Here is a 128154-nt window from a genome sequence, read left to right as displayed (position 1 = left end):
AAATGTGAAGGAGGATGTTACGTAATTAATTGTAACGTACGCCCCTAAGGAAAAGGCGAGAGGTATTAGGGTGGTTGTGAACTTGTTAAGTATGAGTGGCACTGGCATAGTTACATACCCCCTCAAAATACTTTAAATATTATTCACTTCCATGTCGGCTCTGCCTAGAAAAGTCCTTGTCTGGAGAAAAAGGATCCCAATGTCAAACTCTCCAAAAAAGTGCTTAAAATAATGGATATTAACTGAAAACATGACCTGATGTAGTTTCTTGCAGTAGCCCTCTTTGGTGGGGGGCCCTTGCTGGAACCTTGCGGGGGGCTCTGCGAAACTTCTCTACACTACTGATGAGTGGTATGTTAATGAAGATACCAGTCTACAGTTAGATATTTTCTGTGGTGAGGTAGGGGGTATGAGGTATGAGGTGAGGTGCATCACCAGGGACGGAGACAATGTGAGCTATGAATCTAATGTATACTCAGTAGTCAAAAGTTTGCCTCTGGCATTTTCGGTTGCATCGCAATTTCGCAACCAGATAGGTCAACTTATTATTTCGCTGTTGTGTTGGGCAGTGACTGGCAGGTTGCTGGCACAGCTGTCAGACAAAATGCCATCTCCCATCAGAGACAGGAAGAGATGGAGAGAAAAAGGTCCAGACAGAGAAAGACAAAGAGGTTGATACAGACGTGGAAGCGTACTGGTTGTGATGTGCAACGCTTATTGACCCCACCCCACCCCCCCTGTCTGAGCACACACACACACACACACATACAAGCTCTCTCTTTCCCTCTCTCTACTTTTCTCCCCCTCTCTCTCCCCCTCTCTAAAACTCTCTCTCACACAGTCACTGAGCCATCCATCTGTGTCTAAGCAGAGGTGTGAGAGGTCTGCCTGCCTGCCTGCCTTTGGGCATGTGTGTGCACGTGCAGGCTGGTGCACATTTGTTCATGTACTCCTTTGTGTACAGATGTAGGATCTTCAAATTAAGGTCGTACACCTGTATGTGCTCACAGGCACTTTTGTGATTGTGTGAGCGCGTCACATTTAGTGTATTACAGCCTTTACAGTCGGTGTGATGTCTGGTTACACAGGTCCTTCCCTCGTCTCTAGTACTAGCGCTCTCAGCACATCCCAGTATTACTGATAAGGCTGTTCTGAGAACTGCTTGGACAAGCCTTTTCACAGTGGCTGGAAGCAGGATGAATTCACTGTATTTTATATAAACCCGACTTTGATGCCTGGAGAGCCTGTGGTTGTGTAGCTGCCATCATAGGAGCTGGCGTTGAAAGATGAGAGATGTGAGGAAGGATAAGTTACTCAGTTCTTCACTTCATTTAGTTCTTCATATCATAGATATTATACAGTGTGTAATATAGTTGCTACATCCATTTTTGGACTTATAAATTAACGGTATACCCATTGATTGTTGAAGAATATAACTTCTAAATGCCTCATGAGCTTAGTTCAGCTGTCATACCCCATCAGAATCCAAAATATAAGCTTGTTTTACTCCAATGTTTGTAATGAATGTAATTGTAAGCAAACACCGTATAGCCTGAAAACCAGCCAGGTCACCCATGATACAAGTCAGTATTCGACGTCCATCTATGTCTGAGGACGTCTGGAGATGACGTGGATACCGGCCACTAGGGGAAACAGGTTTTGTTTTGTTTTTGCTAGGGCATCAAATTTAAGCATCTTTCTCTGATTCCAAAGGTTGCAAGTTCAAATCCATCAATAGAATGTTGTTTTTGATATTTTTGTTTTAAGCCTACCCCAAACCTTAACCATTACCTTGACCATTCTGAGTTAATGCCTAACCTTAAGAATTTGGAGTTAATGCCTGAAATTAATCTTAAACACTTTGAAATTTGACGTTTGAGAGACATGGATGAACGTCTAATTCTGACATGAGACTGTGAGATCTGGTTTCTGAAAACATGGTTAAAACAACAATTTTGATATCATGGATGGTCAGACCTTGAATCCATTGCTCTGTCTATGAATTTGAGAGCGGTTACATTTCTCCAGGCCCATTCCTTTAGCTTTTTACCAAAATGGAGGCGGGTGGCGGCTTTTTTATTGTTCATAACAAGTACATAAGCATTTCATAAATGCTTTAGTAAACTTTAGTCAATAACTGCATTGGATGTCATGCAGTTGATGCTTAAGTGCATTTATAAAAAATAAAAATAAAAAATATTTTTGAGAAAAGGATGTTGCCGTTGGCATCAGAGATTTTGGACAATGCTGATGTCAGGTCTTTTTTGGCTTGACAAGCATGTCCCTCCATGGCTGATAACTGGTGGTAACGACACATTTCAAAAACCTCACTTATCCAAAGGCATCCACCTACCTTGTTCTCTCTCTCTCACTCGCTCTCTCTCTTTCTTTCCCTCACTGTCTGTCTGTCTCATTCTCTCTCTCTCTCTCTCTCTCTCTCTCTCTCTCTCTCTCTCTCTCTCTCTCTCTCACTCACACAGTACACTTACATTTACATTACATTTAAGTCTCTCTCTCATTCTCTCTCTCTCTCTCTCTCTCTCTCTCTCTCTCTCTCTCTCTCTCTCTCACACACAGTACACTTCTCTCTCTCTCTCTCTCTCTCTCTCACACAGTACACTTCTCTCTCGCTCTCTCTCCTTCACTGTCAGTCTGTCTCTGTCTCATACTTTCTCTCTGTCTGTCCCCCACTGACGTACATGAAATAACAGCAGAACGCCAGCTGGCCTAATGTGAACTGAAGTGCCATGAATAAGATGGCCACTTTCAGCTGGCAGTGCCCGCTGTATGGATTAATGCAGGCAGGGGGGTAGAGCTTGGGGAAAAGGCATAGCGGGCATAATCTGTACTAGGCTGGTCAAGGGAGTTGAGTGGGTGACAAAATCAGCATCTCTAGCCCCTCCACTCCACCGGAGCGAGGTGGAAATTCGATGATAGTGATGGAGGTCTGACTAGGACCAGGTAATGAAGCATATATGTAAGGTTCTATGTGTAGCTGGTGCAGAGGAGTCAGGCGCAGGACAGCAGAGATGAGTAAATAAAAAATCAACTTTACTCAAAGTCATTACAATACAAGAGAATTACCAAGCCCACAAATACGGACCACAAATACAACAAATACAACATCACTCACAACCAAACATGGGGAACAGAGGGTTATATAATAAACAGGTACTTGGGTGAGTGAAACCAGGTGTGTAAGACATAGACAAAACAAATGGAAAATGAAAAGTGGATCGGGGGTGGCTAGAAGGCCGGCTAACGTCGACCGCCGAACGCCGCCCGAACAAGGAGAGGGACCGACTTCGGCGGAAGCCGTGACAGTATAGGAGGGAGGTTAGGGTCTGACAGGAAAATAAAAGGGTCTAGATGACAGGGACAATGTATAATACAGGTCCTGAATTTAAAGGTAAAACGTAGCACGGTTAACCAACTCCAACGCGATTCAGGAGATATTAGATTTGCCTCGACCCGATTAACTGTGTTCCAAGTGAGTCATACTAAATCGGTTGAGATTAACATTAAAATGTACATTATGAGATGAACATTAAAATGGTCTAAAGACCGAATGGAATTTGTTGTGCTGTATGATATTTCAGTTCACCACGTTAGTAAAATACCTCAGATCAAAATGCACAAATGTTAATGATTTTCAGTGTAATTATTTGTACTACATAACCCTAAAAGGACCTGCGTCAGCAACATTGATCTATCACATTTCCGGTCAGGCACTTGATGTGGCCAGCCCTCAAAGCAATATCATCAAAGACAAGTCTGTCTGGAATCTACAGTGGAAGTGGCAACATACTGTAGTACCCCAACAATGTCCCTGCCTGTGCCCTCTTCACATACCTGCCAACCATCCATTCAGCACCACACAGCGGTGCCCATAACGCTCACCAGGCCACCGATAAAGACAATATCGGATGTTTGGTATGTGTACCACTCTGGAAGCCAACAGAAGGGAACAGCCATGTGAGAGGAAAATCTCAGATAAAGAAGTTATTTTGTCCTATGGAGTGTCGAGTTGACCTTTCTAGCTCTTTTATTGTGGGCTGTGTGAACGACCACAGATGAGGCATGGCGCTATGTTTAACCCTTAGACGTGAGATAATTAAAGAGAGACACAGGGGGGGAATGATGGCACACCTTTGTTATGTCAGACTGACTGCTGTGCTGAACCCTTCATGTTTATGAATCGACCTTCAGCTATTAGCTCCTACACCCACAGACACCTTCAAGACAGGAAGTAGGAAGTATGTATTTTCAAAGCATCGGAACTAGGCCTCACTGCCAAAGAACCAAGGGTTTGATTCTAAACATTGAATTCTTAGACTCTCAGGCCATGTTCCAATACTTTGAAAAGACATATTTGCTTCTTTCCTCCCCTCGTTGAAGTGACTACTGGGGCTAAGTGCTGGGGTCAGATAGGAAGCATTGACTTATCCTGTCATGTCTTATCAGTGATTATTCCCATGAAAGAAAAAGGATGCATTTTAGTTTCTAAATCCTTTGGTTCAATGAGGCCTAGTTCCAATCCTGACTGGGTACGAGCTAAGAGCAAATCAAGCCAAGAGATCCAGCAGACAGGCCTGACCTCCAGCAAACGAGCTTGCATTTTCCATGAACCACCAGTGTATTGGAATGGCCCCAGCCGCCACCCCTAAGTATATCTGCCTGTGTCCCTGTCACCGGCGGGTCTCTGCATACTTGACTCCACCGCAGCGTCACCCTCTCTCTCCAGACCCAGCGAGGGGCCTGTCCCATGTCTGTCCCCCTGGAGTCGACGGGACTGGATAAGGGTGCTATTTAAGGGTCCACTATGCCCCGCGGATAACACCCTCCTAAAATAAGGGCTCCACTTGACAACAGTAGGATGCTTTTGGATTTTGCAGTACAAGTATATTTTTTCAAGATGGTAGCAGAAACTAAACAGACCACACACACACATATTTGGACACACACGTGTGTGCACGTACACACACACTCTTTGATGTTATTGCCACCCCTCAAAGGTCATATCAACGAATGGTTATATTTGGCCATCTTTGATCTTGTGTAGAGGGAGGGGCTGGGGACACCAAACTGGATGGACGCTTCATATACAACGTGCCATTAACCACAGATCTAGGATCAGTTACCCTGAACCCCAATCCTTAACCATCAGGGGGATGATAACATCTGACCCTAGATCAGTGGTATGGCCAACTTCTACCAAATCCATTCGGAGGACCACAATGCGAATAAGCCTTCAAGCTTTGTTGTGGTTTTATCCTACATAATGTTTAATGTGGTCTCGGGCTGGAGCAGCCTGCTACTTCTCATTATCAAATAAATTCAGTCAACCAATCAATCAACATGACTACAGCTGAGAGAGATGTACAGTAGGACAAGTGCCTCGGCTGGAAACACAAGGCCGCTCTCCTCTCTTTCAACGATCGTTTTTTCTTTCAGGGGCATTTCTTATGTCTTCACTTCCTTATGAGGTCGTCCCCCACTGATATGCCCACTAGACTGTTCATAACGACCTACGCTGGAAAATCATTTGAAGAATTCATAAGCGATATGGGTTCCTCTGGTCGTGTGTGCGTGCGTGTGTGCAAATGTGTGTGTGTGTGTGTGCCCCCTTTCCGCTAGTCTCATTAACTTCTGTCCCAGTGCTGTTACGATGCATTTGTACTCCAGGTAAAAATCTATTTGTTCTTAATCATGTTATTCCACTTCGACACCTGTTAAGGGTTTACAACTGTCTGGGCAAGTGTAGCAAAACACTAGCGGTCTAGCGTCTGCTATAAGGACTGGTAATGTAGCAGATAATGTAAAGAATAGCCCTGGACACTCAGACTAAATGATTCCTTATCTGTTGAGTCAATCAATCAAATGTATTTATAAAGTCCTTTTTACATCAGCAGTTGTTATAAAGTGCTTGTACAGAAACTCAGCCTTAAAACCCCAAAGATCAAGCAATGCATATGTAGAAGCACGGTGGCTGGGAAAAACTCTGCAGAAAGGCAGAAACCTAGAGAGGAACCAGGCTCTGAGGGGTGGCCAGTCCTTTTCTGGCACTGCCGGGTGGAGATTATAAGAGTACATGGCCATTACGGCCAGATCGTCCTTCAAGATGTTCCAATGTCCATAGATGACCAGCAGGGTCAAATAATAACCACGGTGGAGTTGAGGTCATCTCTATCACTTGAATGGCCCAGAGTGATGTATCGAAGGCTGGCAGAGCTGGTTGGACACAGACACTCGTCTCAAAAAATTCTCAAATGTACAATGCACAAGGAGGCATTTTGTGAAACGCTCCACACAAATGATGCCCTATGTTACACAGGGAGTATCATATCTCATTTCATTCAGAGCATATAGCTTTCTAAGCCATTTGGACCGTGACCAAGGTTATGGTAGTGAGTATGAGGCTTCCACTGTGTGTAATGCAGCATGTGTCAAACCTGCTCTCAAAGCAATGTGCTTTCCCCTGCCATGACCAGAAACCTCATAGGACATCCACTATATGGGTCATGGGCAACCCCTTTACACTTCATCTGAATAATTCAGTGGTGTGTGTGTGTGTGTGTGTGTTCAGCTACATCATGTTTCAATATTCACTGTGTGTACATGTACTGTAATATTGTTGGTATACTTTCATAGCCATGGTTATACAATGTGTGTGTGTGTGTGTGTGCGTGTGTGTGCTCGCGCATTTGCAATATCAAGATATGTATTTTATCATCAGGTATTCTATTAGTCTAGCTATGGATCACACACTGCAGACTCGGTTTGTGCATCCTAACCAGTAGTGCAGAGAATCCGGCTGTATAGGCCAAAGGCTTCAATGTAGGCCACTGCCATGAAAGCACATGAAGGTATTTTGCAAACTACATTCAGAGGTAGGGGAATGCATTCTGCCCTATTACAGGTGACCTGCACATCTCTCATCTCCATCCCATCTTCCCAGAAGAGCACATAATTGAGCCACGGTCGTTGCCATGACTACGGGAGGGACCAATGAGCTCATCGCGGCTGCCCGGTAACCTACTGCACGAGGCCATTTTTGCACATGGAGGGGCTCACAGCATATAGGCATCATCATCCTCGCACACAACCGCCCTTTCCCTGGGAAACAATGAGGCAGGCTTGAGATATTGGATATCTGATAAACGCGAGCTGTTCCTGGGCTGTCAGATCGGGGGCACCCAGCAACGACGCACAGAGCATGCGGAAAAAATGTGAGCGCTCGTCTCCTCCTCCTCTTCAGCCAGCCCCTCTTCAGTCAAGAGGTGTTGTCGTGGTGGGACGGCGTTTTGCCAGGAGTAAAGGGACAGTTTTACTGCAATGCTTTCTCCATAGCTCCGAGTGAGAGCAAGTTACCCGGGAGAAAGGGTGTTGCCTCGCTTTTGCCTGGTCGCACTAACAACGTCATTGCGCGTTTGCTTATTTGAAATTGGACCGAGCCAATTGAGGACGTCGAGGCAGGTGTGCGGTGTCATTCGGAATTGTTCTTGGTAGACGCTGTCCATTTTCCCGTCTCATATCAGATTTGTATAGACTTTAATTCCGGTCAAGCAGGCTCCTGTCGACTAGGTTGATACAGTATTTTGTTGCAGAGCGAATTTCTTCAGATGTCTCCGCGTTCGCTTTGAGGTAAGCAATGTAACAGCCACTGCAAGCTACGGCAATTTGCGCACATCTGATAATATTGTCGCTAGTATATCTACAGAGTTTCATGTCAAAGATAAAGCGTTATTCTCCAATATCTTGAGCAGAGTCTACAATGTTGCCAATGTTGAAAGGAATGGAACATCGTGTTTTGCGGTTTGCTTCTTTGGGAATGCATTCACGAAAAGAACAGTGCTGATGCCGAGCCTAAATGTCCTCTGCCATAGCGGAATGGTTGTTGTTACTTTGCTCAATTAATTTGCTCTACTGTAGCCTATAAAATACTCACCATAATTTGAACAACAAATTTGAGTTTTTATTATGGAGAGTTTCTCCTTGTCAACTTCTAGATAACTCTACTTCAATTCGATTCGATCACATTCCAGTGGACCGGTGTTGCCAGTTCTTGGCAATGAATGAGAAGGATTACGGTAACCCAATCTAGCGTGACCTTCTTGAACAAGAAAGGATGCACTCGAGTTGATGCGCCAATATTTGGCCACCTTAATTAACATAACAATTAGGCAAGGACCATCATTAAACTGTCATTAGTGGAGACCAGCCCGGGGGTTGTGAGGAGAAAAGTGGATGTCTTGTTGAATACAATAATGACATTGTTGCACTGTTCTTGCTTGTGTGTTTCCCAAACTCGGTCCTGGGGCCCCCGCTGGCAGCCTGGTCTCATAGACTAGATGTAACAGAGTAAATGTAAATCCGGCACACTCAAATTAGTATAATATGTTACTTTTGTTATGGTTACATAAAACAGATGGTTACTTAAGGCAAAAACGAAAGTATGATGGGTGGGCATATATCTTAACCCAAACCCTAGCCTAGCTAATGTTAGTCACCTAGCTTGAATTTGTTAAATAAAATATATTTTCAAATTCGTAACATATCATGCAAAATTGGGGATGAACATCCACAAAGTAATAGATACTATACGAAACGTAACATCATACGGTTGATGAAAGACCTGGAATACTGATTTAAGGCAGACCACTGCACTTCTCTGATTCAGAGACGCTGGGTTAAATGTGGAACACACATTTCAGTTGTAGGCATTCAGTTGTACAACTGACTAGGTATCCCCCTTTCCCTTTAATTAAATGGAGTGTCACGGGTTTACATACAGAATAATACGAAATGTTTTGAGACCAGGTTGCCTCTAGGTGTACATTTTTTGTTTTTGCACAAGCACTACACAGCTGATTCAAGTCATCAAAGCGTGATGATGTTGGTTATTTGAATCGGCTGTGTTAGTGCTACGGAAAAAACAAACCATGCTCCCAGGGGGCTGGAGGGCCCAGGCCTGAGTTAGGAAACCCTGGACTGGGTGACCATTAGCCAAGCCAGCAATCAACCCCATCCATGTTTACTTTGTAATTTGTATAAGAGATATTGAATGAAACGACTATAGCCTACTTGGAAAACCAGACATTGAGCGAATTAAGTTACATTTTCTCCCTCGTTTTTCATACCTCCAAATAATGCCCCCTTCTTCCCTCTTGCCTTGAACATTTTCAAACCACAGTGATAAGATTGATTTGACATTGTTGTCACCCACTCTCTTTCACTGATGAACAAAATCACTTTCTTTTAGATTGAAACGCTCATTAACCACCCTTCACTCACTGGGCTCTAGCAGAATGGTCTCGTGTCATTACCCCATCCTCACTGCATGGGCATCAAAGGCTTAGTCACATTAAGACGATTACCCTGGCCAATTGTTGCAGCATTACTCCGTTTTCACTTCCTTCACTCAATGCTATGCCCTTCAACAATGGCAGTCAGTCTTATTAACATATGCCAGAGTAGGCAATTATTGATGAGTCATAAAACTCGAATAATTATTTGCCTAAAGGTGATCATAGGATGTTGGTTTATGTTTTGTATCAAATGAGTTAACAAGTTGAATTCATATGCGGTAGCACAAAAGAAATGACTTGTTTGACGTTGATGGCCTATTCAGTTGGGGAAATGAATGCTGTCACATAGAACAGCTGGACTGTCATGTTGGCTATTTACGTCCGCTGTAATACTGTAGTCTCTCTTCACAGCCGCTGTGTCTCAGACATACGGTAGCTCAGTGAGCTCACTCATGCCCAGAGTTGACATCCCAGATCTGACAGGAAATGTTCGAGGCTTGAATCCCCCTTTTTTCTTTTTACTGTAACTCGGTCCCACCCACAAAAATAAAGGGATGATGTAATGAGGAAAAGTGAAAGGCCGGTAGTAACTTCCTGCTGTCGGTCTAGTCAATTAGTTAGACAGGCACGTACAAGCACACACTCATTTCAATGCCTCTCTTCCGGCTCAATTTAAAAAAAAATATATATATTGTGTAATGTTTGGCAGCAGGTTAGAGCGTTGGGCCAGTAACCGAAAGGTTGCTGGATCGAATCCCCAAGCTGACAAGGTAAAAATATGACGTTCTGCACTTGATCAAGGCTGTTCCCCCGAGCGCCGACGATGTGGATGTCGATTTAAGGCAGGCCCCCGCACCTCTCTGATTCAGAGGTGTTGGTTTAAATGCGGAAGACACATTTCAATTTAGGGCATTCAGTTGTACAACTGACTAGGTATCCCTCCTTTCCTTTCCTAATGCTATCACTACGGGGAACCGCATACCGTGTCTGAGTGTACCTGAGAGCAAGTCTAGGGTGTGTGTGTGTTTGCAGAAGTGTTAGTGTGTGGGTTTGTGTGTAAATTCTAGAAGTAGTTGTGTGTCATTTGGAAACTACTGTGTAACGTGTGAACAAGAGAGAAATCCAACCTTGTCCAATGAAACTCATAATGGGAATCAACAGTTGGCAACTTGGCGTTTGAATGGATGTCACTAAGACGAGCCAATATACATTCCGGAGGGATGGCTTAAATATAACCATACGTTAATGGGACAATCATCGCATTTTCACTTGATTGATGGCCCAGGGAGGGATGGTGTTACGGTGTCCTGCCACTACAGCTATGTGGCTGCACCTGCTACCTGCTAGTTCGAGTTACTGAGTGAGAGCAGAGGGGAGTGGTGCAGGATCTTGGCGGGCCATCTGGGATTTGGAGAATGCCATACGGTTTCTGTCGACGGTACAGAACGGGCCGCACAGTCCCTCTCGCTCTTGTTTTCACTCGCTCTGTTTTGTTCCCCCGTCTCTCCAGCTCTCTTCCTTTTCTATTTCCCTTGCTTGCCCATTCACTCTTCCTTTGTCTCTGTCTCTCTCTCTCTCTTTCCTGCTTTAGAAGAAGAGCTGATGGCTCAAGTGGTATGTCTTTGAAATGCTTGCCTGGACTGTTTCTCAAGAACCCTTTTTGATAACAGTGCTGTGGAGCATATTTGCTGATCTCCAATACAGCAACTCGATGACCTTTTTATTCAGGTGCACTGTAGTTTTCCCATGCCAGTTTTCCACAGAAACGTTCATCTTAGTAAACCCTTCCAACTATCTACAGTGTTTGCCATCAGTTTACATTTTAATTTGAGTCGTTCTGCGGACGCTCCAATTTACAATGATTTAGTCAGTGAATTTAACTGAAGTAAGGTAAATGACTACATGTCACGGTAATTGCGAATTCTTCAAAATGATGGAGAAGTGAAGTTGGAAGGTTGCATGCCATGGACTCTATGGCTTCCCTCAGAGTAAGCAGCTCAGAGTTGCCCTTTTGCCCTGAGCCTGATTAGCTATAGTGGGATTACATAGTCACACAAGGCTAGATCAGTGGAGAATGGCCTCTTGTCTGTTTTTTTAAATAGTCATAAGTGTTCTTAGTTTGAATTTGTGTCGCTGTTGTCCATTTTTAATGTTCTGTGTTTTTGACGTGGACCCCAGGAAGAATGGCTGCTGCTTCCTCAACAGCTAATGGGAATCCAAATAAGAATCCTAACGGGCTGCATTCTGTTCCAAAAGGAGATGGGATGCAAGGATTTGAGAGCCTATAGTGCGACAGAGGAAGCAGGAAGAAGGGATCCGTCCAATCAGCTGTAGACATCTGCAGTGTGTATCCAATGGAGGGCAATTCCATGGAAATAGAATTGCGCTGAAACTCAGATCGTTCACTTAAAATCTATGCCAAACCATTAATGTCAAAGTTTAACAAACCATACAACTCAATGCACTTTTTTTTAACAATTTCCACAACATTTTATAAAAACACATTTACTTGAAGGACTGTGCAGATGCAAAGAATTTCATTAAATCTCTGTTTTATTCGTACGTGTTTTCCAAAAACTTTACGAAATATCTTCTCCGATTTTAAAGATTCAAAGATGTCTGCAGAAAGAATGGGGTGTCAGTTGTGACGCCTTGACTTTGAAAAAAATCTCTTTTGGTTATTGAACTACAGTAAGTGAAGTGGATTTACAACCAGGAAATAGAATTATGGTAACGGAACTTCATCATGGGTCCCTGATCTGTGCTACACAGAAATGCATAATTATGAATGTCTTTCTCTTCATGGTGATGTATCCTAAATAGACGCACAAATGTGTAAATGTGCAATATCTTCCTTTTCATATTTGGGTATTATTCAACACAATCGCTATTATTTTAATGAGCCCTGCCCCTACTATTTTCTGCATTGTAGAATAAACACCACGGGACCAAGCAGCTGTCATACCGCTCAGAAAGGAGACCCGTTCGGTCTCCTTGATATTACGTAGTTTGGTGCGTAATATCGACAGCAAAGGACCTTTTTGGAGAAATGTCCACTGGTCTGGTGAAACAAAAATAGAACTGTTTGGCCATAATGACCATCGTTATGTTTGGAGGAAAAAGGGGGATGCTTGCAAGCCGAAGAACACCATCCTAACCGTGAAGCACGGGGTGGCAGCATCATGTTGTGGGGGTGCTTTGCTGTAGGAGGGACTGGTGCACTTCACAAAATAGATGGCATCATGAGGCAGGAAAATTATGTGGATATATTGAAGCAACATCTCAAGACCTCAGTCAGGAAGTTAAAGCTTGGTCACAAATGGGTCTTCTAAATGGACCATGACCCCAAGCATACTTCCAAAGTTATGGCTTAAGGACAACAAAGTCAACGTATTGGAGTGGCCATCACAAAGCCCTGACCTCAACCCTGTAGAAGTTTTGTGGGCAGAACTGAAAAAGCGTGTGCGAGCAAGGAGGCCTACAAATCAGACTGTTACATCAGCTCTGTCAGGAGGAATGGGCCAAGATTCACCCAACATATTGTGGGAAGGTTGTGGAAGGCTACCTGAAAAGTTTGACCCAAGTTAAACCATTTTAAATGCAATGCTACCAAATGCTAATTGAGTGTATGTAAACTTCTGACCCACTGGGAATGTGATGAAAGACCATTAAATCTGAAATAAATAATTCTCTCTCTTATTCTACATTTCACATTCTTAAAATAAAGTGGTGATCCTAACTGACCTATGACACAGAAATTTTACGAGGATTAAATGTCAGGAATTGTGAAAAACTGAGTTTAAATGCATTTGGCTAAGGTTTATGTAAACTTCCGACTTCACCTGTTCAATCAATCAGATGTATTTATAAAGCCCTTTTTACGTCAGAAGATGTCACAAAGTGCTACACAGAAACCCAGCCTAAAACCCCAAACAGCAAGCAAATCAGATGCACAATAGAAGCACGGTGACTAGGAAAAATCCCCTAGAAAGGCAGGAACCTAGGAAGAAACCTAGAGAGGAACCAGGCTCTGACGGGTAGAGATTATAAATATACATGGCTATTAAGGCCAGATTGTTCTTCAAGATGTTCATAGATGACCAGCAGGGTCAAATAATAGTCACAGTGGTTGTAGAGGGTGAAACGGGTAAGAACCTCAGGAGTAAATGTCAGGTGGCTTCTCATAGCCAAGCATTCAGAGGTCGAGATAGTAGAGAGGGAGTCGATAACAACGGGTCCGAGACAAGGTAGCACGTCTGGTGAACAGGTCAGGCTTCCCTAGCTGCAGGTAGAACAGTTGAAACTGAAGCAGCAGCACGACCAGGTGGGCTGGGGACAACCAGGGGTCGTCAGGCCAGGTAGTCCTGAGGCATTCTTGGGCTCAGGTTCTCCCGGAGAGGAGGGGGAGAGAATTAGAGAGAGCGTACTTAAATTCACACAGGACACCAGATAAGACATGATAGTTCACCAGATATAACAGACTGACCTAGCCCCCCGACACAGAATATTGCAGCATAGGTACTGGAGTCTGAGACTGGTGGGTCGGGGGACACGGGGGCCCCGTCCGAAGATACCCTCGGACAGGGCCAACCAGGCAGGATGTAGCCCTACCCACTTTGCCAGGGCACAGCCCCCACACCACTAGAAGGATATCAACAGACCACCGACTTATTACACGGAGACAAGGCTGAGCATAGCCCACAAAGATCTCCTCCACCGCACAAGCCTGATAGGGGCGCAACCTGGACCGGAAGATCACGTCTGTGACTCAACCCACTCAAGTGACGTACCCCTCCTAGGGACGGCAAAGAAGAGCACTAGAAAGCCAGTGACTGTAATGTGGTCAGAGGCAGAGAATCCCAGTGGGGAGCCGGCCAGACAGAGACCGCAAGGGCAGTTCGTCGCCGTTCACCTTCTCACCCCTGGGCCAGATTACACTTACTCATCAGACCTACTGAAGAGATGAGTTTTCAGTAAATATTTAAAGGTTGAGACAGAGTCTGCGTGTCTCACATGGATAGGCAGATCATTCCGTAAAAATGTAGTTCTATCGGAGAAAGCCTGCCCTGCCTCAAGCTGTTTGCTTATAAATTCTAGGGACCATAAGGAGGCCTGTGTCTTTTGACCGTGGCATACGTGTAGGTATGTACGGCAGGACCAAATCAGAGAGATAGGTAGGAGCAAGCCCATGTAATGCTTTGTAGGTTAGCAATAAAACCTTGAAATAAGCCCTAGCCTTAATTAATTAACAGGAAGCCAATGTAGAGAGTTCTACTCAAATATTTTGGTTCTAGGCAGGATTCTAGCAGCCGTGTTTAGCTCTAATTGAAGTTTTTTTGTGTTTTATCCAGGTAGCCAGACATCTAGAAGTGACAAAAGCATGGATTAGGTTTTGTATCATTTTTAGGCAAAATGTTTTGGAGTATTGCAATGTTACGAAGATGGAAAAAAGCTGACCTTAGAATAGTTTTGATATGTTTGTCAAAAGAGTGTCCAGAGTAGTTTTATTTGAGACGACTGTACAACCATTCATTGTCGGATCCAACAGCAGATCTCTTTGTTTCTTGGGACCTAGAACTAGCATCTCTGTTTTGTCTTTAAAAGTAAAACATTTGCCGCCATCCACTTATTTATGTCTGAAACACAGGCGTCCAGGGTAGACCTAAGCTGTGTTGTCTGCATAGCAATGAAAGTTGACATTGTGTTTCCGAATGACATCCCCCAAGAAGTAGAATATATAGTGAAAACAGTTGTCCTAAAACGGAGCCTTGAGGAACACAAACTTACAATTGATTTGTCAGTGGACAAACAATCCACAGAGAGAAACCGATATCTTTCTGATGGATAAGATCTAAACCAGGCAAGAACTTGTCTGTGTAGACCAATTAGGGCTTCTAATCTCTCCAAAAACAATTGGTGATCAATGCTAACCTACAAAGCATTACATGGGCTTGCTCCTACCCTTCTCTCAGAGCAACACAAAGGTCTAGGAGCACGAGGACAGATGCAGAGCCTTGGTCTGACACCATTAAAAGGTAATTTACCACCTTCACAAGTGCAGTCTCAGTGCTATGATGGGGTCTAAAACCAGACTGACTTTTTACGGAAACATTATTTGTCTTCAGGAAGGCAGTGAGTTTCTGCGTTTAAAACATTTTTTGAGAGGAATGGGAGATTCAATATAGGCCTATTTTTTTTATTTTTTTTAAATTCATATTAAAAATGTAAAAAACAGTGTTAATATACATTTTCTGGGTCAAGGTTTGGCTTTTTCAAGAGAGGCTTTATTACTGCCACTTTTCGTGAGTTTGGTAAACATCCGGTGGTTAGGGAGCCGTTTATTATGTTCAACATAGGAGGGCCAAGCACAGGAAACAGCTCTTTCAGTAGTTTAGTTGGAATAGGGTCCAGTATGCAGCTTGATGGTTTAGAGGCCATGACTTTTTTTCATGAATGTGTCAAGCAATACAGGATTTTAAAAAAAACTTGAGTGTCTCGATTGATTCTAGATCCTGGCAGTTCTGTGCAGACTCAGGACAACTGAACTTTAGAGAAATATGCAGATTCAAAGTGAAGTCCGTAATCTGCTTTTTAATGAGCATGATGATTTCCGTTGAAGTTCATGAATTTATCACTGCTGAAGTGAAAGCAATCCTCTCTTGTTGAATTCTGCTTTTTAGTTAGCTTTGCAACAGTATTCTAATTCTCCTCAAGTAGTTTGGAAAAATAGGATGATGGAGCAGCAGTGAGGGCTCTTCGATACTGCACGGTACTGTCTTTCCAAGCTAGTAGGAAGACTTCCAGTTTGGTGTGGCGCCATTTCCCTTCCAATTTCCTGGACGTTCGCTTCAGGGCTCGGCTATTTTCTGTATACCAGGGACCAAATGTCTTTGTTTTTAAGGGTGCAACTGCATCTAGGGTATTACACAAGGTTCAACTAAGATCCTCAATTAGTTTGTTAAATGAGTTTTGTACTCTGACGTCCTTGGGTAGGTGGAGGGAGTCTGGAAGGGCATCTTGGAATCTTTGGGTTGTCCGAGAATTGATGATCCTTGATTGGGGTCTGAGCAGATTATTTGTTTACGATTGCAAACGTAATAGAATGGTGGTCAGATAGGCCAGGATTATGAGGATAAACATTTACATCCAGAATATTTTTTTCCACGGGACAAAACTAGATCCAGGGTATGTCTGGAAATGATTCCATCCAGAGACATGTTGGACAAAGCCCACTGAGTTGATGATAGCTCCGAAATCCTTTTGGAGTGGGTCTGTGGACTTTTCCATGTGAATATTAGTCACCAAAAATTACAATATTATCTGCCAAGGCTACAAGGTCCGATTTGAAAATTCTGTGAACTCCGTGAGGAACGCTGTATACGGCCCAGGAGGCCTGTAAACAGTAGCTATAAAAAGTATACACACACAGAGTGTACAAAACATTAGGAACTCCTTCCTAATATTGCGTTGCACCTCTTTTTGACCTCAATTTGAACAGCCTCAATTCGTTGGGGCGTGGACTCTACAAGGTGTTGAAAGCATTCCACAAGGATGCTGGCCGATGTTGACTCCAATACTTCCCACAGTTCTGTCAAGTTGGCTGGATGTCCTTTGGGTGGTGGACCATTCTTGATACAAGTGTGAAACCCAGCAGCGTTGCAGTTCTTGACACACTCAAACCGGTGTGCCTGGCACCTACTACCATACCCTGTTTAAAGACACTTAAATCTTTTGTTTTTCCCCATTCACCCTCTGAATGGCACACACACAATCCATGGCTCAATTGTCTCTAGGCTACACTGATTTGAAGTGAATTTAACAGGTGACACCCGTAAGGGGTTACAGCTTTCACCTGGATGCACCTAGTCAGTCAATGTGCCTCAGTGTATATGCCTTCATTTAAAAAATATATATAGACTCTTAGCTTTCATTTGGGCCCAATTTCATATGCTCCTATGATCTTCAAGTTGGTGCTCATGGGTACTTTTACATGGACATGACCTGTATAAGGAAGTCCCACTGCTGAGTTTCTTGTGACAAAGGACCCAATTGACCTTTACCCTCAGGCAGCGGGATATGACACGTTGTGTGTGTCCCAAATGGCACCCTATTCATCGGGCTATGGTCGAAAGTAGTACACTATATAGGGGTTATGGTGTCATTTGGGAGCCGGGCGCTATTTTCACAGCTTCAAAAGGGGTCGATGTTACCGGAAGACCAAACAGATTTTCTCTGTGTGAAAGAGGGCACACAATAGCTTTTTCTCTCTACATGTAGCAGGACTATTGTACTTTTCTGAAGTGCTACAGTGGGATTACAGTTGGTTTCATTTGACCCCCCCCCTCTCTCTAGAAACAGCTATTGCTGAGTCAAGAAAATCCTCTAACGCTTTAGGCCGCTGTAGAATATTCTCGATATCAACACAAAGTACTGAAAGCTTAAGCCTGCAGTGTTTCAATTGTCGAAGTTCTTTCTGAGGTTTTTGAATGTACGGAGCCTAAGTTTCTTTATAAGACCGTTTTCAAAGTGTCAAACAAGCTACTCCCTTTCCGGGTCTCGTTTATGTCCCGTTTGTTGCATGCAGATGAAAAGTGCAGTGATTCACGGGGGGTCGAAGGTCAAGCTCTCTCTGAAAAGGCACAGTGGTGGTACCCCTCTGGCCCCGGCCCAAGGCTTGATCCTCTGTGACCTTTCTGTGGGCACGGGGTAGGCGGTGAAAGTGAGCCGTAAAGATTACGGAGGAGGAAAGTATTAATGATAATCCAACATCCGTTTCGCTCTTTTTCTCTCTCTCTCTCTTCCTTTCTCTCCTTCTCTCTGTGTATTCTATTTCTGCGATGACACACGCTACTGGACGGTGTACCAGCTGCGAGAGTAATTTGCGCCAACGCCTCTGCAATAGGTGCCGGTATGGTGGAACTGGCATTTGGGTATGTAGAGGAAGTAAGTGCTACACACACCACCCGTGCCACACCCATCCTAAATGTCATGCCACCCTCCCTCTCTCTGGCTTCCCCTCTTTCCCTTCCTTGCTTCTGTCTCTCCCGGGTTTGATGAAAGAGGTGTAGCGCTAAAGAAAGCCTCCCGTCTCTAAACCCTGCACCAGTCAAGTATGTGTAAATCCCGGGGTTGACACGTCCTAAGCCAAAATGCCAGAGCGCCCCCGCCAACAGTTTGGATCCTGTTACCGGGCAGAATGCGAGGGAAGTAGTGAGCGTGGGTGCCCGATTGGCTGCCGGGCGAGGCGGCAGGAAATGGGCCCGTCGATGGGTCCCAGGGCAGAGGTGTGAGGGAGTCTGGGAGAGGTTGAGCAGGATTGATGGATGACTCGTGTCATAATGATCGTAATGTTCTGACAGCACTCCTCTACCATTGGAGAATAATGTTCCCACTTATGACATCCATCTCCCAAAACTTTGAAGGTTCAGGCTCAACAGTGAGATGCAGTTTATTTTATATGTGAAGGGTATGTCAACTTTAGCCATAGCCTATGTTGAATTCTATTTGGGGCCATTAATCTTATAGTTCTGTATCTAACCTTCACATGGCAAAGGTCACACAGCCTACTACTGTATACTGTAGCTCTATATATGATTTAACTTAGGCCTAGTTTATGTTCTGTTAACCACGGCAACTCATTAACAGGCTATTAAAGCAGGTTTTATATAAGCAGCCTACCAGGACAGTGTTCCTCGTTACCCATAGATGACATATATTAAGCCAACCATAGAGTAATTATATTTGTATTAAGCAAACCACCCAAAAATAAACATGTCACTGGCTTAAGGTTATTTTCTGGGATGTTTGCTAGTGGGGTGAAATATAGGCCTAGGGCCCCGTTTTAAAAAATATATTTTTGGTCCATCCCTAAACCGAGGTTGGATGTGCCCCAAATGGCACTCTATTCCAGAGAGAATGCATTACTTTGACCAGAGCCCTATAGGAAGTACACTCTCTATAGGGAATAGTGTCATTTGGTACACAGACATTGTGTCACTGTAATTTGTGTTTACCCTGCTCCTCTGCTTTTTATAACTTGTCACTTACTTAGCTGGGAATGGCTGGACCCATATTGGTGCTGATAATGGATTGAGTGTTGAAATCAGGCCAGTGGGACGATGTTGACGTGCCCAGTCTAGTCCTGATTGGCTCGTGTGTGTGTGCGCGTGTGTGCCAACTTTTCGTCTCTGGTACTTTTAATTAGATAATTCCAGAGCTGTTTGTGCACCATATTTGGTTAATACTTATTTATTTATAATTTATCAATGTCTGTATTACTGAAGTCTCTACTTGAACAGCAATCAGCGAAAAGGCCCAATTTGTGTTTAAATGCTGTAAGACTAGTCAGTACCAGGGTGGATGAAAATATCCCATTTATCTCTTCGTGACTAGATCTGAAATGGAACAGACTGGAAATTTCTCTCCTTCTGGCCCTCAGAATAACAGACCGCACCTTTTTAGGTCCATGATCGGTCTGAATACCCCCCCCCCCCCCCTTCCCCTCCCCCAAGGTTAACTCCTTAGCACATGTAAATTCTCAGCTCATGAGATACCGCAGCTATCCCCGGCACGTGTTCGATCGGCGGTTTTTAGCGCTACCAGTTGCCGCTTAATCATGACAGCTGACGCCCCAATCGCTGTGGTCCTCAAGGTCTCCGGCTTAGCAGGGGACTACCTCAGTGGCAGGAGACATGTTATCATGTCGTCAGCGCTGCTTGTTTCCATGGTGGCCGTCGGGACCTTTTTAGAGGGGATTTGAGCGTTACCACTTCATCATTGGCAGGGTGACAGAGGGACTGTGCTTATCCGGGACGGGCAGCTGGCTGAATCCATGCTCCATTTACCATTTCGTCACACTGCATAGTTGCTGGACATGCAGTTGGATGAGAGTTTCTCTGGGCCTTCTTGTTAGCACTGCGCTAGCGGTTCAACTGTTGCTAGCTCTATTGCTAGGACGTAGTTTGTTGTTAGCATCAGTTAGCACCAGGTTGTTGTTGTTGGCACAGTTTGCGGTTGACTTGTTGCTAGCTCTATTGCAAGGAGTTAGCTTGATGCTAATGGATACTAACAACAAGCTAACTAGTTGAAAGTATTGGCAAAGACGGCACAGTATGAAGACAGGCAGAAACTGCTTCTCGTGACATTGGCTAGCTAAGCTCATGTACAGAAACACGTCATCAGGTCTAACGGTCGTCTCGCGCGCCGAACCGCGCTTGTTCATGCCATCAAATCAAATGCGCTCCTTTTGATATAAAGTTGTTTTGGACTAAAACAAAAGTGTCAGTTTGTCACTTTCACAAAGTTGGAGTAATAACACGTTCAACTACTTGAAGACGTTGAAGCTCCAATCTAGGTGCCTTTTTTTAGATTTTGAGAAAATGAACAACTTAAGAATTTTCAAACCACAAACCCCGTCTGCTTGGTTTGCTTGAGAAATGTTCCCGGAAGTCTTGCGTTGTTGCGCAACTGGTATTAGTTAGCATCACGTTAGTTAGCATCAGAATCATTTAAACACCTATTCGATTAACAGTGAGTTCTGTGTCTCAAAGCATGTGGATGACCAAAATACTTCAGGTTGCATGACCTTAACTTTATAATTATGCAAATATACTTTTTGTGAAATGAAGTTAGTCCATGTTTTGTATGGTACCTTGACATGCGAGTCGTCATATTTATAGCTCAATAATACATGATGTTAAGTAATGTTCGGAAGTTATCTATACAGACCGTTGGCAATATTTTTAATGCAAGAGAAACGTATAGCAGTGGATGGAGCGCAACATGTTTTTTCTCTCACATCACAGATAGGGAAAGCATTGTCCTCATCTCTCTGACAACATGAAACTCTCCATTTATCTTAGCAACGTTCACAGTGGGAACCACGGAATAGGCACTGTGCTGTACGTCAATGTGCCTTTCTGTAAACCGCAGACCTCACAACCGAAAAAGCTGCACCCCAAATGGCCAAAGTAGCTCTTGTGGTTGGCAATTATAGGAGTCACCCAAGATCCACAAGAAAAGGGAGTGGTTGTCCACAGTTTCTGTAGGCATGTATGCTATGGAAGCCTCTGCCTCAAAATGGCAACAAGTGAAACATCTCTCTCCTCTCTCCATTCGGCTATTTGCTTGAAAGCTTCCTCATTTCCTTCATGGCCACCGATTTTGAAATGACTTATCTTGATGAAAGCAATTAATTGAAAAACCTATCCAGTCTTGTCATCCATCTGTTTTGATTGGAAAGTAGAAAATGAAGCCATGTGTTATATTGGCACGAAGCCCATGAGAGAGCACTTGAGTGTGAGCCGGTGAAGTTCACCGAAGTTGCGGTAATGAACTGAGGCTCGTCCACGATGGCGAACTCCTTTTTCTTAAATATGTTGAATAATTTATCAGTATTGGTTACCGCATCAGTGACCACCAGTGGGTTTTTAATTTGACTCATCCATTCGGGTTCATTAAAGGAACTTCATAAACATCTCGGGGACCAGGCGGATGAAGCTTATGTTATGTTGTATGTCCCTTGCTGCATCTATTTGTGTCTGTCTGGTTTACCGCTGCGTTTAGAGAGGTGGAAGTTGACCAGTAGCTGTGTTACAGCATGGTATGACCAGCCTCTAAATGCAAGGTGAATATAGCTCTGGTTACATCACTTCCCTGCGACTAGCTGGTCGGGATAGGGTGGAAGGGAGGGTGTGTCTGTGTGTGAGCGTAATGTTTATGCCCGCGCGCGGATCATCACACTGAGCCTCTGGCCAACTTTTCTGACAGATGATCAAACTGTCAACAGCCGAGAGCGAAAGCTTGTGTACGGCATGTTCCATCAACCATTCAGAGACTGTATCAAATGTGGCTTGTTGCTCAACTTCGTTTCTGGACAGAAACTCCACTTTTACATGGCCCTCAACGAGTGAATGGCACGGACGTAGCCGCTCAAATGGCGACGCCGGGGAGAGATGGTTGTGCGTTACCGCTGACGCCTCGTTCCATGCAGTCTACCCATTCCGTCCCCCTTCTCCTCCTATCCATTTTTCTTTTAACTGTGCTGCTGATCTGGCCAGAGGAATGCCTGTCTGCTACTGCACTGCTGGTGTAGCTCATGCCTGGGATGGGGAGGTGTGTGTGTGTGGTGGCTGTACGTGTGTGGTATGTATGTATGTATGTATCTATGTATGTATATTCAGAAGCAGGTCCTGTCACTTTATCCACCCCCCATACACATTCCCATACACTCTGACCCCCCCCCCCCCCCTACTCTAGGGGTAACTTTCCAGTCCTGTAGTTGCAACATGTCTGTGTCTCAAAATAGGGCTATCTCATCACTGCTTCACCTAAACAGGGAGCTCTCTCTCTCTCTCTCTTTTTAACTCTCTTTAACTCTGTTTTCTCTTCTCTCTGTGGCATCTGTGTGCTTCCCAGGAAGGGACAGACTAGACTCTGGATTTAAAGCCTGAGGTGGAGTGTGGAATTGTGATCGCCGATGTCCGTCTAACCCAAATAAGTCTCCCTGCTTTTTGATTTGTATGACGGTAAGATTTGTTTTTGGGGCACTCTTTCACTTGCTGTCTGTAAATGAAAGGTCATGGGTTTTTGCTGTGTTTGCAGGTGTAATGTCAGTCAGAGTAGGCTTTGTTTGAATGGACATGCCTCACAAACCATAGGCAGTCAACCACTTGCGTATTAGTGGACTGGATGTATGATATTGATAACAATTCATAAGTTGTCATCAAATCAACAATGAGGGGCAAATGTGAATGGAATAGTCCAGCAGTAATTATTTGCACTCCAAAAGTATGAATAATTAATTAAGTAGTGATAAACAAGTATTTATTTTACTTTTTTTTTAAGTTTATTTGCTTTGTTTAGTTTTGCGTTCTAGTATTTGATTTGGGTAATTTATTGTTTTTGATTGAGAACCTGTACCTTTTTTCTTTTCTTTTTTTCTTTTTTTTGTGATATGATTAGATTGGCTACTATTTGTCTGTTGGAACAGAACAGTACCACTACATCGCAGCACTACACCATAGCCAAACCCAACAGTGGACAGGACAAAAATGGTTTCAATGAAAACTGAGGTTTTTCTTCCCTAACCTCAAAAAAACAGTATTCCGCTTTCATTTGGAACACTGAAACGTCAAACCCAAACCAGGCTCTTCAAATAACCTACAATACAGGCCACAAAGACAATACGTTGCTTGCATTTTCACTTCTAACATCTTGGCTGCCTGTCAAAATGATGTATGGCCTTTAGTGCTTTTGCCTCTGCAATCTTGTCAATGCTCATCATGTTTACACAGCCTCACTGGTCCTGTGCCACTTGGCTGTCTTGAACCCTGATGTGTCATCATATTGCAAATGCAACATGGCTAAAATAATGAAAGAGAGGGACAATGGGGGGGAAGATGGAGGTAGTGGAATGGATTTAATTTTGTGTCGTACCAGGAAGACTTCCATAACTCTCCAATTTGAACCCATATTGAAAGCGAACCGAAACCAACCAATTCCCCAAACCCTCCCCTGCTTTTCTCTCCCTCTCCTCTCTCCCTCTCCTACTTCATTCTATCCTTTTAACTTCCACAGAGTGCATCAATCAATCCTTTTTATTTTTCCCCCTCTACAACGATCTGTCCATTAGGCTAGTCTCTGAGGTGTTGTGGAATGCCACCTTGACCCCCCCACCACCACTTGAGTCCACACACACATGCAAAGAGCGAGAGAGAGCGTGCAGCTCGCTTGGCCCTTGTTCCCCCTGACCACACACACACACACACACACACACACACACACAGGGACACTTTGTTGCATGCCCAATGGCAAATGGGACAGAGACATTTTTACCCCTGCAGGGTTGTGTATGCACAGTGATCAATCGATAGGGCGTTAATGGGATGGAATGTGGTTCAGTTTTATTTAGAGGCAAAGGATGTCAGTTTAGTTCAGGAAGAAGAGGGCTTGACTGACAAAATAGCCAAGAGGGCTCAGTTGAAGTATTTGCAGATGTATCATTAGTTAGGTTGAAAAAAATGTTGAAGATAAATGTCTGGTTTGGCAACTCGTGTTTCTTTTTTTTCATCTTCCTCATACCATCCAGTTTAGGGTCATTTGTTAAAGGACAAACGATCTTCCAAAGATTGCTTTGCAGCGAGCAGTGAAAAACAAGCCTCTTGAGTTACAACGCCGTGTAAGAATGTGAAACTCGGCAAACACGAAAGCACAGATACACGTATGCGCGTGCATACCGAACCACACGCGTACAAACGCATGCACGCTCACACACACACGCACACGGAGGTTAGCAAAAACACCCACAGACATGCACACACAATAACACACACATTTTCAGGACTATGTCATGTCTGCCATTGCTTACCCGTTAGCTGGGAGAGTAGTGTGTCAGGGTTGTGTCACAGCTAAACTCTTTAGGCCTGTTGCTATTTGATGACGGCGATGAAAATAGACATACGTTTTGTCTGTAACAAGAGCCCAAATCACCAGGAGGGTACTTAAGAGTATTATTCTGGTACACGGAATAAAAAGATTGAGACTGCTACCAAAACAAGGGCTCTCCGATCCAACTCCACACACCAAGAGTTTGTCTTTGACATTCTTTACATTTCAAACCTTTTGACTTTGTCACCTTTCCAAGATACTTTGACCTCTGAGTCTATAAACTTTGTTTGCACCGGTGACCTTTTTTGAGCCATGTGCCCTACGACCTCACTGTGAAATGTTGAAGTGGGAGGAAGTTGCCTAATTGCTTCTGGATAACACCATTTACTAACGGACTAGAATGTAAACGCAAATAGAGTTCTCTCCCTGCTCCAGATCCCCTCCGGAGCCCCCTGGAGGGCAAAAGACCCTGTCTAAGGGCCTCTCGCCCTTGTATAAATACCCCCTTATCATCCTACTACCCGTAGTTCACCCTGCTCTTGTGTAATTCAGTAGATCTATGGGGAGTTAATACCATTGTTAGCTACAGCTAATCGAATAATTAAACAATGGTCTGTTGTCATCTACTTTTTAAATCGTGGTAGGCTAGGTCAATATCAATGTTATATCCAACATGTATTCATTGAGTGGGGTAATTCCTTAGACACTCCGCTAAATTTTTCCTTTGCAAGGATGCAGGGGACGCTGTCCCCCTTTTGCAGTTGAAGGACAATTGTCTTAGCATGACATCACCCCTCCTGGTTCGTTCCTGCAGATAGCCGCATTCACCTTCAAAAACCTTTAGCATTAGCGATGTACCATTAGCATTCTCTGCACTGGAAGGGCAATTCTCTTTGCGCTTGCTGCTTCACCCCTCATTCCACTTTCTTGCAGATGGCCATCTTCACCTTCAAAACAATTAGCAGTTAGCTAGTATCATTAACGATGTAGCATTAGCATTGAGCCTGCCTGAATAATGATCCTCTCTACACCGAAAGGGCATTTCCTTCAGCACGAGGCTAGCTGCTTCACTCTTACTACCACATTCCCTCTGCCTTCAAACTCATTAGCCGTTATTGTTAGCATTAGCATAGGAGTGTTTATAGAACAATGAGGCTCTCTCGCCTGCTGTCCAAAGACTCTGCAAGTCCCCTGTGGGGCTTTTCAGCTCTTCGCACGTCACGAAAGGTCTTCTTTCCAAGGCTAAACACCCAATTAACAGACGGTGCTCTCGCTCCCGACTCCCCCGCAACGTCTGTCTCCTCCGACCCGCCTAGCCGCGAATAGGAAAGGTCAAGCCTATTAAATGGATGTCAGGTCGGATTCACAGAGATTGAAAGACAGTATAGAGGCCCTCACCAAGGCTTTTTAGTTGCAGAGCTGAAGTACTGCTGTTTTCTTTTCTACCTAGTTGCTCACCACAATGGATTGATTCATGTCACGATTAGAAGCGTGGAGAAGGAACACCGGCAGTGTTTGGGGCTCGGCCCTCCAAGCATGGAGTCGAAAAGCTCTGCGCCCTATGCCCTCCTAGAACTTTAGAACCTAGTACCCTTCTTAGCAGTGGCCCGTTTTAGGACCTTTCTCAGATGCTTAGCAGTGACTTTTCACTGATTTGACTTACCAATCGTGGCCTGTCAGTAATGCCTGCTGTTTTACAGAGAAAGTCTCCATAAAGGGACTGTCTGGCAGGGCAGATAACGAAACTGCTTTAACAGTTAGTCAGCCCATGCACTGTGTCGCACAGAGGGATCGAAGGCCCTGTCACATTACAAGATGGCTTGAAAATGAAAAGTGTGGCTTTGACTATTGTTGACTATTGTATCTGAAATCAACTGTTTTGCCATGTCTACAGCATTCCAGTAGACGATTCCACGAGTGATGTCACATGGTGCCACGTCTGCCAGGTCTATTCATCAGGTTATGCAATATGGACGTGATGGCCTGTGGACAGACAGTCCTTCAGTAGAATAAAGATGTGTGCTGAAATACCGCCGCTGACGAGGCCACACAGACACACACACACACACACACCTGCCAGACTGCAGACTTTGTAGATCTATAGAGATAGAGAGACTGACTGAGAAACTGACAGGACCACAGATAGACAGGTAAACAGAATGACAGAGATGGGCAGACAGAAAGAGTGCCAAATTGAGCCAGACCTATAGGCAGTCCTTTCACTCCAGGCTACCGTGACTTGTTTATCACCATCCACATCTCCACACAATGGTAGAGAACCGCATTTTGACTTCAGACAAATTACTCATGTGATAAATACCTACTTTTCTGATGAACCGGTTCTATCTTGTTTTGGATAGCGGTCCATCTCTACACTGCAATTGCTTCCCATTAGCGCTGACAGTTAATCGCTATGGCCGCGTCCCAGTGGTGTAGAGGAGACAGCTGCAGCAACTCTTGAGGTATTGTTCACTGCTAGAGGACCTTCCTGCCATACAGCTTACATAACACTACCATGCTAATCGTAGCTGGCACTAACGCTAATTCCCTTTCTCTGTTTCTCCCTGTCTCTATTTCCGTCTCTCGTTCTGTCATTTTTTACTCCGTCGCTTTGCCCCCTCTCCCCCTTTCCTGCCTCACTCTGTCTCCCTCTTCACTCTTCTAATCCTCATCCTGCTCCTCCACAGGTTTCTACTGCTGCCTTATAACAATAACAGTAGCACAGTGACCCACACTGGACAGAAGCAACATCGCAGCCCCCAGCCACAACGCACAGAGCAGGGCCTTGTGTTGCGTAGTTGCATTAGCTTACATTAGCGCTCTCAGGGCAGTGGCTACTGCTCGATGATCTGACGCAACCCTGCTGGACAACACAGGGCTCTGTTGTTGCCTCTGACCCCGTATGGGTAGTGGGCACGAGGGGGTCAGCGTATTGTGTGTGTGTGTGTGTCCCCATCCCGGGATCATTTGTTCACACAGAGGGGGGTTCGTTAATGGGTGGAGAGGTTGAAGAAACAGATGCCAGGTAACAGGGAGATATTATTTTGATTTAAAACTGTTAAGTCCAGTGGAGGGCCTGTTGGGGATCAAATGTGATATGGGGTCTAAGCAGGTTGATATTTTCATTTTAGTCATTTAGCAGACGCTCTTATCCAGAGTGACTTACAGGAGCAATTAGGGTGAAGTGTCTTGCTCAAGGGCACATTGACAGATTTACTATACCATAGCAGCCTTTAGCCCATGCCGCTTTACTACAATGAGATGAAGGTGTTCTCAAGTGTCCTACACTAGCTGCCTATTTGGCCGGGTCTGTGACTGGATTGTCATACTACATACTGTTTACTGAATACTACTTTAGTACTGTACCTCAGTACTAAAAGCCTTCTAAATAGTATGAGAATTGCCTATCTGGCCAGGACTTTGACCGAATTCTCATCAATGTACTATGCAGTAAAAATACTGGGGTATCTGTACTTTTACTATTTATATTTGACAACTTTTACTTCACTACATTCCTAAAGAGAAATTATGTACTTTTTACTCCATACATTTTCCCTGACACCCAAAAGTACTCTTAAATTCAATCAATTGGACGTGATTTGGAAAGGCGCACACCTGTCTATAAAAGGTCCCACATTGCATGTCAAAGCAAAAACCAAGCCATGAGGACGAAGGAATTATCAGTAGAGCTCTGGGACAGGATTGTGTCGAGGCACAGATGGGGAAGGGTACCAAAAAATGTCTGCAGCATTGAAGGTCCCCAAGAACACAGGTGCCTCCATCATTCTTAAATGGAAAAAGTTTGGAACCACCAAGACTTTTCCTAGAGCTGGCTGCCCGGGCAAACTGAGCAATTGGGGAAGAGTGGCCTTGGTCAGGGAGGTGACCAAGAACCCAATGGTTACTGACAGAGCTGCAGAGTTCCTCTGGGGAAATGGGAGAACCTTCCAGAAGGACAACCATCTCTGCAGCACTCCACCAATCAGGTCTTCATGGTAGACCGGCCAGACGGAAGCCACTCCTCAGTAAAAGGCACATGAGAGCCCTCTTGGAGTTTGCCAAAAGGCACATAAAGGTCTATCAGACCATGAGAAACAAGATGCTCTGGTCTGATGAAACCAAGATTGAACTCTTTGTAGCCAGAATGCCAAGCGTCATGTCTGGAGGAAACCTGGCACCGTCCCTATGGTGAATCATGGTGGTGGCAGCATCATATTGTGGGGATGTCTTTCAGGGGCTGGAAGACTAGTCCGGATCGAGGGAAAGATGAATCTGCTCTAGATCGCTCAGGACCTCGGACTGGGGAGAAGGTTTACCTTCCAACAGGACAACGACCCTAAGCACACAGCCAAGACAACGCAGGAATGGCTTCGGGACAAGTCTCTGAATGTCCTTGAGTGGCTCAGCCAGAGCCCGGACTTGAACCTGATCGAACATCTCTGGAGAGATCAGAAATAGCTGTGCAGCGATGCTCCCATCCAACCTGACAGACCTAGAGAGGATCTACAGAGAACAATGGGATAAACTCCCCAAATACAGGGGTGCCAAGCTTGTATTGTCATACCCAAGAAGAATCTTGGCTGTAAATCACTGCCAAAGGTGCTTCAACAAAGTACTGATTTAAAGGCTCTGAATACCTATGTAAATGTGATATTTCTGTAAAAAAAAAAAAATGTTGACCTGTTTTTGCTTTATTAAAAAAAAATATATATATATATATAATCCATTTTTAAAACAAGGCTGTAATGTAACAAAATATGGAAAAAGTCAAGGGGTCTGAATACTTTCCGAATGCACTGTATCTGATATATATGAAGGACATCCACTGGCAGCCATTTGAATGACAGGCTTTAGTTGATGGGCACATTTTAATTTACAAATTGCGCGACTGCTTTGTCCTGTTACGGTCACTGGTCCTAGATAAGATGTTACTCTTAGAGAATGTGTTCAATGTGTGGACAACAGTGGGTTTTACTGACCTTGGATCAGTTAATAAGAAACTGTTATAATCCCAGATAACAACCCACATTTTCATCCATTTCCTTCTCAGCAGTTGTTCTGTACAGCAGTGGAGCTTTTGTGTTTTGCTTTGTTTATTGTTTTGGGTTTATCTGATTTCATTTCAAAGCTTAATGGGAATCATGCTTTTGCTCGGACAATACCACTTAGAAGTGCCGGGCCAAAATACCCACATCTAAAACCACAATTAGAGCTTTTAAAATTATTGTGTTTTGTTCATTGTTTTGGGTTTATTGGATTTCATTTCATTTCAAAGTTGAATGCAAATCATCATGCTTTTGCTCCAGACAACACTGCTTTGAAGTAACGCACCTAAATACCCGCAGCTAAAACCCCAAGCAACCCATAAAATGGACCGTATCCACCAATGGCATACCAGCCTTCTCAAGCTCTTATTTCGTTTCCCAGGCGTCTCTTTTCCTGTGCCACCGGCCGTAGCTCCCCACATATTTCCCACAAAAATACACCATAAAAATAACTTGGCCCCAATTCTGTTAATTGTGGGAGAGTGTAATTGTCGATTGTATCCTTTTTTTCCGTGGCGTTGAAGTGTCCCGTCGGCATTCGGTCAATTTTAAGGGGAGTCTCAGACTCCATGTCTTGACTGAGATTAACTCTGGACTTGACAGACATTCCTTTGCTTTTACATTTCTGGTCTTCATCTCTCATTCTCTGTCGTAGAGATCCTCACCAAATTGCCAGGCTATGGTTTATTCTCGACCCCAAAGAAAATTAACTGGGACTTTGAAACTTTGAATATCTAGGGCTTCAATTACCTGTAATTTACCTCAGGATATTGCTCTTAGTCAAACTCCATTATTGTCCAAACATTTTTCACAGACAGTTTAAGTAATTCTTTATGCATGCTTAAAAATAGACCAAACCCAAAAAAAGGCTATCGGCTGCATTTTTGGCGTGCGTCTTTAAATAGCCCTTCCCCCCGCCTCCTTAGGACTTGCTTACATCTTGCTAGCGTGTGTATCTGAGTGGGCACTGTGGGGTCATGACCCCTTGTAGATGAGAACATAGTCAGCTTATCTAACACCGGCTGTCCGAGTCGCTCATGTGTCTGCGTACACACAGACACTCATGCATGCTGTACGAATTCAAACAGTCTGGCCATGGTCACCAACTAACCTGAACTGACACACACACACACAAACAGGAACCTTCCATGTACACTAACCAACCTGAAAACACACACACTCCTCTTTTGAAACGCTGTATGTTTGAATGTGTGTGTACGTGCATGTGACCGCGTGTGTATCAAGGAACACAGAGATCGAAACCACCATCTGCGCCTGGTATTTTTCAATGGCAAACATTCTGCCTGCCTGTTTTTATATGAACATTTCACTGAGCGTAACTGCAGTGTTATTACCTTGGTCACGGACAGTGACGAACGTCAAACAGCATATAGCATGTCTCTTTTGCATCCATTATTTAATCAGGCCTTTCCACTAAAATTCTCCGACCAGCTCCTTTGAGATATAACCATAGCTTCTAATATGATTAGATCTTCAATTTGAAAAATCTGTATTTGGAGAGGGAGAAGTTGGAGACTTTTTCCCCCCGAGATGTTCCTTGACGTATAAGGGTGCGTCCCAAATGGCGCCCTAGTTGCTGTTAGTGCAGTACTTTTGACCAGGGCCAATCGGTGGTATTTGGGACACACCCGAAGTCTCTTTCCAATGTACTTGAGTGATGTTGAGTGATGGCGCTTAGTGTCATTTTCTGCTCTGATTTTTTTATTTATTTTTTACCTCTGGGCTTCAGCCAAGTCCATTATATCCCACTGTCATATTAGCTGTGACAAGAGGGCCTGTCTTGATTTCCATTAAAGTCAGCTATTTTAAAAACTGCATTCCGCTCGCTTAAATGCGTTTCAGAGGGGCCGTCTAAAGCATCTGCGATCGCTCTCTCTTACTCAAATAAATTGTGTGGCCACTTAAGTTTTGTTGAGGTCATCATTATTATAGCACTAGCTCCGACGGTTTGGAAAAGTGCCAAGTCATCGGGGGAGGGGGAGGAGGAGAGGGAGAACCACAAATGGCCACAGCGAACGCTTTAATAGTCACCTCTCTCTCCCAGGTTATCAGCATACGCCGACGAGGACTCTAAAGTGGAGAATGGTGAGAGGACGCTCTTTGTTTACATCCCTGGTGTGGCATATCAAGACGCTGATTTAAACAGCATGGTCATTACACAGGTACACCGTGTGCTGGGGACAATAAATTGCCACTCTGAAATGTACAATTTTGTCACGCAATGCCACAGATGTCTCAAGTTTTGAGGGAGTGTGCAATTGGTATGTTGACTGCAGGAATGTCCACCAAGATGTTGCCAGATAATTTAATGTTAATTTCTCTACCATAAGCCACATCCAACGACGTTTTAGAGAATTCGGTAGTCTGTCAAACCGGCCCCACAAGCACAGTGTAACCACGCCAGCCCAGGAACTCCACATTTGGCTTCTTTACCTGTAGGATTGTCTGAGAGCAGCCTTCCGGACAGCTGATGAAACTGAGGAGCTGGGCTGGGCCTTGCTCATCAGTGGGTGGGCCTTGCTCCCAAGTGGGTTGGGCCTATGCCCTCACAGGCCCACCCATTGCTGCGCCCCTGCCCAGTCATGTGAAATCCATAGATTATGCCTAATGAGTTTTTCAGTTGACTGATTTCCTTACATGAGCTGTAACTCAGTAAAATCGTTGGAATTGTTTAAAAATACATTTTGTTCAGTATTTTTTCAGTGATTATATACAGAACTTTCCAGAGGTCTCCACCAACACCTAAATTACAATCTACGGATAAACCACTGTGACCCAATAAAATACACTGCTCAAAAAAATAGAGGGAAAACTTAAACAACACAATGTAACTCCAAGTCAATCACACTTCTGTGAAATCAAACTGTCCCCTTAGGAAGCAACACTGATTGACAATACATTTCACATGCTGTTGTGCAAATGGAATAGACAACAGGTGGAAATTATAGGCAATTAGCAAGACACCCCCAATAAAGGAGTGGTTCTGCAGGTGGGGACCACAGACCACTTCTCAGTTCCTATGCTTCCTGGCTGATGTTTTGGTCACTTTTGAATGCTGGCATTGCTTTCACTCTAGTGGTAGCATGAGACGGAGTCTACAACCTACACAAGTGGCTGAGGTAGTGCAGCTCATCCAGGATGGCACATCAATGCGAGCTATGGCAAGAAGGTTTGCTGTGTCTGTCAGCGTAGTGTCCAGAGCATGGAGGCGCTACCAGGAGACAGGCCAGTACATCAGGAGACGAGGAGGAGGCCGTAGGAGGGCAACAACCCAGCAGCAGGACCGCTACCTCCGCCTTTGTGCAAGGAGGAGCACTGCCAGAGCCCTGCAAAATGACCTCCAGCAGGCCACAAATGTGCATGTCTGCTCAAACAGACTCCATGAGGGTGGTATGAGGGCCCGATGTCCACAGGTGGGGGTTGTGCTTACAGCCCAACACCGTGCAGGACGTTTGGCATTTGCCAGAGAACACCAAGATTGGCAAATTCGCCACTGGCGCCCTGTGCTCTTCACAGATGAAAGCAGGTTCACACTGAGCACGTGACAGATGTGACAGAGCCTGGAGCCACCCTGGAGAACTTTCTGCTGCCTGCAACATCCTCCAGCATGACCGGTTTGGCGGTGGGTCAGTCATGGTGTGGGGTGGCATTTCTTTGGAGGGCCGCACAGCCCTCCATGTGCTCGCCAGTGGTAGCCTGACTGCCATTAGGTACCGAGATGAGATCCTCAGACCCCTTGTGTGACCATATGCTGGTGCGGTTGGCCCTGGGTTCCTCCTAATGCAAGACAATGCTAGACCTCATGTGGCTGGAGTGTGTCAGCAGTTCCTGCAAGAGGAAGGCATTGATGCTATGGACTGGCCCGCCCGTTCCCCAGACCTGAATCCAATTGAGCACATCTGGGACATCATGTCTCGCTCCATCCACCAACGCCACGTTGCACCACAGACTGTCCAGGAGTTGGCGGATGCTTTAGTCCAGGTCTGGGAGGAGATCCCTCAGGAGACCATCCGCCACCTCATCAGGAGCATGCCCAGGCGTTGTAGGGAGGTGATACAGGCACGTGGAGGCCACACACACACTACTGAGCCTCATTTTGACGTGTTTTTAAGGTCATTACATCAAAGTTGGATCAGCCTGTAGTGTAGTTTTCCACTTTAATTTTGAGTGCGACTCCAAATCCAGACCTCCATGTGTTGACAAATTTGATTTCCATTGATAATTTGTGTGATTTTGTTGTCAGCACATTCAACTATGTAAAGAAACAAGTATTTAATAAGAATATTTCATTCATTCAGATCGAGGATGTTATTTTAGTGTTCCCTTTATTTTTTTGAGCAGTGTATAACAGCCATAGGCAATCTCAACATGTGTTTTTAGGGCTTGAAAATGGAGAGGAAGAAGGGAATACTACTTCTTTTTGAGATTTGGAGTTCCTCCTCTCCAGGCTTTCTGTTCGGTATTACCCACAGATTCTGCCATTAGCTCAGTTTATTTTGACTCTTGGGGGAGGATTCAATAAATTGCAAAGCCGAGAACTGAATAAATTCAAGTATGGAAAAAGTATTTTCCCACATGGAGTTTAAGGAAATGCATAATTTATCTGTACAAAGCTTCTACATCAGGCTCAGATAGAATTACCTTTTATATCATTCTAAACATCTGTGGTATAAAAAGAGTGACGTTACGCTCATAACATACTCGGTGGTACCAGAATTGTCAGTTGGATATGATTCGTAGGCCTACCCCAGACGTTTTAGTCAAAATGAGATTTTACTCTGTCCTCTAAGGGCACGGGGGTATGGGAGTTGCGCATAGTGCTGCTATATCAATTTGACTTCTGAATGTTATGAGTTTTCCCTCAAGAACAAGCCAACAAAATAACCAGAGAAAAATATAAATTCTACTTATATTTATGCGAGATGGAGTCTGGCATTTTATGTCTGAACTTTGGGAAGGAACTACAGTCCCATTGCTTGCCCCGATGCACAATTGGAAGTTATTATGGACATTCATTTTAGTTGTCAACATTTTGATAGTGGCTCGTTGTGCACAGCAGGTCCCTTGATAGGAGGTTTTACTGATTTTATCGGTGTCCCTAGGACTGGTGCTGTGAATCTTAATAGAAATATAACATTGTGCCATAAACTTCAGTAAATCATAAACCAAAACTTAATCCCCCATCTTGATTCAGAGCGTCTATTTTCTTAAGGCTACAAAAGGTCACTCAAACTGGAGTAAGTCCCACTTTAACTGAAAACTGTGCAGTGTCAATCAGCTGATAATGTGCCATCCTAGACTCATGACTAATCCACTGTTGTAATACCATCAATCATATTACATCATGGAACAGGCATGGACTTCCTTATGGACTTATCTAGATCTGTAAGAGTCTGATGGTTATCCGACTGAAATAAAACCACCTGCTCTGAGGGTCTTCTTAATCCAGGATGATTCACAATGGTTTCATGCTCACAATGCCTACTTACCATCTCTAATGGATGGTTTCACATCCACTTTTGTAAGTGTGAAATGCCTTCTAAGCAATGTTCCCTCTAAGCTGCGCAGCTCCCCCGGGACTGAAGAAGCAGAGAAGCACGAGATTCAACTTTCTAGATTTTTCCCCATTTTTAGTTAACACTATCAACGATTCGCTTGACTGTGGGAATTGTGATAGAATCAACGCAATATTAGCCACTTTCAATGCAACATACAGAAACAAAACAAACTAGGCAAGACAATTTCTTCCCAATTTTGTGATATCCAATTGTCCCATCGCTGCAACTCCCGTAGGACTCGGGAGAGGCCAAGGTAGAGAGCTGTACGTCCTCTGAAACACAACACTGCCAAGCCGCACTGCTTTTTGACAAACTGCTCGGTTAACCCGGAAGCCAGCCACCCCAATGTTCAGTGTTTCCTTTGACACAACTGGCGACCATGTCAGCGTGTATGTGCCCAGCCCGCCACAGGAGTCGCTAGAGCACGATGGGTTAAGGAAGTCCAGACCGGCCAAACCCTCCTTTAACCCGAATGACGCTGGGCCAATTGTGCACCGCCTCATGGATCTCCTGGTCGCGGCCCGGCCGCAACGCAGCCCAGGATCAAACCCAGGTCTGCAGTGACGCAGACCGCTGCGTCACTCGGGAGGCATGCAATACTTATTAGTATGCAAAACTAACTATGCAAGAGATTTTGTTGTAGGCAGACTGCATCGGAGTAGGATTCTATTGCATTGACAGGCACCACTCAGGCCCGTACTCTACACAGACCAGTGCGCCATAACCATTCAGAGCTGTAGTAGGCCTATATGCAAATAAACCATTGCCATAATGCATCTGTGCCATTCACTTTGAACTGGACTGTGTTTACAGCATGAGCGGTTGTGAGTAGATGTGCTTGTTTTGAGATCAGAGCAAGAGCTGCGTGTAGCCATGTGTGTTCATTTGTTCATATCCTTTGCTAGTTAGTGAGTTATTAGCCCAGTAATAGATCATTTGTAGTCCGTAATGGGGGAATGATTGCTTCTTACAAGAGCACAAAACGTGTACATTTCTAGACATCTTTGAAAAGTGAGTCAGCTGAAGAGCTTTTTTTTGTCTTAAAAGGGCAGTGTTGTATTTTGAGACAGGCTTGAATAAGCTAAGTAGCCAATAGGCAAAGGGTGGCATTTGTCTGATACTCTGTAATAATGGTATGGGAATAATAATGCGTTTTATTTTGTAAAGTGGTTTCTTGCATCAAACGAGAACATTTTCGGTCACCTCCTTGTCTGAAGGATAAAGAGGATAAACAGGTTCATTTCAAGCCCTGCATGTGTTTTTTTCATTGAACACCACACATTATTTGCTGCTGTAGGCTGAATGAACAGCTTTTTACATTTACATTTACATTTACATTTAAGTCATTTAGCAGACGCTCTTATCCAGAGCGACTTACAAATTGGTACATGTTATGGGATGCATTTTCTCCATTGTTTTTGACGGTAGGCCACTCTGGTAAGCCCACATTATGATCATCCACGGTAGCGTACTTGACTTAAAGCGGGTACAGCCTCAGTGTTCGTAAGTAAACGCACACTGAAAGTTGCACAGAGTTTTCACAACGTTCAAGTTTGCGCTCAGCAGGCACAGATTAAGCCTAGTCCAGGACAACAACAACAAAAAACATTATTATTGATGGAATTTCAATGCCCTAGCATTACGCAGCTGATTCAAATAGTCAACGTTTAATGAGTTGGTTATCTGAAACAGCTGTGTAGTGCTAGGACAAAAAAACTAGACATGCACCCAGGGGGGTCCTCAGGGCTAAGGGGACGGTTTCACAGATCAAGTCTAGTCCTGGAAATTCCATTTAGAATGTATTATTTATGTTGTCCTGGACTAGGCATAATCTGTGTCTCGGGAAACTGGACCAAAACGTTCAGAGTAATAGAGTAAGGGGTCCATTTTGAAATTGGGTAGGAAACTGCAAAAGCTGTGCGTTTTGTCAAGACCTACTAGCGTACGTAGTCAAACGCGCATCACCTGGGACGAAGGCATCTTGTGTAATGAAATCCCCCGCTACCCTCAGGAGGCCAAACGGAGAGGGCTAGGATGTTCTACCTTCACGCCGTCTTTTTCTGAATGTCACTGCGTTTCATTGGGATGTTTTTGTTTATCTCTCAGCAATGTCGCGAGTGGTGTCAGAATTACGTCTCTAGACACGCAACGCCACCTTTTTTTACAATCCCAGGATCTCAAATAGACCTCTCGTCCTCACTCTAAACTCATCCCAGCTATAGCCCAGACACACCAATACCTAACACTACGGCTAATCCTGTGCTCCAACTTCTTCACGTGCGTGCGTGCGTGTGTGTGTGTGACTGCGTACGCCGACGCTCCGAGTGGTGTGATGCATTGGGCATCCGAGAAGCTCGGAGGTTCACAAAATGTTCCCAAAATGTTGCAGTGAGCTCCATCACATTGTTTGTTGGGGCGTCAAAGATCAGCGGCGTGCTGGAGTGTCTTCCTCTTCATGAGAAGTGCACAGAAGAACTGCCCGGGTCGGGTGCTCGTCGACGCAGAGTGAAGAGATTGTATAGTGATGACCCAGCAGAAATGTAACACTGAGGCTGAGCATAACTTTGAATCAATGCAGTGAAAAGTTAAGTGGCCATTGCAGTGGCATAGATAGGCACAATTCAACCATGGTAGTCTTATGATATGGATGTAATAGTTCAGACATTGTATGTATTCATACATGCAATAAGGAGCTCTGGTGAGAGCGTCAATCAGTGACCGGCCATTCACTCTCCAATTGTATTCTCCCTTATCCGACCTCTTTTTTATCCTCCCATCCGCCTTCCTCGTTTCCTGTTCTATAAATGATTATTCCGTTGATATGCGGCAACTGGCTTGTCTGGGGATTCATCAGGTGCTGGCATCTAATGCCTCGTAAACATAGCGCCGCCGCACCTGCCGATTTTAATCACAGCAGTACGTGCCAGGCTTCAATATTTACAGCCGCTGTCACAACTGTCCCCATGGCCGTCTGATACGAGGACTGTGACTTGTTTTATAGGCATTAAAGCTTCAGACATTCGAATGGCTCCATGCTGATTCTCTGGTCAGGGGGACTCGGTGGAATGGCAGTTGGAGATGGGGCTCGGTGTGGAAAGAAATTTGAGGTGTACCTGCGTATTCCCAGATTCCAATTGGACACAAGTTGTGAATTGTAATTGTTCTCTCAGTCAACTTGCTTTGTGAAATAATATTGGACCCAAGTTTCTAAAGTGTTATTTAGTTTTTGCTGAACAAGTTTGAATATCACTCATTTGAAAGAGAGGATCCAGTGTCCCACCATAACACTTCCCCCGTGGGCCGTGGTGGCCACAGCTGCTGTGTCGCCGCTGGTCTGTCCCCCGGAAACATGATCCTTTCTGGCCCTGGTTTGGATGGCGACAAGCCATGACGCCAGCCCCGGGATTTACCCCAATGTGTGTAGCTGTGTGAGATTACTAAATGGACAGACAACTAGCACATGTATAGCAGAATTTAGCATCTATTGTTGGCGCTCTATAGTAACCCATCAGAGTGTTTGCCCCTTGACTAACACCACCAACACTGGCTGTGTTGGCACGACATATGTGCTTGTGTTTTTAAAAGTCAATAGAGTCCTAAGTGCTTCTCTTGCACATTCTTTAAAACGGAGAGATGAACATTCCAGTTTGCCGGCCAATTAGAGGTGGTTGTTCGATGGGCTTTATCGGCTGTCTGTCAGCTTGGTTATTTGTTAGCCTTCTAAAAGGACCCACAATCGGTAGGTTCTGTTTTTTTTAGCCATTAAATGATTTGAGTCTACCCTTTTTTTGTTTGAATCCATCCATGATGGTGCATTTGGGGATGAAAGCTTAAGATGGTTCTGTTTCCAGTCCCGCCCATGTGAGAAACGTGTCTCGATGGCAGACCTGGCGTGGTGTGTCCACTAAGCTGTAGGCGTGTCTACACATGGCTTCATCCCGTGTGTCATGTGGGTTTGGTTACCTGACGACAACCATGTCAGAGGAGAAGCTGTTTCGGTAGCTTTTAGTTAAATGTCACTTGTGGGAGCAGCAAACAAGTTGTGTGTGTGTGTGTGTGTGTGTGTGGACATAACCTTTAGAAAAAGTGACTTCTCCTCACCCTCTGCGACGTTCTGAAAACACAGGAATGTGAAGGCAATGTGGAGGATGCCTGCTATAGTAAGTTGCTTTCACCTGTCCAGTTCTTTAATGCCAGTGTAGATATGGAGGCCATCTTTGGTGTATTGAGATGCAACCCATGTCCTCCTGGCTCCTGCCTCCTGCCGTAACCAGAATGCAACATAGTCCTCAGCTTCCTGCTGTTCTCGACCTCCCAGTTCCATTTTCCCCTGCTCCATATTTATCCACCTTTGCCTATTTTCAATGCTGCATAGGAGACTAAGTGGTTTGCCATGTACTGGCTGCCAGGAAAGGATTGTGGGTAATGGGTAGTGGTGTAACGGAGCGTAGTTGATCCGTGCGGCTCACCCCCACACGGTTCGGCACGCATGTGAACCGCAGATCAATTGCATAGTTTAACCATCATAGTGTGAAATAGTTTTACTGCCGCTGATACTTTTTAAAGGGATAATTCCCTAAATCTCGACTCGGAGTTGCAGCGAAAAGGTAAAGACCAGACCGATGCTGTGTTTTACTCTGAAGGTTGATTTTATTATTATTTTTAAAGCAGTTGAATCCCAATGAATCAATCCTGGATGCTCGCGTTGACAAAAAAGCTAAGAAGAAAAAATCAGTGACGGCCGGCGGAGGAGCTGAAGAACTGGAAAAAGCCTCCCGCTTCATTTACGTCTCATGCATGGGAGCATTTCGACTTCCCTGTCAAATATGAGGGTGGAAGAAGGGTGGTGGACAACACCATTACGGTGTGTAGTCATTGTGCCACAAGAAAGCCGCGTGATCATGGATATACATGGAGCGTGGCCACACACTTTTTTTAAAGCGTCATCACCCTGGTGTGTCAGTGACGGGAGCCAACTCAGCCAAGAGACAACAACTTCTCACCACTGCAATTAAGCCCTTTGCTGCAGAATCATACCGGGCTGAATGAAGCCATCACCAAATCTATCGGGATGTTTATCGCTGCAGACATGAGGCCATACTCTGTTGTGGAAAACTAAAGGGTTTCAAAATATGGTTGAAAGTGCTTGTGCCACGCTACGAAATCCCCTCGCGTACCCACTTCAGTATGGAGATCGTGCCAGAACTTTATGAACAGGAAAAGATCATAAATTGTAGCCGAACTATCCCAGGCATCCTCTACATAACTGTGACTACTCACTACACCACAGAGGAGTGGGAGATGCGAAGTCCGGTGCTACAGACACTCCCCCCTCGGAGTCACACAGGCACAAATCTGGTGGAGGTACTGCTAGGAGAGCAGTAGCAGAGTGGAAGCTAGAGGCCCAATATCAATATCCCAATCACCACAGATAATGCCAAGAACCAAGTAAATGCAGTGGTAGAAGCTGGACTGGGGCCACAGATAGCTTGCTTTGCACATGTGATCAATTTAGCATCCCAAAAGGGAACCTCAGTGAACCAGATGGACAGCCTCCTTGGGAGGATCGGGAAGGTGGTTTCCTTTTTCCACCGAAGCACAACAGCCGCTCATGTGCTTAAGACCAAGCAAGAAATGTTAGAGCTAACGACCCACAAGCTCATACACAATGTCACAACAGCATAGCTCTCCAACATGTCATAAGTGGAGTTCCATCTTGAGCAGCAGGCAGCTGTATACTCTGCACTGATCGACAAGACCCTGAAAAAATATAAAGACATGGTCACCTTGTCTGATGATGATGCCAAAGGGGCAGAGGAGGTCCTCTAGGTGCTCAAACCCCTCAAAACGGTTACAAGCCTGTTGAGCACTGAAACTGCACCGTCTGTGTCCGTGATCCTACCTCTGAAAACAAGGATTCTACAATCCATGGCCCCAAGTGAGGAAGACAGCACCATCACTAGAGATGTCAAGGCTGCCATTAGAGAGGACCTGAACCCCAGATAACCCCCTAACGTACAGGAATACCTTCATAGATCTACTGCACTGGATCCAAGGTTCAAGTCCCTGTCTCACCTAGACCCTGCCCTATACCGGAGGACATAGTGATCTCACCACTGAGATTGTGGCCACTGAAGAGGTAAAAAAAAAAGTAAGAGTGAATTACTTCAATAATATACTGCATACTAATCTTAGTCTATGCTATTGCTATTAGAATCATCCATTTTTTTATTTGTAAAAATAATGGCTTTTTATTAAATGTTATTGCCACAATTATAGTTCTATGAACATAAATAGTTTAGTTAGATCAAGTCATTTCTTTCTGCAGGGTCAAGCCACAGAGCCGACAGGAGCAGACTCGGAGGCATGTCCTCCACAAAATAATTTGGCCATGAAGGAGCTTTGCCGGGAGACCTTTGTGAGCAAGGACACGGGCAAGACGTTTGCCAACACCATCAAAGAGGAGGCATCCTACAAGGCAGCAAGCGGCGTTCCAGTGGATGGTGATCCACTAACATGGTGGAAAAGCAATGAGTGTAAATACCCTCACATTGCCATGATGGCTAGAGGCTACCTGGCTGTGCCTGGCACTTCAGTTCCCAGCGAGAGGGTGTTCTCCACGGCAGGGGACATAGTGACTGCAAAGAGGTCGACCCTATCCCCAGAGAATGTAGACATTAAAAAATATATATATATAATTTGAAGTTACAAGCTCAGGTCTGCTTTGCTTGGCCTTTTTAAACTTTTTTAATGATGTGGACACAGGCAATTTTTGCATTCACAATTGTTCAAAGGAAGGTTACATGCCTCATATTGCACTTTAATTTAACAATTGAGTATTGAATTTTTGATTTTAAGATTTTATTTAAACATTGAAAACTTCCTTGCTTTGTTTTCTTTAAGTAATAAAAGGAAAGCGAAGTTATTTGTCTCCCTTTCTTTTGTTTTTATGCTGATCCGAAAAATGATCCGATCTGTGACTCAAAACCGTGATCCGAACCGTGAGTTTTGTGATCCGTTGCACCACTAGTAATGGGCATTTCCATCTAAAAGGACCCATGAGCACCAATATGTCAAATGAAAGCGGAGTCCATATATTTTAGAAATTAAGGCATATACTGTGTGTGTACATACATACATACATACATACATACATACATACATACATACATACATACAGTTGAAGTCGGAAGTTTACATACACTTAGGTTGGAGTCATTAAAACTTATGTAAACTTCTTAGTTTACAACAAACAAACTACAAACAAACTATAGTTTTGGCAAGTCGGTTAGGACATCTACTTTGTGAGTGACACAAGTAATTTTTCCAACAATTGTTTACAGGCAGATTATTTCACTTATAATTCACTGTATCACAATTCCAGTGGGTCAGAAGTTTACATACACTAAGTTGACTGCCTGAAAACAGTTTGGAAAATTCCAGAAAATGATGTCATGGCTTTAGAAGCTTCTGATAGGCTAATTGACATAATCTGAGTCAATTGGAGGTGTACCTATGGATGTATTTCAAGGCCTACCTTCAAACTCACTTTGCTTGACATCAATCCTATAGAAAATGTGTGGGCAGAACTGAAAAAGCGTGTGCGAGCAAGGAGGCCTACAAACCAGACTCAGCTACATCAGCTTTGTCTTTAGGAATGGGCCAAAATTCACCCAAACAAAATGTTTTGCGGCCTTGCTGTAGGTTATAGAGGGAGGAATCTACTGTTGAGGTATCCCCCTTGAACATAAGGCTCTGTGTGTGTGTCTGTTGAGGGAAGCTTGTGGAAGGCTACCCGTAACGTTTGACCCAAGTTAAACAATTTAAAGGCAATGCTACCAAATGCTAATTGAGTGAATGTAAACTTCTGACCAACTAGGAATGTGATGAAAGAAATAAAAGCTGGATTAAATCATTCTCTACTATTATTCTGACATTTTTACATTCTTAAAATAAAGTGGTGATCCTAACTGACCTAAGACAGGGAATTTTTACTATGATTAAATGTAAGGAATTGTGAAAAACTGAGTTTAAATGTATTTGGCTAAGGTGTATGTAAACTTCTGACTTCAACTGTACTTGTCAAAAGTTTGGACACCTACTTATTCCAGGGTTTTTTTTGTACTGTTTTCTACATTGTAGACTAATAGTGAAGACATCAACTATGAAATAACACATATGGAATCATGTAGTAACCAAAAAAGTGTTAAACAAATGAAAATATATTCATTCAAATATCCACCCTTTGCCTTGATGACAGCTTTGCACACTTGGTATTCTCTCAACCAGCTTCATGAGGTAGTCACCTGGAATGCATGTTAAGTTAATTTGTGGAATTTCTTTCCTTATTGCGTTTAAGCTAATCTGTTGTGTTGTGACAAGGTAAAAGACCAAGTCCAAATTATGTCAAGAACAGCTCAAATAAGCAAAGAGAAACGACAAACCATTACTTTAAGACATGATGGTCAGTCAATCCGGAAAATTTCAAGAACTTTAAAAGTTTCTTCAAATGCAGTCGCAAAAACCATCAAGCACTATGATGAAATTGGCTCTCATGAGGACCGCCACAGGAATGGAATACCCAGAGTTACCTCTGCTTCAGAGGATACGTTCATTACAGTTACCAACCAGAAATTGCAGCCCAAATAATATCTTCATAGAGTTCAAGTAACAGACATCTCAACATCGACTGTTCATAGGAGACTGCGTGAATCAGACCTTCATGGTCGAATTGCTGCAAAGAAACTACTATAGAAGGACACTTAATAAGAAGAGACTTGCTTGGGCCAAGAAACATGAGCAATGGTGTCCTTTAGAGTGAAAAGCTGTCTAGGAAAAGGGTAGCTATTTGAAGAATCTCAAATATATAAAAAAAAATGATTTTTTTTTTTAACACTTTTTTTGTTTAACACAATTCTGTGCCCTCTGCCTAGTAACATCTCTCTGTGGCTAACCTAATCATCTGTGTCACAACTGCTAACTTGTGCATTTGTAAACAAAACGTTTACAAGGCTTGTAACTTAATGTATTACTGTGCGTTGCCTTTTGTTTAGCTTCTGTGTGACCATGTTTTATTGTAAATGGTTGGCTAGAAATAATGGTGTGATGGTGTTTTCTAGTAGTACTTTCCATCTTTTCAGTTTAGGGGTACCCTCGACGTCGCAAATCTTTGTTCTAACCCAGCACTAACACGTTCTCATTTAAACTAATAGAGGGTCTGGGTGAATAGTTAAGTAGCTGAATTATGTGCTTGTCATAAAGCATTTACAAATTATATTCTTCCAGAATCAATTGGTAAACAGGCCTATCATTATAGGCCCATATAGATAGATATATATATATATATATATAATAAAAAAATGTATTACAGAAATCTAATTTCCATAAGTATTCACACCCCTGAGTCTTTCTGGGAAAGAGCTTTGCATGCCTGGATTGTACAATATTAGCCCATTTTTGTTATTTTTGAAAATTTTTCAAGCTCTGTCAAGTTTATTTGTTGATCATTGCTAGATAACCATTTACAAGTCTTTAACTTTAGATTTTCAAGCAGATTTTCAATCAACATTTTAACTAGTGAATTTCAAGCACCGGAGCATTCAATGTCATTTCCTCTCCAGCAACTCAGTTAGGAAGAATGCCTGCATATTTGTAGTGATTGATACACCATCCAAAGCCTACAGTAATGAATAACTTCACCATGCTCAAAGGGATATTCAGCGTCTTATTAAAAAAATATAGAATATTCACATCTACCAATCGGTGCCCTTCTTTGCAAGGCATTGAAAAATCTTGCTGGTCTTTGGATGAATCTGTGTTTTGAAATTCACTACTCGATTTGGGGGCACCTTTTTTTTATAGATCATTTTATGTGGGTTACAGAGATGGGGTAGTCATTCAAAAACCATGTTGACCACTATTACTTAACACTGAATGAGTCCATGCAACTTCTTATGCAATTTAAGCACATGTTTTACTCCTGAGCTTATTTAGGCTTGCCCTAACAAAGGGGTTGAATACTTATTCACTGAAGATATTTCTTAAATGTTCGACAAACAGGTTTCCACTTTGACATTATGGATTAGTGTAAAGGGGTGTGTGAATACTTTCTGAAGGCACCGTACTTATATACACACACGCATTAAACATGTACACACGTACACAAACATACCAAGGCCTGGACTTTCCAACAGGGCCCTTTTCCATATCAATCATGGACAAGAGTATTTTCAGAGCTGATTCATCACCCATCATGTACAGCATTAAGGAATGACATTTGGTGTATGTTTGGTACGGGCACATACGGTACAGTTAAGTAGCTGTATTGTTGGCCTGTAGCATTTATCAGTCCCTTATCATGACGTTATGCCAGTGTGACAGCGCGGACATTGAGTGACATAAAAAACAAAAAAACATAGCAGACACTCAAAGGGAATATCTCAAAACAAAGGTGATATTTTGCTCCATATCTTACTAAACTAAGGCTAAGTTCTGCCAGGGATTTTCGGAGGAAGATTGTTGTAAGTTGGAAAATGGCCTCATTTTATAAGGTTAGCTTTGTTTCCGGTCGACAGCGAGGCAGGGAGGATGCATTAAGACGTGCCAGATCTGAGGTACACTAATTGATTTTGATTCGCCCGTCAGCCGCGAGCTCATCGCTCCACAAGCGAACCCGTTTGTTTCTGCCCGTCCCTCTGTTTGGCGCTCTGTCCTAACGAGTTATGTATCTGTAGATCTAACTTGTGACAGAGTCCTTGTGCTCCGTTAAGCAGGAAGTCGGTTTTCTTAGGCCATCACACAAAAGACCATACTATGTGTAGCCTATAATATTATGCAATATTTATAGATTTGTTGTTTTATAAATTCAGTTATCCATGTATAATATATGTGCTTCAAGTTGAATTTATATTATCATCCACATAGTTGCACAAATTAATGGATATTTATTTTATTACCTCCAATAAATTAATGTAAAAATGTTTTTTTTTTTTAAGTTTGCGTATTATGTCCCCTGGGAAATAGCTGCACAACTCAAGGGGGTTTCCTCATACAATATAGATTAAAGGAAGGAAAATGTCAAATGTTTCACATTCCACGACTACATGCTTGTGATACTCAATTCCAGGAGCTACTCTGCAGAGATGCAGCTACCCTAGCTACTGTATGACTGCTAGGACTGGTGTCCAACCGAGCAGTAATCCACCTGATTTCAGAAGTCTAGAAAACGACAAACAAACAAGAATGAATGTTCATTTTAGGCTACGAGTCGTGTTGAGCCTGGCACAAAACTGGGGCAATGTTAATTCTGCTGCCCTTAACACCAATGGGAGGAATGCATGTTGGAACTATTTGAGGAAATGAGGTCTGTTTTTACAACCGCACTACTTTTTTGTAGTCAAAATGTCCCCCTTTAAGAGACTTTTAGTTTTCGAGTCAGACGCTCGAGTTATTTCTGATGGAGAACTTTTCGAGGTACAGTACATGTATTATCCACAATGTCCATTTCACATGGCATGACGAGCTGAATTGCACCAGGTAATGTGAAAGAGAAGTAGAATTTCTGTTTCATCTGAGGGCTGTACACTGGGCAATAATCCAACCGCTGTCTCTGATTCCTTTATTCCAGGAAAGTGGACCCAGCGACGGTAGAACTGTTAGGAGAACTCTTCAACATGAATACAGGTATGTGATGGGCCTGTTTTTAAACCCCACGCAACACAAGCGCACACACACACGTTAGGATGTTGACCTCAAGGCATTGCGCATATCCGTGTTCGTTGACATTTTCCAGCTGTTGAGTACTGCTTGCTGCCGGAGTTGCTTAGCTATGTCATCGGTTTCTTTTCTTTTCTTTTTTTCAACCAACTCTCATTTCATTTCAAGATTCAGATTGAGGCAAGTTCGCAACAGATCTCTTATTTTTATATTTGTTTTTCTTACAAATGATCTGTTTGAAGACTTTTAGAGCTGTTAAGAGTATCGGCATCTTGTTAGCATTAGCCTAGCATTCAGAAAAGCTTTGAATGAAGGACGGCCGATTCCAGCCTTGATCAATGAAACGTATAGCGCAAGGGTAGCCAGCCTTCCTCCTGGAGAGCTACTCTCCTGCAGGGTTTCACTCCGACCCTGCTCTAACAAACCTAACCCTCCCAATCAGCTGCTCATAGGACCTTGTGTTACAACAGGGTTGAAGCAAAATGCCCCCCCCCCCCCCCATCCAACAGCTCTCCAGGAGGAGTGACGGCCACCCCTGCTCTATAATGTAGATTCATAGAGGCATTACACATATTCCATTGCTTTATGATCTACTTATACACCCACGTAAATCCTCTCATTCATAAATCGGCCTCTAATTCATAAATCGGCCTCTAAAGCTCCATCTTAAACTTGGCCCGCATCCCAAAATGTATGGAGTGTTTCATTACAGTAGCTATGATGACAAATCCTTCACTTAGTGTTATTACACTCCTACGCCGTCTGTTACTCTGCCAATGAAAGTCTGGATTTGTTCCTGCTATGGCAATTGTTCACAGCACAAGACCTATCGAGGTGCCAATAGCCTCCGCGCAATCTAGAATGCTCTTATCGAGTCCGCCAGGCATATGCCCTCATTAAGTTTCCATGACATTGCAATCAGAGCTTTGCTCCAGCTTTGGTTAATGTTTACATCACGAGTGACTGAGTCACTGAACATCCCACAGTGTTTGCCAACAGAACGTTGCCTTCGAAATGGCAGGGTGCGCTGAAACGTTTTGCATGCAGAGTGATTCTGTGCCCTCTTGGAGAAATAAACAGCGTTTCATTACTCCCACGTCGATGACCAAGCAAGCATGAACGTTAATCTGCGCTGAGGTCATAGTTCATATGAAGTAGGAAGGGGGACTTTTAATTACTGTGTGTTTTACTGCATGCCTGAATCGACCAGAATGTAAACAAACACACAATCGGTTAAGAGAGGTTTTTGGTGATGATTGTTATAGAATCTCTCCTTTATAGTTTTAGTTCTATTCAGTATTGACAACCTAAGAGAGTAGACACATAGACAATCAGTCAGCGATATGACATCACAGTGGGCAACTTCCTGCTGACATGCCAAACAACAACACTGTGTATAATGGCATAGGATACTATGACGTATGTCAGTACAGACTATTCCCTCCATCCATCTCGACATGAGCCGTCATCCTCCTCCCGTCCCCCATTGCTTATGAGAATGGAGCTGTTGTAATGCATGTGCTTTGCCTTCTCTTTCCTGGGGGGCCTTTGGCTTGTGCGTGTGTGTATGTGTGTGTGTGTGTGCTGCTTTCTGCTGCCGTGGCTGCTGGCTGTGCTTTCTCAGATAGCGGAGGACACACTCGCAAAATCACCGCCTTGCTAGTCACCCGCTCCCACATGAAGCGGGTCCAGAGTGTCCCGAATCTGGCTACAGGTACTAACACACACACCTAATACACACCACTGTCACACACACACACCAACAAAACACAACCCTTATGCCTAACACACATACGCAGGCCTGTGCAGGCGATCATTGAGTCACACGGATGTTGAAGGGGGTAAGTGAAGGCCGTGCTAACACAGTCAATCAGTGCAACTTTTGACGATGCGCAAATAAGACATGCAGTGCATTCGGGAAGGATTCATACCACTTGACTCTTTCCACATTTTTGTTACGTTACAGCCTTATTCTAAAATTGATTAAATATATATTTCTTCTCATCAATCTACACACTACCCCATAATGACGAAGCGAAAACAGGTTTTTAGAATGTTTTTGTTTTTTTGCAAATATATAAAAAATATGAAACTCGAAATTGAGCTCAGGTGCATCCTGTTTCCATTGATTGTCCTTGAGATGTTTCTACAACTTGGTTGGAGTCCACCTGTGGTAAATTCAATTGATTGGATATGATTTGGAAAGGCAAACACCTGTTCGTAGAGCTCCGAGACAGGATTGTGTCGAGGCACAGATCTGGGGAAGGGTACAAAAACATTTCTGCAGCATTGAAGGTCCCCAAGAACAGTGGCCTCCATCATGCTTAAATGAAAAAAGTTAGGAACCACCTAGAGCTGGCCACCCAACCAAACTGAGCAATTGGGGAGAATGGCCTTGGTCAGGGATTTAACCAAGAACCCAATGGTCACTCTTGACAGAGCTCCAGAGTTCCTCAGTGGTAATGGGAGAACCAATCAGGCCTTTATGGTAAAGTAGCCAGACGGAAGCCGGAGTTTGCCAACAGGCACCTAAAGGACTATCAGACCATGGGAAATCAGATTATCTGGTCTGATGAAACCAAGATTGAACTCTTTGGGCCTTGATGCCAAATGTCACGTCTGAAGGAAACCTGGCACCATCCATCCCTATGTTGAAGCATGGTGGAGGCAGCATCATCCCTTTGGGGATGTTTTTCAGCAGAATAGACTGGGAGACTTGTCAGGGTTGAGGAAAAGATGAGCGGAGCAAAGTACAGAGAGATCCTTGATGAAAACCTGCTCCAGAGCGCTCAGGACCTCAGACTGAGGTGAAGGTTTATCTTCCAACAGGACAACGACCCTAAGCACTCAGCCAAGACAACGTAGGAGTGGTTTCGGGACAAGTCTCTGAATGTCCTTGAGTGGCACAGCCAGAATCCAGGCTTAAAATAGCTGTGCAGCGACACTCCCCATCCAACCTGACAGAGCTTGAGAGGATCTGCACAGAAGAATAGGATGAACTCTCCAAATACAGATGTGACAGGCTTGTAAGCGTCATACCCAAGAAGACTTGAGGCTGTAATCGCTGCCAAAGGTGCTTCAACAAAGTACTGAGTAAAGACTCTGAATACTTATGTAAATGTGATATTTCCATTATTTATTTTTTACATTTGAAAAACCTGTTTTTGCTTTGTCATTGTGGGGTATTGTGTGTAGATTGAAAGGGGGAATCAATCAATTTTAGAATAAGGCTGTAACGTAACAATGTGGAAAAGGTTGGTGTCCGAATATTTTCCGAATGCACTGTAATTGAGTAAATTACTGTAACAGTTGTTAATTTTGTTAATACCCCATACCATTCTATTTAATAGTGTCCTTCGTGGGGTTTCATATTCTATCAAGACATAAAATGGCCACTTTGTTTAAATGTTGTCTTTTTTCTTCCACCTCTTCCCTTCCACCGCCCTGACATCATTCACTTCCTGTTGCTTTCATTTTGTCTTACTCCCTGTGACAACCGTCGTTTGTCATCCTCTGGCACCAGCGTCCTTCTCACGATCTGTCACTCCGTTTCCTCTCCTTTATCTTCTGCTATCACTCAATATCACTCTCTTTTCTTCCCCCTTTGTTCTGTTTTCATTCCTCTGAGAAACTAGATGGTTTGTGTCCATTTCTCAGAGCTTTGCTGTGATTGGGTAAGACACGGCTCTGTTCGAGTCGAGGGGATTCCCAACGTGCGTTGCAGCGGATGTGTGCACTGTACACGGTTGGGCGTGACCAATTTAGAAATGGTGCTGTGGTGGCTCGAAACCATGGCAACCCTGACTCACTCTTACCCAACATTTTGGCTCTGAGCTTGGATCTAGTGGGAAACAGACAGGGATGTTGTGTGTTTGTCTTTGACTTTAAATTCATGGACTGACATCAAACACAAATATTGCTTGTGAGGGTATTGCATAGTCTAAAGCAGGGTTCCCCAACTGGCGGTCTGCGGGCCAAATTTTGCCTGCCAGCAATATTATTAGGACCCCCCCAAATTAATTATGATTTTTTTTTCATTAAAGAAGGAAGTTACACTACCTAAATAATGCTATAGTTACATTTTAACTTCATTCACGAAGTGAGAGAATGCAGAAGACAGTCAGCTAATAAAGCAGGTAGCGGACCGTTTTGAGGTGCTGAAACGTAATCAATAGGTGAACAGCGCCAGGTATGAAAATATAGCAAACTTGTTATGCAAGTGTTGCACAGCAGCAGATGGAGGAAAACTACACCCGTCGAGTAATTCAACAATAATCTTAATTTTAATTTTACAAACGACGAGGGCATAATTGGAGTCTTTCTTCCGAACCTAGGCCCATATAAAATAACTTAAGTAGCTGAGGTAGGCGATGAGGCTCAACAGCGTCTTTCACAAGAACCAAATATATGGCCTAATAGAAGTTTTTTAATTTTTTTAAATTAGGCCCATTTACAATTTCAACTAACCAAAAAGGTAGCATCCTACATAAAACCAATAATTTAAAGATAAAAAAGTTGATGTCTGTATCGGAATAGCCTGCTCAAACATAAAATACTGTCAGCTTGTGATCTAAATATCTCCAGATAAGCACTCACAATAATGTTAGTAATTACAGTCATATAGGCCTCTAAGTTACTTACTCAATGGGAAAAGTTGCATTTTCCCTCAGACACAATCTAGTGGATGTCGGGGTGAGATGGTCTATATTGCGTTCATGGAGGAAAATGAGGGCTCGCAGGTGTAAGGCGACCCAAGCATTGTTGGCGCATAAAATGCACGTTTCTTTGTTGTGCTGTATTTCTCTGAGCACGCCACTCAAAACTCAGCACTCCTGAGCGCATCCTTGATTTGGCTCGATGTCTGGAATTCAATTGTGGCCTCATCCAGCGAAGGTATCGTTTTCTTAGCAAGAGAGTTTAATTCTCCACCAGGGCTTCCTAGGCCACACGTTTCCTAGGCCACACGTTTCCTAGGCCACACGTTTCCTAGGCCACACGTTTCCTAGGCCACACGTTTTTCCACCATGTCCATGACTGTCTTTCCTCTTCCTTGTAACTGTAGATTTAACCCGTTTTAAGTGACAGAAAATGTCAGCCCCCCCAAAAAAAGCTGTGTAGCTTGCAGTTAACACTTCGATGTTTCTGCGTCGGGCCTCTTGTCTGGGGCAGGAAGGCCACTTTGAAGTTCCCATGCTTAGATTCATAATGACATCTGAGATTTTGAATTCTTTGCAAACAGCAACATTTTCATTGCAAATAAGACACAGCTGGCTTGGCATTGGGGGGAAAGAAATTTGGTAAGATGAAGTGCACGTTTTTCCCCGAACCTTCAATTTTCATTACCAACTTTCTATTGATACTTTTTGAGAGCGACATTTTCTGTTGCTATGGAGATAAGTGTTTCTGAACGAATGTTGACGTCACGAAAAGTAGTGGGCCCTACAGTAGGCTATGTAGACATATTTGTCCCAACCAATCAACACACAGTGAAATAGACAAAAATTATAATTGAATAGGAGCGTAATCAGATCGAAACCATTGTTAGTCACTGAATGTATTATATACTATGAATTTATTATGTACAATCAGATGTTAAAAATGTTGTTCAATTTGTAATGTAGGCCAATTAATTGTGCTAATATTATAGGCTAATTATGTTCTGTCCCACCAACTATTAGCTCAGAAAAAAATTGTCCCGAGACCAAACCTATTTGACAATCCCTGGTCTAAAGGGTGTGGTGACCTAGCATCAAAGTTGGCCTTAATCACTGATACAGGGTCAGATATTATGCCATCCCCAATGACTAAAGCCAGGGTTGAAAGGTCCGATAATCTGATTTTAGATCTGTGGTTAAGCACAACTTGTACCTCAAATCTGCTGTATAGAACAAGTTGACAGATGCAAGTGCGGTCTGCCTCAGGCTGTTCATTTTAGGGACCCAGCTAGCGCTCAGTGGGGGTCGGAAACCACATTTTAATTTCCCTGCCGTGAAAAGTAATAGACCACTCCCCCCCCGTTGCTCATGGGTAACGTAGTGAAAGACCCCCCCCCCCCCCCCCCGAAAATGCAAGGCAGCGACGGCTTCGCACACGACGGCATCAGCTATTACAACATATCCTGTCAACGCGGAATATCTCCGGATACCCAGAATTCCCTGTCATCTCCCTGACCCCGACTCCCTCTTTCCATGTATTTCTGATAGCAGTTTAAGAGGTAGGAGACAGCTAACTTAGCCAAGCCTCTTTAGAGTTTTTATTCTGACTGGTCAGGAGATTCCTTTCTTTTCTGGCTTTGTGTTGTCTTCCCTGTCATCAGTTTCCCACTCTGCTGCTCTCTCCGAAGCCAGCCATAGTCAAACCTATAGGGTTTGAAATAGATTCATTAGTTAGGCTGATGGTACTGTATGTCTGTGTTCAGTAGGCTCCCCCCAATAACAGCAACTTCTTCCCATCTTCTACAGTAGTGTTTCCTAAACCTTTCATTGAGTACCCCAGTTCCACTTATTTGATCTATTCCAGTACCAACTGATTCAGCTGGTGAGGTATAATTACTTTAGTCCACTGTGCTAGAAGATAAAAACACATCATACACCATCATATGTCCGTATGCAGCTTGGCTATAATCTATATGGTCAATGTGGTGTTCTCTGATAAAATACATTTAGCGATTGCAATGATTTATTTGGTAACTATAAATATTTGTTAGTTAGTTAGCCGTGTTACTTTGTTTTGGGCCCCGTTGAGTGTATCTAGCTGGTTATCTGCTGTATGTCCTCTTACCTCTAATAGGTTTATAAATCTATATTCTATTTGACACTCGCGTTAATTGCAGTTGGGATATGCGGACGGTAACACAGGGTCATGTTCAATAGGGCACAGCGTGGCAAAATGTTTTGCAATGGAAAACGAGCATTTTTTAATTCGGAAAAGTTCCGATTGTACCTCCCCGTTTCCCTCTTATTTGTTTCCGTTTGGTGCTGAAAGAACATGACCCTGGTTTCTATCTCTCTTGTGTGCACCGGGTCATAATGTCCTGGCTTTGTCTCGGCTCTATTGGCTTTTGTAAGGGCTGCGTTCAGAAGGGCACAACGTTGCGGAACGTTCAGATGAGGATAGATTGTGCCGAACACAACATTGGGGAACATTCTGCTAGAAATCGACGGTGTAGAATAGACGTGCCTCTGACAGCACTCCATATTAGCCGTATCCCTTCTACGTGTCATTGAATTGTCCCTTTTTCCTTCCCTAAATGTTCTTCTCTCCCTCTTTCAGAAGTCTCTCATTCGTTTGCATATGTATTCAAACTACTGAACCCACCATTCCAATGTCTCTTTTGCTGCATATTGACGAGGACCCTGAGTCTCGACACGCACACCAAAAGTCACGTTAATGTGTGTGTTTCTTTTCCCCTCGCAGGGAGCGAGTCTCACTCGTCAGATTCAGGTAACTGCAGTTCAACGTGGTCCGTCTTATCTTGACACGACGCTCACATCCAATTGATCTTGCACTATAAGCTGTGAAAAGAGATGCATCAAGGGGTCTAGTTGTCATGTAGAATTGTATTATGAGATGTGTGACTGTGACCTGTAATTGTGTGTGTGTGTGTGTTCCAGATGCTTGGAGGTCACGCAGCACCGATGGCCTAAGGAACGGCGACGACATCACTTCCTCCTTGGCCGCCAAGGGCTTCCGCAGCGTCAGGCCCAACCTGCAAGACAAGAGGTCCCCCACACAGGTGAATACACACACACACACACACACACACAATGTGCATTGTTGAATTCCTATACAGCATTTTAAGATGTATAATCCGTTTTCACACCACACTGATTGAGTTGAGTGGCAAAGCTATCATTGTTGAATCCGTAGTATTAAAGCATTCTTTATCGGGAAGTTTATAATGTGAATAAATCCGACAGTGTTATTCCTTCACCACCAGTGCCTCCAGAGAATTTCCCCTGTCAAGTTTTTCTGTTGATTCAAGTTGATAAGTTTATGTTGTTTTCCAGCGGCGATGAAGAGACTAATCAAAGATTCCTTTCTTCCCCCCAGAGGAGTGTGAGTGTGTGTCTGTGTCATTTGGGGATAATAAACGCAGCCAGGAAGCAGTCTGCTCCACACATCTCTTCAATCTTCTAAAATGATCTCTGTTTGATTTCAGGCCACATTTTTATGATGTTGGCTTTAAAGTGGGAAATAAATCGCACCACAACCTCATAAAATGTTTACAACGTAGAGAGAAAAAAAACCGGAATATATTCCGGTCAAGGGTGTATTGGTCTTGTATTTTACTTTGGACTGGATTTTGTCCGTCTCATATCTTTATTTCAATCGTTCCATTGATAAACAATGTTGTTTGTTGCTGTTTTCCTTCTCTAATTCTAATTGGCTGCACAGGCTGTCAATCAGGTCCCCCTCCCGCCCCCTAGGAGAGAGAGCTACCCCTCCCCCGCCACAGGCGCTATCCCCCCCTCCTACAGCTCCCTTCTAGCCAAGAGCCTCGGACATGGGATGCTAGCCCTCTCCAATGAGAAGGCCGTCCTCAAAGAGTCTTACACAGTCAAGAGCACGTCTTCTTACTCCCACCACCAGAGCACAACCACCTCTTCTGTACCCCATTCTGAACCAGAACCCAACCCCATCCACAGTGTCACCAGCAAGGTCAAAGCCTCCACTGCTACTTCCTCCACCACCACCCAGCTTCAGGCTGCAGAGCGCAAGGTGTCCTCCCTCAGACTCACCCCCGTCACCATCCCTGATCCCCCCTCCCACCACCCCGTCCCCCAGCCCGAGGCTCTCACCACCTCCCCTCCTCCCTCTAACCTTCCCCCCCATAGAGACTCCTCCATCGGCTCCCAAAGCTATCACACAGCCTCTCTCTCCGTCCAGATGGCCCCGCGGAGCCCCAAACCACCAGGCTCCAAGGCCCCCACCCTGGAGCCCAAGGCCCCAGCCCCAGCTTCTGACCCTGGGGAGGCCAGGAAGGTGAAAGGCCCCCCTCCAGTTCCACCTCGACCGGCTGAAGCGAATGTGCTGGTACTATAACTGAGTTCCAGTTTACTAATCAACCTCTGTCAGTTCTTCTTCAACAGCACCACAGTGGTTTGTCAGGCACAACCAACCAACCAGACTAACTGTGATTGTGCGTTTGTTTGTGTGTTTGTCAGGGGGTTGGCCAGATTTAGAGCACAGTGTGTTTTCTTCAGTGTCCAATATCTTCAAACACCGTGATTGCACTAATCCTCTTACCCCACAGTGACGGTAACAACAGTCTGCACACTTCCTGCCCTGTTTGGACCATCCAACCATGCACAGCCGCATCATTAAACTCTCTCCCTTTCTTCCTCCTACATAACCCCCTTCCATCCTACCAGGGCTCGCCTCCTCACCCCTGCTCCCCCGACCACAGCGCCCGGCGCTCCCCTTACAACCGCCACAGCGCCGACTCACTGGACTACCTGGCGGGCCTCAAAGCCCTGTTGCCCACTCCGTACGTCCCGTCCCCATATGCCACCTTGGAGCGCGGCGGGGGGGACCGAATGGACAAAATTGGCGTAGTCGGCGGTGTTAGCATTAGCATGGTTAGTGCTGGTGGAGGTATGGGGGGCAGGTCACCCTCGCTCTCCCCCGTGACCGTGTCAGCGCTCAGCCAGTATTCGTCCTCCACGGCAGGCCTCCTGGAGGAACTCCAGATCTGCAGCCTGGACTCCCCCGGCGTGTCTCCCTCACCCTCGCCCACCCTCAGCCACATGTCGTCCACCACGGGCCCCGACGAGGCGCCGCCGCTAACCTCCGCCGCTGCTGCCACTAACGTAACTATCCCCCCCCACAACGTCGCTAACTACTGCCTACATCAAGGAAGCTTGAGCCCCCCCCCAACCTCCAAAACTGTTCCACACCCAAACAATACCGTGTTTACAAGCTCCTCCAACTAATCCACTCACCCGTCTTGAGTGAGGCGCTCTTGTAAAACCCCCCTGTCCCACTGTCATAACATCGCCCGTTGCACTCTTCTGATGGTTTTAGTCTAACAACGTCTTGGTGCATCGTTGTCCCACCTTAGCGTGTCTTTTTTGTGTCTCTCTCACATACCACAAATGTGAGAATGGGTCCAACTGTCATTAACTTTTAGGTACAACAACTTCTTTCCTATGCCTGTTTAAGTCTTTTTTAAATTTCATTGTGGGAGTTTTTGATTGTGGCTCTTTCAATGTGACAAGGATTTGACACCGGCTTTTACGTGTCGTTTCTAACCAATAATGAAACGCCTGATTTTTGAAGTAAGCCCATGTTGTTTGTTGACGTCCGACTACTCCACTACTTCTTTTTGAACTAACCCGTTGTGTTTTCTCTGATGCAGCACGCTTTTCCAATACTGTCTGTTGCACTCCTCTCCTAACAATCACAGTCTACTCGTATAACCATTTTAGTCTTACCGGTAAAACCTATTGTTATTACAGACTAATCCATTCTCAGTACAGAGTCTTAACCAGCTGATAACATTATGTGGGTGTCTGTCCCATCACGTTTTGACCACTATAAACGTTGTTTCTTGCCAATGGGAGTGCACTGTTTTTACCCTCCTGGTTCTGATGTCCCCCCCCCCCCTCCAGGGCCAAGCTATTCAAGTGGCAATGAATGGAGGTGCGCCCCACCCCCAGAGACCGTCCTCACCCCCGGCCTACCCCCCTCTCCCCGCCTCGTTCAGCCCAGGAGGGGTTCACGTGCAGAGTCGGAACGCAGGTGAGAGTGGGGATCCCGACCGTGTCAGCGGGCAGCTGCCCTGCAGTTAACCACAATGCCATATTACTGAGTCTACCTTTAACAAAATAATGAGCACAGAATAAGGCTTGACGACCACGACCTAACCAAGCACTCTTTCCGCTAAGAACGTTCCTGAACCACAATGTACGCCTCCACACAAAGTATGCCAATTGATAGCCGGTATTCAGATTTCTATGAATTTACACGTCATCAGGCTACTGTGGTGATTTGTTTCAACCCGTACTTTCACTTTGTTCTGATATTGATCCCCTCACTCTTTCTACCGCCTGGAAATAATGGCCCTTTTTAATGCACTTGTCTAGTTAGTTGATGTAATGAGGACTATTGTTGTTTGCAGGATATGATGTATTTACACCTATTAGAGGCAGAAGGGAAGTACTCCATAGGGGAACACAATGGGAGATGAATTGCTGACAAAGTGGACCTGGCAGTGGGAATATGCTTATCGGGGCATAACTCACATCGGCGTTGCACATCCCTACATGTACTATGATGTACTGTATACACACTGAGTGTACGAAATGTTAGGAACCGCTTTCTCTTTCCATGACACAGACTGGCCAGGTGACAGCTATGATCCCTTATTGATGTCACTTGTTAAATTCACTTCAATCAGTATAGATGAATGGGGGAGGAGACAGGTTAAAGAAGGATTTTTAAGCCTCGAGGCAATCGAGACGTGGATTGTGTATGTGTGTCATTCAGGGGTTGAATGGGCAAGACAAAAGATGTATGTGCCTTTGAACGAGGCATGGTAGTAGGTGCCATGCGCACCGGTTTGAGTGTGTCAAGAACTGCAATGCTGCTGGGTTTTTCCACTCTAAACAGTTTCCAGTGTGTATCAAAAATGGTCCCACCACCCAAAGGACATCAAGCCAACTTGACACAACTGTGGGAAGCATTGGAGTCAACATTGGCCAGCATCCCTGTGGAAACGCTTTCGACACCTTGTAGATTCCCTTCCCCCGATGAATTGAGGCACGTAACTCAATATTAGGAAGGTGTTCCTAATGTTTGGCATACTCAGTGGATATCTCTAATAAACTGTTTCACGACTACTGTGAAGGGATGGTCCAACATTGTAGATGAGAGGGTGTGTGTGTTTTGTGTTTTCTGGGCCAGCCCATCCAAATCACTCACATCAGTTCACTGTCCTCTCTTCCATCTTCCATCCCTCTATTCATCCCTTTTTTCCCCTCCTCTTCTCTCCCCCTGCACACACTGCACTACACACACACCATACAGAAGGTTCAGAGTCGGTGATGTCGGGCCACACCAGCATGAGCAGCACGGTGCCCATCGCCAGCTTTTCAGAGGAGGAGAAGAGGGTGTCGGTCATCAAGGCGCCCCACTACGAGGGCATCGGCCCCGTGGATGACACGGGCATCCCCATCGCCATTCGCACGGTGAGGCCTAGACACACAGGCAGTCATACACGCGACAAGACAAGTGGGGGAAAAAACTCTCTGGATGCCTACTTTAAGAACACATTTTAAGAAGGCTTAGAAAGTTCTGTTTCATTTTAGTTGGGATGGTTTTCGCTTCAGAGCAGTAAGCCTATATTTCATATCTTGTGGTTGTTGACGGTGGCTCTGTCCCACACGGCACCCTATTCCCTTTATAGTGCACCACTTTTGACCAGAATCCTATGTGGCCTGGCCAAAAGTAGTGCACTGTATAGGGAATAGGGTGCCATTTTGGGATGCACAAAATGTGTGTTTCATGACTCACCATTGTGTGGAGCACCTCTGGCCCTGACTAGCCTAGTCTCCTGTCTGATATGTGAGCAGGACCAAGTGGGAGGAATGCTTTTGAGATGTCAGCAGCTTTAGACCTCTTCTTCAGAGCCCTTTCTCTCTCTCGCTCTCTCTCTCTTTATGTACGCTAGCTGTAATTAGGGACTTAGTCAAAGTCCTCGCTATTGTACTACAGGGCAATGAGCAGCCTATCTCTCTCTCCCTCTGTCTGTGTGTGTGTTTGTACCCACATCCAAGTGTGTCTGTGTATGTATCTCAGCCGTGTATAAGAGTACTTCAGACACTAGTCAACAATCTATTGAGAGGCTGTGGATACTGGGAGAGGAGAGGAGAGGGAGAGAGACCAAAACAGATAGTCAGAGAGAGCGAGACAGATGCTGTGTGGAAAATATTTCTGGCCCCTCGCTGGTAACCATGGTATTAGTGGAGGTGTGGCCAAGCTTGGGCCATCTGGGTACGTCTGGTCAAACACACACACACACACACACTCTGGACTTCTCCTTGTCCTGTCCGTCTATCGAGCCGTCTGTCCGCCCCATATGCCTGCCGACGTGTCCGTCTGTCCGTAGCCTCCATTTGATTTGTGATTTTGTTTTCCCTCTCCCCACAGACGGTGGATAGGCCGAAGGACTGGTACAAGACCATGTTCAAGCAGATCCACATGGTTCACAAAGCAGGTGGGCAGAAGTGCACTAGACTGGAGGAGACAGTACAGTGTGTCCATTGCAGTATGTACGGTCAAATCCCACTTCATTTGTCCCATGCGCCTAATACAATACCGTGAAATGCTTACTTTACGGTCTGTCTTTCCTTGCTGTTCACCAAGGTTGGTCAAACACCTGGGCTGTGTGTGTGTGTGTATGCATGCATCATGTGTATACACTATATATACAAAAGTATTTGGGACAACCCTTCAAACGAGTGGATTCGGCTATTTCAGCCGCACCCGTTGCTGACAGGTGTATAAAATTGAGCACACAGCCATGCGATCTCCATAGACAAACATTGGCAGTAGAATGGCCCATACTAAAGAGCTCGGCGACTTTCAACATGGCACCGTCATAGGATGCCACCTTTCCAACAAGTCAGTTTGTCAAATGTCTGCCCTGCTAGAGCTGCCCCGGTCAACTGTAAGTGCTGTTGTTGTGAAGTGGAATCGTCTAGGAGCAACAATGTCTCAGCCGCGAAGTGGTAGTCCAAACAAGAACACAGAACGGGACCGGCGAGTGCTGAAGCGCGTTAAAACAGTCTGTCCTTGGTTGCAACACTCACTAACGAGTTCCAAACTGCCCTCGGAAGCAACGTCAGCACAAGAACTGTTCGTCGGGAGCTTGATGAAATGGGTTTCCATGGCCGAGCAGCCGCACACAAGCCTAAGATCACCATGCGGAATGCCAAGCATCGACCGGATTGGTGTAAAGTTCTGTGGAGTTATGAATCACACTCCACCATCTGGCAATCCGACGGCCAAATCTTGGTTTAGGAGATGCCAGGAGAACGCTACCTGCCCCAATGCATAGTGCCAACTGTAAAGTTTGGTGGAGGAGGAATAATGGTCTGGGGCTGTTTTTCATGGTTCGGGCTAGGCCCCTTAGTTCCAGTGAAGGGAAATCTTAACGCTACAGCATATAATGACATTCTAGACGATTCTCTACTTCCAACTTTGTGGCAAGGCACTTTCCTGTTTCAGCATGACAATGCCCTCCTGCACAAATCGAGGTCCATACAGAAATGGTTTGTTGAGATCGGGGTGGAAGAAGTTGACTGGCCTTGAGCTCTACTCCATTGAACATTGTTGGGATTAATTGGAACGCAGACTAGACTGCGTTGGTGCCCGACTTCGCTAATGCTCTTGTGGCTGAATGGAAGCAAGTCCCCGCAGCAATGTTCCAACATCTAGTGGAAAGCCTTCCCAGAAGAGTGTAGGCAGTTATAGCAGCTTCATATTAATGCCCATATTTTTTTAATGAGATGTTCGACAAGCAGGTGCCCACATACTTTTGCTCATGTAGTGTGTGTGTGTTTGGATGGACATGCATGTATTGTGTTTGTTTGTGTGTGTGGGTTTCTCTCTGTGTGCCCTTGTTGAGCCAGAACACTACAGCTCCACAGAGCCAGAGCTAATTAGAGCGAGAGTGTGGAAGGGGAGAGACCGAGACGAATACAACGAGAGCAATAGAAAGAGGAAGGAGAGAGAGCGAGGGGGATTGAGTGGGAGAAGCGGTGTCTCGTCGAACCTACAGATGCACTGCCGCGATCTCTGCTCCGCTGTGTGGGCGTCACCAAATCAAATAGTCAATACAAGGCATATTTGTTCTTAACAATGCACGCACGCACGCACGCACGCACGCACGCACGCACACACACGCACACACACACACACACACAGCTCATTGTAGTTCTCAAAGGATAACTTCAATAGTCGGCCCTTTGTTCTCCTGGGTCCTTATACGTTGATCTTCAATATTCACCTTGCTGATAAGCTACCCAGGGAGCCTTAGTTTGCCCACTGAGGTTTTCCCTGAGGCTGGGCAGAATATTTCTGCAGTGATGAAAGTAGAGAATCTGTATGTGTGCGCACAAATGGATGCAGGGGAAAGGGTACTCTCAGCAGGGTGTGTGTGTGTGTGTTGTTCTGCTCACCTTCCGTGTTTCTACAGATGACGACTATGCCGACGCGCGCAACGCCACATACACTGTCATCGGTGACAGCGGTAAGAGTCTCGATCTCTTTTTGACGATTCAAATGTATGCCACTGGTTTGTCACATTGTCCTGTGTTCAAACACCCGACTTGCAAGAATACTTAGTTTACGACCCCCTTCTCTCTCTTTCTATTTTCCCTCCCCGTCTCTCTCTCCCCCGCATCCTTTCTCTCTCTCTCGTTCTCTTATTCCTCCCCCTTTTTCTCTCTTTTCCCTCCCCGTCCTTTCTCTGTTATCTCCCCCTCCCCCCTAGACACACATGGTCAGTCCTCCAACCCCACCATGGCGTACCCTCCCCCCAGGACACAAACGTACCGGCCCCTGGCCAAGAGCCCGTCGGGCAGCGGAAGCCCCGGGACCTTTAGGGAGCCCTCCCCCGTGCCTCCGCCACCCCCGCCTATGCCCTCCCTCCTCCAGCTGAGGTCCAGAGACAGCGACCGGGAGCGAGACTCGCCCGACACCATGTAAGACACACGGCGGTCTGGTTTCTCTTTCGCTAGGTCCGAGACCAATGGCTAGCTAGTCTCCATCTTAGGCTTAGACTTAGGCCTAGTCTGCAATGTAGGCCTAGACATGGGCCTTGGACCCAGGCTTAGTCCTTACCTAGGTCTAGTCCCTTGACACCCTCGCCTTAGGGGTTACCTTAGCCCTAGAGCCTATACCTAGGCTAGTGGTGCGCCTTTGGCATCATCTTAAACTAGGTCCAAGATCACACTGATGTCTTTATTTATTTATTAGCAGGAATCAATGGGGCCCTCCCGATAGGAAAGTGGACACTAGAAAGTACCGCGCTGAACCCCGGAGTATCTTTGAGTACGAGCCCGGGAAATCATCCGCTCTGGAGCAGGAGAGGCCGGTGAGTGCCCAAAAGCACGTCTTTGTCACTTTTTTAATATTTTTTAATTAGCTTACATCAGGGTGTCAAACTCAATTCCTGGAGGGCCTTGTGTTTTGCTGTTTTTTTGTTGTCATTCCCATTCAATTGGTGTCCAATTAGACTGCCGGACATAAATGAATTCATCCGACAACCAGGTGAGGGGAGTTCCTAACTAATCAACGGTCTTAACTCATCAATCAACTACAAGGGAGGAGCGAAAACCCGCTGTCGCTCAGCCCTCCAGGAATTCAGTTTGACACCCCTGGCCTACATTGTCATTATCCAAGCCATTTAAAACTCCATTACCCATAATCACCCTATACACCATCCTTGGTTCCTAATAAGTGAGTGATCTCCAACTCTCGGTCTTGGAGAACTCAATGGATGTGTAGGATTTTGTTCCTGCCCAACATGAATACACCCGATTCCAGATAGTAAGGTCCAGAGTGTATCAGAGATGTGTTTAGAGCTGGGTTGGAACAAAACCCTCTACACACAGGCTCTGTCTACAGGAACAGAGTTGGAGACCCCTGACCTCCGCTCTAGGAAGAAGCCTTTAGAGGTACTGTACCTGAACCATTAGAGGGATCAACACATTTCTATGACGTGTTTTGAAGTGGTCCAACTTACTGCTATTTTGGGCGGATATACTTGTTAAGGTTGAGTTGGGAAGCAATTATATAATAGTTCGATTTTTAAGCTCGAGGGGGGATTTATCCTCGAAAGGGGTATTTTTAGAAAGGTAGTGACCTTTGAATATGAATGATATAGATGCTCTCTTAGGGAACTTTTTCACATTTTGTTACAGCCTTATTTTTAAATGGTTTAAATAACTTTTTTCCCTCATCAATCTACACAAAATAATACCCCATAATGACAAAGCGAAAACAAGTTTGAAACTCGAAATTGAGCTCGGGTGCATCCTGTTTCGATTGATCATCCTTGAGATGTTTCTACAACTTGATTGGAGTCCACCTGGGGGTAAATTCAAATGATTGGACATGATTTGTCTACAGTTGACAGTGCATGTCAGAGCAAAAACCAAGCTATGAGGTTGAAAGAATTGTCCGTAGAGCTCTGAGACAGGATTGTGTCGAGGCACAGATCTGGGAAAGTGTACCAAAACATTTCTGCAGCATTGAATGTCCCCAAGAACACAGTGGCCTCCATAATTCTTAAATAGAAGAAGTTTGAAACCGCCAAGACTATTCTTAGAGCTGGCCACCCGGCCAAACCGAGCAATCGGGGGAGAAGGGCCTTGGTCAGGGTGGTGACCAAGAACCCGATGGTAACTCTGACAGAGTTCCTCTGTGGAGATGAGAGAACCTTCCAGAAGAACAACCATCTCTGGGCACTCCACCAATCAGGCTTTTATGGTAAAAGGCACATGACAGACGGCTTGGAGTTTGCCAAAAGGCACCTAAAGGAATCTCAGACCATGAGAAACAACATTCTCTGGTCTGAGGAAACCAAGATTGAACACTTTGAATGCCAAGTGTCACGTCTGGAGGAAACCTGGCACCATCCCTACGGTGAAGCATGGTGGTGGCAGCATCATGCTGTGGGGATGTTTTTCACTGGCAGGGACTGGGAGACTAGTCAGGGTCAAGGGAAAGATGAACTGAGCAAAGTACAGAGATCCTTGATGAAAACCTGCTCCAGAGTACTCAGGACCTCAGATAAGGGTGAAGGTTCATCTTCCAACAGGACAGCGACCCTAAGCACACAGCCAAGACAACGCAGGAGTGGCTTCGGGAGAAGTCTCAATGTCCTTGAGTGGCCCAGCCAGAGGCCGGACTTGAACCCGATCGAACGTTTCTGGAGAGACCTGAAAATAGCTGTGCAGTAACACTCCCCAACCAACCTGACAGAGCTTGAGAGGATTTGCAGAGAAGAATGGGAGAAACTCCCCAAATACAGGTGTGCCAATCTTGTTTTAATTTTTTTTAATTTAACCTTTATTTAACCAGGTAGGCTAGTTGAAAACAAGTTCTCATTTACAACTGCGACCTGGCCAAGATAAAGCAAAGCAGTGAGACACAACAACAGAGTTCCACATGAAATAAACAAACGTACAGTCAATAACACAATAAAAGAAAGTATATGTATAGTATGTGCAGTTGTCGTGTCATACCCAAAAAGACTCAAGGCTGTAATTGCAGCCGAAGGTGCTTCAACAAAGTTCTGAGTAAAGAGCCTGAATAGTTATGTAAATGTCATTTTTTATTTTAAATTTGCCAAAAAATGTATTGCTTTGTCATTATGGGGTATTGTGTGTAGATTGATTAGTAAAAAACGAACAATTTAATTCATTTTACAATAAGGCTGTAACGTAACAAAATGTGGGAAAAGTCTAGGGGTCTGAATGCTTTCCGATGGCACTGTAGGCCTAGAAGCAAGCTTATATTTAGATTTTCATAAATTGTACCCATTTGAATTTATTCAACAGGCGGTGTTCTGTATCACTCAATCGCCTTCCTGATGCTGTCAAACTAAAGCGGAGGTGTTGTGCCCAAATAAAGCAATTGTGTAGGCTCGAAGCAAGGGGAGATGATGTCTAGATGCGTTTTTACAGTGGAGATCAAGTGAATGGATTGGCTGGCTGGGCTTGATGGTACAGTGGATGCACAGGGATTTCTCAGATGGAACAGAAAGCGAGATGCCCTTTTTTGGCGTCAAAGGTTTACCCGTGCCGAACTGTTTGTTTAGTATGCCGTAGAGCGCGTCTCAGCCAATCACAATGCTTGTTTTGACCAACCCGTTGTTGAATATCGTTTTTGTATAATTTCTCTAGGGTTTCCTCATAAAGCATTTCAGTGACCTTTAACAAAAATGAAAGGGACCGCAAAGGGTTGGAATCTTCTTCACACTCCGTCTGTCTGTCACCCATTGGTAAAGCTCCGCCTTATCTCAGTTCACTGGTCACGATGGCAACACCCACCCGTAGCACGCGCTCCAGCAGGTGTATCTCACTGATCATCCCTAGAGCCCACACCTCATTTGGCCGCCTTTCCTTCCAGTTCTCTGCTGCCTGTGACTGTAACGAATTGCAAAAATCGCTGAAGTTGGAGACTTTTATCTCCCTCACCAACTTCAAACATCTGCTATCTGAGCAGCTAACCGATCGCTGCAGCTGTACATAGTCCATCGGTAAATAGCCCACCCAATTTACCTACCTCATCCCCATACTGTTTTTATTTATGTACTTTTCTGCTCTTTTGCACACCAGTATCTCTACCTGTACATGACCATCTGATCATTTTTCACTCCAGTGTTAATCTGCAAAATTGTAATTATTCGCCTACCTCCCCATGCCTTTTGCACACAATGTATATAGACTATTTTTTTCTACTGTGTTATTGACTTGTTAATTGTTTACTCCATGTGTAACTGTGTTGTTGTCTGTTCACACTGCTGTGCTTTATCTTGGCCAGGTCGCAGTTGTAAATGAGAACTTGTTCTCAACTAGCCTACCTGGTTAAATAAAGGTGAAATAAAAATAAAAATAAAATTGTATTGTCCAGGCTGGGGCTAATTGCTACATGGAATTGAGGGCAAGAGGTGAAGTTGTGATAGTTGTGTATTGTATGAGCTATATTGGACTGGCCACCCCTCCTGGAGATCCTCTCGCTATGCAGGGTTTTGCTCCAACCCTGTTGTAACCCACCTGATTCGGTTTGGAGCGACGTCTTGCCCGGAGGGTAGCTCTCCAGGAGGAGGGTCGGCCACCCACGTGCTAGTCTATCTGCTCTATGGACTTGAGGGTGATCGGTTAGGAGAACGAGAGGGAGGTAAAGGAGGAGGGGGATGAAAGAGGGAACTCTTCTGAAGTTAAGGATGATTAGCTTAAAGCAGTCAAAAATGTGTTTAGTATCTGCAATCATTCACATGATTTTCCTGTTTCTATATATATTTCCAAGCTATGAGGTTGGAATAAAACTGTGAAATTGTGGAATTTTGATGATATCCTTTTTAGTTTAAGAGCTGTTTGAAATGTCTGCCTGTTTTAGTGGGATGGAGTTTTGGCCTGCCTGGTGACATCACCAGGTGGTAAATTAGTTAATAGACCAATAAGAAAGAGTTCCAAACCTCTCTGCCAATAACAGGTAGTTTTCAGTTTTCCCCCTCCCCACTCAGACCACTCCCAGACAGCTAGCTAATGTCTTGCTTGAGAAATTGCTCTTTGCTAAAAGAAGCTATTTTTGTTTCTTTATGAACATTTGAATTGAAAACCATCACAGTGTGGCACTTAATTGTGACCCAGAAATGATTTAATATTGAGATTTTTAAAAATGGTTGTGTTGTCCCTTATAATGTCTTTAGACCGGTTCTCCAGAACTACATTGCTTCCTGCCGGGCACCCTAATCCCTATAGCAGTGTTATTCAAAGTCTCGGGCCAACTGCCCTATAGTGTGTAGGGAATAGAGAGCCATTTGGCACACACACTAATGTGGGAATTCATCCAAGTAGAGCACAGGGAGAGGAGCAGGCGTGGGGGGAATATCACTGAGTCAGGGAAGTCTGTAATGCAGGGTGAGCTATAGGCTCCCCTATGCATCCCAACCACGCCGTCTCTTTCCCTGTTTCTCTCTAAGAACGCCACAATAAACCATGTTTCTAGCCTTCGTCGCATCACCGCGTGTGTTTCTGGTCTAGTTCACACACATCACGTCTTTGTCTGGATATGGCCTTCCATAAAGAAGGCTGTTGTTAACATCTTGTGGTCCACTTCTTGGATGGAAGTCTGATCACTGCCAGGGAGCGCAAAGACTGGAGGTCTGTGGGTAGCTACTAGCATGCTAGCAGATACTGTGTCCATAGACTCCCAGTCATTGCGCTAACGCTAGTGTCCATTGACTCGCAGAGCTACCTCTAACTTCCTTCGTGCTGGACACAGAGACATAAAAATGGTATCGCACGTGTTCGTCTGACTCATTGCCAAAATCTCAAAGTATCCCTTTTAAATAGCTCGTAGACGTGGGTCACCCAGCGAGGGCTGGGGCTCAGCTGAGACAGCTGGTAAAAGGCACCAGTGTTCTGGCCTTGTGGCATGAAGTAGCCAGAGGGGGGGTGGGGGGGTGGTGGCTGGTTGACCTCTGTAGACGTCTGGTGCTCTACTTTCTTCTGGGCACTGCCCACATAGAGCCGCCTCCCATTCAGCTCCTTCCCATTCACCTAAGGAGGTCAGATTTACTCCAATTAGACAGAGAGGTATCAGTAAGACTACACTCCCCTCCACAGTTCAGTTCACCTCTTCCTGAGCTAAAGTAGCTGATTTGCAAGTCCAATACACAATGCACTTCCAGGATCGCCAATAAAAGTGGGCAGCCTTTTCCCCCAGCAGCTCATAAACTACATTTCCCAGGAGACACCGGGGGTGGTAAATGTCACAGCCAAGCCTGCAGTGTGCTGGGCACTGCAGTGGAACCACTCCTCTGTTCCAATGTAAACCTCATTGAGAGTGACTGAGGAATAAGCCCCAGGACTGGCGTGTAGGAGACGTTCTAGCTGTAAGCCCCAGGACTGGCGTGTAGGAGACGTTCTAGCTGTAAGCCCCAGGACTGGCGTGTAGGAGACGTTCTAGCTGTAAGTCCTTCAGGAGAGGAGGTGGGAGAGCGAGAGTTTCTGTATGTTCAGTTAAGGTGAGTTTTTGCTCCAGGTATAAAAGTGAACTTTAATATTAAGCTCAGAGTACAGAGTATTGGGCAGAGTACACGGTGAAGGTTTAAATTAGACTTTGAGAAAGAATCCAGCCAAGTAATTTATTAACAGTTAAACCAACCGTTACTTTTATTTTTACCTCACTTACTCGGGGCTACGCTCAGCAGGATGAAGTGGTGTGCAACGTTTAATTCAATGGATATGGTGCTGTCTCTGAACAATCAGTCGAATGTTGTGATTGTCATTTCCCAGGGGGCGATTTTGTATGCTGTGCTGCACAAGTTTGGATTTCAGAATGGTCATAACCATATTGATCAGGTCACACGCCGCCACACCGACCAAACGAGAGCAAACGAACCCCGGAAAACGGTTGAAGAACGGCGCACTCAGCGTTTTTGCGCTCAACCGGGGCACGTTCAGCAGGACCTACCGTTTTGGAATGTTCTAATAGGAATATGCTTTGTAGAGTAAACATGACTCTCTGACATGTAGAATAAGGAATCACGTTGGCTCTGTTCATGGGATTTCTATCTGAAACGTTTGATCACGTTCGGCCACTGAACGTGGCCCCGGTGTGCCGAAATGAACCAGAGTTGTGTCGGGCTTTATGACAGGAAGATATTGCCCTCTGCTGTAGTAGTTTAAACATTACAACACTTTTTTTCTGCTCTGGTTTGGTGCTTTATAGTGAGCGACTGGTGAGGAGAGTGTGTGTGTTGTCACACACTAAATCAAATCAAATGTATTTATATAGCCCTTCGTACATCAGCTGATATATCAAAGTGCTGTACAGAAACCCAGTCTAAAACTCCAAACAGCAAGCAATGCAGGTGTAGAAGCACAGTGGCTAGGAAAAACTCCCTAGAAAGGCCAGAACCTAGGAAGAAACCTAGAGAGGAACCAGGCTATGAGGGGTGGCCAGTCCTCTTCTGGCTGTGCCGGGTGGAGATTATAACAGAACATGGCCAAGATGTTCAAATGTTCATAAATGACCAGCATGGTCAAATAATAATAATCACAGTAGTTGTCGAAGGTGCAGCAAGTCAGCACCTCAGGAGTAAATGTTAGTTGGCTTTTCACAGCCGATCATTAAGAGTATCTCTACCACTCCTGCTGTCTCTAGAGAGTTGAAAACAGCAGGTCTGGGACAGGTAGCACGTCCGGTGAACAGGTCGGGATTCCATAGCGCAGGCAGAACAGTTGAAACTGGAGCAGCAGCACGGCCAGGTGGACTGGGGACATCAAGGAGTCATCATACCAGGTAGTCCTGAGGCATGGTCCTAGGGCTCTGGTCCTCCGAGAGAAAGAGAGAGAGCATACTTAAATTCACACAGGACAAGACAGGAGAAGTACTCCAGATATAACAAACTGACCCTAGCCCCCCGACACAAACTACTGCAGACACTGTGGCCCCATCCGATGATACCCCTGGACAGGGCCAAACAGGAAGGATATAACCCCACCCACTTTGCCAAAGCACAGCCCCCACACCACTAGAGGGATATCTTCAACCACCAACTTACCATCCTGAGACAAAGCCGAGTATAGCCCACAAAGATCTCCACCATGGCACAACCCAAGGGGGGGCGCCAACCCAGACAGGAAGATCACATCAGTGACTCAACCCACTCAAGTGACGCACCCCTCCTAGGGACGGCATGGAAGAGAACCAGTAAAACAGTGACTCAGCCCCTGTAATAGGGTTAGAGGCAGAGAATCCCAGTGGAAAGAGGGGAACCGGCCAGGCAGAGACAGCAAGGGCGGTTCGTTTCTCCAGAGCCTTTCCGTTCACCTTCACACTCCTGGGCCAGACTACACTCAATCATATGACCCACTGAAGAGATGAGACTTCAGTAAAGACATAAAGGTTGAGACAAAGTCTGCGTCTCTCACATGGATAGGTAGACCATTCCATAAAAATAGAGCTCTATAGGAGAAAGCCCTGCCTCCAGCTGTTTGCTTAGAAATTCTAGGGACAATTAGGAGGCCTGCGTCTTGTGACCGTAGCGTACGTGTAGGTATGTACGGCAGTACCAAATCAGAGAGATGGGTAGGAGCAAGCCCATGTAATGCTTTGTAGGTTAGCAGTAAAACCTTAATCAGCCCTTGCCTTAACAGGAAGCCAGTGTAGGGAGGCTAGCACTGGAGTAATATGATCACATTTTTTGGTTCTAGTCAGGATTCTAGCAGCCGTATTTAGCACTAACTGAAGTTTATTTAGTGCTTTATCCGGGTAGCCGGAAAGTAGAGCATTGCAGTAGTCTAACCTAGAAGTAACAAAAGGCACTAAAGGCAGCAAAGAGACTTTTCATACAGGGCTGTTCAGCGGATGGTTGACGCAATTTAGCTTCTTAGCACTTTATGAGCCAATGTTATGTCTTTAGCTCTCAATTTAATTGACCGTTCTCCTTCAACCCATTCAACTTTTTATCCCTTTTTCCATTATTTTAATGAGAAATGTGAAAAGTAAACCGAGTAAACTGAAGTGCACATCAGTACTTTCTATTTGACACGCGTCATAGTTAGCCACAATTTTTTTTTGGGGGGGTTGTATTGTTGTGTGCCCTGGTTAGCAACACTGTTTTTGTCTCTTTACCCTGGTGTTAAACTCTCCATCTGGACCCACCCTTCTTTACCCATCAGCCCCTGCAGCTTGATGCTGCACACCCTATCCTAACCATGAGATCCATATTTCTCTCTGTGCTTTCTGTTCCTCCTCTCTCTTCCTCCCTCTTTCTCTGTCACCCTCCACTCTCTCCAGACCTATAAGCTAAACCCAGATGACATAGATTTAGAGAACGAGCCTTGGTATAAGTTCTTCTCCGAGCTGGAGTTCGGCCGTCCGGTAAGTGAGGGTCCGTAACTCCCACCTCGGCACCCCCCCCCGCCTTAGGTATACCCCCCCCCTCCCCCACACTCCTCTCTACCCGTTCAGTCTTCACCCTACTGTAGCTGTAGTCCAGGAGTCGTCCAACTCTCGGACTGGAGAGCTAGTGGGTATGCAGGCTTTTGTTCCAGCCCAGCAGTAACACACCTGATTCACACGAAAGGCTATTTGTTTTATTTCGCAACGCAGCACTTAACGCATAATCGGTCTTCAGTCTGGACAGAGACTGGGCCCGAATCAGGTGTGTTAGTGCTGAGTTGAAACAAAGGCCTGTTCGCCAGTAGCTCTCCAGGAGCTTGAGTCTGAGGGTCCTTCCTGTTGTAGTTGCTTCGGCATGCTGTTGGGTGCTGGGTGCTCTGGCAAGTCGCCTGTTGTGTGCAGCTCCTTGTGACTGGTCTGCTTGTGTCTCTGCGTCTTGGTGAATTGGTTTTGCGTAGTGTGGCTGTCTCGTTATCAGCTGGCCCTGCAACACATTGAAAGCTGGAAAACACTGCAAAACAAAACGGAAGTCCCAAATTAATATGGATTGGTCCTTTTTTTTTTTAAACACAAAAATTGTCCTACAAAGGGGGGGACCTCTTTTCCTACATTGTATAATTTGCTATTTTTCGCGAACAAAATGCAGGTTCTTTTGCAGTGTGTGCTTACTGTTGTTGATAAGCCGGTAGAACTGAGCAGAACCGAGATCAATCGAAACGACATGCTAAAATCCATAAATGAATCCCCAGGTCAGAGCGTCGTTCTGCACCGTTCTTCATGCTCCTCTTGTATGTTGCAGCTTTGTGTGGTTTCTTTCTGTTTGCTCGTTTAGACATTTTGGTTCCTACCTCTTCTCCTGAAGTGTCAACTCGTTCACTCCTCCTAAACGTTAGGCGACCTAAGGGATTCATGGTATTGGATTGGTTTAAACTTGGGCTGGTTTGAGTTACCGTGTTCCACCATATTCCTTGCCCAGTCCCATTCCTTTGGAAATCCACAAGAGGAAGTGTACAAGTGCACACTTTTTGGGGGAGAAGGGTGAGAAACACTCTGTTTGTTCTAAGTCGGCCTGTTGTTAGGTCGAGGAAATTGGCTTGATTCGGAATGTTCAGCTAGAAATATGCAGTCTAGAAAAGACACGACTCTGATGTCATGCAGAACAAGGAACGCCCAGGTTTGTGTACCACATTTCCATCTGTAATATTATTTATGTTGCACTCTGACCCCACCACTGAGTAAACCCTACACAACATAGAAAAGGTTCCTAAATGCGCATGGCTGGAGGTTAGTTTTGAGAGGGATGGTTCCACCAACGTCATGTTTTAGCTCGTCTGTCTTCACAACCGAATCACTGCGCTGTAGTGCGTATATGCCCTTTCACTCTGCTTTCTGCCTCTTTGCTCTCACAATCTGCATGTCTGTGTGTGCTCGCGCGTGTGTGTTGCTTCGTGGTTATGGGTTTGTAGATGTGCCTAGCAGAAGTGAGTGTGTGTTGGAGCTCACATAATGTACTAGGTGTGTTCAAATTGGCTTAATCATAACTGCAGTGTGTGTGTGTTCGTGTGCAGTGTGTGTGTGTGTGTGTGTGTGTGTGTGTGCGCAGCGTGTCTGAAACTCGTCAGTCTTCAGTTCCTCTGTGCTCTAACGGATGTCACTTTCCTCTCTCCGCCTCGTCTTCTCTCCCCCATGACGCCACTGCCTCTCCTCCACCACTCCATCTTCACCTCCTCCTCCTCCTCCTCTTCCTCCTCACCGCTGCTTGGGGCTCAAGCCTCCTAAAAAACGGCTGGATTATAATCCAGACATCTGCTCTGGCCGACTCACCGAGGTAAACATTGGCATTCATCAGCATTGTGGGATTGGGAGGATTGGGTGGGAGTTGAATAGCCTGGTTCCAGAAAATTCTGTGCTGTTTTGCCAACTACTTGTCACACCAAACTCGTTAGGCATGACTAAGGCTGCAAAATCCTACTGACTTCCCCAAAATTCCAGTTTTCCAGAAATCCTGGATGGAAGACTCCTGGAATATCGAGGGAAGAAGCAGGAAATCCGGGAATCCTCTAACCAGGATTTCTGGAAAACTAGGGAATTTGGGGAAAGAGACTGGAATTTTGCAACCCTGGGCACGGCAATTCCATAAGGAGTTTAACGCAAACCTTGCTAATCAACTGCAGTCTTAAATTGCTTTGTTACTGATCACCTACATGTTGTGTGATTTGGATGAAAACCACCATGCTTACTGTGACTATACATTTTATTAGGCCACCTTACGTCGACACAGGCACAATATGTACCTACATTGTAATTACACTGTACCTATGTCACTAGAGGACTGATGGGGACAGTTGTCACCATGTATAGTACACCATAGCAGGACATTTTCATATTTCAGCATCTATATCAGTCATTAGTCATCTCTTTATTGCATCTTCAACTGCCTGTATTTACAATGGCCTCTCTGCTAGTGACTCAATTCAGTGTGTTTATTACTAGGTATAAACCGGCTGGTTCGAGCCCTGAATGGTGATTGTCAGTTCTAATTACATTTGTAACTGGTTTATAATGGCAATAAAGCACCTCAGGGGTTTGTGGTATATGGCCAATATACCACGGCTAAGGGCTGTGTCCAGACACTCCGCGTTGTGTCATGCATAAGAACAGCCCCAAGCCGTGGTATAATGGCCATATAGCACACCTCCTCGGGCCTTATGTCTTCATTATAAACTGGGTGGTTTGAGCCCTGAATGCTGATTGGCTGACAGCCGTGGGATATCAGACTCTATACCATGGGTATGACAAAACATGTATTTTTACTGCTTTAATTACATTGGTAACCAGTTAATAATAGCAATAAGGCACCTTGGGGGTTTATATACCAATATACCACGGCTAAGGGCCGTGTCCAGGCACTCCGCAATGTGTTGTGCCCAAGAACAGCACTTAGCCGTGGTCTATTGGCCATATACAACACCACCTCGTGCCTTATTGCTTTAAATATAACAGCATAAACAGTACTGCACTTGTGCATTTCCAATATACTCGTGAAAAACTTACTCTAATCATAATGTCTATCAATTTATCTCTCTCTCTCTCGCTATATCGCGATCTAATTGATCTGTTGACAGCTTATTATTGATGTGACTGTATGAATTATAAAGGTTGCTGTTAACCCATGTATATCATGTCAAGCTCATATTTGAATAGGTCCTCTTTGGGATTCAATATGTATCTGCTGATCTGGGGTCGGTTTTCCTGTTGGAATCAAAACGAATAAGATGATATGGACAGAGAGGACCTGATCCTAGATCAGCACAGGGCTCAGGTCTGTCGTCCATGTTACCACATGGAACCAATCCAATGATCCAAAGAGTCCATTTCGGGTCTTCCGGGGGCGCGTCTTCATCTCAAAGCGTGAAAGAGCTCCTCTCTCGCTCTCCCCTTTAGTGCTTCACTTCACTCGTGGCCTTTCTCCCTCCTGAAAGAACCCCTCAAACAGACCAAGGTCAGAGTTCAACAGAATCAGCGGTCACTGCTCTCAGCACCACCGGTAGGCCCATCCGAGCTTCCATACACACGCCATGTGGAACCTACCTCCGTCATGCCGTCAGCCGGGGGAGCGTTTTGAGCGTGGCGAGCTGAGCATTGTGTGTACCGCCGCCTCCTCCTCCTCCAGTCTTTGTCCGTGCGGCGCTCACTCTTCCTCTCCCTCCCTTTTGTTGTCTGCCCTCTTTCAGACGTCGCTGTACTTCACTCCCACTGCTGACCGGGTTCCAGAGAGGCCGGCGAGGTGAGTCTTCAATTCTCTCTCTTCTCTCTCTCTCCTCACTCTCTTTCTTTCACACCAGCAGTAGGCCGTGTAGCGGCGTGGCGTCCCAGACTCTCTCTCTCTCTCTCATATTATCTCCTTCACAAGGACACTCAGTGTTTTTGTAGCTCTGTTGATTGAACATACGTGTCGTTGTGGGTTTGTGTCAATGTGTGTGTGACGGGTGACTCTCCCCACACACCCACTCCCCAACCCTGCATACATTATCCACCCAGCCTATTGATTCTGTCCTTCAACCCTGTCCCCCTTCTCTTCTCCTCCCCTCCTCCTCCCATTCCCTTTCACCGATGCTAGGCTTAATCTGTTCGATTTGCTCCGAGTGAATGGGATGGTTGAAAAGAGGATGTTATTCGTGGAAGGCTGATTGGGATTCTATTCTGTGTAGTTGAAAGGCTAGTAGCCTGTTTAACCCACACTAGAAGTCTTGATCTGAAGGCTTTTAAAAAAAAAAATATTGACAGGGCAGTTGAGAGTTAGATTGGGAGAGGTTTACATATAGGAAAGGCACAGCCAGTCGGCCGAACCCGGGGCTCGACTCTCTCGTCGCCAGGGGTCATGTGTAGTCCGGAGTCGGCGCAGGTTCTAGGGCATTTTTAAGGAGCAATAGCAGTCGTTCTCCATCATCCTATTGTGAATTGAATTGACAGGGATGACGTTTTCATGAAATAGTCAAGTTCAACAACTTAGCTTTGTTCTTTTTAAAGGTCTATTTTTCCCACTTTCTTTTGTTCCTTGTTAAGGGTCTCTTTGTTGATCCACAAAAGGGCGACGAACGCTATTATACCAGAGGGAATTGTAACCCAGGATATTATATGAACTGGGTCAAAGGAACCATCTGTAATTTTTCCTTGAATTGAAATAGTAATTGAGGTGTGAGAGTAGTTGGCGGTACATTTCCCAACGTATCTTGTTTTGTTCCAAACAAAGTGGTGGGGTTTTTCGTTGGGCTGAAACTCAGGCCCCGTTTGAATTGTTGGAGAACTTACTTCCTCCCTTGAAGTAGTAACTGATTTAGAAATAATGACTGAACAGGTGACAGACTGTGGAATGTGGCTTTAAAACCGCGTGTTCTATCACTTTGTGCTCGAGTGCTGCTAGTGACTACAGGAAGAGGAGGAAGTCGGAGCCTTCGGGTGACCAGGGCAAGAACCAGGTCTCCCCAAAACAACTGGACCCTTACAGAGGCAGCAGCACACTGAGGAATCAAGCCACACGCTCCTCCCCCTCCTCCCCCTCCAGAGCCAAAGGTACACAACACACACACAAAGGCAAACAGAGAGACGTATGTGCACGCACACACACACACACACACACTCACGCATAAATAGGCATATACACACATGCACACACTGGATCCCTATAGAGCCTGCACCCTGAGGAAACCGGCCATGAATGAGAAACCCATAAAGGACACGCACACACTCAATACAATCAACCTTCCTCTCTTCCGATGTATAAGCATTCTCACACACACACACACACTCAATACTTCCCATGTGTAAGCATTCTCAAACACACACACACACTCAATACTTCCCATGTGTAAGCATTCTCAAACACACACACACTCAATACTTCCCATGTGTAAGCATTCTCAAACACACACACACACTCAATACTTCCCATGTATAAGCATTCTCAAACACACACACACACTCAATACTTCCCATGTATAAGCATTCTCAAACACACACACACTCAATACTTCCCATGTATAAGCATTCTCAAACGCACACACTCAAAAACACACACTCTCAATATTAACAACCTCTCCCTTGCAGATGTACAAGCATTCATAAACACACGCTTGGGCACACACACACACACACACACATTCGCTGTGCTCACTCGCTCTATGCCCGACAGCAATCAGACCGTACACAAGCCCACTGAGAGACAAATCTCCTCTTCTCACGCTATGCTGAGGGCCTCTTCCAGGTCAAGGAGCATCCAGCCCAGTCTCTAAATAGCCTTGTGTTGCCACTGTAAACAAACAGCCATGTTCCACGAGCTAATGGGAACGTTCTAACTCAGTGTTTCTCAGTCCAATTCAGGGGGTGCACATTTTTGTCCTAGCCCAGCGCTAACATTCCAGTGTTTTAATTGCTATATTGTAATTACTTAGCCACCATGGCCTATTTATTGCCTTACCTCCCTTATCCTACCTCATTTCCACATGCTGTTTATAGATTTTTCTACTGTATTATTGTCTTAACTAGCCTACCTGGTTAAATAAAGGTGAAATTAAAAAATAAATCAATAAAAAATGAACATAGCCAATGGAAGAAATCTGCTAGGATTACAGGCTAACGCTAACACATGCCCCAAACAAATCGAGTCAAGTCAACATATAGCCACGCCGTTGATTAGTCGAGTCTGGTGTGTGATTACGGGGCTGGAGCAAAAATGTGAACCCCCCCCCCAGGAATGGATTGTGAAATAAAGTCTGTTGTGTGGTGTCTAATTCCGTTCATTATGTTCACAGGTTTTGTCTCTCATAGTGTGGTGACAACAGAAAAGATTAGTGTTTCGTCATCTTTTTGTTATCTGCCTTTGTCGGTTGTACATCTGTTTCTGTGGCGTACACACTGTTCAAAACATTAAGAACACCTTCCTAATATTGAGATGCAGCCCCCTTTTGTCCTCAGCAAAGCCTCAATTTGTCGGGGGAATGGATGACGAAAAGCGTTCCACAGGGATGCTGGCCCATGTTGACTCCAATGCTTCCCACAGTTGTGTCAAGTTGTCCGGATGTCTTCTGGGTGGTGGACCATTCTTGATACACACGGGAAACTGTTGAGTGTGAAAACCCCAGCAGTGTTGCAGTGTCTTGCCCCTCTGAATGGCACACATACACAATCCATGTCTCAAGGCTTAAAAATCCTCCTTTAACCTGGCTGCTCCCCTTCATCAACACTGATTTGAAGTGGATTTAACAAGGGACCTCAATAAGGGTATTGAGATCATAGCTTTCACCTGGATCAGTCATAGAAAGAGCCGGTTCTTAATGTTTTGTGCACTGTGTACAGTATATCGTGAAAAGGATGTGAGATGTGTAATTGTAAATCTCTCCGTCTCTCTCTCCACCATTGCGCTCTGTGATTGGCACAATGGAACTGATGTTCAAGTGCTCCGTTTTAGCTTCTCTCTCGTTCTCACCCCCCTCTCCACCATTGCATGATGAAGGCTACAGTATGTTCAAGTGCTCTGTTATGGCGTCCATTTCGCCCTCTCTCTATTTCTTTATCTCTGTTCCTCTCACTCTCTTCCTCTCCTCTTTTCCTCTCTACCACGCTGCTCTGGTTTATGGGATTGTCTGAAAGGTGGGGACGCGTGCGACATGACCTGCTCCCCCCGTTTGAGCTCTTCCCCGGGCCCGTACCTCCGCTCCCCTCTCTCCCCCGTGCCCTCCAACCTCGCCCACCGTCGTGACGTCGACGGTGCCAACCCGGACGCCGAGACATGGAGCAGCACCGAAGACGCGCCGCCTGTAAAGCTGAGGTCGCGTAGCTGTGACAACCTGCTCAACGACGGGCACCCGGGCGGCACCGGCGGGCACAAGGCTACCCGTTCGGAGAGCGCCGGGTCACTGGTATTCGACAACCCGTTGCGGCAAACCGCATCGTCCTCTACCCGCTCCTTGCCTCGCCCGCACCGGCGACGTGCCCACGACGCGCCAGGCTTCTTGAAGCTCTACCGCAAGATGCACCACATCGACCGCGCCCAGCTGCTGCCCTCTGACTTCATCCGCTCGGTCCGTGTCCGCATCCTGGAGCTGGAGCGCCAGCCGCACCTCTTCCCCCGAAAACTCTCCCCCTGGGGGCCGTCGTGGGGCCTGGAGGTCCCTCGCGATACGGTGCCAACGCGCATCTCCACATACGAGCAACTCATCCAGAAGTCCAAGTCGATGCCCGATTTGGGAGATAGCGAGGTCCCGTCTGGCGCAACCACGCCCGGCGGGTCATCGTCCCGCGCCAGTAGTAGCGGGGGAGGAGGCGGCGGGGGCAGGGAGACACCCGGGTACCCCAAACGGCGTTTCTCCATTGAGTCTCTGCTAGAGGAGGACATTAACAATGGGAACGGGACGTCTCATCACGCTCACCAGGGGGCGAGGAGCCCGCCCGAGGGTCAGCCCCGCCTCGCCCTGGACCCCCACAATTTCCCCGACCCCCTCGTATATCGACGGGCTGCTGTCCCGGGGGCCGAGTACTCTGAGTCGGAGCAGGATGTAGCCGCCTCGGACCTCAGTGACTTTGCCCAAGTCGAAGGATCCTCCTTCTGCAGCGAGAGCGAATTCGACCACTGCTCGCTCACCTCGTCAGTCGAGAGCTTCTACGGCCCCTCCTCCCACCACCACCACAGCCACCACCACAGCCACAGCCACCACAACCCTAGTCATCAGTCTCTCGGTCAGGGTCAGGGCTACCAGCACCGTCACCTCATCAGCTCGTGTAAAGGACACTGCCCGGCCTCCAACACCCGCTTCACCACCATGCTGCGCCACGAGCGGGAGCGGGCCCGCCAGGAGCTCCGGCAGAAACCCCCCCAGGCACAGCAAACCAGACACGGGGGAAGGGGAGGGAGCGGAGGGGACCACCATGCTCTACCCCCCTCGTCCCAAGCAGCCCAAAACCAGCAGGGGATGTCCAAGCTGGCCTTCCTCGTCAGTCCTGTGCCTTTCCGGAGGAAAAAGGGTGATTCTCCACCCACTTCGAGAAGAAGTAGTGGAGGACGAAGTACCAGGCCCAAGTCTAAAGAAGCCGTCTATGAAGCTTTGGATGCGGCCTTGAGGGATATCTACGAACACATCCAAGCGGAGCGAGGCCGGAGCGGCGCTAGGCAACCAGACGATAGCATCCTCCGGAGGCTACTGGCTGAGATCCTCCCGGATGTGCCCGAGAGGAGCTCCTCGTTACGGGGGCAGAGGGGGAGCTGCAAGGGGGGTCCCTCCTCGAGCTCCTTGTACCCCGACGGGAGTCCAACGGTGTACGGCTCGTCGCCGCGGCTACAGTCGCCGCTAAGTGCCTGTTACAGTCATCATACCGAAGCCTCCAATAATGACAACTATGGAGAGGAGCCAGGCAACGGCAATGCAGGTGGAGCATACACACACACACACACACACACACACACACACACACACACACACACACATACACACATACACACACACACACACACACACACACACACACACACACACACACACACACACACACACACACACACACACACACACACACACACACACATACACACACACATACACACACACACACACACACACACACACACACACACACACACACACACATACACACACACACACACACACACACGTACACACACGTACACACACACACACACACACACACACACACACACACACACACATACACACACACATACATACATACACACACACATACATACACACATACACACACACATACATACACACAGTACACACATGCATACACACAGTACACACACCAACCAGCCCTTAGTCCCTCTCCCTCCTCAACTCCCCCAGTACTGCCTGCCTGTGACCACCTCCCTCCTACCAGTCATTGTGCTCCAGCAATGGGCCAATGAACAGAGCTGAGGTTAAAGAAGCCCTGTTCCTATTGGCTCATCCTCAAGACACCCAGGGACCGCATGCTTCCTCTTCATTCCCTTATATGGTTATATGATGTTGTTGTTGACTGTATTTGGTCCCCTATCATTTTGAGATGTATCGGTCCATCCATGACTAGGTTTAGTTGTGTTGTTGCTGGCGCAGATCTCTTTTTGCTACTTGATTCTCAGTTGTTGTTTTTGCTGTATCGTTTCCCTCCCCTTTATGTGCCTTGTTATGTTGAACCACTTGTATTTTATGATTTTGTTATGGATGGTTTATCAATTGGATTGATGTATTTTTGAAATGTACCGTGAGCTCAAAGTATTGGGACTGTGACACCATTTCAGCTGTTTTTGGCTCTGTGGGCTCCAGCACTTTGGCTTTGAAATGACACAATGACTCGCGGGTTAATCCTTAAGAGTCACCCGTGCGTCAGTCGAAGTAACATAATAAAAGAAATCGTTCGGTTTCAGCTGGAGATATTGCACGGACTGCATCTCCATCCACCACATCCTCTGACAGTATGTCGGCCTTCCACGTCTGCCGTGGAAGGTGGCTGAGCTACAGCCGTGTTCGTCAGACCATGAGACATCCCGATATGGCCGATTTTTATCAATTGGATAATTATATTTTTGGAATGTCCAGCGATTTTTTTCCTTTTTTTCTTCATTTTTGTTCATTTGTCTCTGTCCCAATACTTTTGGAGCTCACTGTATGTGCTTGCTGGTTGAAATGACTTATCCTTCTGTTCTCTTCTGTTCAAATGTTCTGTTCCGGTTCTGTGACGTGCATGCTTTTCCTTTCAATCATACTGTCCTACGCTATCCAAACCATGTGTTTTCCCCCGAAATGGAAATAAAATGCATTTTAATTCATTCATTATTTGATTTAGTCATTTTCCTGCCCGACACTCATTCCCTGGATGACGTCATCGCCCATTACGTATACCAACGTGGTTTACTCAGGGAGGCCGCAACGCTACAGAACGCTAAGACACAGAATACATTGAGTAGAACAGACGTTCCGCTTTTAATCGTGGAGAATAGACAATTGTGTCAGCTCTGTAATGTTGCATGTCCACCTGCAGCGTTCTGCACAGTTCACCCTTCTGAATCCTCCCATGGGAAATGTAATGAATAGAGCCAACATGATGTTTTGCATAAAAGACGATCGTGTCAGTTTCTGCACAATGCATTTCTATCTGAGCATGCTGTAACGGTTTCCCCTTCTGAACGTGCCTCCCGGCGCCGCTGTGCATGTGTCGTCCCATCGCCATGGTAACACTGTTTTGTTGACCCTGATGATAACCCCTGACCCCTGTGCTGTTCCCCCCCCTCACAGAGCAGGATGCCTCCAGGGGGTACAGCACAACCACCAGCGACTGGGGAGGGGGGCAGACCAGACGAGCCACCCCGGACAAAGAGGTAGCCAAACCAGAACTTTGATTTTCCAGACTAACTTTGAGGCCCCAATAGCCGAGTGGTGAATGAGAATTGGAAGTATAGCATCGCGAGACCTAGCTAAACCATTACATTCCAGTGTTTCCCATAGATTATTATTATTATTTTAGGTGGGGTCCAAAGAGCTAGACACCCCGTCTATTCAATTCTAGGGGAAACACTGGTACTCCTATTTAGAAGATGTATTTTTATTTTGAACAGGCTGCTGTTTTTCTTCTCTACCTAGTTGTTGATTGATTCAATAAGAATCGTTTCACTGTCCTGATAAGCTTGACTTGTCAACGTAATTGTATCATATCTGGTAACACAAGACTGCTCTCTCCCCTTTCTCTATATACCTCCCTCTCTCATCTCTCATCTTCATAGGTCTCCCATAAGCAGATGACCCAACTCATTCTCTTCTCTCTCCTCCATCAGAAACAGCCTGCCAGAGCTATATATGACTTTAAGGCACAGACTGCTAAGTGAGTAGAGTGGCTGAATGCAATTGAAATGCACGTGTGTGGCGAGGAGATGCAGGGTACCTTGACGTGTGCTGCACTGGTTTGGAAGCATGTAGGCTGGGCACGCGCGGCGCTTGAAACAAGACGGTCCGCATTTTTCTTTGAGGGGGCCAAAGTTAACCGCAGTTATGGGCAATGACCTCCATATTCGTTATCTCCAGCCCATTCCAGTGTCTACAAGTGAAAATTGGGATTTGTTATGTATTTTTTCTGTTTTTTTTTTTTTTTTTAATCAAAAAGATAAATTGGTTTTCTAGGACTCTTCCTCATATTTAAAAAAAAAATTTGTTTTTACTACATCAACGTACAAAATTGCTTGGTTCACATAATGTACTATAGACACTGCTATGGTGCAGTGGGTAAATAATTGTAGGTTAAAAAGCAGTGACTGCTTACCTTCACATCTTTAATCATTTCCCTACTTTGAAAAGGCGTGCATGGGCGAGTGTTGCTGCCATTGCTCTTCATACTACAATGGTGCTTGGCTAGTCTCTTTAGACATCCAGCTTTCCTCCCACAATGTTTCCGGCTTAACACGCCTCGAGTTTGGGCTCGAGACTAGTTCCTGGCTGGTTAACAATGTCACATTGACGATTCCCTATGACTCAATGCGTGTTCCCTTTATAACACAGTGCTTCCAACACCTGGGTTTTGGGTTTAATTCCTGCGTGGGTCACATATAATCAATACATGTCATTGGTTGCCGGTTTACCAGACACGGACCAAGCCCAGTTCTGGACTGAAAAGCAATTTCAATAGAGATCCTTTTGGTTCAGGACTATGCTTCGTCTGGGAAACTGGCCCATGGAGACAGGTGTTTTGGGGGTTTAAGAAGCATCTTGTGACTGTTGTTTCAGAGAGCTGACGTTCAAGAAGGGCGACGCGGTCAACATCATCAGACAGATCGACAGCAACTGGTACGAGGGGGAGCACCGCGGACGACTGGGCATCTTCCCCATCTCCTACATAGAGGTAGAGCACATTGAGTGTGTGTGTGGGGTAAAAGAGAAGCGGGATACCTAGTCGGTTGCACAACTGAACGCATTCAACTGAAATGTCTTCTGCATTTAACCCCAACCCCTCTGAATCAGTTCCGGAGAGTTGTTGTTGTTGGGGGTTAAGGCAGATTTTTCCACCTTGCTGTCTCTGGGGATTTGAACCAGTGACCTTTCGGTTACTGGCCCAACGCTCTTAACAGCTAGGCTACCTGCCGCCTACCTGTGTGTGTGTGTGTTTCAGATGATAATGATTATGTTTGTGTGTGTGTTTCAGATGATAATGATTATGTTTGTGTGTGTGTGTGTTTCAGATGATAATGATTATGTTTGTGTGTGTGTGTGTGTTTCAGATGATAATGATTATGTTTGTGTGTGTGTGTGTTATCACCCAGTTTGCAGTTTAATTGATTACTTCTCTGACCTTTGCTTTCCCCCATCGCTTTCTCCAAACACACACACATATATACACACACACACACACACACACACAGAAGATGCTGTTGCCAGAGAAACAGCAGCAGCCGATTAGGCCTCCTCCACCAGCACACGTCAAAAAGATCGGGGAGGGGGTGGCCCGTTACAACTTCAACGCTGACACTAACGTGGAACTGTCACTCCGCAAGGTAAGGAGTGTGTGTGCACAAATCTGTGCATGTTGGTGTGATTTGTGCATGGTTCAATGTGCATGTCTGTTCACTGAAGTGTCTTAAATTCCCGTGTTTGCCTGCGTTGATATGCACATATATCTGTGCGTCTGTCCATGTGTGTTCACCTGCGTATACAATCTGCAGGGTGAGCGGGTAGTCTTGCTGAGACAGGTGGACCAGAACTGGTACGAGGGGAAGATCCCAGACACCAAAAAGCAGGGCATCTTCCCTGTGGCCTACATAGACATCGTCAAACGCTCGCCATCCAAGAGCCCCGCCCCCTCCCACCGCCCAGACCCACACGGCTACCCCAGCAACAGGACACCGGGCTCCACGCCCGCCAAGGTAGGGACAGGAGAAGAATGATTTTATTAGTCCATAAAAGACTGTAAATGTTGTCTTCTGCTCCAGTATACAATACACACATTAGGCTGCAGAGGCTGAAGCAGAGGGGAGCCACAGTGCAGCGCCCAATGAGCAGGTCACTTGTTACAGTATTTAGTCACCAGTGGAGGCTGGTGAAAGGGAGGATGGCTCATGGTAATGGCTGGAACAGGTGTTTGATAGGGTTCTGTTCTACCTATTACAATGAGCCCTTCCTCTGATTTTCAAAGTTACTCCAGCCACAAGTTATCTGGTGCAGGGTGAAGTTGCCCTTCAGATGGCGATCTTGGGTCAGTTTTACATTTTTCCCCACTAATGGTTAAGGTTAGGATTGGGGGAGGGGAAGCTGATCCTAGATCTGTAACTAGTGTTATACACTATTCAGCCACCATTGGGACACGCCTCAGGGGAGGGCCCAAACTGGAGTAAGCCAATTGTGGCAGTCTGTCTTGGCAGATTTGAATTCTGTTGTGTTTTTTTATGTCAGTGAGCAACAAGTTCCCGCGCTGTGTACGATGATGTCATATCGCTGAAGCCACCTTTTTAAGTCTTAATCAATCGACACTAAAAAGATATAGAAAGCTCTTTTTCCATCAGCAGTTGTCAAAAGGGCTTTAAAGATACCCAGCGTAAAAAACCCAAAGAGTAAGCAAGTCTTGTCACTTGCACAGTGTCCTCTTTCTGAACGTTGTGTAAAGCCTCTTTCCTAAGCGCTGTAAATGCGTTAGGGATCCGACTACCTCCCCTTTAAGAAACCTACATATGTACCATGCCGTCTCAAGTAGCCGTGGACATGCTGTGGCTTAAAGAGGAAGTCATGTCCACCCTAAGGGATGGCATTACAATGCTAATTGGGTGTGGATTTACAGTCCCTCCTTGTCCACAGACTGCTTTCACAGTAAGGAAACAAATACCGAAATATGTCAAAATATCTGTACTATCCCTTTAATGGAGAGGCTTCACACAAGTGGACCCAGACGCATGTAGAACATTTTGAGCCTGGTGAAATATGTGTATGTGCTAGAGCATGAAATGAGATGGAGAGAAGGTACTGTTGGGTTTGGATGGCAGAGGGACGAGCAGTGTGGGCATCTCCTCTTTCCCTCAGTCCCTCACACCTTCTCCACTCCAGGTGTGTAAGTTTCCTCTTTTATACCCCTTCTCTCTCTCTCCCTCCCTCCGGAGCCATTCGACAGCTCTCCCACCCCCCCTTACCTCCATCACCACCATCCTCCTCGCTCCACGCCCCCTCCCCCACACACCTCCTCCTGTGAAGACCCGCCGTCTGCAGGCCGCCACCGGCGAGTGGCTCGCCCTCGGCCCCCTCCTCCGATAGCCCCGTATCACCCACGCCGTACCCCATCCCCACGAGCCTCCTCCCTTTCCTGGAAGCTCAAGAACGGAGGGCCACCCCTCCCGCACCGCCCAAACGAGGGCTCACCCCTCCGCCCCGAAACGCATCCAGTCGTCTCGCTGCCTCCATCCCGGCTGTCAAGCAGTGGCTGTTTGACTTAGACTCCGCCCCCTCAGTCCCTCCTTTCTCTCCGCCCCCTCCTCCTGACTCCTCTCCCTCTGCCTCCCCCGTGCTCGACTCCTTCCTGGGATACCTCAAAGAGAAGGGCCTAAGAGACAGTGAACAGAACGAACCACTGTCCCTAGCAGGCAGAGGGGGATTCTTCTGCGCTGAACCCGAGCCGGCAGACACTCCCGCAGGTTTGTTGCCATGGTACAGGCCAAGTGCTCAGCCAGTATCCCTAGAACTAGAAACAGAACCCCTGTCTCTTCAGCAGCAAGTGGAAGATCCCTATGATCAGTTGTTGTCTATGATCCTGGATCAGCCCATGTATGACAAAGACGGGAGGGAGGTTCTCAGGCCGGCCGTGGAACGCCCGCACGTGGCACTGACCAACGAATCACAGAGCAGGGTTAGCCTCGAGACGGAGTTTCATAGGCCCGTGACTGCAAAGCCCATGTCCATCACGCAGGACAGCCAATCAAAAAGGGTGAATAGAAGGACGGCGGGCTCTCAGAGGCCGATGACGTTGTACATTGAGGAAGGGGACGAAGCTATTGGAGGGGAAGAAGAGGATGATGAGGAGGAGGAGGAGGAGGAAGAAGAAGAAAGGAACATTGATGTAGACTGTGGTACTGTAACTGTCCACAGAGAGGGACTGAAAACCGAGGTAGCGCATGATGTGTGGACCAGGTTTCAGACTAAGTTGAAGCATACGCACATGCTTGCTAACACCTAACCCGAGCCAATTCCAAGCAGTTTTACACAGTTTGATAATACATTTAAGATGTACTTATTATAATTAAAAATACATGGTTAACCAGGGCTTGGATATATGGAGGCTTTTCAGTCATGAAATGGAATTGACCCTAAACCCCTGTAGTTTCACATCTTCCCTTTTCTGGCTCATTTTACTTGGTTATGCGGAATAATGCTTCGATAATGAACCTACATTTTGGAATGGTGATTTAGCTCAAGGTTTGACGCTGGGTGTGATTGGTGTCACATTTTCCTTCCCTTCCCAGGCTGATGTCTATCCTTCCCACTGTCACAGCACTTTGTGCAACCCGGCACAGTTAGAGCCCATCACCCTCCTCCCTCCCCCCGTCTCTCCTCCCTCCTCACCATCCCCTGCTTTTTACTCTGCCTCACAACCAGCTGAAGCCCTGGCTATCTCTTCTTCCTCTCCTACACTGTCCCATCTTTCTCCCCCTCCCCCAATCCCCCTCTCCTCCTCGCCACAGATTGTGCCACCCTGCTCTCCTCCCCCACTTCCCTCATCTCTCCCGCTTACCTCTCCTCTCCTTCACCCTCCTCTCCACTTCTCACCTCTCCGCCTCCCACCACCTCACTCCTCCCTACCTCCCGCCCATCCTCTACTCCTCCTCCCACCACCTCACTCCTCCCTACCTCCCGCCCATCCTCTACTCCTCCTCCCACCACCTCACTCCTCCCTACCTCCCGCCCATCCTCTACTCCTCCTCCCACCACCTCACTCCTCCCTACCTCCCGCCCATCCTCTACTCCTCCTCCCACCACCTCACCCCTCCCTACCTCCCGCCCATCCTCTACTCCTCCTCCCCCACCTCACCCCTCCCTACCTCCCGCCCATCCTCTACTCCTCCTCCCCCACTTCTCCCACCCCTCTCGCTTCCTCCCTTTTGGCCTCCCCCATCCCTGATGCACAACAGGCGCTCCCTTCCTCCTCTTCTCCTCCTCTCTCTTCCTCTCCTTCTCCTTCCCCTCCACTCGTGCCCTTTCCAGAGCCCAGGTCCCCTAAGATCAAGGTAAAAAAAGACACTGCAGGTGCTCATATTGTGTTACAACAACTTAGAAGAAACGCTAACTCAAATGAACCCTGACGGACTGTGTGTGTGTTGTGCCCTAATACATTTGATTTACTCACCTGTTGGACCAGTGAAGTGTGTGTGTGTGTGTGTGTGCGGCTGTGTGATAATGCGTAAATTAGCAGCATGTTGGACGTCTGGTTGCAGATGCCCATATGCTCAGTGTATGCCAGTGTTAATATGAGAGAGTGCCAGTGTGTGTACCCAGGCTAGCTTCTTTTAGATGTATTGTGTGTCGCTTATAAGAGGTGGTATAAGTCACCTATGCTGAATAAACGGTGTATGCCTTTGTATGCATGGGAAGACCGCCCTTGCCTAAAGCATGAGTGGCTCAGGAGTTTGCAACCGAAGTGTCTTTGTGTCAAATGACAACGTATTCCCTATAGAATGCACTAACCTTTACCTTTGTAACAAAAAATGGCGCATTATATAGGGAATAGGGTGTCCTTCGGGACAATACCAGTGATTCTCTGTTGTCAAAATGCTCTTGTTCTTTCTGAAAATGGAGGCTGACGGCCGTCTGTCTTGTTGTTGTTGTCGCATTTCTGGTTCTTTCAGCCTCCTTTTAAGCACGACCTCCTCGCGGTCGACGGTAAACCCCCCCGTAGCCCCGTCGCGACCCGAAGGTCCTGTCTGTCGCCTGTTAGAGGTCGAAGGGTAGGGGCGTGACACTAGCAGCTGTGCATTGTGGGGAATGTAGTCTTTGTTCTCTAATAAATACCCTGTTGGCTACCCCTGGATTTCAGTGCATGATATTGTTGGACCACATTGTAGTGCATTTGTTTCTTCGTGGGGGATTGAGCAATGAGATTGGGTGTGTTTTTGTTAAGGAGTGGATACGGGGGTTTATTTGATTCTGTTCTCATCTGAAAGGGGGATGGAGCCAAATGATAAGTGTGACTCTCCAAAGCAGTGGATTTATATCACCATATCAACTGTTTGTCACACTGTACTTATTTCTCTCTCTCTCTCTCTCTGTCTCTCTATCTCTGTCTCAGAGGTTTGTGCAGGATTCGCTCCATGGTGGAGGAGACCTGTAAGTAACAGTAGAATCTCAAATCAAATCTTATTTGTCACATACACAGATGTGAGTGTAGTGAAATGCTTGTGCTTCTAGTTCCGACAATGCAGTAATAACCAACGAGTAAACGAACCTAACAATTCCACAACTACCACCTTATACACACAAGTGTAAAGGGATAAAGAATATGTACATAAAGATATATGAATGAGTGATGGTACAGAACGGCATAGGCAAGATGCAGTAGATGGTATCGAGTACAGTATATACATATGAGATGAGTAATGTAGGGTAGGTGAACATAAAAGTGGCATAGTTTAAAGTGGCTAGTGATACATGTATCTCAATCATTGATACAACGATATTCTTATCATAGGACTGTAACTATGTGGGTTAATATTTCCATGGTTGTGGCCCATCGGTCGTTCTAGTAATCATATCTTCAGCAACATCATCTCAGATGTTCTATGTTACATTTATTTCATTTGGAGTCAGGTATGATCTGTCAGCATAGCCCCCTTATCACTTGTACTACAGCATTATCATCAACATACATTTTACCTGACACTCTCTTTATTCAGAGCAATTAGGGTTAAGTGCTCAAGGTCACATTTTTTTCCACATAGTTGTCTCTGGGATTCGAACCAGCGACCTTTCGGTTACTGGTCCAATTAACCGCTAGGCTAACTGCCTACATCAACATCACCCATCGATAATGATCTTATCACAAAGCAATAGTGGTGTGGGCCACGTTTCTCACACAGCCCTGGTTGTGTGTGTGTGTGTGTGTGTGTCCCCCCCAGGTTCCAGGCCCTGTACAACTATCTGCCCCGTAACGAGGACGAGCTGGAGCTGAAGGAGGGGGACATCGTGGACGTCATGGAGAAGTGCGACGACGGCTGGTTTGTCGGTAAGAGAGAAGAATAAATACTTCACCTTTTCCTCACAGAATCGCAGTACTTGATTGTTAAAAAGCAAAGCTGTTGTCTATCCAGTCATGACAGAAGATCGGAAATAGTTTCAAGGTTAAGGAGGATCGAAGGGTGCACGCTCTGGTAGGCTGTAGTAGTGTTCTTCAACCCTGTCCCTAGAGAGCTACCCTCCTGTAGGTTTTTGCTCCAACCCCAGTCGTGCCTAACCTGATTTATCTCATCAACCAGCTGATTATTAGAATCAAATCAAATCCAATTTTATTTGTCACATACACATGGTTAGCAGATGTTAATGCGAGTGTAGCGAAATGCTTGTGCTTCTAATTCCGACAATGCAGTAATAACCAACAAGTAATCTAGCTAACAATTCCAAAACTACTACCTTATAGACACAAGTGTAAGGGGATAAGAATATGTACATAAAGATATATGAGTGAGTGATGGTACAGAGCGGCATGGGCAAGATACAGTAGATGGTATTGAGTGCAGTATATACATATGAGATGAGTATGTAAACAAAGTGGCATAATTAAAGTGGCTAGTGATACATGTATTACATAAAGATGCAGTAGATGATATAGAGTACAGTATATACATATACATATGAGATGAATAAGCTCTGATCAGGCCCTACACCCAAACAAGGGCACTGCGTTCATCCACCTCTGGCCTGCTCGCCTCCCTACCACTGAGGAAGTACAGTTCCCGCGCAGCCCAGTCAAAACTGTTCGCTGCTCTGGCCCCCCAATGGTGGAACAAACTCCCTCACGACGCCAGGACAGCGGAGTCAATCACCACCTTCCGGAGACACCTGAAACCCCACCTCTTTCAGGAATACCTAGGATAGGATAAAGTAATCCTTCTCACCCCCCCCCCCTTAAAAGATTTAGATGCACTATTGTAAAGTGGCTGTTCCACTGGATGTCTTAAGGTGAACGCACCAATTTGTAAGTCGCTCTGGATAAGAGCGTCTGCTAAATGACTTAAATGTAAATGTAATGAATAATGTAGGGTATGTAAACATTATATTAGGTAGCATTGTTTAAAGTGGCTAGTGATATATTTTACATTTCCCATCAATTCCCATTATTAAAGTGGCTGGAGTTGAGTCAGTGTGTTGGCAGCAGCCATTCAAGGTGTGCTAGATTAGGATTGGGGTGAACCTAGAGGACGGTAGCTCTGCAAGTTAGTAGATTTTCAGCAGTGGATACTGAATCGCATTTATGTTCAACTCGTACTTCACTCTGACCAGTAGGTGGTGCTCGAGTTCCTTGTGTGATCTACTGCCTGTGGCCTGAGTACAACACAACACGCTCCATCCTGAAACAACCGTTAGCCTATAGGCACTTGGGGCGTACATCTAAAAGACTTTGATAAGGATAAGAAATGTGGTAATGGTCCCACCTTGCCCTCTGATAGGCAAGCAGGAATTTCTGCCACATTACTTAGCTCTATGCAGTCCTCTCAGATTTACAAATGCCTAGGAGCTATGGGGAAGTGCCTAGGGAGTAGGGGCTAGGGGAAGGGGCTAGGGGAATTCCCTAGGGGCTAGGGATTAAGGGCTAGGGGAAGTGCCTAGGGAGTAGGAGTTGTTTCAGAACAGGGCTTCCTCTCCCACTCTGAAATGTCCACCTAATCCATTTTGACCACTCAGACAGATACCAAGCGGTGATATTATCCACTAAAGACTGGTTGCACTGAGAATTAATTTGACCCCTCAATTCTAGGTCCTTGTATTTCCTTCCTTCCTCAAAGTCCAGCCATGTTGCAATGGGATTTTTGGGGGGCCTCTGTGAAATCTTACAATTAGCTCGACGAGATCTTTCATTTCCTGATTTGGATGTTGATTACATTGCAGTCTGGTAGGAATGCTGCTAACTACACAGACAGCTTCTGAAAAATAAACGTTGGTTTGAATGTACAGTCTTGGGTTTATTTTAACGGTGCAGGGAATCATTTGTGTTTTTTTGCAATATTTGAATAAAACAATTTAATACAGCAATTCTTTGGATAGTTCCCTCTGCATAGAAGAACCACTGAAATTCTAGAATCAATCACTTCTAGTGGGCTACAGTATGTAAACGGACACCTTTCATTGTTTATTATTATCTTTTATTAAACACATTCTCTTTTACAATTACGACCTATAATGATGTTTTAATGTCACCGTGGATGTCTACATAGTGGAAAATTGGCATCTCTGTTTTTGTGTTTTTAAAAAGGGACTTCCCGACGGAGCAAGCAGTTTGGAACCTTTCCAGGAAACTACGTCAAGAAACTGTAATGATGAATCCGGTCCACCCCCGCACCCTCCTTACTTGGACCCTTCCATCTCTAGCACAACCCATATTGGACACAACCAACCCGGAGTAAAGTTGCCCCCAGACACTGATTTGGGTCACTTTCCCCACCAATGGTTAATTAAGGTTAAGATTGGGGGAGGTGGAGCTGACCCTAGGATGACCCCACTACGTCAGGTCATCCAAGAAGCCTTGCTCAAGCATGTGTTGTTTTAGCTCTAACTAGCCAACTCTAAAGGAGACTATTCCACTAATTAAACGATTATTTTCTAAATGATCGAGAAGCGGTAGAAGAAGATCCATACTTTTGAATTCCTTTCACCTCAGATACTGAAGGAAGGGTAGCCAAACAAGATGGCCACCTTTAAATGTTGACATCTGCTTTTATTAGATTTATTAGATATATTTTAACCCAGTAATGTAATAACTTGCATTGATAAGTTGATTGTGTAACATTCAGAAAGGTCAAATATGGTAAAGATAGAGTTAGAGATACCAAGTAAACTGCCACTCAGGATTGCCTTGACGTCATCATGTCAGCCATCTTGGTTTTGGACATGTCCCCCCCAAGTGTATTATCTGTAATAGGGGGGCTGGTTGGTATTTTCAGAGCAGTATAGGACATTGCAACACATTTCAAAGTTTAATCCTTTGGCAAATGCTCTTATCCACAGCAACATTCAATAAGCAACATGGAACAACCACAGCGTTATTAGTAAAAAATCTTCTTCATAAATGTTATACACCAACACAGGAACACTCACCTATTTCCCCTAGTGAAAATGATGACGCATGATACCCCAAAATGTTGCTGGATACCACGGGATAGGGTAAGATATGTTTGGAGGCAAATGCATTGATATTGAAAGCATATAAATACATTTGCAGAGCCTTCTATTTGCACCGGAAGGCTCTGGATATCTGCCCTCTATGGGCCTACAGTCAATTCCAGTTTCTCATTTTATAGTGTTTGCAAACTCTTATATGGGCGAGTTATTTCAAATGTGGAAGTGGCAATCGTCGATATGTTATTTTTTAGCCCTTCTGTTTGAACAATTACAGTACATTTTGTACTTTAGATGGCAAATAATATTTATAGATTTGGGATTTTATTGATCGATGGACTTGGCGGTTTATCCTTTTTCTCACTTGAAATGTATGAGTACACTACGGATTTTACAAGTGAGAGCTAGATTGGATTGTCGATAGAGCTTTGGGAGTTTGATACCGTTGGAAAAACATATGCAAAAGCAACCCGTTTTCCCACTTTTCTTGTATGTGAAGATATTTATAGTGGGAAAAGTATTGAATATTGATAGGACGTCATTTAGATGTCTCCGTCCATAAATATAACTTTGGATAGATCAACATAAGTTTCTCAGCTTACTTTGTGTACTTTCTTCTAGTTGAAGTGGCCTAAGGTAAAGTGTGCTTTTGGCTCATTTCAACCACAGCAAAATCCCCTTGCCAGGTTTAAGATAACGAGACAATAGCCTACATTTGTTCCCAGTCAAGTCTGACATTTACTTTTGTCAATATACAACAAACCTTCAGGTGTCAATAACACAAGCCTCCTTTTTGAAATAGTGTTATTTTATTCTATGACGAGGTTTTCTTTAAGATCCGTGTTGAATACTGTATTAGGAATGACTTAGCTAATGTTGTCGCCACATTCATTGCCTTTGTCCAAATGGGATGTTTTACTTCACTCTAAATGAATATAATCAGATAAGCGGCGTAATTTGAATTATACAGTTATCTTCCTGGCGTTGTTTTTTTTTCTCTAGATCATTCTGACGGCGACCTTTTTACTGTCCGGAATGAATGAAACGATTAGTGTCAATGCAATAGCTTGTTACAATGTATTTGAATAACATTTGTTAGGCATACTTTTTGTGTTCAATGAATGTGATTTTAAGAATTTATTTTGCCTTTTTTTTCTCGTGTGTAAATGAGTATGTATTCACATAGGAAGGACACTGGGGTCAGAACAATTGTTTAAGCACCTTAATATGTAATTACTTTATTTTTGGTTTCTGTCTTTGGTTGCTTTTGTTCTCGTTGATTTTTCTCACCATCCCCTTTTCATTCACCCTTCCCTGGGTCGTGTTCATTAGGGACCAAACAGAAGAAAGCTGACTTCCTGGACATGTCAAATAAGAAATGCAAATGTTCGTGTTCTGTTGCAAACGTTTCCCGTTGCTATCCCTAATGAACACTACCCTGGCATGTGAGAGCACTGCGTGTCTGTTGGTGCTGTTTTTTTGTACGTCTTTTGTATGGAGCTGTAAATCGATGACATGATCCACTGCTTTATAAACTCTTATTTTCTCACCCACCATCCGTTTGGGTTGCCTTTTCTCTTTTCTCTCACTTTTTCACACCACCTTTTCCTACATCCACCTCAATCGCCCCAAACAGCCATACAGTATGCAAAAAAATAATATATATATATATATATTTTGTAGTGGGTTACACTACTTTAAGGTGCTCTTTATGAAAGGTACCTTAGTGTAAAGTGGTACCTTGTAGTGTTATAAGGGATACCCGCTCTGGAGAGCAAAATGGAGTATAAGGGCATGTACGTTACCCGTAATTGAATGAGGATAGAATGTAATGTTTTAAATATTTCTAGTCTGCCTTTGCTACCACTTTCGGGGACTTTAAAGGTTTTGGACTGAAGGCGTGGGCTTTTGGAGGATCCCGGCTCACATTGGAGTTGTATATATTGAATCAGAAAGGGGTGCTACAAGTGCCGATTTTAAGGTTTGTCCGAATGTGAACTCAAGTGGATGCATTGCAATGACATTCTTATTACAAGTCTTTCTACCAGTCTTTCTGCTTTTATTTTACGATTTCTGGGTACTATATTCCGAATAAATTCTGCCTGATCATTTCTGTATTTTTCTCTCTTTGGAAAGTCTGGTAACAGGCAGACTCATTTTCTCACTGGTGTGACGTGGTTATACAGTAGTTATGTTCTGGTGTGGTCCACGGAGGAATGAATGACTGTATGCAATTAAGCTGTATGTATCCACACAAAAAACTAAAAAAACATTTGCCCCAGGATACTTCAACTGGTGACGATCAGGGAGGATAAAGACAAAGGAGCCCTCTGTTGCTGGGTAAATCTGATAGGTTTATTGACGGGACAAACAAACAAAAGGCTTATGTTTTCGGCATAAATCGTCTCCCATCGGAGCCTTTTGTTTAAGCTGGGCTGTAGCGCGTTTGGGTATACCTTTGTTCTATTGGTAAACTGTGTGTATATTCCAGGAAAGGTTGAAGTTCACGCTCCCCAATATGTTTTGGACTGTATAGTTGGACCAAGACAATTTCAAGTATTCTATGTGAAGTAGGTACGTATTTGGAGACGCGTGCGTGTGTACACTCCTTCTACAGACACGCACCATCCCAGACATCCTTTATTTGTGTAGGAGTCAGCTCCTTCCTAAAACCTGCCACCATGGCAACTGTACAAACAAACCCGGACTGATACGTCTTGAGGGAGGTATGTTAGCCATTTCAGGAGATCGACGCCGAAGGGAGAATGAACGACTTTAAATGTCATCATAATTGGGCTTGTTTTAAAAAAAATGGCCATCCGTTGTTTTGATTGGCGTTCTTCCTCCCCATAGACGTTATGAAAACAGACTTTATGCACAGAGGGTGGGCTGACAACTTTATAATAGGTTAGCTTGTCTTGCTTCAATGTTTACTGTGCGTTTACATTGTTGTCATGCACATATACACATAAGAACTGCTTGTGTTTTGACGGATGACTTAATTGCATTAGATATTTTTGTAACGGTTACTGTTAGGAGTGCGAGATATTAAGAAAAATTGCCTCCACTAATGGTAATGCAAACGCCTCCGACCTCGTTTCTGTCAAACACTCACGAGAGAGAGCGTGTGTGAGTGAAACGTTAAGAATGGAGATTGGTTCGTGTCCAGATCACACAAAAAGAAAAATAACGAGAGATCTCAAATTAAATGAAGAGTGCTCTGGGACCGCTAAAGATCAATAGGCCCTGCGCGAGGAGCTGCGCCTGCAGACCAAATAAGGGCAGGAGCAGCCGGACAAGAGCGTCAGACAGAGTGCGGAGTGGGGGACCCAGTCAGGCTCCGAGGCAACCCGGGGACGAGGAGAGAAGAGTGGGCCGCACGCTCACAGACACTGGCCTACCTCCACTCTTCCCCTGGATGTTCATAGGCATACAGGTGGAGCGAGACGAAGCTGGAGAAGGATGACGCTACACGAGTTGGCTGAGTTCAAGTATAACAGGTACAGTATCGTGTTCAGAAAGAGCTGCTACGTCCGAGAAGGAGGGGGAGAGAGAAAGTGATAGAGAGCGAGACCAAACAGAAGTAAAGGAGCACGGGAGTAAGTGTGCGCCAGCCAAAAGAGGAAAAAGAGCGAGAGAGGGAGAAATGCCTCTGGTCCTGAGTTGGGGCCAATGACTTCGCTCAGGGGAGGGATCCCCCCTCCACCACCACCCCTCCGCGAGTTTAAAAGGGTACACGAGTAAGTCGTCCCTCTGCTCTGTTTCTGAGAACCCGGCTGTGTTTGGGACACACACCAGTGTACTTCCAGCTACAGAGACGAGGGACAGAGAGGGGGACATGCCACTGGATGTTGTCCTAAATGGCCCGGCCCCGTGGGGGTTCCGACTGACTGGGGGCAAGGACTTCAACCAGCCCCTCACCATCTCCAGGGTAAGAGAGTGTGCCTGATACTTTTAGACTGAGAAGACTGACAATGGGTGGGGGATTGTGTGTTTACAGTATGTTTTGCATGTGTGATGTGTGCTCGAGCATCTTTTGAGTGAGCCTGGTGCCAGGTGTTTGTGTGGGTGAGGAGGACGCAGTAGTAGGGAGGTGCGTGTGTCTTCCTACAGAGAACACAAATGGTCAGATTATACTCAACCGTTCCACCATTGTATTCTGTGTGTAGGGGATTATGTTGATCCGCTCTGTTTTAGCCTATGGTGTGCGTGTGTCTCTCACCCCCCCCCCCCACACACACACTTCTCTCTCTTACTGCCGCCGTACTTGGCTCACCTTCCCTTTAACCTCTCGTCTCAGTTAACTAGCTGCGATGGATGAACTAGCTAGGATGAGAAACAGCAGGGAGGAGCTCTGTGTATTCAACCAGACTGACCACAGAGTAACGCTGCCAAAAGTCTGCGTCCCAAATGGCAACATGCAGTATGCACTCCTTTTGACCCGGGCCCATAGAAATCCCTTCAAAAGTAGTTCACCAAAAAAGGGAATAGGAGGCCATTTGGACACACACACACAGCCTCAGCCATTCCCTAAACAGCCTTAGATTCATACAGTGAAAGACCACTGGATTGTGAATGTGTGTTTTAGGGTTGTGTTAAACCATGATACAGCAGGGATCTTTCTTATGTGGTGGAAGGCTGCGCGGCTGGGGGAACACACACACACACACATGTACGTGCGTGCGCACACACACCCGTGTTCCAGTAAATATCTGCAGCTCAGTTGGAAATAGCTGTTTGCATCATCTACTAGGATACACACACACACAGCAGCTGAATGAACGCAGGCTGCTGGGAATGGGTTAATAGCTGGCGACCAAAGTGCAGCTTCCTGGGTAGACATCTAGCTGGAGTTATTCTGAGAATGCCCTTCATTTTGCTCAAGTTAAGACATTCAACTGTAGGTGTGTGAGAGAGATCATCATCATGTGTTTGTGTTAACATTGTGTGTGTGCTTGTATGTGTGTCTGTCTGTCTCTGTGTGTGAGTGTGTGTGTATATGTTGTAGTTTTCTATTTTAACTTTGGCAAGGGTGTGTGTGTGTGTGTGTGTAACCATAGGAGTATCAGTAATCCCTGTCGTGTGTCTAAGTTTAGGCCTGGCACCAGGGCCGGGAGCTAAAAGAGTTACCGGTGAGATCTGTGAATCATCGGCCCCTGATGGCCACTACACACCTGTTGTGTGAGCAGAGAACCCGCAAGCTGATGAAGGGGAGGGAGGCTGGCGAGAGGGAGGGGTCAAAACTGGGGTCTCGACCATGATGTCAGACAAGTAGGTAGCTGGTGCCCCTAACCACAGATCTAGGGTCAGATTACCGTATCTCCAAGCCTAACCTTAACCATCAGGGGGATGAAGTACAATCTGACTCCGTTCGTTGTTTTTCAATCTTTCTCCTCGATTGATTTAAATGCCCTCATGTTCACCTATCCCTTCACAATCCACCCACTAGACAAGCTCTCATCACTTTACTCCTAACCTCTCACACAGCAGTCGTTGATCGAAAGCTTCTTAAACCCTCTCTACGTGGTCTTTACTAGCTCTCGCTCGAGGGGCGGTTCACTTGCAATGAGATTTAGCCACTGGCACATTCCTCTCGCTCGCAGAGCTTGAAACCTCGACCTTGTCTCGGGGATGTCTTCCCAGGCTGTTTTTTGTTTTTAAAAAAACATCCCCTTCTTCGGTTGATTTTTGTTTCCAAGTGAAAGCGTAAACGAAACATTATTAATTGACGTCCATTTCCCGGGTTCCAGTAAACGAGGGAATCCAGGACGGATGACGAGTGACGTTTAAATTAGCTGCGGCCGTGCATGTTTGGCTGAGACTGGAAGCGGAGTAGGGAAGAAACTAGGGGTTGTGTTCAGTGGTGTGTGTGTGTGTGTGTGTGTGTGCATAGCAAAATGAAAATGAGGGCTTCTTATTGGACAAGTTATGGTTGTAGCTCCCCATTTTCAAACCATTGCTTTCTCCCTCCCGAACACAACCCAGGGGTCCATCCATACAGGAAACTTTTGGAGCCGCTCCCAATTCGCCTCCTTGCCCTCCTTTTGGCCCTAACCCTTCAATGTCTGCAGATCTGAAGAGTCTGGATGGGTTCCAGTGTAATGGAGGACCTTTCCACCATATTGATTTTCACCTTACAGATCTGCAAACATTTTTTTTTAAAGGCCAAATGACGGGTTTCGGAGCGATTTGGGACTGACTGTCGGAATGGATAGGAGAGTAGTAAAAATGATGCACGCCACAGGGAGATGCAGATGGTTGTCAAGGAAAATGCCAAAGTTTGAATCGTGTAAATCACTCATGTTCCCTCCGCATCCCGTGACTCTCTCCTCCTGGGTTATTTATAGGCCCGTGATCCAAGCTTCAATGTAACGTCTCCCCTGTGAGAACTACAACGTTGCGCCTGAAACGCAATATGGTTCTCTTCCACCAGAGAAGAAAACCCCATCAGAGAGAGAGAGAGAGAGAGAGAGAGAGAGAGAGAGCGAGAGAGGGAAAGAAATATTGCAAGCTGTGAGAGACAGAGGGAGATACACACACACACGCACACACACACACACAGAAAGAGAGCATTTGAAGTAAATGGACGAAAAATAGGGAGTATTTTGAAGTTTAAAACCCCGGCTACTTTTGAGGTTTTAACTTCAATTGCTCTCTCTCTCTTTCTCTCTCTATATTTTTACTATTCTCTCCCGTATGTTACTCGTTACCACTTATAAAACCCAATCATTTCGTCCCGGCTCGTGTCCGTATTCCGTCTGTAAACTGTCAGTTGGCAGGACGAAACACGTGTTTACTTCGTCCACACAGAGAGATGGGGGAAATAAACAGTTTGCACGAGCTCAAATACCAGCGAGGGCAAATGACTTTATATGCAGAGAGAGAGAGGTTTACCTCCTGACTTCATACACAGAGAGGTTTCAACCATGTACTCTGGAGGCCGGGACACTGTCAAGTAGACGGGCTACTAAAACAAACCGCAAACTCCCAGCAAATGTATATTTCAACTTTTGCAACAAAATCGACTTTTGAGTTGGGAGTTTTGGTATTGCTTCTTAATTGGCATGAACATAAATAGCATATAGTTGTGGGTTGTTGTGCACAAAATCCAGCAACCCTATCAACACAATTGGGTCGTCAAAAATTTTGCCATAGGGTCATTTCATGAACAACTTTCTCCCAAATCTATATGCAACGTTGTGGCAACGAGGTGTTAGGAGGAAATAGAATCATGCAAGTCTATGCTTTTATTAGAGGTTCTATGGACCAGAAGTGCTTAAAGGGAGTCTGCGTTACTAGAAGTGGGCCTACAGTTAACCTAATGGATCAATTAGGCCCAAAGAGGTTTGTTCAACTACAATCAGTCAGATAGATGAGGTGGCACTGATATAGAGCGGGCCAACCTAACTACAGGCGGATGATGAGGTGGCACTGATATAGAGCGGGCCAACCTAACTACAGGCGGATGATGAGGTGGCACTGATATAGAGCGGGCCAACCTAACTACAGGCGGATGATGAGGTGGCACTGATATAGAGCGGGCCAACCTAACTACAGGCGGATGATGAGGTGGCACTGATATAGAGCGGGCTAACCTAATTACAGGCGGATGATGAGGTGGCATTGATACAGAGCGGGCCAACCTAATTACAGGCGGATGATGAGGTGGCATTGATATAGAGCGGGCCAACCTAACTACAGGCGGATGATGAGGTGGCACTGATATAGAGCGGGCCAACCTAACTACAGGCGGATGATGAGGTGGCACTAATAGAGAGCAGGCTACATTGTGTTCATTCATTATGTATACATAGGACAGTACATGCCATTTGATTATGATGAAAGAGAGAGATGGGGAAGTGATGGTGGGGACAAGGGAGGAAGGGATTGAGATGGAGATGGCATGCTTGTGTGGTGAGGTAAGAAGGATTATTCCCATGTTGTTTGTGTGACTACGGATCCACACACATATGGCACACATTTCTGCCTGGCTAATAGTAGATTATTAACAACCTTACTGATCTCTCTTCTCTCTGTCTCTGTCTCTCTCCCTCTCCTCTCTCTGTCTCCGTCTCTCTCTCTCTCTCTCTCTCTCTCTCTCTCTCTCTCTCTCCGCCTTGCTCTGAATAATCGGGTTTTATAAGTCGTACTGAGTTATATATGGGAGAGAATCGTAAAAAATATACCTTGGCAGCAGCCGGGGTTCTCACTTCACTTCTCTCTCTTTCCATCTCCCTCTCTCTCAGTTCAGTTCACTTTCTAAGTATGAAAAGTGAAGACGTTTGCTTACTTCACCAAAGTAACCGAAGACGACACTAATAACGGCAACCATTATTAGAATAATTTGTGACAATTGAATGAATAATGATCCATCTCCGTCACCCCTCTCGTTCTCTCTCTCTCTGGGCAGATCACTCCGGGCAGTAAGGCGGCGGTGGCCAACCTGTGTCCTGGTGATGTCATCCTGGCCATCGAGGGCATCCCGGCGGAGGACATGATGCACTGTGAGGCCCAGAACAAGATCAAAGACGCCATCTACCAGCTCATTCTCACTGTCCAGAGGTCAGGGTCCACACTGTGGGACACTCACATACCGATACAGACACGCGTACACACTCACCTGATACTTACACACACACTGGAGACATACACGCACACACACCTGCACGCACATTAACATACACACACACACACACACACTGACATGCACACATTGATGCCCACCCCACATACAGTCCTCTCACGTAAACATACACACTGACATGCACACACTTACACACACAAACTAATACGCACACACATCCCACATAAACGCACACACACACACTAATACTCTCACAAACACACATACTCAAACACACACACGCCTCTCACATAAAAGCACACACCATACAATAGAGATGTATACAAACATCAGTGACACAAGTGACTACCAATGGGTGTATCCTATGACACACATAGCTAGTCAAACACACATTCATGTTTGACTATCTACAGAACTTACTGTACTTGATGGATCCCAAGATCGCTTTAATACCACATAGAACGTTCCATCTTATGTAGAATGTTCCAAAGCTGGAAAAAGACGATTTCATACCCAAGAACGCCAAGAAATGAGCTACACACACCCACTCTCTAGTACAGACACACTTATACATGCCCACGCACATACTCGCACAAATTCTCTTTCATACACACACACACACACACACACACTCTTTTATACTGTTCACACACCAAAGGAAGTGTATGAAGTTGGGTTTGATTTATGAGTGCTCAGTGTACTGTGGCCCAGCTGCCATGTAAACCAATGTTTGGTCTGTGGTCATAATCGTTTCACCTGCGGTCGGTCGAGGGAGTTGACAGTAAACTCTGTTTGATCATGACCTGTTTCTTGTTCCCAGACCAGAAACCAGGCTATGGTCGCCTCAAGTCACGGAAGACGGGAAAGCTAACCCGTTCAAAATCAACTTGGAGGCTGAGCAACAGGTGAGCGATACCATGAGGATCTAATTAGGGGGGGAGACTGTGTGCGTATTTGTTTTAGTTGTATTTGTGTCTACACCTGTTGGTGTTTGTGTGCGTCAGAGAACATAACATAAGGCCTCCTTGTCTTTTTCTCTCTCGCTCTCCATTCAGGAGTTCAAACCCATTGGTACAGGTCACAACCGCAAGGCCCAGCCCTTTATAGCTGCAGCTAACATCGACGACCATCGTCAGGTGGTGAGCACAGCCTACAACACCCCCATAGGCCTCTACTCCTCAGGCAACATCCAGGACGCCATGCACGGACAGATGAGGGGCCTGGTCCAGGACAAGCCAGAGGGGTGAGTTGGCTGGCTGGGTTGGTGAGATGGTCGGTGGGTTGATGGGTGGTTGGGTGTCTGTCTGATTTCGATCTGTCGTCATGGTGACACCAGTATTGCTGTGTTAGCTTCCACTGTCGTCTTCTCTGATAGTTTCTGTTCTAAAACACGTTAAATGTTATGTCAAGGTACTTTAAATATATACAGTGCATTCGGAGATTATTCAGACCCCTTGACTTTTTCCACATTTTGTTACGTTACAGCCTTATTCTAAAATGGGTTACATTATTTTCCCCCCCTCATCAATCTACACACAATACCCCATAATGACAAAGCATATATGTATATATGTGTGTGTGTGTGTAAAAAAAAATATATATATATATATATAAATAAAATAAACATATATTACACTTTATTGAGACAGTATGGAAATCAGAGAAGGATATAGAGTCTTGTATCCTCGAATTTCAGTTCCCAGGAAGTCATGTGGATCTCATTAGCCTTGCTAGTAGATATATGGGGTGTCACCGCGGTGCATGTATTACCCAAGCACACAGGAATGACTTTTTCCCTGGCTTTAGCAGGATCTGTTTCTGATAGACAGACATAAATCATGCTAGCCGAGGTTCACATCAGCTTACAGTGTACAGTTCAGTACAGCGGCTCTTCACTGTTCATATTTTGATCAAGTGTTTCAGTAGAAACTTTTGAGTACTTGTAATAGTGAGGTCTTGTGACCACAAACTGGTTGAATCAATGTTGTTTCTACCCATATGTATCAAGAATGGTCCACACTTGGAGATAAATACATGACAACTACTAGAAATAATAAAATATGAAACATCTAAGAAGCCAGGCCTGGTATTTATAGCGTTTTTTTTTTAAAAGGCTTTTGATAAGGAAAGGCTGTATTTTATTTATAAATGCCTGGATTTTTTCAATGTCGGCGATTCTCTTATGAAATGGGTAAAAGTAATGTATAGCAACCCCAGGTGTAAAATGGTAAATAGCGGTTTTGAATTGTCAAGAGGAGTTAAACAAGGGTGTCCGCCTTCACTATATCTATTCGTTATGGTCATCGAAATGTTAGCTATTAAAATCAGATCAAATAACATTAGAGGATTAGAAATCCAAGGCTTAAAAGCGAAGGTGTCCATGAATGCCGATGACTCAAGTTTTATATTAAGTCCGCAAGCTTGATCCCTGCAATGTTTCATTGAAGATCTAGATAACCTTTCTGGACTAAAACCTAATTACGATAAGTGTACAATTTTACATTTTGGATCTTTAAATAAATACAACTTTTACACGACCCTGCAGTTTACCTATAAAATGGTCTGACAGTCAAGTAGACATACTTGGTATTCATATCACAAAATATATAAATGAGATCTCCACGATGAATTTCAATAGAAAACTGCAACCATGGAGAGGGAAATTCCTGTCTATTTATGGAAAAAATGCACTGATTAACTCCTTAGTCTTAGTTTACTAGTTTACTTATGGTGCTGCCTACTCCTGATGATTCGTTTTTCAAAACATATCATATTTCGCTTTATCTGGGATGCTAAACCAGACAGGATAAAGCGTGTCCTATCTTTAAAATGAGTATGAACTTGCAGGGTTGAGATGATTAAGTATAAAAGCACTAAACCTCTCTCTAAAAGCTTTACTTATCCAAAAGTATAACTTTAACCCGAAATGGTTCTCAAGTCGATTACTAAGAAAAGCTCATCCATTGTTTAAAAATGAAATTTTTGCCTTTGTGCAGATTGCCTTGTCTCATTTTCGATTAATTGAAGAAGAGAAAAAATCCCCCAAACAAGCATTGCAAAGCTGGCTACAATTTAAATTTCATCCCCCTGAAACGAGAGAACAAAAAATATTATGGCTGAACTCAGATGCAATTAAATACCAATATTTATGGAAAAAATTTTACATTACATTACATTTAAGTCATTTAGCTGAACTCAAATTGGATGACATCCAGTGGAACAGCCACTTGTGCATTAAATACCAGTATTTATGGAAAAAAAAAATGTTTGAAATGGGGATTTTGTTTTTAAATTATATTGTAAATTGGAATGGTAGAGTTATCATAATTATATCGGAAGGTCTGCTCAATCCAAGATTACAACCAAATGATTACAGCATTACCCCCAAAATGGAGGAGGCAGGTGGCAGCGGGAGGAGGTAGGGAACTGGTCTGTCTTCCCAATATAAAGGATCAAAACTGGCAGAGGAATAAAAATAGCATAAATAGGAAAGTACACCAGTTTCATTTGAAGACCAGGATGTTGATAGCTGAGCCATACAGATTGGAAAAAAGTTGAAGATATTTTTGATGTATGGATTCTATGGTATGAGTTGATATATAATACGAAGCTAGATTCAAGACTTCGTGCTTTTAAGCTAACATTATTGTACCGAATTCTTGCTACCAACAAAATGTTGAATATTTGGGACATACAATCATCGTAGCTCTGCAGATTTTGTTGTGAGGATACAGAATCAATAGACCATTTGTTTTGGTATTGTTTTTGCGTGTTTCTGGGCTCAGGGATGGCTGAAAGTGTGTAACAGATTTTTTTTTTATCCCTAGAAATGGTATTGTCGGGAGACCGGGTCAGTCAATTACTGATATACTAATATCTCAGTAACAGTATTTATCTTCAACTCACAATCTGTGGATTCTATTCGATTAGATAGATTCAAATTGTATGTTAAATATCACAGCATAGTTGAAAGATATAATGGTGTGTAGAAATCCGAAGAGGGTGGCGAGCAGAGATACGTGGGATAAGCTGAGGTTTGGGATGTGGAATTGGAGACAAGTAGGAGTGGAGTTTCTGGGTGGGGGATATAATGACGGTCAAATATAAAAGTAAAACAATAAAGTCCAAACAAAACAAAAAGTCAGTTTGAATGACCCTGAGGGGCAGTGTTCTTACAGCTAATGCATGTTTGCCTGAGGCTGATGCCGCGCAGGTGTTTGTTCACATGCATATACACACACTCTCATTCAAATACACAGACGTACACAGACACAGGTAAATAGTGCCATACATGTACTCAAACATATTCAGTTAGCATATTTTGTTGTCCTTGATGTCTTCTGTTTTTTGTGTTGTTGTTTTCCGTTTGTTTTGTGCATTGGCGGGGGCGGGGGGGGGGCAGCTCTTGGGGAACTGTGGGGGGTATCTTGGAGGGCTGGTGGACTGGCGATTGGGAGCTTGGCCGGTGGCTGATAGGTCGCTGGTTCTGGTCCCCGTTTTTGACCTTGTGGGAGATCTATCAACGTGCCCTTGAGCAGGGCGTTGGCGCTGGTTCCTTCTGTGGGTCGCTCTGGATGGGTGTCTGTTAGATGACTGAATGAGGAGGAGATGTTGAGCTGATTCACTGCAAGTAGATTGAATATAAAACATACAATGTAAAAAATATATTTATATACAGTATTTCAGTGGAGGCTGGTGACTTGGAAAATTGAGGAGGATGGGAGACCCCCAGTATAGGCACGGAACACACGGAGATCACAAAGTGTGTTTAAAAAATCATCAGAGACTAATTATTTTAACCTAAAGACATTTATAGTACAATATTATGAGGGATGAGAAGGCTACTTACAGTGTTGAAAAGGGGACCACAGCAGTGATTGAATGAGGGTATGAGGCATGAGTTGAGGTGTTCAGAGGCTTGACCAGTGCAGGAGGACACGATATTACTGAGAAGACAAAAAAACAACAACACAAGACACTACACAGGTAGACAAAAGAGCTAGTTAGTCCAAGCAAGGAGTAAGATCTTTGACGTGTTAATGGGATTGTGTATGTGATTGACTCTACATACAGTAATGAGAGGAAATTGATTGGGGTACACAGTGTTTGGAAGGGAAACATTCAATGTGCCAGTGGATGAGCGGGCACATGAGACATCATGTAACCCAAGAAACGTTCCTGAATAAAGCCCTGATCATCCACATACCTGACGATAACTGACAGCTTCAAGCAGAATGGTGGCACCATAGAGCAGTGGAGCAATTTTTACCCCCTAGGGCCTGGAGTTTTTCCTTATATGTTAACCTAACTAGGAAAACTCTGGACCTTATAAGGTATGACAATTAATAATCAGTTGTAAAAATGTTTTATATGGGCTATGATGGGAGCAGTTTTTCTTAATCAAGTCACATGGTTTAAAAAAAAAACTCTGTATTTAGACTAGATTAGGAGGGGGATTTCCTCTACCCAGACACAGACGACAACTGATAATCACGGGGCTGAGCTTTATGCATGTTTGCATCATGCAGGCCTATGCAACTGTAGGCCTTGTAAAAATAAAATAAATGACTCACATCTGCCATTATGTTGATTGATTCATTTCAGTGAATAATTTTGGATTCAAAACATATAGGCAACCTAGCCAGCCCAATTTTGAATATAACCAACATGTTGTCACTTTCACAATTTCTCCTGACACACAAATGGACTATAAATACATAACGCTACCAATTAGTTTACCTTGACCAGATGGACAGGGCTCATAGACTGTATGCAGCTACTCTAATTAGTAGCCTACAGTTGATCAGACAGAAAAAGTATTGTTTTCAACCCATAGAGCAGATACCATACAGCATGTCAGATTTCTCATGTTTAGGCGTAGCCTGGGATGCAGAGACATTTATGTCATGAGTTTTTACTTGTCTGTCCGGAGTGATTATGTGTTATCATCTTTGCTCAATAAATTCCGGGGGAAAGTGCAACGCCTACTTGAGCGCATGAGAAGAAATATGCTGCGTTAACCTCTCTCTTTTAATCTAACTTTGAATGGATGATGCAATGGAAGCTATCAAATCATTCGGAGTTGTTTTCCAAATCTCAGAAAAGATGTTCAGAATGTAAAGAACCTTAAGGTGCATTTACAGGCAGATTGATAATAGGCTCCCTGTTAACCAGCTTTACTTTTGATGCCAGTTGGTATTGAACGCTCTCACCTTTTCATCCTTCTCCATGAAACTGATCTCAGGCAGAGGTCGACCCTCGCTTTTAATTCGCACCTTTTCCGTGTACCCCAGAGAATGAAAGGGGTTCTTCAACAAAAAGTCCAACATTTTCGGCAGCGTTGGCCATTCTACCATTCTGGCGGAGAAAACTGCGAGCGCTGGTAGCTAGCTAGAAAGGCAAATTTAAATACATTGCACTAACTTGACACAACAATAAAATTCTAAACCTAAGAAAACAATGTATAATATACCTCATCCATCTCCTGCATTTTGAAAAAACTCATCTGAATTGAATAATGTCCCAAAAATGCTCAACTATCACTCTTCACTCTTCACTCTTAATCTCTATCCAACAATGTCACCAATCTTCTCAACACATAGAACCCCCATAATGCTCTGTGGCACAATCCCAATACAACAAACTAGGTTCATTATCTGATCCTACATCTATGAACGGATGGACACGATGTCAGTTCATACTGCAAAAGCTTTGATTGGTTGGAGGACATCCTCCAGAAGTGGTCATAATTACCATGTATGTCTATGGAAGAGAGTGAGGCCTACGAGCCTCCTATATCTTGTATTGAAGTTAGCGTCCATCCTCCTCTGGCTACATTATCTTTCCTCCGGCTACACCATGGTGCAAGCACAGACAGTGCTGTTGAAGTTACTGTAGACCTTCATCGCAAAACAGTATATTTTAACCAATTATTTGGTGATATATGAATATAATTTGTTTTGTTTAATCTTTTTTTAATGTTATACTATTTTTATATTTATGACATTTTACTGAGGAGGATGGTCCTCCCCTTCCTCCTGAGGGGCCTCCACTTATTTATATATAAATATATATATACTACCTACTTCTCTATATTTTCTGGTTAGAGCCAGATTACGCTGTTCTGTGAAAGGAGTACTACACAGCGTTGTACGAGATCTTCAGTTTCTTGGCAATTTCTCACATGGAATAGCCTTCATTTCTCAGAACAAGAAAAGACTGACGAGTTTCAGAAGAAAGTTCTTAGGTTCTGGCCATTTTGAGCTTGTAATCGAACCCACAAATGCTGATGCTTCAGATACTCAACTAGTCTAAAGAAGGCCAGTTTTATTGTTTCTTTAATCAGTACAACTGTTTTCAGCGGTGCTAACAAAATTGAAAAAGGATTTTCTAATGATCAATTAGCCTTTTAAAATGCTAAACTTGGATTGGCTAACACAACGTGCCATTGAAACACAGTAGTGATGGTTGCTGATAATGGGCCTTTTAGCCAAATACATTTAAACTCAGTTTTTCACAATTCCTGACATTTAATCCTAGTAAAAATTCCCTGTCTTAGGTCAGTTAGGATCACCACTTTATTTTAAGATTGTGAAATGTCAGAATAATAGTTGTGAGAATGATTTATTTCAGCTTTTATTTCTTTCATCACATTCCCAGTTGGTCAGAAGTTTACATACACTCAATTAGTATTTGGTAGTAGCATTGCCTTTTAAATTGCTTTACTTGGGTCAAACATTTTGGGTAGCCTTCCAACAATAAGTTGGGTGAATTTTGGCCCATTCCTCCTGACAGCCTCCTTGCCCGCACACGCTTTATCAGTTCTGCCCACAAATGTTCTATAGTATTGAGGTCCGGGCTATGTGATGGCCAATATCTTGACTTTCTTGTCCTTGTGCCATTTTCCACAACTTTCTAAGTATGCTTGGGGTCATTGTCCATTTGGAAGAACCATTTGCAACCAATCCTTAAAGGCACAGTCAACTTAGTGTATGTAAACTTCTGACCCACTGGAATTGTGATACAGTGAATTATATGTGAAGAAATCTGTCTGTAAACAATTGTTGGAAAAATTACTTGTCATGCACAAAGCAGATGTCCTAACCGACTTGCCAAAACTATAGTTGGTTAACAGGAAATCTGTGGAATGGTTGAAAAACAAGTTTTAATGACTCCAACCTAAGTGTATGTAAACTTCCGACTTCAACTGTATGTAGATGTTCCGTTACAAATCTGCCGTTTCCAGCTACAATAGTCATTTGCAACATTAACAATGTCTCCACTGTATTCTGATCAATTTGATGTTATTTTAATGGACAAAATATGTGCTTTTATTTCAAGAACAAGGACATTTCTACATGACCCCAAACTTTTGAATGGTAGTGTATACAGAAAAAAATGGTCCCACCACCCAAAGAACATCCAGCCAACTTGACACAACTGTGGGAAGCATTGGAGTCAACATGGGCCAGCATCCCTGTGGAACGCTTTCGACACCTTGTCCACGCCCATTGAATTGAGGCTGTTCTGAGGGCAAAAAGGGGTGCAACTCAATATTAGGAAGGTGTTCCTAATGTCTGGTACACTCAGTGTATATATACATATATAGCGTATTCAATCCATGTGTCGTATTATTGGCCTGTAGATCTCTTTCAGCAAATTCTGGTTAGATGACTTGGTGTTCTGACTATGGGTGGTGGCTATAAAAAGAGCTGTGTATACGAAAGGCGTCTGCACCCTCATGCTTCTTCACCCCATGTCATCTCTAACCTCCTCTCTCCATTCTCTCCGTTCTCCTCCCATCCATTCTTCCTCTCTGTTTTTCCCTCTCTTCACTTCCTTTTATGGACGTCTGCTGATGCCTGTGTTATGTGTGTCTCTGTCAGACCTGAGTTCAAATACTATTTGAAATCTTTCAAGTACTTTGAGCGCAAATACTTCTAGCCTGCCTGGAGTACCACATGGGTGGGGTTTGCCATTGTGGGACTATTTTATTGGTCCATTAAGCCAGGAAAGCTCAATAAAGTACTAAAAACAGTATTTGGAAATTATTTCAAATAGTATTTGACCCCAGGTCTGGTCTCTGTAATGTCTGGCGGGCCTCCTTTTGACCTGATGCAGCCTGTGATAACCAAAAGCCTCAGGGCCCTGGAGTGAGAGTGCCCCAGCTGGCAGGCATCATTTCCCCCTATGACTTGCAGCCCGTCCCTAAACCTGGAGCTGGGGAGTGCTGGACCCCCAGGTCTTAATACGACTCTGATGTTAAATCTGATATGGAGGATAGTGTTGTTATGACTACACTGGTGTCTGCTGGGGCAGATGAACAGTGCTTTCCATGGTAGCCGCAGATCTCGGATGGAACAGGTGCAGCCGATGTCGACTTAAAGCAGCCCCTGGCACATCTCTGATTCAGAGGGGTTTGGGTTAAATACAGAAGACACATTTCAGTTGAACGCATCCAGTTGTACAACTGACTAGGTATCCCCCTTTCCCATTTTTTTCTCCATCTCCACAAAATGTGAGATATTTTTGTGTGTTTGTGCATCTGCTGCATCTGTTAATGCTCATCTCTTTGTGTGTGTGTGTATATTTTTGCTCATCTCTGTGTGTGTGTGTTTCCCTCTCTGCAGTAGCAAGACGCTGACCTCCATCGAGGAGTCTGATGTGTACCGCATGCTCCTGAAAGACCAGGAGGAGCCCCAGGAGCCCCGGCAATCAGGTTCCTTCAAGGCCCTGCAGGACTTTGTCGACAGCGACGGTCAGTTCTCCACTAAGTAACTTCCCTTTCATTATGATATGGGTGGGAAATTATATCATCATTCAGTGTGGATTCCAGGCTATAATGCTGCAGTCCCGCACTCAAGAAGAGCTTCACGTTTGCATATAATAATGTATTCTTTCTCAATGAGACACATCAAGGACAAACCTGTTGGTGTTCAAGTCGTCGTCAGTGTGGGTGAGCTCTCTACCGCTCACTCACTTCAAGACCTATAGTTTAATTAACACCTCTAGCTATCAACATCGCATACATTTTGACCCCAAAAACTATTGGAAAGAGCCACAACCAAAATGAAGATATCACTTGAAATCAGTATTTTGTTGGGCATTCATTTTATAAGACAAAGTACAGGGAGATAATTCAGAATTTACATTGTTCTGATCTTGAAAAGTGTGTACACAAGGAGTGAACTCTATATACAAATGAATTAGTAGTGAACAGATTACATGTCTAGGCTTTGGTTCAGCAGGCTAACACGGTCACTTTGGGTGGTACTGATGTGCTAGATAAGGCCTATGAACAAAAATGTGGCATATAAAGAAGCTGATTTAAATAGCATGATCATTACACAGATGCACCTTGTGCTGGGGACAATAAAAGGCCACTCTAAAATGTGCAGTTTTGTCATACAACACAATGCCACAGATGTCTCAAGTTGAGGTAGAGTGCAATTGGCATGCCGACTTGTCCACCAGAGCTGTTGCCAGAGAATTGAATGTTAATTTCTCTACCATAAGCCCCCTCAAGTTGTTTTAGAGAATTTGGCAGAACGTCCAAACGGCCTCACAACCGCAGACCACATGTATGGCGTTGTGTGGGCGAGCGGTTTGCTGATGGTGATGGCGGGGTTATGGAATGGGCAGGCATAAACTACGGACAACGAACACATTTGCATTTTATTGATGGCAATTTGAATGCACAAATACTGTGACAAGATTGTTAGGCTCATTTTTTTTAAGGAGTCTGACCAACAGATTCAAATCTGTATTCCCAGTCATGTGAAATCCATAGATTAGGTCCTAATTTATTTATTTAAATTGACTGATTTCCTTATATGAACTGTAACTCAATCAAATCAATGAAATTGTTGTATGTTGCGTTTATATTTTTGTTCAGTATATATTATATACCCAGTCGGATGCTTTGTCACAAAAAAATAATCTTTAGGCAGGAATTCTCAGTCCTCAGATTTTCTTACGCAAAACTTATTTGTCCAGTCAGACCTGTGACGGACTAGTTGTCTATTTTTACTTCCTCTTTAGTGTCTGATTTTGTCAACTATGCGTGTGGATTTCCAACTCTAAACCAATCTTCAGTGGTAAGCAATTTTTTATTTTCTCTTTCAAACCTCATTTTTAACCACACAAACGCATATTGTGATCCGTTTTAAAGTCCACCATTGTAAAAGACCAATTCAACATTCAAGTTTATGTTTACATTGAGTTGCTTGAGGCAACCTGCTCTGAACAACCTATAGTGTTTAAGATAAGATACGATAAGATAATGACTTACATCAATGATACCGATTTACATGGCACTGACTGACAAGTCGACAGCTTCTTATTAATGACTGTCGTTGTGTGTGCTTGTACTGTAACAAATAAAATAACCTGTATGGACAGCTGCAAGGCTATCCCTGAACTTATCTGTGAATGAAATGTAATGTGTATCTATGGTATGAAATAAAGATTTAACATCATTTAGGTTATCAATTATAATTTAAAAACAATTCTTCCTTTTTACAGGGCAAAAATTTCATCCAAAAACAAGAACAGCAGCTTCCAACAAAACTTTGATCGCTGCTCTAGGGCTTGTGAGCTCAGTGATATTATGTGTAATTTACTTGGAACCACCATCTGTTGTCTGTCCATCCAGATTAGGAGAATCGCCATCCTTGGAACTGAAAATAGTTTCTCTATTTAAAAAAAAAAACAACAACCGAAAAGCCTTGGTGTGGCTCTGACCAATTGGTGTGGACCCTGTTCAACATCAATAGCTGCGTCCTGACAGACGACAGATCCCTTTACGACGAAGCGGACGCTGTCATTTTCTTTCACAAAAGCATCAGACCGACTTGCCCTGGTCTCCTCGTCCAGGTTTTCATAAATGGATCTGGTATCACATGAAATTACAAACAAAATCAAATGTGGGCTGCATGTCAGCAAAGCCACTACACAACACTAAACAAGACATTAGTTGCACTATAACGGTGACAAACGGTGCCCCCAAACTGTTAGGGCTTACATACAGTACATCAGTCCCAACACCTTACCACCGCTACACCTGGCTATCAGTGGAGCCTTGTCTGGCAGCGAAACAGTTTATTCAGCCTCATTTACCGCTGATATGGTTGACTTGCTTAAACAAATGTGGTTTCTAATTGAGATGTACAAACTATGACGTAAGGGGACGACAAGCGGATAAGAGGCCATTTGTAGTTTTGATTAAGACATTAATGAGCGAACGACGGAGGAGTCAATATAACTATTTGTTCAGCACTTTTGAAATGTACAGCGACAGAATTCAGAACATGGACCGTTCTTAGTGTTCTCCCTGTACACCAAGTCAGAACCATAGGATAAATAAAAGGGGCATATAAACAGACAATGAAAGCTCTTACAATATTCAATGATTACATTTCTCTAAAACAGGTTATAGGCTACAGGTTATGCGCACCACCAAGTTAGAACAGTAGGTGAAATTAAGAGGAAAATAGACCAAATTACTGACCAAATTATTCGGGTGAGGCACATTGAACGCTGTTTGGGTCTTTGCGTGTCAAAAAAGATACGTCATAACACTATTTGACGTGTTAAATAAGCTTTTAATCTGACACATCAAATAACACAATTCTAGGGGCGGCAGTTAGCCTAGTGGCTAGAGCATTGGCCAGTAACCAAAAGGTTACTGGATTGAATCCCAGCGCTGACAATGTAAAAATCTGTTGTTCTGCCCCTGAGCAAGCCAGTTAACCCACTGTTCCCTGGGCGCCGAAGACGTGGATGTCGATTATGGCCTCTGATTCAGAGGAGTTGGGTTAAATGCAGAAGACACATTTCAGTTGTACAACTGACTAGGTATCCCCCTTTCCCTATTATAGAATGTTGTGTGTGCTGTACAAAAAAAAGTTTGAAAAACACACCGGCCACGAACGATGTGTTTACAATACCACGTTGGTGAAAATAGACCAAATTATTAGGGTGAGGCACATGGGCTGCTAACAGCTTACTTAGTATTACTTTTTTAGCTACAGTATACATATCTCCCTGGCATATTACATCATTTATGCAGCAGCATACAATACATTTTTGGACTCACCTTCTGAAGGTGGGAGCGGTGGTCTTGTAAGGGCACATTTTGTCATCAAAGTCTGGCATTCTCTGGATTTATAGTGGGAACTCTGGGGTGGGGGGATAAAAAAAAAACACACAGCCACTCCATTGTATAGCAGGCTAGTGGTTGCTTTGCAATGCTCGCAGTTAGCCACTGAATCATTACAATCCTTGTTGAATTTGCGATTTCCAACTTGTTGTGTAATCTTTATGTCCAATGGCCGATGAGCACCAATAGGTTTAATCTAATTTCTCTTCATTTTTTCTCTTCATATGACAAGGATTAAAAAGGATGTGTCAGTAGATTGCTGACTGGATTCATGATGATGACTGCTAGCTAAGACTTTGAAACTAAAATGTTGACATGATCAGTCCAATCAAAGCTACTGTACATATAATGTGATTTGATGTAATTTATCTGTGGCCAATGACCTTGAGCCTTCTTGGAAGGGTACTTGTAATATAACTCTATGGCAGGACCCAAAGGGTTGACATTTTGGATGTCTATGCTTACTAAGGACTTAAACTTGGTGATGACGTAGTGTCCCCATGAGTGACAGAACACTGAGCCAATTATGGCGCAATGCTCCTATTTTCTGCTGGCTCGCACCACCACCGCAGAAAGCACTGAGCTAGGCTGAAACATCTGCATTTTGGAGCTGCCTCACTCAAGAAAACAAAAAAAGAGACCATGTTTGAATGACGATTTATTAACTCAATGATATATCGTTTTTTAACTTATTTTTTTTTACATTGTTTGTAAACTGATATGTGCTATGTATTAATGCCAAAATAACATGCAAAACAAGCAAGCCCAAAACATTTTATTTCTTTGTGTATATGTGTGTGTGTATATGTATATATATATATATATATATATATATATATGTGTGTATATATATGTGTGTGTGTGTGTGTATATATATATATATATATATATATATTTATGTATGTAAAAATATGGGGCTCAAAACAGGTGGTACTCTGCCCCACCTACCCTGAATGACAGATCGCCACTGTGTTGTTTGGGGGAGTGGGGGGGTTCAATGCTGGTGAATATACAGGAAGTGTGCAATAGATTGAGATGATGTATCCATGCATGCAAGATACTGTGCTATGGTGTCATCATCAATATACTCTGCTACGGTGTCATCATCACATACTGTGCTATGGTGATATCATCAATATACTGTGCTATGGTGTCATCATCAATATACTGTGATATGGTGTTATCAATATATCAAGGAACAGTGGGTTAACTGCCTGTTCAGGGGCAGAACGACCTTGTCAGCTAGGGGATTTGAACTTGCAACCTTCCGGTTACTAGTCCAACGCTCTAACCACTAGGCTACCCTGTCACCCATGTGTATACTGTGCTATGGTGACATCATCAATATACTGTGCTATGGTGACATCATCAATATACTGTGCTATGGTGACATCATCAATATACTGTGCTATGGTGACATATCTGTGACGATATACAGTATATGTCGCTAACGCTCTGCTCCTTTTTGTATTTCAATTTTAAAATGATTTAATATCCTTCAATTACGGTATGCTCCTAATTTTAATAATTTGCTTGTGACTTGTGTTCTGTGTCACAAATGGTAACCTATTCTCTATGTACTGTATTGACCAGCTCGAAGTAGAGCACTATATAGGGATTAGGGTACCAATAGTGTGTGTCCCATGTGTTGTCCAGGCACTCGCCCCATGGTGACGAGGACGGTGAGAGCGCCCATGACTAAGCCACCGCCGCCCACAGGAAACCTGCAGAAGCTGCCCCTGTGTGACAAGTGTGGAAACGGCATTGTGTGAGTAATTCGAAGACGAAGCTGCTCTGAGAATGTCATATGAAAAGTTGGTACTGAGTTGCACCCATTTCTTTCAATACTTATTATAATAAGAAGAGTTATAGCCTGAAATCCAGAACCTGTTTTGAGATGACATTCCACTCCTTTTATTCTGTGTCATTCCAAACACAGGAGGCTGCTGAGGAGAGGACGGCTCATAATAATGGTGGGAACGGAGCGAATGGAATAGCATTAAACACGTTTGATGTCTTTGATACCATTCCAGCTGTTACCATGAGCCAGTCCTCCCCAATTAAGGTGCCACCAACCTCCTGTGTTGCCGAACAGTATCTTTCTTCTACAGAGAGTTTGCTTAGTTGTGTTGATCAAAAGTGTTTGGTCAGACAAGGAGTGGCAAGGAGTATAATGATAACAGAAACAAACTGGTACCCAAGCCAGAAGAGTTACACCTAAAAAGTTCTGCCAAAAACTAGTTGCCCCTTAAAGGTCCAATGTAGCCATTAAAATAAAAAAATCTCATTATCAAATAAATTCTGGGCAACAATTAAATACCTTACTTTGATTGTTTTCAATTAAAATAGTCGAAATAAACTCTAAACAAAGAGCAATTTCTCAAGAAAAATATTTTTGTGGACTATCTGGTAGTGGTTTGCGTGGGGAGGGGAAAACTAGTTGTTATTGGCAGAGAGGTTTGGAACTCTGTTATTGGTGATGTCACCAGGCAAAAACTCCATCACACGAAAATAGGCTGATATTTCAGGCAGTCTTTTTAAATAGCTCTTACACTAAAAGGGCATTATCATAATTCTCCCAATTTGACAGGATTATTCCAACGTCATAGTGTAGAAATCTACACTACCGTTCAAAAGTTTGGGGTCACTTAGAAATGTCCTTGTTTTTGAAAGAAAAGGTTTTTTTTTTGTCCATTTAAAATAACATCAAATTGATCAGCAATACAGTGTAGACATTGTTAATGTTGCAATTGACTATTGTAGCTGGAAACGGCAATTTCTCGCATGGAATAGCCTTTGTTTCTCAGAACAACAATAGACTGACGAGTTTCAGAAGAAAGTCCTTTGTTCCTGGCCATTTTGAACCTTTAATCGAACTGATGCTCCAGATAATCAACTAGACTAAAGAAGGCCAGTTTTATTGCTTCTTTAATCAGGACAACAGTTTTCAGCTGTGCAACATAATTGCAAAAGGGTTTTCTAATGATCAATTAGCCTTTTTAAAATTATAAACTTGGATTAGCTAACACAACGTGCCATTGGAACACAGGAGTGATGGTTGCTGATAATGGGCCTCTGTACGCCTATGTAGATATTCCATAAAAGAATCCGCCGTTTCCAGCTACAATAGTCATTTACAAAATTAACCAACTCAATATTAGGAAGGTGTTCATAATGTTTGGTATACTCAGTGTACTTTGAGTGGTTAGAGGAGGTAGGCAGCACTCTCCCAAATCATTGATGTACTTTTGTAATCTGGCAACCCCGCTCCAGCTTCCCCTCCCCCAATCCTAACCATTAGTGGGGGGAAATGCTAAACTGACCCAAGATCAGCGTCAGCGGTAACTTCAGCCTACTCACGTTGTTACCTCTGTTGTTCTTCTATAGGGGCACAGTGGTGAAAGCGAGAGACAAGTTCCGCCACCCTAGCTGCTTCGTGTGCACCGACTGTGACGTCAACCTTAAACAGAAGGGCTACTTCTTCGTGGAGGGCCAACTGTACTGCGAGACCCACGCTCGAGCCCGAACAAGACCCCCGGAGGGCCATGACCTTGTCACTGCTTTCCCCTCGGCATAGGACCCTCCTCACACACACACACACGCACCATCCTAAAAATTATGTCTGCCAGTGAGGCTCCATTGACTGTAACTGTTTGTATCTGTGTTCTCCTGTGTTCTATTGTCTGTTTGCTTTTTTTTGCACAAATCCTCACAGTGCATTTGTTTGTGAATATTCTCTTACTTCAAATAAAGGGTTTTTTGACTCCATGTTGTGGAAATGCCTCATTGTCTTTCTCTCCATCCCTTTCCTGAGCTGGCTGGCCGACTGAATAATAGGCAGACACACTAGATGAAGTGCTGGCACGTCACAGTGTCACCGAGGGCACTGAGAGTCTCTCAAGGGGGATGACGACGACGGAGCTGTGAATGTGTCACCTTCCCCGTGTCAGCTGTTATTCCTCACAGGGCGTCAAGGCATAAAGGGTACTGTCTGTTTACGACCTGGGATTTGGCGTCCAGCCAAACGGCGAGCGTCAGTGAATGAGTTGTAAGGTCAGCAAGTGTTTGGGTGACAACGGAAAGGGATGAACGCGAGGACGGGCAATTGTGATTAGACAAAAACTAGTGAGATAAAGATTTTTTTTTTTTTACATGTCTTCTAACAGTTGAGCTTGTCATATAACTACTATGTGCGTGAGCGGATCATTATGAGATTGTGAGGAGTCATGTTGCTGAAGTGAAGGGAACCTAATCCATGTCGCTCGCCGACATTATTTGAACCTTTATCCCGAGGAAACTATACTTTCCCCGAGTGTTCAGTGGCCATCCCAACAGCTGTGTGGGTGAAGAAATGAATGGATATGAAGAAGTAGTCTGAAAAGACACGTTGGTCCTGGATGTGTAAATTAAGCCACAATTAACAGTCAATGACATTTTGTTTTGCGTGTTCTTTCAAAAAAAGTTATGTTATGAGGTAAGTTGACAGTGATGTGGCCTATATCCCTCCACCAGTTGTGAGAGGCCTATAAAACAGGGCCTGGCTCCAATTAGCACCCCAAAGACCCCAGCTAAATACCCTCAGCCCTTCAGCCCAGTGAATCAGACCCTGATACAGTTTCTTTCTCTGAATACTGTATCTTGTGTGACTTTTGTAGGTAACTTTTCAGTTTCCACACATTTAGGTGGACTCAAGTGTCACGTCCCTCTTTTTCTAGATAATGCCAGATGTTTTCTCAGTGGGGCAAAACATCATAGACATTTGACAGGGTGAGATCAGAGGTAAGTTGATCCCGTTGTAATAGGAAAAGGGTACCTTGGCAAGAGTCTGTATTACAACATGGCATAAGGGTGAGTGGTGGTACACGATACAACAGCCCAGTTGTCCATGAAACGTTGTAAATAGGCCTACTATAGAATAAGATTTAATTAAGCATACAGATATTTCTGAAGACGATACTAAGTATATTTATAGATACGACATGACTTGTTAATTAAAGTAGCAAAAGGCTCACAAACCTCCCAAAATTGAAAAGGGTGTAAAAGTGTGAAAGAACTGTTGATGACTACATCCAATCAGAGTTTAGCTCAAATTTGAGGGACATCGGAATTCCGGTTACCATGGTAACCGTACACTTTGGCTAAACTTCGTTCTTCCTAATAAATCAATCTTGAAACGAATTAGCTACGATTATGAATTCGCATTTTGAACGTGTCATGTAGCTACAGGAACACGCAAACGGAGTTCCTGCAGAGGGTAAGTTATGAATTATTTACCGTTTGACCATGTTTTACTGTAACCGTAGCTAATTAGCTAACCAGCCACGTCTGGCTTTGGCTAGCTACAGTAGCTAGCGTGTTATTTAGTTAGCTGCGTTAGCTAGCTACAGTCGCCTTGTAGGTAGCTGGCTTTTTAGCCCAAGCATTTTGCTAGCCTTGAATTTTGAAATGAGAGGTCTAGATGGAACAATATCTAAACGATCCTAAATGTAATGGCATTTAAGCCCTGCTCATTAATGTTTTAGGTTCCTGTCATATCAGGGCCATTTCGGTACAGTCCGGCTATCACCCCAGAGATCAGCATGAGAAGACGAAGCTCCTGCACACCTGAGGCCCCTCTGTCTCCAAGAGAAGGCAACGAGGTTGAATGTTAATAATGACGACATATCATGTTCTGCATTTGCACTAGGCATTTTTTTTATGTAATGGACATTGCTCGATGATTGTTATACAGAATATAGACTAGGCTTTCATGATGAAAGACTTAAGTGTTCCTTATGCGAGGCCTACTTGTTGGAGAGTAGGCTAATAAAGAATGGCTGCTGAATATGTAACGTAAACTCACCCCATTCCGTACAAATGTGCGCACCCGCCACATTCAAACAAGGCTACAAAGATAACTAATGGGACTGTAGCGACTGTGTTGAAGTCAAAATTGGGGGTGTGAACTAGGTTTCTATTCAAGCCTAGATAGACATGGTAATGGCTCTATAGTATTTGAGAAAAGTTGAAAAAACTGACCCTCCGTTACATCTTGACGTGTCGTGTCATGTCGTAACGTACAGCAAGCATAAAGCAACTATTTCTGTCTTACAATCTCTCTCCACCAGGTGTATCACTTCTATCATCCTTTAAAAACAAATAATGGACAGTGACGGGGATAAGGGGGATACCTAGTCATTTTTTTCGTCATTGCATGCGATCATCAATCTCAAAACCGCTGTTTACTTCTAAGATCACTTTAGCACCGCCCTAAAAACCAGATTCAAATTTGACACAAACCTTCAAATAGGTATATAATGACACATTATATAAAGTCTTTATAGTGTTTTATTTATATTTTAGAGGCAATAAGGTGATAAGTTGGACAGATCGAGTGAAAAAAAGCAATTTTCCCATACAACATCTCTCACTATCACGCATTATTTTCGCTTCCCCACCCGCCATTTAAAAAAATACCCGACGGGGCTCATTGCCTGCTTGAATTATGCAGAAACGGGCAGCATTTAGATCATGTAATTGATTCTGTTGGAAAGGAGAGAAATTGTGCTTGACAATGGTACTGACATTACAGTTGATCTGGAAGTATTACGTTTTTGGGGCGCTAAAAATAAGGGCAATTGTACGGACCAAGGTGATGTACGAGTTTACGTTACAGTTGAAGTCAGAAGTTTACATACAGTTAGGTTGGAGTCATTAAAACTTGCTTTTCAACCACTACACACATTTCTTGTTAACAAACTATAGTTTTGGCAAGTCGATTAGGACATCTACTTTGTGCATGACACAAATACATTTTCCAACAATTGTTTACAGACAGATTATTTCACTTATAATTCACTGTATCACAATTCCAGTGGGTCAGAAGTTTACATGCACAAAGTTGACTATGCCTTTAAACAGCTTGGAAAATTCCAGAAAATTATGTCATGGCTTTAGAAGCTTCAGATAGGCTAATTGACATAATTTGAGTCAATTGGAGGTGTACCTGTGGATGTATTTCAAGGCCTACCTTCAAACTCAGTGCCTCTTTGCTTAACATCATGGGAAAATCAAAAGAAATCAGCCAAGACCTCAGAAAAATAAATTGCAGCCCTCCACAAGTCTGGTTCATCCTTGGGAGCAATTTCCAAACGTCTGAAGGTACTGCATTCATCTGTACAAACAATAGTACGCAAGTATAAACACCATGGGACCACGCAGCCGTCATACCGCTCAGGAAGGAGACGCGTTCTGTCTCCTAGACATGAACGTACTTTGGTGCGAAAAGTGCAAATCAATTCCAGAACAACAGCAAAGGACCTTGTGAAGATGCTTGAGGAAACGTGTACAACATAATCTATATCCATTGTAAAACGAGTCCTATATCGACATAACCTAAAAGGCCGCTCAGCAAGGAAGGAGCCACTGCCCCAAAACCGCCATAAAAAGGCCAGACTACGGTTTGCAACTGCACATGGGGACAAAGATTGTAATTTTTGGAGAAATGTCCTCTGGTCTGATGAAACAAAACTAGAATTGTTTGGCCATAAGAACCATCGTTATGTTTGGAGGAAAAAGGGGCAGGCTTGCAAGCCGAGGGAACACCATCCCAACCGTGAAGCACAGGGATGGCAGCATCATGTTGTGAGGGTGCTTTGCTGCAGGAGGGACTGGTGCACTTCACAAAATAGATGGCATCATGAAGAGGCAGGAAAATTATGTGGATATATTGAAGCAACATCTCAAGACTCAAGATCTCAATCAGTCAGGAAGTTAATAAAGCTTGGTCGCAAATTAGTCTTCCAAATGGACAATGACCCCAAGCATACTTCCAAAGTTGTGGCGAAATGACTTAAGGACAACAAAGTCAAGGTATTGGAGTGGCCATCACAAAGCCCTGACCTCAATCCTATAGAACATTTGTGGGCAGAACTGAAAAGCAAGGAGGCCTACAAACCTGACTCCGTTACACCAGCAATGTCAGGAGGAAGGGGCCAAATTTCACCCAACTTATTTTGGGAAGCTTGTGGAAGGCTACCTGAAACGTTTGACCCAATTTAAACAATTTAAAGGCAATGCTACCAAATACTAATTGAGTGTATGTAAACTTCTGACCCACTGGGAATGTGATGAAAGAAATAAAGCTATAATAAATAATTCTCAACTATTACATTTGACATTCTTAAAATAAAGTGGTGATCCTAACTGACCTAAGACAGGGAATTTTTTACTAGGATTAAATGTCAGAAATTGTGAAACTGAGTTTAAATGTATTTGGCGAAGGTGTATGTAAACTTCCGACTTCATCTGTATGTACAAATCTGTGTTAAACCCACAAGAATATTGTATTATTGAAAATATGGTTCATGGTTAAATGAAAGCAACACGGCTCTCACTCATTCCTTGCACTCGTTTCAGGTTGAGTGGACCACACCAGTTTCACAGCACGTGAAGAAAACTCAGCCTCTTCTTCATAACTGTAACAGCAAATCAGGGATATCTTCAGAAAAGTTGAACAATGTTTCATTGATGAAAGAAACAAATGAATCAGAGATGCATGGAGCATCCTACAGGCATTCACTCTCATTCGACTCTGACTGCTCCCCGAGACGTAGTGGCTCAGGAGACCGAGCTCTCGGAGCAGACTACAAATCTGAGATGATATTCGATTTGGAGAATACGGTGGACAGACTGAAAAACGCTCTGGTATCACTGGAGGAGGACAACCTCAGCCTCAACAAGAAGATAAGAGAAAACATGGCAGAAGACCGCCCATTTTCGACCAATCACAATGTCTCAGGCTCAACGAGTGGCAACAACAATTCAGAGAAAATGCCTGGTGGTCACACTCACAGTCCCACCTCCAAACTCATTACACACCCTGTCACTTTCAACATGGCCAAAACATACCCAGAAAGTCAGAGGCAAGATACACCATCCAAGATCGAGGAGACTAGGACTAGAGAGATGCTCAAAATGGAGAGCCTGTCCTTGGAAGACAGGTGTGTTTACTTGGAGAAAGAGAAACAGGACTTGCAGAGGAAGCTGCAGAAGACAGAGGACTACTGCAAAGATTGCGTCCGCGAGCTCAAGAGGATCCTCCCAAAGTATGAGGACCTCAAAGCCTCGAATAAAACCCTAGATAAGCTCAACAAGCAGCAGGCTGCAGAGAACCACAGACTCGTCGACGCCCTTGAGGCCGGGAGCCAGGCATGGGAGAGATCCAGGGATCACCACCTGGCTCAGGAGCCTAAAGAAGGTGGTAGTGACAACAAGGTGCGGGTTCAACTAGAGAGGGCCAACAATCTCTGCACCCAGCTTACCCAGGAGAAGGGGCAGCTGGAGGACCGAATGGCCTCGCTGGCAAGGGAGGTCAGCCACCTCACGAATGAGCTGGATATGAGTTGGCCCGAGCTCCATCGGCTGGGGGCCTGGAGGAGAAGCTCCCTTGAGGGGAGCACAACTAGGGACGGCAGCACTCCGGCCTCGTCGGGCAACAAACACCCGGCCGAACGCATCCTGGACAGCGTAGGGAAAGAGCGCAAGGCCACGTCGGGCGCCATGGCCCATCTCAAAGAGGAGAACAAGACACTACGAGAGAACCTCAAACAGAGCGTCAAGAGGGGCGAGGAGGCAGAGGGCGGAGCCAAGCAGCTGAGGGAAGAGCAGGCCATATTGGAAAGCTGTCTGCTCACGGTGCAGAAGGAGAAAGACCTGCTTCAGCTGGAGGTGCGGCAGCTCCACCAGGAGTACATCGAGCTCAGCAGTAGCATCTCGCTGCAGCTGAGAGAGAGGAGCCCCGTCGCCAGTACCAGGATATTAGCAGGGTCACATGTGGTGACTGATGGTAATGATAGTGGAGCCAGGCAGCAAGAGAGTCCAAGGCAGCCTCTGAACAGCAGCCCTATTACCAGAGAAATGCTGGATGGCCCTGTAGGTAAGGTTAAAAAGAGCCCATTTTTACAGTTTGTCATTTAGTTTAGGTGTATTGAAAAGGTTATTCATTTTCATTCAAGGTCATTCTGAATGCAAAAGAATGTTTGAACATCTAGCTACTGTGTCTATTGTATATGATTATTAAAAGTATTTAGCTGACAGAAGATGAAAATGTTCAAAGTAGAGACATCGCCACTAGTCCTGGAGCTCATAATTATGTCTTGAAAGACTTCTTCTTTCTTCTTCTTTGGACTGTGTAGGCAGAGAGGCAATTGTTCATATAAGGAAGCGTTTCGAGGAGGAGGAGCTGAGAGACCAGAGAAACAAAAACATCATCAATCAGAATGAATGAGGCTGAAGCTGGATTAGTGGGCCAGGCAGACTGGATGTTGACCTCTACCTCCCATACCACGAGGGGTCAGGAGAGGTGAAGCATACTGTAGCCTACCGTAGAGCTCTTTGCATCACTTTACCAACAATATGCCCTTCACAAGGTCATGTACCGTATGCACTGTACAGATTTTATTTCCCTGATTATATTATGCTTTTCAAAATATTTTGTCAGTGTTATTTATCATTTATAATAGTTTTTAGATAAATGGCATGTCAAGGCAATTTGTGGCTTTGGCCGGGACGATACAAGTATTACGATACTCGTTAGTAATGTGGCAGGAAAACAAAACACAAAGCAATTTAACTTCTTTAGGAAAACAGCCCTAATGTTGGAAACAAACATCGTTATCCAGAGTCACAATTTCTTTATTTTTTAAGCTTAAGCACAAAATATTTTACATATGTGGGGATCTTAACAGTCGTAACAGTGGAATTGGGAGGTTAGATGACTATATAAATGATATTAATGATATTCCATCGCGTGTTGCTTTGGATGACTTTGTTAGTCATCATGGGGAAACCCTATTAGAATTCCTTCGAGACTCTAAAATGTATATCATTAATGGAAGGATATTCCCCTTAAGCGATAACTTTACATCCATATCTGGCAAAGAAAAAGCTGTGGTGGACTATATAGTTACCCTCCACAACTGTCTACAAACTTGTTTGGAATTTAAGGTGTTACCCCCACATATGGTTGTAGAATGTGGATGTTTTGACTTAATTGGAGAGAAAAAAGTAGACTTCCTCATCATTCTCTTTTATTTATGATATTTTCTGTTGGCCACAAACTTTCTCAAGCAGGTATTACTGTGCATCACTTGGGGCAAAAGATACATATCCCACATAGGCCTAAATGTAAGAAAAGAAATGTGCCAAATTATTTTCTGTGTTCTGAAATGGCATGTAGAGCTCTGGTGGAAGTCATCAAAACTATGCAAAGATGACAAGAAACACTATTTGATTTAGCTGTGTGGTATGAAACATTTTGTGAAATTATATATTCTGATGCAAAAAAAGAATACAGCCCCAAAGCCCAGGAAAGCTTACAAGTCGAACAAGCCTTATCGGAATGATGAGTTAAGGGATCTATTGTCAGTAATGCTAAGGGGAAAGTAATGCAGTAATGTTAAGGGGAAAGTTTAGAAGCCGAACAAGCCTTGTCGGAATGATGAGTTAATGGATCTATTGTCAGTAATGCTGACTACTTATTTTTTTACAGTGTAAAGATAGAAATAAAAGAGAACATTTTAGGAATGTGTTTAAAAGTTTTGCACTTATTCAAACGGAGATATCAGAGAGGGCATTTATTACACCTTGAGGAGATACAGACAAGAAATCCTCAACAGTTTTGGAGCCAAATAAACAAGTTAGGACCAAAACGACATAAGAAAATTCCAATGGAAGTCAGGGAAGGGCGGAGAGGGGGGGGGGATTGAACTCTGATGTTACACAGGTACTTAAGGAATGGGAGAAGGGGTTTGCTAGTTTGTTCTCGGGTAATGAAAATTGGGCATATTTGGAGGAAGAATTGTGTTCCCTGAGAACTAAAATGGAAAATACAATGTTAGAACCCTCTTATATACAGTACCAGTCAAAAGCTTGGACAGACCTACTCATTTGTCTTTATTTTGACTATTTTCTACATTGTAGAATAATAGTGAAGACATCAACACTATGATATAACACATATGGAATCATGTAATAGCCAAAAAAGTGTGAAACGAAGTCAAAATATATTTGATATTCTTCAAAGTAGCCACCCTTTGCATTGATGACTTTGATGGCTTTGCACACTCTTGGCATTTTCTCATCCAGCTCATCCAGTGCTTTTCCAACAGCCTTGAAGGAGTTCCCACATCTGATGCACCACTCCATCACTCTCCTTGGTCAAATAGCCCTTACACAGCCTGGAGGTATGTCATTGTCCTGTTGAAAAACAAATGATAGTCCCACTAAGCGCAAACCAGATGGGAAAGCGTATTGCTGCAGAATGCTGTGGTAGCCATGCTGGTTAAGTGTGCCTTGAATTCTAAATCAATCACGGACAGTGTCACCAGAAAAGCACCATAACACCTCCTCCCCCATGCTTCACAGTGGGAACCACAAATGTGGAGAACCTCCATTCACCTACTCTTTGTCTCACAAAGATATGACGGTTAGAACCAAAAATCTCAAATTTGGAGTCATCAGACCAAAGGACGGATTTCCACCGGTCTAATGTCCATTGCTCGTGTTTCTTGGCCCAAGCAAGTCTCTTCTTATTATTGGTGTCCTTTAGTAGTGGTTTCTTTGCAGCAAATTGACCATGAAGGCCTGATTCACACAGTCTCCTCGGAACAATTGATGTTGAGATGTGTCTGTTACTTGATCTCTGTGAAGCATGTATTTGGGCTGCAATTTCTGAGGCTGGTAACTCTAATTAATTTATCCTCTGCAGCAGAGGTAACTCTGGGTCTTCCTTTGCTGTGGCAGTCCTCATGAGAGCCAGTTTCATCATAGCGCTTGATAGTTTTTGCATCTGAAATGTTCTGCGACTGAAATTGACTGACCTTCATGTCTTAAAGTAATGATACACTGTC

General features: G+C 44.5%; 3 protein-coding genes and 1 pseudogene across 3 annotated transcripts; all 4 read left to right on the top strand.

The window, feature by feature from the left end:
* The first annotated feature begins 7107 nt into the window (after window positions 1–7107).
* Window positions 7108–93299, top strand: LOC115145793 (sorbin and SH3 domain-containing protein 2-like). The gene is made up of 27 exons (XM_065004048.1): window positions 7108–7644; window positions 18175–18238; window positions 46946–47001; window positions 48659–48748; window positions 54451–54477; window positions 54648–54769; window positions 55432–56070; window positions 56409–56846; window positions 57648–57777; window positions 59065–59225; window positions 60187–60253; window positions 62237–62290; window positions 62534–62744; window positions 63022–63136; window positions 71581–71664; window positions 73457–73513; window positions 75420–75472; window positions 76601–76758; window positions 78835–80607; window positions 82473–82555; window positions 82958–83055; window positions 83952–84066; window positions 84584–84715; window positions 84884–85084; window positions 89482–89519; window positions 90308–90414; window positions 92659–93299. The coding sequence occupies exons 2-27, from the start codon at window positions 18219–18221 to the stop codon at window positions 92718–92720; spliced, it is 5091 nt and encodes a 1696-aa protein (XP_064860120.1). The 5' UTR covers window positions 7108–7644; window positions 18175–18218; the 3' UTR covers window positions 92721–93299.
* Window positions 85893–89358, top strand: LOC135561945 (uncharacterized). The gene is made up of 4 exons (XM_065004476.1): window positions 85893–85978; window positions 86415–87306; window positions 87662–88423; window positions 89042–89358. The coding sequence occupies exons 1-4, from the start codon at window positions 85893–85895 to the stop codon at window positions 89150–89152; spliced, it is 1851 nt and encodes a 616-aa protein (XP_064860548.1). The 3' UTR covers window positions 89153–89358.
* Window positions 93300–96660: 3361 nt separating the features above from the next.
* Window positions 96661–119032, top strand: LOC115145792 (PDZ and LIM domain protein 3-like; annotated as a pseudogene).
* A 4642-nt stretch (window positions 119033–123674) lies between these two features.
* LOC115146558 (coiled-coil domain-containing protein 110-like) lies at window positions 123675–126871 on the top strand. The gene is made up of 2 exons (XM_029688646.2): window positions 123675–125180; window positions 125440–126871. Exons 1-2 carry the CDS (start codon window positions 123773–123775, stop codon window positions 125529–125531), a joined length of 1500 nt encoding a protein of 499 aa, XP_029544506.2. The 5' UTR covers window positions 123675–123772; the 3' UTR covers window positions 125532–126871.
* The last annotated feature ends 1283 nt before the right edge of the window (window positions 126872–128154 follow it).

The sequence above is a fragment of the Oncorhynchus nerka genome, linkage group LG18, assembly GCF_034236695.1.
Source record: "Oncorhynchus nerka isolate Pitt River linkage group LG18, Oner_Uvic_2.0, whole genome shotgun sequence".
NCBI classification, from domain to species: Eukaryota; Metazoa; Chordata; class Actinopteri; order Salmoniformes; family Salmonidae; genus Oncorhynchus; species Oncorhynchus nerka.
Note: the sequence above shows the minus strand (reverse complement) of the source record. Positions and strands in the feature narration are given on the sequence as shown.

Bases quoted from the DNA above. Each gene is read 5' to 3' on its own strand.
- LOC115146558 (XM_029688646.2), top strand. From the start codon at position 123,773: ATGAAAGAAACAAATGAATCAGAGATGCATGGAGCATCCTACAGGCAT. The intron at 125,181-125,439 runs GTAAGGTTAAAA...TGGACTGTGTAG, and splicing joins AATGCTGGATGGCCCTGTAG to GCAGAGAGGCAATTGTTCAT.
- LOC135561945 (XM_065004476.1), top strand. From the start codon at position 85,893: ATGCCGTCTCAAGTAGCCGTGGACATGCTGTGGCTTAAAGAGGAAGTC. The intron at 87,307-87,661 runs GTAGCGCATGAT...TTCCCTTCCCAG, and splicing joins GAGAGGGACTGAAAACCGAG to GCTGATGTCTATCCTTCCCA. The intron at 88,424-89,041 runs GTAAAAAAAGAC...TGGTTCTTTCAG, and splicing joins CCAGGTCCCCTAAGATCAAG to CCTCCTTTTAAGCACGACCT.
- LOC115145793 (XM_065004048.1), top strand. From the start codon at position 18,219: ATGGTGGAACTGGCATTTGG. The intron at 59,226-60,186 runs GTGAGGCCTAGA...CTCTCCCCACAG, and splicing joins TCCCCATCGCCATTCGCACG to ACGGTGGATAGGCCGAAGGA. The intron at 84,716-84,883 runs GTAAGGAGTGTG...TACAATCTGCAG, and splicing joins TGGAACTGTCACTCCGCAAG to GGTGAGCGGGTAGTCTTGCT.